Raw genomic sequence first — 144,179 nt, 5'->3', positions numbered from 1 at the left:
TTTCTCAGGATGACAGACCCCGTATTTCACCGTTTGTTGGCTTCGCTGACCCCCTATATCAGCAGGCAGGATACCTGCATGAGGCAAGCCATCACTCCGGAGCAGAGGTTGGTCGCTACTCTGCGGTATTTGGCAACAGGGAGAAGTCTGCAGGACCTCAAGTTCTCGACAGGCATGTCCCCCCAGGCTCTTCTTTGTGGACATTTACTGCTTGTGTTTATTTTAGCTGACCCTGACAGAAATGTGTGGAGTGCAGAAAATGTCGTGATTGTGTAACCTTATACAAAGCACTGTTGGCTGTAATTTACTAAATGCAAAGACACTTTTCACTACAAGTGCACTTGCAACTGCACTGAAACTGCACTTGTAGTGCAAAGTGGATTTCCCCTTAGGAAATAACCCCCATTTTCTCATAAAACAACAATTACATCACCCCAAAAGTGTTGTAGTGTTGAGACAATAATCCACACATTCTTGATGAACAATCTTTTTAATACCTGCACAATCACATGTGCATTTACCAAAGGTTTTTCTGACAAACCAACATGTTTGTTGTATAACAATTTTTGTGGTGTCATTATCCAAAATCAAAATGTGCATTTTATAGAAAACAGGCCTGTGTAAAACCCACAAGAAAGACACAAATCTTGATCTTACAAAGTTCACATTTGGTAGAACTGGAAGGCAATATCAGACATGAGTATTTAGGAACTGTGTTTGATATTGCGTTCAGATGGGTTGAAATCACCCCTGGAAAAGCCAAATTTGGAAGATGCACACAAATTTCCCAATGTCAACATGTGCGACCTGCCATCACGGGGGATCAAGGGACGTGTTTTGGGGGAGAAAGCCCTTCCTCACCGCTACTTTATTATTGAGGAAGGGGTTGCACCCCCAAAACACGTCCATTGATCTCCCGTGATGGCAGATAGCACATGTTGGCACACTGTGTGCATCCTCCAAATTTGGCTTTGGGAAAAATCACAAAAACATTTAGCACATTGTAGCAGACAAAAGAAGAAAGTGATTTGGAGGGGCTTTAAACTCGCCCCAAAACATCAATGATGTTTTTATATTTTGGAATAACATCATTGATGTTTTGCTGGATGTTTTCCAATTGTAAATTACACCCCATGATCTCCCCGATCAGGATCTGGGCACTTTCTGATGTGAAAGGATCTTCATCCACAACCTCACGATCACCTAAAAAGAAAGAAAAACCCAAAATAAATTAGGTCTAAAAAAAATGCCGCCATCCATCTCTTATCTGAGCCTGTGGTCGCAGACACTCACCTGTTGTGGTAACTACTTCCACCACGTCTTCTTTCTCCTGCTCATCTTGTGTTGGGGGGATTTCCCCTTCTTCCAGAGGGGGGGGGTCTCTGGTCTCATCGGATGAGGGGTGTCCTCCGAGTCTTTTCTCCCCTATGTAAAACAAAAATGGTATAATTAGCACACAGATATTTGATGGCAGAACTCTAAAGATGAAACATTGCTTGGAAGTGGGGTACAATTGTCTATTTTAGCAGAGTTCCAACATGTAGCTTTTTTAGTGTCCTTTGTCAAGCTGCAATACTTTACCTGTTTGGTACAAGCTTCACAGATGGAGACCCCCCTATAGTATACACTGGAGCACCTGTGTGGCCCCCCTAATAAAAATGGTGTTCTTGTGTCCCACACTAGTGCTCCAGTGTCCAGATGTGAAAACAGCTGCTCAGTGTCCTCTCCTTACACAGAATCTAGTTTGCATTTCATTCTAGTAACAAAGCCATCTACACAACCAAATTCTTTGAAGACAAGTATAGGGCCTCAAAATGGTGGCCAAATGCATATGGCCTAAACAATGGTATTTAAAAATGTGTGATCCGAACGAATAATGTGCCCATGAACATGAAAGTTGCCATTTTAAACTGTACAACAGTTCCTAAAAGCACATGGAGCAGCACGAACGTCATAAACATAAAGAATAGGAACACAGCACAACTACTTACTTTTTTGCAGCACTCTCCGGATTTTTCTGTACTGCTCATGTTCTCGTAATTTCAGGTCCGACCACCGCTTCCTGAGCTGATCTTTCGATCGTCGTACCCTGAATTTCCGGTGCAGACTCCTGACCACTTTCGCCATGATCTTGGCCTTTCGGACATTGGGGTTGGGGTAAGGCCCATACTTTCCATCATAGTCGGCCTTCTTCAGGATGTCCACCATTTCCAACATCTCCCCAAAGGACATATTTGAGTCCTTTAATCTCCTTCTGGATTGGGACATTTCAGGCTCCGGCCTTTCCTCCCCCTCCTCCTCGTTGCTGTACTTAGCACGATCCTGCTGTCTATCCGCCATGTGCTCTTCCTCCACTGCGCCGAACGAAAAGGGGCGGGGAATAGAATAGAAAGACCGTCAGGGGCGGGCAGAGTTATACGCATGCGCAGTGTGTATAAATCGTAACGCGCGCGTCTTACGTACGATCTGTGAGCGGAGGAAGGAGCATCGGAGACGCCGATCGTGCTAACGAAGGTAGGATCTAAACTTGGGCCTATACTGCTTCGAAATTGAAGCCTATATTGTAACAAGATTAGGGGAGTTTGGCCTGACCTTAGGGTTTGTCTTGTGTTGTGTCTTGCAGAGAAAATGGATGGGTTCAACGACCACAATTTCCTGCCCCTGTTTATTGACAAGTACAGGGAGCTGCCCTGTCTGTGGCAGGTCAGACACCCCCACTATAACCACAAACAGAAGAGGCAGACAGCGCTGGAGAAACTGCTGGAGTTGGTGAAGCCGGTGGTCCCCACAGCAACCATCCCTTATTTGAAAGCTAAAATTGGTGGCCTGAGGAGCACTTATCTTAGGGAGCGCAAGAAGGTCACGGATTCCCAGAGATCAGGAGCTGCAGCAGATGACATTTATGTCCCCAGGCTGTGGTACTATGAGAGACTGCGATTTCTGTCAGACCACACTGAAGTCAGGGAATCCCTCTCTACTCTTCCTTCCACTCTTCCTTCCATCCCAGCTGAGGCTTCTGATGTCCAACCTGGGCCTTCCAGCCAGGAAGAAGTGGAGGAGCCCAGCTTGAGTCAGGTATAGCATTCTTCTACAGATTTCTGGGCAATAAAGAAATGATGTTTACTAGATGTTATTATTGATCACTAATTGCTGATTGAAAAAAGTGTTTTACATATCAATAGACAGTAGTGGGCACCCAAAATTGGGACAAGAATGCAAAATGCTGGGCTCAGAAGGATAGTCTGTTATATTTGTTAACATTCAATTTGCAGCAGTCAGGAGGTGAAAATTGTGTGTGATTGATGAAAACAATACTAAAACTATGTCCCTTTTTCATACACAGGAAGACCTCAGCCAGGAGGAGGCTGTGGAATGTGGCAGTCAGGAGGAGGCGGGGATTATTAGTGTCAGCCAGGAGGAGGCGGGGATTAGTGGCAGCCAGGAGGAGGCGGGGCTAAGTGTCAGCCAAGAGAAGCCAGGGACAAGTCGCAGCCTGACTGAGTCTCAGGTCCCTCCCCTCCGCCTGCCATATAAAAGGGCCAGGAAGGCCACTCCCAGTCCTGTGCAGGATTCAGCGTACAGGCTGATCCAGGAGGCTTCGGCGTCCCTCAGAGCCTTCCCCAGTCCTGAAGAGGCCTTTGCCTGCATGGCTGCCACAAAATTGCAGGGCATGCAGGAGGGCCAACGCAAGATTTCTGAGGACCTGATTTATAAAGTCCTACGTAAGGGGGAGAGTGGGGAACTGACACACAAGACGGATGTCATGGAGAGGGACCATCATCCTCCTCCTCCTCCTCCTCCTGCTGCCACAACTCCACCACCACAGCCAAAGGCTGGAAGGAAGCGTGGAAGGAAGACCAAAGAGTGATGGCCCTGGGTTCAGTCTGGTCTGACAGAAGATGCAGTCTCTTGTATGACCACAGCCTGGGGACACAGATGTCATCTGCTGCTTTCCAGATCTCTGGGACTTCTGGACCAGACTGCCCTCCCTTAGATATGGACTCCTCAGGCCACCAATTTTGCTTTTAAATAATTGATGTCTGCCCTTGGAGTCCAAGGCTTCACCCACTTCTGCAGTTTCTTCAGCTTTGCCTCCCTCTTTGTTTATAGTTGTGACCCCTTAATAAAATATTTTTCGGTAAATTCTACTCTCCTGTGTGTGTTTTCATCCAAAAAGGACAGTTTGTTGGTGACGATTCAGGTACATTTCTAAAGTACAATGTGAAATTAACAAGGGTCAACAACACCAAACAATCTCCTGCAGATTAAATAGAACAACATATCAATGGTGTTGTGGGAACTTGTCACAAAAAACACACAAACATTTTCGGGAGTACAAATCAAAATCACCAAAAAAATAAAAATAAAAAGAGAAACACAAAAAAAGATTCTACATTAAAGTAAAAAAACAAAAAAAAAAAAATAGATGTTGTCAGATGTGAGAAATCAAAATATATTGAGGGAATCCCGATAAATAGTAACGAAAAAACTTTGTGAGAAGTGTGTGTGAATATGAGCATCAAAACGACTTAATTCTTGTCACATTATAAAGAAGAAGAGAGTGCGCTGTATTAAACCATTTTGAACATTGCAGCGTGACGAAAGTGCTTTATCCATTACGAACGCTAAGTTTACCAGAACGAGCTGTCCCGTGTCGGAATTTCTTCTGAGCATGCGTGGCACTTTGTGCGTCGGAACAGGCCACACACGGTCGGAATTGATGCGATCGGATTTTGTTGTCGGAAAATTTTATCTCCTGCTGTCCAACTTTGTGTGTCGGAAAATCCGATGGAAAATGTCCGATGGCGCCCACACACGGTCGGAATTTCCGACAACACGCTCCGATCGGACATTGTCCATCGGAAAATCCGACCGTGTGTACGGGGCATTACACTATCGGAGTTTTATATCTTTGTTACATGGTATACTTCTCTCATGAGTCGGTCTATACCATGCGATGATATGAAGACCTAGCAGATCAGTATTGATGCTAGGTTAAAGTTTCAGCTGTTTTGCTAGCTATGATCCTCTGTGGTGGGGGATCATGGCCTTTTGGTAAGAAGTAACCCCTTCTATTCTCGATGGTGGATCACATTTTCACAGAGTGGATCAAGACTGGTTTCATGTGGACAATTATTTTGCACGGGTGGTTAATATTAGATGCCACCATACATTGAGATTATAATTCAATTTATTGTATTCAGTCTATTTCGCATTTGCGATTAGGCTCACTCATTATTTATTTTGCCACAAACTTTATTTATTCACTAACTTTACTTTTTAGATTAGCGCGATTCTTGCTGTTTCTACGCTGGGATTATTTGAAGAGAGCCGTCTCTAGACTGAGCCCAGCGAGAGAAGACCATCCAGGCCTTAGCGTAAATCTGTCTAGTAATAGGCTTTCTGCTTGACGAAAGTGTATCAATCACTTTTTCAGAACAGCCCTTACGTTTTAGGATCTCCCTTTCAAACACCAGGCCATCAGGGAAAGAAAGCCGGGATCTGGGTGTAAAACTGGTCCCTGGTGGAGGAGACCGCGACTGTAGGGGAGATGGAATTGGGGAGCCACCAACCAACTCTTCAGGGTGGGGAACCATGCCCGTCTCGGCCACCAGGGCGCAATTAGAATAAGGCACTGACCGGGATAGTTTCTGTAGAACCCGGGGAATAAGCACCAGGGGAGGAAACGCATATGCTAGGGCAAAATCCCAGCTTTGAGCTAGTGCATCTACTCCCCAGGAGCCATGTCCCCTGGCCAGGGAGAAGAACTTGTGTACCTTCCTGTTCTTCTTGGAGGCAAACAAGTCTATCTCTGACTTGCCAAAGCTTTGGCAAACTAGAGAGAATACCTTGTTGCTCAGCCCCCACTCCCCCAATGAATGGGTTGCTGAGAAAAACTGCCCACACATTTAGGGACCCTCTTATGTGGACTGCTGAGATTGAGAGAACTGTTTCCTCTGCTTCTCCCAGGATTTCCTGGGTCAGCCTCATTAACTTGCTGGACCTAATTCCCCCTGGTGATTTAGATAGGACATGGCTACTGCGTTGTCTGAGAAGATTTGTACTTCTTGACCCCGCATTTGATCTCTGAAAAAGCTTAATGCTTTTCCGACCGCTAGCAGCTCTCTGAAGTTGGAGGAAGCCGAGGTGTGCTCCCGGTTCCAAGGGCCCTGAGCGAAAAGATCTCCTAGATGAGCTCCCCAGCCCCAGGCACTTGCATCCGTAGTTACATTCAGCGGGTACTGTTGGTTCCAGGTCTGACCTCCCGACAGGTTGGATGGGTTGAGCCACCAGTCTAGGGAGTTTTTTTACCTCCCTTGAGAGGGATACCTTTATGTCCAGGGACTCCCTTCTCCCATCCCAAGAGGAAAGAAGGAATCCCTGGAGCCCCCGAGAGTGGAACTGGGCCCAGTGGACCGCAGGGATGCAAGATGACATCAGCCCCAGAATACTCATAACGGTCCTCAAAGAGGCCTCCCCTCTCTCTAGAAGAGTGGACACGGCCCTCTGCACTTTTGTAATCTTTTCTTGGGAAAGAAAGATTCTCTGGGTCACAGAGTCTATCCGAGAACTTCTCCTGGCTGACCAACCAACCCATGGTCTTGAGAGTTGACAGCACCCTGTCTCGGTCGGACTGGATGTGTTCTTGGGTTGGGCAGTAAATTAGCATGTCGTCCAGGTACAGGATCAAGGCTATCCCTTGTAGGTGTAGACACTACACCACTTCAGCGAGGACCTTTGTAAATATCCTTGGGCTGGCTGCTAAGCCGAAGGGGAGTGCCCTAAACTGCCAGTGTTGGACACCTTGGTCTGTCTGAACCACGAATTTCTGATGTTTCAATGCAATGGGAACATGCAAATAAGCATCTTTTAGGTCTATTGAGATCATGAAGACATCTTCTTGGAGGTGCCTTCTGACTATGTAAATGCTCTCCATCCGGAACTTTTTGTACAACAAGTACCGGTTCAGCTTCCTTAGACTTAGAATTGGTCAAAATTTGCCCGAGGGTTTCAGTACCACAAACATGTGGGAATAAAACCCCCGGCCAATCTGACCCGCAGGAACAGGGGTAATGACTTCCTGTTCTGCCAGAATCCTGATACTCTCCAAAAGGCCCTTTGCCTTTAGTGGGTCCCTGGGGAGATGGGTGAGGATAAAGTTTGGAGGAGGGGTGGATAGAAATTCCAGTCTGTAACCCTCCTTTACAAGACTTAGAATGTAAGGACTCTGCGTGATGCCTTCCCATTGGGGGAGGAACCACAAGAGCCTTCCACCAACCTTTATGTTGGCGTCATTTGGACTCCTTGTTAGAGGATACGGGCCTGTAAAAAAGGATACCACCTTTTCCCTTGCCCTTACCAAACCCCCACTTCTTCCTAGGCCCCCCGCTTGCCTTTGAAGCGGTCTTGTCTTGACTGAGGGCCTCAAAAAAAACATTTCCCCCTTCCCTTTTGGGTTTTGTTGGGAATTTTTTGCCTTTATCCGAAGATCGGGATAGGACTTGTTCTAAGCCTGCACCGAAGAGCAAGGAGCCCTCAAAGGGTATCCCGCAAAGATGCGATTTAGAAGTAAAATCTCCATGCAGATTTTTACCCAAAGAGCTCTTCTAGTGGAGTTTAGAAGAGCTGCCGATTTGGCAGTTGTTCTAACTGATTCTACCGCAGCATCTACCAGGTAGGCTTCTGCCTTACCAATAACTTCCAATGAATCCGACACTTCCTTAGATTTATTTTCACATGGTCCAATAACCTACCAACCCATGCATCCGCGTTCCTGGCGACACAAGCGGAAGTCACTGCTGGACCCATAGCTGCAGCGTTGGCATCATGCTCTGCGTAACAAGATTTCTGACCTTTTATCCATCTGATCCTGGATGTTTCTGTAATCCTCAAAGGAGAGATCCGAACGTTTGGATACTTGCGCTAAAGAAGCATCCAAAGTGGAATCTTAAATAATTTTTCTTCCTCCTCTGCCTTAAAAGGACATCTACGCTTCCAGGCTTTCAGTTTTAATTTCCTTAAGAGACTGGTGCACTGGGAAAGACTTGGCCTGAGGTTTTCTGAGTCCCCTGTACAGTTTATCTTATGCCGAGACCTGAGTCGCTGGCAGCTGAATACCCTCAGAGGTATAGATAGCTTTGAGGAGACCATCCTGTCTTTGGCCCGAGACCCCTCAGTATATCGCTTCTCCACAGAGGCTTTGAATGACTGGAGGGTCGCCAGCATCTCAGCCTGAAGCACCCGGCATTCCTCCATAGCCTGCGCAGACTCTTTCCCTGCTAACCTATAAATGCATCTGAAGCAAAAGGGTTTAGCGTGGTCTGGAGGGAGTTTTTCATTACAATTGCCACAACGCTTATGCCCCGTACACACGGTCGGATTTTCCCACGGAAAATGTGTGATAGGACCTTGTTGTCAAAAATTTCAACCGTGTGTAGGCTCCATCACACATTTTCCATCGGATTTTCCGACACACAAAGTTTGAGAGCAGGATATAAAATTTTCTGACAACAAAATCCGTTGTCGGAATTTCCGATCGTGTGTACACAAATCCGACGCACAAAGTGCCACGCATGCTCAGAATAAATAAAGAGATGAAAGCTATTGGCTACTGCCCCGTTTATAGTCCCGACGTACGTGTTTTACGTCACCGCGTTCAGAATGATCAGATTTTCCGACAACTTTGTGTGACCGTGTGTATGCAAGACAAGTTTGATCCAACATCCGTCGGAAAAAATCCATGGATTTTGTTGTCGGAATGTCCGATCAATGTCCGACCGTGTGTACGGGGCATTAGACTTATGTACACACGAGCGGACTTTACGGCAGACTTTGCCCGGCGGACTTTTCGATGGACTTTACGATGGACTTTCTGAACGAACGGACTTGCCTACACACAATCAACCAAAGTCAGTCGAATTCGTACATGATGACGTACGACCGGACTAAAATAAGGAAGTTCATAGCCAGTAGCCAATAGCTGCCCTAACGTGGCTTTTTGTCCGTCGAACTCGCATACAGACGAGCGGACTTTTCGACCGGACTCGAGTCCGTCGGATAGATTTGAAACATGTAATGGCGGCTTTGTTATGAAAGTCAACTTCCAGATAATGTAAGTGATCAAGTTTAAATTATGTTTTAGAGGTCTGTGAAGCCCACCCAGTACAGGTACTGCTGACAGAAAGGGGGGCCTTTCTGGGGGTGGTAACAAGGGGGAGATCGGGAGTGGGTGGGAGTTGGCTGGGGTTGTTTGGGGGATGGGAGGTAGGGTACACCATAAATGGCCTTCTCAGGTGGCATCTATCTCCTGGTATGGCTCTGTCGGTGATAACATTGTCACAAGAACAGAAAGTGGGAAATCTTTCCATAATAAAATAAAAGCCTGGCAAAAGTCCTATCTGTTCCCTACTAATTCCTAGCTCAGGATGTATGTGAGAGGGATCACAAAATGTGAACTTGATAATGATTTTTCCTTTTCACAGACCAGGACAGAGAGCACTTCATTGATAGACACCGGGCAGCTCTGATAAGCCGGGTCCCCATGGTAGAGTCCATCCTGGATGATCTACTGCAGAATGGTCTGTTGACAGATGAACAGTATGACAATGTGTACAGTATGCAGACATCCCTGGACAAGATGAGACAACTCTACTGTTATGTCAGAACTTGGACTAATACCAACAAGGACATCTTTTGTGAGGTGCTGAAAATATATAATGGACCACTCATCCAAGAAAAACTCTGAGATGGTACCAAGAGCCAAAAGTAAGTATCTGTTCTTTACAGATTGATAAACATTACGCAAACATTTAGTCAGAAACCTGCAGAGCTGATACCCCTGCAAAATACCTTTGGGTGTTATAGTTCCTGTACCTGAATACTGCAATTTCCATGTCCACCACAAGCCAGCAGACCTTGGCAATTAGTCACCACCTAATTCTGGCCACTGGGAAGCTATTAAATCCCACTTCATTGACCACCGATTGTCTCAACATTTGTGCACATATGCATGTGTGCTTTCACTGGCATGCTTATTGGTTCATGCTTTATATGTTTTGTCTTATTAGTGTTGGTGTGTTCAAAATAAAAAGTATTGTCTCTAACTTGAACAGCATTGTGGTTTCCCTTTGTTCAGTCAATATATGTGGTCAGTAGAAGGATATAGTAAAAAATGAGAAAAGCCCAAAGCAATTCTTCAAAGAGGACAAGCCGGTGAAAATGCTACTTATCATTTATTGATTATCCAAAACGTATTTAACAATTACCAAAATAGTGAAAAAAAGCTACAACTATCTCCAACACATAGTTAAAAAGACTTAACGTCTAGATAAGACACGGGTGGCCACCATTCCTAGATCATACCATTTATATCCCTCACTAACACACATACAAAGGCAGACTGGAACTGATCCTCGGATTGGGTTGTAAGAACACCGTCCTTTAAACCCTAGTGAGTAAATGTAAATGGAAAAGATTGCTTTTCCAGCTATTCGATTTGGGCAGAGATTAATATATATTTGATTTTTTGATTAATACCCATCTAACAGGTGATCTCTAAACATACATCCAGTATCTCAAGATGGCCTATCTCCTGGATGAAGAGATAGCCCTTGAGATTGAATGGGCATTCTCCTGTGACTCGACTGCTATATGCAATAGTGGAGACGATACCCTAAAAAAATTATTAAAAAAATCACAAAAAACGTACTATAAAATTTCTTAATAGAAAATGGGACATCTCATCACTAAAATCGCATATCGAGCACAAGATTATCCTGAGGGGTCTAAAGGAGAAGGTTACACCAGCAGGACATCTACACACACCACGATTCCTTGAACGCTGGAAACAAAGCTGCCTGGAACGTGGATTAGCCATACTACATATGATAGTTGAGGAGGAACAGATACAACTAGATGAAATCAAGAAAGAAATAGATAACAGTGTTCAGCTACTGGAACCATATAAGTTGGACCCTATGTTTATCAAAAGCAATGAATTACTTAAAAAAGAAGTTGAAAAAACACAGAAAACTCTAAAATCAACAAAACAAGAGAAATTCAAACAAGATCTACGAGACTTGGAAAACGGGGATATTTTTGATCCAACTATACCCAGAGGTAGAAGTAGGTCACGTAGGGGAAACAGGAGAAATAGATCTAAAATGACCCATTCTAGACAATCATCCACAGACAGTGAACTAGGATATCAGGAAAAAGCAGTTGCTTTTTTAGAACCAGAGGGGGATACAACAGACAATCTGAGTGCCAGAAAGGGCCAACCAAAAACGCCATCCACCGGCAGATTTCCCCCTCAGTCCAACATCGGAGGCCAAGGAAGAGAGAGAGACGTAAAAGGAAACCAAAGGGAACTCAGATCAGGGTCACGGAGAACCTAGTAGATACAGCAGATATGAGTAATAACTGCAGCACTGACAAGATACATCTAGACAAAAAAGTGTTTAATTTATCTGATTTTCCTTTGAATGAGCACCATATATCCCTGCTACAGAAGGGGCTGTCTTTTTCACCCACGGCCACTATGAGTGAATTTGAGGTATACGAAGACATTAGCCTCTTTTTGCGGAAGGTTATCTTTAGATACTGGCACTCAGAATGGCAATACATGACAAAAACAGACGAACAAACTAAAGAGGAACGTGAATCTCTGGAAGCACTAGTGGCACTGCTTGAAGAGAACCAAGACTTTGACTCTGAGACCGAAATCAATAGCCCCCTATCCAAATCGCCCCGCCCATCGAATTTGACTATTAGGTCCCTTAAAATGCGCCCACTCTCAAAACATAAACAGATCCACTTATTTCTGGAACAGGTCAAAGACCTGTCCAGGATTGACGGGAAATATAAAGGACCAGATAACCTCACAAAAGCAGAGAGGAAGGCACTTAAGGAATTTCAAGAAGCTAAGGACATCATAATAAAAAGTAGCGACAAAGGGGCAATACGGTTCTACTCTCGCAGAGCATGTATGAAGGAGAAACTATGCGTCTCCTCCAAGATGAAACTACATATCTGAGACTTCCTTCGAACCCCTTCCCCAAGATTGTGGCCACACTTAACTTTAAACTCAATATGGCCCTAGAGGAATGCCTCATCACAAACAAGGAATGTAAATATCTCTGTGTCAACGAATTTAACATCCCAACTTTTTTATTCATACCCAAGCTTCACAAGTCAGTCACAAAACCCCCCGGGGAGGCCAATTGTATCAGCAATTAAGGGCCCACTAGAGAGGGTTGGTAAATTCGTTAAAGCACTGATTAAAGATCTAGTATGTGAACTCCCCTCATTTGTACAAGACACACGTGATGTACTCAGGAAAATAGATGGGGTACAAGTGCAACCTGAGGCCATCCTGGTGGGAATCGATGTTGAGTCACTTTATACGTCGATTCCACACAACTGGGGGCTGAGAGCAGTACATCACTTTTTGGATTATAAGTTCCCTCTGCTAGCCACACAAAACGAGTTTATTGTGGATTTATTGCAATTTCTGTTGGAACACAACTGCTTTCAATTCCTTGGCCAATACTACCGGCAAATCAGGGGTACCTCGATGGGAGCCCCCTGGGCCCCAGCCTATGCATGTTTGCACCAGGGACTGTGGGAAATGGAATGTGTATACCCCTCGTCACTGTACCTCAGCCACTGTCTACTGTGGCTGAGGTACATTGATGACTTGATCATGATATGGGGGGGCACACCCCTTGAATTGTCTTCCTTTATAGAGGGACTCAATAACAATGACAGGAACATCAAACTGACCTTTTCCTTCGACTTGGCCAATCTGCCCTTCTTGGATTTCACTATCCAGATTAAGGAGGGTAGACTCTCCACAAAAACATTTAGAAAAGAGACAGCAGCAAACACCCTATTATTGGCTTCGAGTCACCATCCTAGATCACTGATACAGGGAATCCCCGTAGGGCAGTTCCTCCATTCTAGGAGAAACTGTTCAGAGGAACCAGAGTTTAAAACCGAACTACATGAACTCTATAGGAGATTCCGGGACCGGGGTTATTCCCATCAATTTATCAGAAAGGCTAAGAAAAGGGCCCTGCAAACAGATAGGTTATCTCTCCTTGCTGACACTACAAAGGAGAGACAGCCAGTCAGTTCCAGTTGTGCCCCGATTAGGATTATTACTAAGTTTGGGGCACAATGGAAACAGACTAGAAATGTACTTAGCCGTCACTGGCATATCTTAGCAGAGGCCCCCATTCTTGGGAATATAGTAGGAGACCGGCCCCCACTTACAGCAAGGAGAGCTACCAACCTTAGGGACAGTTTGGTCCACTCTGAATACCGTAGACCGGAGAGACGGGACTAGCTTACCAGCCTTCCCCCACTTAAGGGCATGTACCCATGTGGCAGATGCCACATCTGTAAATATGTGGAAAAAACAGACACGTTCGCCAATTCTGATGGTACTAAACAATTTAAAATTAACAACTTCAAAAACTGCCTAACGACGCGTGTCATCTACATGCTTACCTGTCCATGTGGATTGATATATGTGGGAAAAATCAAGAGGCAGCTTAAAATTAGGATAGGCGAACATGTACAGAGCATCATCAACAAAGATGACGCCCCCTATCCCTACACATTTTGAAAATACATGGAGGGGAACCGAGGGGCCTTAAATGCAAAGGCATTTATAGACTTAACCTACCACCTCGTAGGGGGGACTTCGACCGGATACTCTACCAAAAAGAGAAAATGTGGATCTTTACTTTAAATAGTATGCAACCCCGAGGCTTAAACAATGAGTGTAATCTATCTGTCTTTTTAGAGCAATAATATGCATTTAACTATCCCTCTGCTCGCCCCCCCCTCCCTCGTTTTCTCCCCCCCCCTTGAAACCCCCCCTTCTTCTTTTTCTTCTTCTCTATCCACCTTCACTTGAAGGGGGACTATAACAAGCCCCGTACAAATTACTCTATCTCTGTAAAGCTGTCTCTTCCCATTCATAAGAATGGCTGAAATGACCACTTTTGATTGATTTATGAATGGAAGTAAGATAGACAACCGATAAATCGGTAGAGCAAAGGTAGCCTATACATAGAAGTGGATGTTATAATTACGTCAGATATCTGGATTGTAAGCATAGAACTAAAGCCCTGAATATAACCACCACCCTGGCTTTGTCTTGTTGTTATTGTGTATCAACATCTATCATGATTATCCCTTTAAAATAGCTGAATCTCTTCCTTTGAATTTCCCCCTGACTTTTTCCTTTGATCTCCATGTTCCCCTCAGATATATATGTTTCTAGAAAAAGTATATCTAGACCAAGCTGTCGATCGCCCCTATACATTACTGTGTGTTTGCACTGGTGGTGAATGATACCTTGATTGTATTGTAGCGCAAATGGGATGTCCGCCTCTGGAATTATTATTATTATTATTATACAGGATTTATATAGCGCCGACAGTTTACGCAGCGCTTTACAACATTAGGGCAGACAATACAAGTACAATACAATTCAATACAGAAGGAATCAGAGGGCCCTGCTCGTTAGAGCTTACAATCTAGGAGGGAGGGTCAAGTTATACAAAAGGGTAATAGCTGTGGGGGATGAGCTAATGGAGAAAATAGTGCAGTTATTAGATGGAGGCAGGATAGGCTTCTCTGAAGAGGAAGGTTTTCAGGGATCGCCTAAAAGTGGATAAATTTGGAGACAGTCTGACAGATTGGGGTAGGGAATTCCAGAGGATGGGCGAGGCTCGGGAGAAGTCCCGGAGGCGGATATGGGAGGAGGTGATGAGGGAGCTAGAGAGCAGGAGGTCTTGGGAGGAACGGAGATGGCGATTAGGTTGGTATTTTGAGACTAGGTTAGTGATGTAGCTGGGGGCAGAGTTGTGGATGGCTTTGTAACTTATTGTTAGTATTTTTAATTTAATTCGTTGGGCGAGTGGCAGCCAATGGAGGGATTGGCAGAGAGGGGTAGCAGACACTGAGCGGTTTGTAAGGTGGATAAGTCTGGCAGCAGCATTCATGATGGACTGCAGGGGGATAGTCTGTTTAAAGGTAAGCCAATGAGGAGTGAGTTGCAGTAGTCAAGGCGAGAGATAACCAGGGAGTGAATCAGGAGCTTTGTGGTTTCATTGGTTAGAAAGGGACGTAGTTTAGAGATGTTGCGGAGGTTGAGGCGGCAAGCTTTGGAAAGTGATTGGATGTGGGGCTGAAAGGAGAGTTCAGAGTCCAGGATAACACCTAGCACCCTGACGTGTGGGGACGGGTGGATGGTTGTGCCATTGCTCTTGACAGAGAAGTCAGGGGAAGAGGCACGTGGGGGAGGAAATATTATAAGCTCAGTTTTGGACAAGTTGAGTTTGAGGAAGTGGTGTGACATTCATACAGATATGTCGGTTAGTAAGTTAGTGATGCGTGAGGAGACTGATGGTGTGAGTTGAGGGGTGGAGAGATAGATTTGCGTGTCATCAGCATAGAAATGATATTGAAAGCCATGAGAGGCTATCAGCTGACCCAGGGAAGAGGTGTAGATTGAAAATAAAAGAGGTCCAAGAACAGAACCTTGGGGGACCCCGACAGAGAAGGGAAGAGGAGTGGAGGAAGTAGAATTGTAAGTGACACTGAAGGTGCGTTGGGATAGGTAGGATGAGAGCCACTGAAGAGCACAGTCACGGAGACCGAGGGAGTAAAGTTTTTTGAGGAGGAGGGGGTGATCAACCGTGTCAAAGGCAGCTGAAAGATCCAGAAGTAGGAGTACAGAATAGTGTCCGTTGGTTTTTGCAGTTAGTAGGTCATTTGTGAGTTTTAAAAGAGCAGTTTCTGTGGAGTGTTGAGGGCGGAATCCAGATTGAAGGGGATCAAGAAGGTTGTTTTTAATGAGGTGGTCACTCAGTTGGTTGTAAACCAGGCGTTCAAGGAGTTTAGAGGAAAAGGGGAGCAAGGAGATAGGGCGTAGGTTGTTAAGATTTGTAGGGTCCAAGGACGGCTTTTTGAGTATGGGGGTGACCAGTGCATGTTTTAGAGCGTCGGGGAAGATGCCAGAGGTGAGGGAGAGATTGAAGATGTGGGTTAGAGAGTGTAGGATGGGGTCAGAGGGTGACCATAGCATTTGAGAGGGAATAGGGTCCAGGGGACAGGTGGTTAGGTGGGCGATAGAGAGGAGTTTAGCAACTTCATCTGTAGTAGCAGATTTGAATAGGGGGAGTGTCAGTTGTACCTGTTGACATGGGGTCTTAGCTGGGGGCGATACCTGTAGAATGGAGATTTCATCACGGATTGTATCAATCTTGTTTTTGAAGTGATTAGCAATCTCCTGGGCAGTGAGTGAGTCAGTGGGTGGAGGCGGTGGAGGACAAAGTAGAGAGTTGAAGGTAGAAGAGTTTACGGGGATTGGATGAGAAGGTGTTAATAAGAGTTGTAAAATAGGTTTGCTTGGCAGTGTGGAGGAAAGAATAGTATTTTTGGAGGGCAGATTTGTATTGATTGAAGTCTTTGAGAGACTTAGTCTTGTGCCACAGAGCACGACTACGTTTTTTGAGACTTTTGGTGTCATCTGTTTGCCAGGGTTGTAGGGGTCGAGGCCTGATTCTGCGTGTAGTGAGGGGAGCGAGCTTGTCCAGGGTGGTGGACAGAGATTTATTGTAGATGGATGTGGCTTGGTTGGGGCAGGACAGGGGAGAGATTTTGTCATAGAGGTGGTCAGTAGCAGAGTAGAGGAGAGAGGAGTTGAAGTTGCGAAAGTTTCTACGGGTGATGGTTAGGCGATTGGAGGGAAAGGTGGTGGAAGACAGGGGGAGAGAGAAACTAATAAGATGGTGGTCGGAGAGAGGAAAAAGATTGTTTGAGAAGTTGCATGGAGTGCATAGGTAGGAGAATACAAGGTCAAGGGTATTGCCATTAGAGTGAGTAGAAGCCTGTACCCATTGCTTCAGGTCAAATGAAGAGGTTAGACTAAGAAGTTTAGAAGTAGCAGGAGTGTTTGTATTAGCAGGGATGTTGAAATCACCGAGAAGGATTGTGGGAATTTCCGAAGAGAGAAAGTAGGGTAGCCAGGCAGAAAACTCATCAAGGAAAGATGATCATGGTCCAGGGGGCCGGTAGATCACAGCAATTCTTAGGGAAGTAGGAGAGAATAGACGTATACAGTGGGCTTCGAATGATGAGAGGGAAAAAGAGGGAGGAGGGTGAATAACCTGGAAGGTGCTCTGGGGGGATAGGAGGAATCCCACTCCACCTCCCTTGCGTCCATTAGGCCTAGGGGAGTGAGTCCAGTGAAGGCCACCCTGGGAGAGGGAAGCAAGAGAAGGGGTGTCATATTCGTGGAGCCAGGTTTCGGTGAGAGCAAGTAGATTGAAGGAATTAGTGATAAAGAGGTCATGAACAGCAGTGAGTTTGTTGCAGACAGAGCGGGCGTTCCAGAGGGCGCAGGAGAGAGGGAGGCTGGTGTTGGGAAGAAGAGGAATGGAGACTAAATTGTGTAGATTGCGACTACTGCCAGAGGATGTAGGGTGATGGTGATGGGTGTGTTGGGTACAGTTAAATAAGGGAGGCCCAGGGTTTGGGGAGATATCTCCAGCGATTAGGAGAAGCAGAAGAGTAAGGGAGGTAATATGAGAATATGATTTGTATGAGGGGACATGCTTCAGTATCCTGGGGGATATGTTAGCAAGTGGGCTTAGAGTTAGAAAGAGGTGATGAGTGCAGTAATAGGGGGAGGGGAGAAGTGAGGGTGATATGTGCAGATTGTGTGGTGGAGCAGAGGGATGTAGAAAAGAGAGCTTGAGGAGAGAGGCTGCAATTGTGAAGAGGAGGAGAGGTAAAGAGTGCATGTTTCAGAGAAGGAGAGATAATATGAAAATGAGATGACCTGCAATCTGCTATGGTTTGCTTTGTGCAAATCGCTGAAGTGCAAGAGCAGAAGTGCCACTTTTTTTAAGAACGCCACTTCTTTGGAAGAACCCCTGTATGTGCAGCCCCCTGTATGTGCTCCCCCGTAAAGAAAGCCTTGTTATATACTGTGTTGGGTGTGGATGGAATCTGGCAATTAATCAATTAGGAGGGCATATTAGGAACACAGCAAGCAGGGCATAACTTTCACACCACAATCAAACTGCAAGGGGACTAAAAGGCCAAAATTGTAAAGATAAGGAAACCCATAATTTAGGTAAGACTTAATGGCTAAATAAACATTGAAATAATGTGAGCATGGCTACAGATGTAGTTGAAACAGCAGTGACAAACAGATTACCAAAAATGTATGTAAGCGGTCAGTCAATTTTCAGTTTGCAGGACATGGGAATATAAACGCAGATTACCAAAAATGTATATAAGCGGTCAGTCAATTTTCAGTTTGCAGGACATGGGAATATAAACGCAGATTACCTGTGAAGAGAGAAGAAAATGTTCAGATGGATGGAGCAAGAGCAGAAGTGCCACCATCAATTACCTTCTAATTATCTGATGATTTAAACGAGGACTCTAAACAACTGCGCATGCTCTGAAGAAGCTTGAAGTCAAGCGAAACATGTAAGCATGATGCTATCATGTTATCCATGATATAGACACGGTGACCTTTACCAACTACCCTGATCCCCCCTCAACTCTCCTCGAGCCGCTACTATCCACTGGAAGTTGGAAATTGACGGTACAATCACGGCGGTACTGTCCTGATCCGTCACCTTGGGTGAGCTTATGCAGGTTTTGAAGCCTTTCTTTCCGGAACGAACTACAGCTTTAACCTTCCGAGGATGAAACCATCTTTACCTCCTATTCCATACCTGGCCTCCCCCGCAGCTGCCAGGATGATGGATCACGGATATCAAGACTAGATGTCTAAGGCTGTGACCAGCTACACACAAAAGAAATGGTGAGCTGTATCTCATTCCTATTATTTGCAAGGAAATACTATCAGCATATACCGTTCGGTATCTGTGCCAAGTTTTTTTGCAGCATACCCAACACTAGTTTTTATCCAAGCGCCTGTATGATTGTTACAATACGGACTTTGAAACACAGTGTCTATTGCGGCAAAGCATGGAGGAAACTTCCACACTGCACAAGCACTTGACTTTTCTAAAAACCTCCTTTTCTGAATGTCCCTTATGAACATTTATATATCCCCCATGAAAAGCAATCTTTTCCATTTACATTTACTTACTAGGGTTTAAAGGACGGTAATTCTTACAACCCGATCCGAGGATCTGTTCCAGTCCGCCTGTGTATGTGTGTTAGTGAGGGATATGAATGGTATGATCTAGGAATGGTGGCTACCCGTGTCTTATCTAGATGTTAAGTCTTTTTAACTATGTGTTGGAGATAGTTGTACCTTTTTTTCACTATTTTGGTAATTGTTAAATACATTTTGGATAATCAATAAATGATAAGTAGCATTTCACCGGCTTGTCCTCTTTGAAGAATTGCTTTGGGCTTTTCCCATTTTTTTTCTATATGCCAATATGTTATATTCAGAGGACAACCACCCCTAGAGATTTCCGGTGAATCAATGGATACCCTAGGCTGACGGTGGAAACAGATTCTTATAAACGGGTAGGCGGATTTTGGCTTTAATTTTTCACCCGATGGAACCGGAGCTAACTTTGGATGAGCCCCAGCTCCCTTTTCTTTTCCTTTGTTATGAATATATGTGGTCACACTATAAAACAGGTTACCTGCAGTTGATTTTTTGACAAACATATATGTTCTCTGTTTTACCATCCTAAGGATTTGTTATTCTGTTCAGCCAGGTTAATGATACGTGAAGGACACACATGTTGTACCATATGACTTTTAAGTTTTGAAATGTACTGCATCAAACCTGACATGAGATATCTACAATTTTTTGAACATCAAAATTACATAAAATATTCCCTGGAATGCATATGCTACATTTCATATAGGTGATTATGTACATTTCCACATATCAACCTTTTATCATTCACTGAACAGTATGAGTATCCTTATAGTACTGAACAAACAGTTCTTTTACTTTCCAAGATTGCTAATAAGTAACATTAGGATGGAGATATTGTTCAACATGTTTCTAGGAACCCAGTCTGCTTCATCAGGAAGGATGAGAAAACGTCAGTGTGGGTCAAGGCAGTACATATATTTTCTCTAATAGTAAGAGGGGTAAGTGCCCTAGCTTGGCCCTCTGTTGGGGGAACATCAATTGGTCAGGTTCAAGGGCTCATTTACCAGGGAAATGCTATCAAATGCAGGCTTTTTATATTCAAACTCAGTGCAGCTCAAGCCCGTGAGTCTGAACACAAGTGGCTGCCTCTGAACTGCTCTGCCTGCAATGCCAATTTTACCAATAGGGTCTGCTGTATTCACAGAAACTCCATGCAAGCAGGTTAACCACAGACCACTAAGGTAAATGGGAATCTGCTATTCTGCACTTGCAACTAAACAATACTATTGTACAAAACCCCTAACCATACTAGCCCAGTCACCACCCCCCACTCCCACACCATCCAGTTGTTGGCACATGCCATCATCACTTACCACCCCCAATCCCTTTCCTCTGTATTCACATAAACAGGAATATATTGCTTAGCGGAATGTTCTCATGGAGCCACTGGCTGAGGACAGCTAAATGCACATCTGACCCTTCATATAGACCAAGGACATGCAATTAACGGACCTCCAGCTGTTGCAAAACTACAAGTCTCATCATGCCTCTGCCTCTGGGTATCATGTTTGTGGCTGTCGGAGTCTTGCTATGCCTCATGGGACTTGTAGTTCTGCAACAGCTGGAGGTCCGCTAATTGCATATCCCTGATATAGACTGAATAGTGGCTTTAAATGAACATGTATTTGAACATTCACTCTATGGATGACTATGCTATGACCAGACCTGTCTGTAAAGGGTACCTTTATCTATCTGGACATAGCGTAGAGTCCTTGTGAAACAGCTTAACGGCTCGTTTACACTTACTACAAGGCTTCACACACACTTTTTTAAAGCTCTTTGAATGCCAGTCAAAGCACCTGTCACTAAATAAAATGGTTAGCTTACAGTTTTGTTTATACTTTGTGTTTGCTTCAGCTTCCCCTCAACAATTATACCCCATGTCACTTTTGCGGTGCTTCAAAGTGTCTGCAAAGCCTCCATAGAAGTCTATGACACTCGCTTGAAGCACCTGAATCTTTTGAGTGGCTTTTATTCAGTTTTAGCTTCGCTTTGTTTTGGAGAAATTGCAGGTATGAGATATCCACACACACAGGGCATCTGCCAAGCTTCATTAAAGCTTCAAAAACCATCACTGAAGCATCATCGAAGCATCGAAGTACAACCAAAGCATCATAAAAGCACCAGTGAAACATTGCAGAAGCATCAAAAGCACATAAAAAAGCATGTTGAAGTGGTAGGCACGTTAATGTGTGTTGAATTCAAAGCAAGTGTAAATGAGCCCTTAGAGACACAGTCCTCTTCCCTACTCTTCAGCCAGCTACTGTTGGGGCCCAAGCTTAAAATTAAAACTTAGTGTACTTAAACATATTACCAATTAATCTTCATGCACTATTACAAGCATTCTCAACCTGTGGCAAATGGATTCATTTATAAAAGATGTAAAAAAAAAAAAAGCATAGCAGGGAAGTGCATGCCCTAGTGCAATAGACGTTTTTATGAAGCAAAGATAAAATGACACATAATGCACTCACATGCTTCCAGAATGACACCAAGCTCAACACACAACTGTGAGAATCCACCTTCAGAACCCCTGTATTGATGCCACTAGATGTAATCCACTCCGCTAAGGGCTCCATTCCCTGTGTTTGTGTGTTAGGAAAGAAAGGATGCTTAAAAAGGAGGCCACGCCCCCAAAATGTATCGTAACTATAGCAACCCACACAGCCTCCTTTGGGTGCATGCCGCTCGACTGAATGATTGCCAGTTCTTTATAATCCCAGCAGTTGTCATACACAAGCTGCTATTGCCGCCAGCTCCCCGCTCTTCTCTTTCCTTCCTAACACACAGACACGGATAGAGGAGCCTTTAACCGAGTGGATTACATCTAGTGGCATCCATACAGGGGTTCTGCAGGTGAATCCTCACAGTTGTGTGATGAGCTTGGTGTCATTCCTGGAGAATGTGACTGCATTATGTGTCATTTTATCTTTGCTTAATAAGGGAGTTTATTGCACTAGGCAGAGCATGTGCTTCCCTGGTCTGTTTTTTTGTTTAGATTGGCCACAGTCCTTGCTTTGGCAATTCAAGGGATGGCTGCAACTGGTGAGCCATGCCAGATCATTTCATTGTCACCTGCGACTGGTTACCAACTCACTTAAGTGGCCCACACTCCTCAAAAGGGTGGGCACCCCTGCAGGATTAGGTAATGCTAGTCAAGTGCCAAGTCCCTGAACGCTCAGTCCCTACAAGCAGCAAGAAGATATGGGCAGCAATGTCTTCTCGCCAGTGTGATAGACTCACCGGGACATAGGCTTTTTGAGGGGACTGAATGCTAGCCTCTTGCCTACCAACTATGGGCCCTGGCATTTGAGTGAGCTACAAGCATTTAGGAAGATGTTCTGTTATGTGATGCAAAAGGACATTATTAAGGAAGCCATGATGGTCTCTGCCAGCTTGGGACTTAGTGGACAGATGTATGTGAAAAGAAAGATAGAATGAGATCTGGAAAGCCCTGGGTCTCCTGTTGTCTACTAGGCTGCGGAGGAAGGAGATCACTGTGTGTATTGCTAATGGTGCTAATTAACTCACCTATTGTCTGTCTGCTAGCAAACCAATGTAGATTGTGTTTATACTTGTAATAATGTGTATTGTACCTTGTAAGCTCAAAGCCGACAAGTTTGACCTGGATTGAGACCTCTGAGTCATCTAGGTGGCTAAATAACGTAATGTTTATAGTATAAAGGGTGTCCCCGGGTTACAAACAAGTTAGGGACTGTAGATTTGTTCTTAAGTTGAATCTGTTTGTAAGTCGGAACAGGTACATTTTTTAAGTGTAGCTCCAGCCAAAAAAAATATTTTTAGGCTTTTTGGATAGCATAGAGAAGGGCTAACGCCCCTGTAATGTTTGTTTTGCTGTATGTGCCCCTGTTCAGAAGATTTCACCTCACTTTCTGTCCCAATGACAATTGAATTTTGAAAATTTTGGGTTACATAGTTAGTAAGGTTGAATAAAGACACCAGTCCCTCCAGTTCAACCTGAGTGAGTGTGTGTGTACAACCCTGACCCTTGTCCCTAACCCTGTACATCGCACACTCACATCAGTCCCTACCCTCAATCCAAGGTCCCCATTCATATACTAGGGCCAAATTTGGACAGAAGCCAATTAACCTACCAGCATGTCTTTGGATTGGGTTGTTGTGGAAACAAGCCTCGGTGATAAAGCATCAGTGGAGGTACCTTTTCCCCATAATAGCTCTGACAGGAGTGAATTTCCCTTCCTGGGGGTAGATTTCCTCTCACTTCCTGTTGTCTCCCTCCGTTTGTAAATAGGAGTCGTTTGTAAGTCGGATGTTTGTAACTAAGGGACCCCCTGTATGTCGGTTGTTGTAATTATATTCCTGTGTACTAGTTGTGTTGTTATGGTAATTTGATCAGGATGGAGGTGGGGATGTACTCCTATGGGGTATATATTTTGTGTGAGTTTGTTCAAATAAAAGAGTTCCAGTTTTGCAGCCAAACAAGTCCTGCCTAGTTCTTGGTTGCAATAGGCGGCTATAATATCTGATATTGATGCTCAGACTGTAGGAGGAGGTATACTGACGGAAGCACTCAAGAGGTGTGTGGGACATTCTGTTACAACCAGTCCCAATAATACAGCTGTGATCTCCCACTGTACAATGGTCCAATTGAATATGTTTGGAATGATCCTGGTTATCCTTGTGGCAATAGTGGTATCACCTTAGTGGCAGCGCTTCCTGGCCCTGCGCCCACTGACACATTTGCGCAAAAACACTGCTCACAGGTCTCTGTCCCTGGCTCTGGTCACTCACCTTATGGATAGTCTGGGTGCACCAGGACTCACATGCACACTCCTGCTCCCGCACTGCAAAGAGAAAGAGTGCAGCTGAATAATCTCAGAAAACCAGCTCCACTGCTCCTCCTTGCCCCATTGTCTCTTGGGAACTATAGTGAAAAGGGTCCATAAGTTCCACAATATGGATTACTTCCAGGACTTCAAGTCCCATGATCCTCAGTGTTCTGCATATAAGTCCATAGGCTTTCCTGGCTAAAGCTCTCCCCCTGCTGACTGGAGGGAAAAACACAACATCCAGCATAGCAGTCAAAGTGAAAGTGAAAGCAGCTGCAGCTGATTCCCTGGCTTGTTCTCAACATTCTTGTAGCCAAGCACCTGGCTACACTCCTGTGGCTGATCATCCCACTCTGTTTGCTGGAGCAGCCTTTCAGCAGGCAGGAGTAATTAACCACCAGTTTTAGAGAAAACCTGAAAAGTCCAAAAAAAATAGATTGCATCTCAATTTTCATCTTAAATTTAGCCAGCTCAGGGCAGGGGTGCTACATATGTTTCAGTTGGCACAGCTGGTCTTACCTGCAGTGGAAAAAAACATCATATGTCCAAATTCTATAGCACTGTCCTTACTTTTTAGTTTTTGTACTCTCTCATAGTTGTAGATTAGCTTATATATTGATATTACAACTCAGGCTATAAACAAAATGTAAACAGATGGATTGAGCCGGCAACACTGTAGTCTGTATAACAAATTATTGGTGACTGGCGGCAAAGGAGTGACAATAAAACAAAAAAGCTGATACATTTTCAGCGAGAGCCTTAGTCATAGCATCATTTAGGCTGGGTTTACACCTATGAGCATAGGCGTGCGCAGTGGGTGTGCCAGGTGTGCCTGGGCACACCCTAATCACTATGGGGATGATTTACGAAAACCAGAGAGTGGAAAATATGGTGCAGCTGTGCATGATAGACAATCAGCTTCTAACTTTGGCTTGTTCAATTAAGCTTTGACAAAAAAAAACAAAAAACTGGAAGCTAATTGGTTTTTATACAGAGCTGCACCAGATTTTGAACTCTCCAGTTTTAGAAAATTAGCCTCTATGTGTATTGGCAATTCCCCCTACTGTCTGGGCCCCCCCCCCCTTTGTTGGCCCCTTCCCCGCAGAGTGCTGCTGGCTTCCCTCCTTTGCTCTCCCCCCAGCTGCTGTGGTGGATGTTTCAGGATGGGGAGCAGGGGAAGGGGCTAGTAAATATATAATTTACCAGCTTCTCCATTTTCTCCCTTTTCTAAATGAACACACTCGCTCACTGTGTCCATTCATAGTTGAAGCATAGTAAACTGTGTTTACTATGTTTCAGTTTGTGAATGAACAGGAAGCCACTCAGCACAGAGCACTTCCCATTCATTCACTACCCCGTGCAGCAGAGGCTGCAGAGAAAGGCATGTGTGTTTGAGCTTTGAGGTGCACACCCTAATGCAATAGGTTGCAAATGCCTATGCAAATTGGATGCAAATTTCTCCTTTTTTATGTTTTTGAAATTGCCCCAGCCTCTGTTCAAATCCAATCCGGGGACAAAACCGGGGACAGACTTGGTCCAGGGACAGTGTCCTCAATCCGGGGACTGTCCCCGGAAACCGGGGATGTCTGGTCACCCTAGTTTAAAGGGCATGGTTAAATAAAACAAAAGCATTCTTGTACCAATGAAATATGCTTAGATTGCTGTGCCACAAGTAAGAGTCTTACAGACCCCCTGTCGCTTTAGACGGGGTGTGGTGCCTGCTGAGTGCAGCCCATCAAAATGAATGGGGTTCTTTTTAAATGCCCAGGCAACTGCATGCAAAGCACGTGGTTGTAGTGTGCTGGTGCAGGGATCAAGGGGTTAAAGCAGGCAGTAAGGAGTTGATACAATGGCCTGTCTAAAGCTCTCTGAAAACAGATCGCTCTTCAGAGATCAGTGAAGTACTTGATTTCTCATGAATCATCAAACCATATAATATTAAAACAAGAGTGTTGATATGTAGTGCACTGTGGCATGAATGAGCCCTCAGATCAATCAGCAAGGCCGAAACTGACACTCAGCACATGGCCTATTAATTAGAAATATTTAATATCTTTGATATAGCAATAATTATTTATTTTATATATATATATATTGTAATGTTTGGGGTATTTAGCTCAAGCGATAAATGCGTTTTTAGTGCAGTGAGTCCACATCAGACAGGCATTATAGTTAAGGGCCTGGTAGCCCACGTTTATTAAACCAAAAAAAACAAAAGCAAAAAGGTCCATTCAGGATTCCCACGCAGGGGTTTAACTTCATTAAGCACTCCAAAAATAAGGAAAACATACCAAGCCACCTGGCTCTCTTGTCAGCAGTTCCTCTGCTTGCTCTCAACAGATTTGCCAATTCTTTACAGCCCCCTGGACTCACTGGCTTCCTCAGTCTCCCCGACTCTCAAGGCTGGCCAGCCTTTCCCAGTCCCTGGGCAAAGAATCCCCTTTACATAGGCTGCAGACTCCCACAGGGCAGACCACTCTCCAGACACAGGTCTGTCTTCACACAGCAGTAGCAACAAGCTACACACACTCCACCTTCCTCCACCCTCTGCTCTCACTAGCCCCTCGTTATATGGGCTGTGTGCACCTGGGCACACAACCTGCTGGCTCTCCATAAGACATGGACACAGGGTTAGAGATCCCATCCCTTTTCCCAGTGACAGGGACTATTACATATCCCCCCCCTTTGTTTCGATCCGGAGGGAGGAACACCAGCACCCGTCATGGTTGGGACACCTCTGTGCTGGCTGTCAGCCACGTAGGCCCAACCTTTTTTTCGGGTGCGCTTCCAGGTACGTCCCACCCTGGATCTTAACAGGGTCCTACATTTCCCTATACTCCCCCCTTGTTTCGCACCGGAGGGAGGAACACATAAACCAGTCACTAAGAATGGGACACCTCTGTGCCAGCCATTCGCTGCGTAGGCCCATTTCTTTTTCCGGGTATGTTTCCACCAGCACTTCACCTTGAACCATGGGCTCCCACTAATCTCTCTATCCCTTCCACCTTCTGGCCACGGGATCCTCCTTTTCCCTCCCACAGACCTACTCTCCTGGGACTGTTGGGGACCCATTTCCATGAAATCTGTCAGGGACTGACCCCTCTCACTACCTGACGCAACCCTAACCAACAACATCTGTTTATCAGGTTCACTAACCCCTGTGTGGTTACCCTTGGCAACCAAATCATCTGAGATCAACACCACATACTTCTGTTTAACCTCGATAGCAATGTTCCACAAGGGGTTATTTAATTCAATATTATCATCATCAAGACCTCTTGTCACCTGGTTTGCTAGGACAGGGTCTAGGGAGGGACCATCTACAGGCAAGCAGTTACTCCCTATGGGACATTCCCGCAGTTTCACATCGCTCCCTGTTGTCCAACACTCCAATAGCGACTGTCCTACCAACGCACATTTTGCGCCACATTTTTCCACACCAATCTCTTTAACCATTTCTGTGTCCATTGGTACCTCAACCAATACCTCTGAGTTGTCCGACAGTGCTCTACAGTGCTTCTCATACACTTTTTCATTACAGTTACCAACACTGCCATTTCCTGTCAAAGTGTCTCCGGGTACCTCAAACTGCACCTCCCTGCGAGTGATGGATTGAATTCCCACTACTGCTGCGTCTTTTCCGGGCCCTTCCCTTTCACGAGGTCTAGCGGGTGAGACAGCACACGCGCCATGTACCAACCACTGCTCAGCTGCACCTCGGATCGCACCAGCAGGAATGCACCTCATCACACCAGCATACGGAGAGACTTCTACTATGTCTATCATTTCTGATTCCTTTAGCAGTTCCCCTGAACGCCTTCCGCACATAACTGTCGCTGGAAGCACTCTCGCAGAGAACTGCGAGACCACTTTCTGCAAAAGTAACCAACATTGCAGTAACCAATTTTTATCAACCTTGCTTAACATCGCCTGTACCACGTGTCTCCACTGATTGGTACTACGCAGTACCAGGTCGCCCATCTGCGGTGGATACATGCAGGTATACAGCGGAAAGATTTTCACCAATTCCAACAACATCTCAGTTATTTCTAGACATGCCACATCTAAACACAGAACTCTAGGGACTTTTCCCTTACTAACGACGTGGAGGGGCTCATCCACTGTAGTCTGAGAGGATGAGACCTTGGAAGAGACCTCCACCTCCTTGGAGGTACCCACCATCACTGCCTGTTGCTCCCCTGGAGCACTGTCAGCCACATGTCTCCTCTTCCCCTCCAACTCAACAATGAGCCTCTGCAGGTCAACAATAGTCACATTGTCACCTTGACACTTGCTATTACTTAGTTGCTGGGCTGTGGACAACCCATCTGCCATGTCTGCGCCCAGAACCGTTCCTTCAGACTGGAGGGCATCAGTCTTTACAGAGGCTAGCGTACTCTTGAGCACCGGCCATTCTGTGATCCCTCCATTGGGCAAAGCAGGTGTTCTGTCCACACCTTTGTTACACATCGTTGTTTCGTAAGTCTTTGTCACTTGGTCTAGTGCTGCAAGTGTTTTCTTGCACCAATCATCCAAGTCCCTTGTGGTTCCATCACCAGTGCTCCACAGCGCTGCATCAGCTGCTCTAGAAGGCCCCACAGGAACCTGGGATTCACTAGCCAAAACAGCACACTTGTCACTTCTATCTACCTCACATTGTGACAATATTTTTTTACTCACATCAACGTGAGAGATTGCATCCTCAACCAAGGCAATGTGCAATACCTTATTTTGACCACCTTGCTTTGGTGGCGCTACAAACACATCTAGCTTTGAACTCTCAGCTTTTACGGGCTGAATTAACCCCTTGCCAACTGGGCTACACTTAGGGTTGTGGGCCTGTGCCCACACACACTCACTGTGTGACTCAGTCCAACCTTGTTCCACCAGAGTAGGACCAGAACCATCCTGGACAGACTCTGGCTTCATCACATGGAGACCCCCTGAGACCTCCATGGACAATCCTATGCCTCTGCCTGTCACGTGAGATCTACTCTCATCATTGGTAGCGAACACATTACCAACCTCACTCTCAGATATGACATTACAAGAAATACATGTTTCAATGTCATTACAATCCACATCACTTTTACCCATAGTAACACTTTTGTCAGCACAATCATTAGCATTTTCATTGCATGTAGATACAACTGCCATTTTTGGGGGTTGTCTATGAGCCACCATAACCTCTGAGCGACTCTTCACAGCGCCCGCTCTCGGTAAAGGGGTACTCTTACCTATTTGGGCAGCTCCATAGCTGACCTGGGAAACTCTCTGCTCAGTCACTGCGAGCTCCTTGGAAGTTTCCCTGGGCAACCCTGCAGCACCTGTAACTAGGGAACATGGCACCATCACTGTTTTGGTCACCCCTAGCTCAATTTTCTCAGCCATCTGCTGGATTATAGCAGGCACATGCAGAGTCCCCATGTCCTTTCCAGTCTCTAGCCCTGCAGCTAGTTGGGCTTTACGCTGCGCCTCCCCACTGCTCTGGGTAACACACTGCAGCAAGTCCATGTCCATTTGTACTGCGGATCTCCCCACTGGACATACTCCCACTTCACTGGGTTCAGCATCATAAACTGAAATAGTCTTACCAGTTCCTGCAGCTGGTGTCATAGCCTTCACTTGAGTGCGATGTCTTTCATCTGTGGTGTCTCCACAGGCTGACGCCCCCATGTGGTCACGGAGCAATACTGCAGCCTTTCTAGACCCACTGATGCCCCCTGTAGGCAACACAAGATTCCTGTTGCTAGGGGTAACAGCAGACTTGCACTCCAAAACCGGTTGGCTATACCTCATGCAGGATGTAGACTGTTGCACCCTCCTTTCTGAGCTCACCACTTTCCCTAAGCGGCCATGACACAAAACTTTGCGTTTCTCTGCATTTCCAAAATCTTGGTCTTCCGGTGACACCTCTCCCATCCTGGAGCATTGCTGGCGGCCCATGATGCGCTGGAACACTCCTCTAAGAAGAATTTCCTCTTTAAACTTGCAGTAGTCATCCTGGTCCCAATCCATCAAATGGTAAACTGACCGGTACTCTATCCGTAACAAGGGTTGCAACAATTTTGGCCACCGATCCCTAGGCCATTTTCTCCTTACAGCAACTTTTTCAAATTTTTTCAGGAAGTCCCCAACCTCCTCTGTAGGTAGCATGGGTTGCACATAGTCAGAGGCCACAATCTCAGCCCCTTGCACTGCGGCCCACTTTTTGCGATTCTGCTTGAACCATTCATTCACTGTATCGCACATCACTTGGCCTTCTGGACTGGCCCTCCTAGGTGGAGACATCTTCTCAGGCCACGCTGAGCTCACTTCCACAGGTAAAACGCCTGTATGCAACACAGTTCATCAATTTAACTTCTGCGCAATGCAGTTTGCCTGGCTGCCACACACCGCTAGCAGCAATTCCTGAAATGACTCACTACTGGCGCAGAGACCCGGACTTCACCGTCTGTTGGCCCGCATTCGAACACCACTTGTAATGTTTGGGGTATTTAGCTCAAGCGATAAATGCGTTTTTAGTGCAGTGAGTCCACATCAGACAGGCATTATAGTTAAGGGCCTGGTAGCCCACGTTTATTAAACCAAAAAAAACAAAAGCAAAAAGGTCCATTCAGGATTCCCACGCAGGGGTTTAACTTCATTAAGCACTCCAAAAATAAGGAAAACATACCAAGCCACCTGGCTCTCTTGTCAGCAGTTCCTCTGCTTGCTCTCAACAGATTTGCCAATTCTTTACAGCCCCCTGGACTCACTGGCTTCCTCAGTCTCCCCGACTCTCAAGGCTGGCCAGCCTTTCCCAGTCCCTGGGCAAAGAATCCCCTTTACATAGGCTGCAGACTCCCACAGGGCAGACCACTCTCCAGACACAGGTCTGTCTTCACACAGCAGTAGCAACAAGCTACACACACTCCACCTTCCTCCACCCTCTGCTCTCACTAGCCCCTCGTTATATGGGCTGTGTGCACCTGGGCACACAACCTGCTGGCTCTCCATAAGACATGGACACAGGGTTAGAGATCCCATCCCTTTTCCCAGTGACAGGGACTATTACAATATATATATATATATATATATATATATATATATATACATACATACATACATACACATATACACACACACATATATATTATACTAGGACAAAGACCTCCCACCTCCATAAGCAGTGTGTGTTCTCTCTCCAGTGCCCAGAAGTCATTATTTTAGACCATGGCATGCAAGGAGTATTTGGTATATCATCTCAGATACATGATAGTTTACATTTTTGGGGTTGTATTCAATATGTGCACAGAAAGATCACACAAATACCTATAAGTGTATTTAATTAAGTAATGACAGATACAGATGACAATAGATGTAGAATATATAACAAGAATTCTTAACTATGCTGTTTCCACCACGGAGTCCCGCCCGCTTTCATGACGTGGCCAGATAATCAGACCAGACGCATGCATGATGCAGCTCTGATACGAGACTGAATGTTCCAAGTTACAACTGTAATATATAGGACTTGTATGTAAGGAATGGCCAACTCCCACTGCAAGCAACATTATGACCTTTTAAAGGACTTAAGGTCAGTTTGCAGTGACATTCTTTGCTATGAGTCAGGATATTAGAGGCTTTCCTATAAATTTGTGAGGCAAATTACTTTAATAAGAAAATATAAAATATGGAATTTACTTGTGGTGTTGGCTGGTGTAGTCAGGCCTAGCACAGAATGTCCCCCTACAGATCACACCCCTAGGCTCGGGCCACCTTGGAGACACTGGACTCTCCAATATTACTTTGCAAAACAGAGAAGTGGCAGACTTGCCACAGGTGACAGCTGTAGGGGTGACACAAAGTACATGTGCCACTGCACACACAGTGAAGTCACCAGCTGCACCAGCAGGATAGCACACGCTAGGCTCTGGATACCACACTTCATTCAGCTACCATCCCTTACATCAGCCGGACAACAACATAGCTCCCAACTGTTCCTGATTTCGAGGGACTGTCCCTGATTTGGAGCAATGTCCCTCTGTCCCTCATTCCTCCTCATTTGTCCCTCATTTTGGTTTGATCTATATAGATGTATATAAAATGCACTTTTTATCTATCAAAAAGTGTTTTCCAGCACTAAACCTTTCATCCAATTTCTAAATTGCTGCATTTGTAAATTCCAAAAGCCAATATAAAGGAATAGTAGTGGTAAAAAAAGCTCTTGTGGGTTTACCCAATCTTGTTTTTTTGTACAATTCTCCTTTAAGGGGGCGTGGCAGGGGGTGTGTCCTATGCCTGCATACTTTTGCTGATAGGTGTCCCTCATTCCCATCTCAAAAAGTTGGGAGGTATGCAACAACACAGCAGCCCAAAGCCCCCCATCCCATGGGAAGTGCCGCAGATGGTACAATCCAGCCATTGTCACTAGGAGGGGAATGGCTGCCAAATAATTTAAAACCCAGATTGTCCAGGTGAATCCCAGACAGGTGGCAACCCTAAGCTGAGCATGTGGGCAGCAGTGGCTGTTAATAGCTTTTAGCCATGTCCAAACAAATTTTTCAGTAACTGTAAATATATTTGGGTATTTTTGAGCACACATATGAACTGCTGGTTCTATCTTTTTATCGTTCCATAAACTTGCATAAAGAATGCCTACAGAAGCCTCAACTTCAGGAGCAAGTTCCTCCAGGAAACCTCAAAAGAACGCTAAAAACAAAAGGTAATTGTGTTTCACTTTTAGTTTTGCAACACCCACCAGCAATCCTCCCTTATTGCTCTAACTACTTAAAGCTTTAACCTTGTTGCAAAAAGCCATTGGATGGCATTTTTGGCTGATATCATTAAAGTGACCCTGTCTAATGAAAAAAAACAATCCAAATGACACTGTCCTGCAATAAAAGTGGTATTGTACTTTCTGGTGGTCCATGTCTAGTACTTCTCCTTCATTCCAGCACTGCAGCCTCCATCAGTGTCTGGCATTTGACTCTTCTATGTGTGTCAGATGCCTGTGTCCACCACCACACATTGTAGTTCCATCCTTCAACCCCTATGTCACCACAAGACACAGCAGTGAAATGCGGTCAGAGTGAGAAACCATGGGACATAAGTAACTGACTGTAAGAAACAGCCTGATGTTTCGGTCAGGAACTATAGCTAGTTGATGTTTCTTCTGCTTTAGCAGCCCCAGTTCCCTTAAGACAAGCAAACTTATTGGTACTTGGTTTCCCCCAGGTCTTGGAACACAATTCTATAGTTCCTGGCCATACAGCTCTGAAATTGGATGAATGAGACAAGGAAAGTTACCTGTAGTATTGAGGCTGGTCAGGCAGAAGACAGCGGCTGGTAGCCAACTGCTGGGATAGTTCAGGGTTAGGACAGGTAGGCATAATCTAATAGACACTTTCAAGGTCAAGGCAGGTAGACAGCAAGTGTAAGCCAATAGACTCTTCCAAGGTTTGGACAGGTAAAAATTAAGCATAATCTTTGAAACAGTCCAAGGTCAAGTTCGTGCAGCAATCCAAAAGGCTAGTCCCAAGACAGGGGTCAACAATGAGGAATCCAAAATGATAGGTAACGCAGCAGGCAATGCACAACAGGAAGAAAGCTAGGTAGCAGGCGCTGGACTTTTGATACTTAAATCTCGCACCAGGGAAGTTTATTCAATCAGAGCAGGGCAGCCAGAAGTAAGGATATGTGGATGCTTGCCAATAGGCCTGAGAAAGAAGGCTAGGCAGACAGATCAACCTACTGCCTACCAATGGGGACACCCAGGATGGCCTGCTGCCACCAGCCAATTGATGCGGAGTAGGCACTCTTCTCATTGCGTGGCAACAAGGAGGCGAGAGCTGCTGAAAAGGGCTGGAGCAGAGGCAGGAATGTCAGACACGCTCATACTTTTAACACTGACACTCCCAGAAGTGTTGAATGCCAAAGACTGTTGTGTTGGGACAGTGGGGAGGTAGGACACATGGGCCACTGGAGAGGTTAGTATACTACCTCTTCCATTGCGGGTCACCATTATACAAATTATAATTTCCCCTGACACCATCAATGCTCAATTTTGTTGATTGATTTGGATTTTTTTAAACTCTCAATAATGGAGAACTTCTTTCTTTATAAGACATCAGAAAATAAGCTAGAAAGCTATGCTTAACCTATGATAGGCTTTGCTGAATTAGCTATGCTATGATTATAGGGAAGTGTGAAGGTCAGGTGGGATAATGTGATAATATAACCCAATACAGAAACATTAGATTGGGTGGCCTCCTTTGGCATAGAGGCAGGAAATGCATGTTGTGGCTGTAATTTTATCTTAACAATCATTGAACAAGTTCCACATGTCAGATGCCCTCTACCCTAAGATATTCTATGGTTTCCAACAGAAAGGCAGAATATTACCTTTATTTCTTGTTCCAGACTGCCACCCACTTACCTGACTGATGTACTAACCTGTTTATGTGCGGATATCTTCACGGATCCAGTGACCCTGCCATGTGGACATACCTACTGTACGGCCTGCATTAAAAAAACATGGGAGAACCAGCATGAGAGAGAAGCGTCTTGTCCTGAATGCAGAAGACCGTATCTGAGGAAGCCTGAGCTAAATAGGAACGTCAGACTGTGTGAATTAGTGGAAGCTCATTGGCTTCAGCAAGAAGATGCTTTTTATAACACCGAATAATACATTGCTAATGTAGGAGGTCATTACAGTATAAGTAGATTAATAACACTTCATGCAATTATAAGCTTTTCTCCACTCTTTGAAAAAGAAAGAGTATATTTTCTGTGGGTGAATATGAGTTTTTATTGTTGTAGTTAAAGTAAACCTCCCCACGGTTAATTCAAATTTTGCTCACTTGCAGATCTTCATGTATTCTAAATTTCTGGTTGTGTCAGTTGCCCACATCCCCCGTATTGTGGTTCTGTCTATTTATCTGTGCTTCATTGGTGTGTACCTAGGACAGATCTACATGTCAGATCACACAGTACACTCCCCAGTATCCATATAACCAGTGTGATCTGCACTCCAGTACACACATCTCACTCTCTAGTATCCATGTCACAAGTGAGATCTGCACTTCAGTACACACATCTCACTCCTCGGTATTCATGTCACCAGTGAGGTCTGCAATCCAGTACACACATCTCACTTCCCAGTATCCATGTCACCAGTGAGATCTGCACTCCAGTACACACATCTCACTTCCCAGTATCCATGTCACCAGTGAGATCTGCACTCCAGTACACACATCTCACTTCCCAGTATCCATGTCACCAGTGAGATCTGCACTTCAGTACACACATACACACACACACCTCACCCCCCAGTGCCCATGTCACCAGTGAGATCTGTACTCCAGTACACACATCTCTCTCCAGTGCCCATGTCACCAGTGAGATCCGCACTCCAGTACACACATCTCATTTCACAGTATCCATGTCACCCGTAGAGATTAGCTCAGGCATGCTCCAAACTCATCTCTACCCAGACTTCTACCTTATGCTTTCTTTTTTTGCTCCAATGAGTCTCAGGCTGGGTTATTTCCACCCCAAAGCCCACCTCTTTGTTTAGGCTGGCCATACACTGTTCAAATCGCATCCGGTTTCTGCTGAAGATTCAAACCGTTAATGGGCAGGCTGAATGTATCAAGTTGATCAATCAACTTGGGTACAACAAGCCTGCCGGATTCCCTTACGATTAGTGATAATCATTGTCTTCTCCCAGCGGGAATACCTTCCCAGTGATTGCAGGAAAGAAATTTGCATGGTACATGGCCTGCCTTACCTGACCTGTGGGGCAGGAGTGGCCCATCCTGTAACTCACTGGCCATCTATATTTTTCTAGCACAGATAATCTTATCACTTGAGTTGGAGCCTTAGGCCCCTTTCACACTGGGGCAGGGTTGGCGGTATTTGGGCCGCTTGCAGGGTGGTTTTACCCCCCCGCTAGTGGCCGAGAAAGGGTTAAAAACCACCGCAAAGTGCCTCTGCAGAGGCGCTTTGCCGGCGGTATAGCCGCGCTGTCCCATTGATTTCAATGGGCATAAGTGGTGTTGGATCGGTGTATACACCGCTCCTTCACCGCTCCGAAGGTGCTGCTAGAAGGACTTTTTTCTCGTCCTGCTAGCGCACCGCTCCAGTGTGAAAGCCCTCGGGGCTTTCACACTGGAGACACAGCAGTGGCTGTTTCGGGTCGGTTTGCAGGCGCTATTTTTAGCGCGATAGCGCCTGCAAACCGACCCAGTGTGATAGGGGCCTTAGCTTTGGTTCTTCATCTGTACCAGATGATGGAGTATGGAATCCAATTGCATTTGTCACATCAAAGACATATTAAAAATATACAGTCTGTTTTTTCTGGATATTCTTCTGAATTATAGGCATTTTTCTCACCCAGCTGCTTAGCATTTGCTCAGGATCCGTTGCTTGCATTTGAACTCACTATGGATTAGTCTGAAGTGGACAACAAGCTGAAAAGTAATGTAATCTTTGCAAAAATTTAACAACATGTAAAGCACAAACTAGATGAAAAATTTATATACCACAAGTGCAATATGTCACTAAATTTGCATGCAATAATGCAAGGAGTGTTTTAATTGTTTTGGGATGTTTGTCACAAAACATGTCTATACTATGATAGCAAAGAGGCTATAAGGATTATAGCGGTGCCACATATGCCAAAATATGCAAAACTGATAAAAATATATAAATTAGTTTTATTACATTGAAAAGATATACATACAATTTAAAAAATAAGCAGATAAACTATATAACCTATTGTACTGGCCAGAGTATCCTTGTATAGAGAATAGTCACTGATGAGTATCACATCCCTACATGTTTTGCCAACAATGGCTTCCCCAGGGGGTAAAACAAATCACCAGTGTTCAGGGCGGCTCTAATAACAATAGATGCATAAAAGAATTAGTGATTCATCATATAATGAAATGAGTAATAACAGAAATTCATACATCATGGTTCAAGGTTCCTTTCATCTCACGGTCCCCATCACACTTACCAAATGTGCACACCAAAGAGTTCAAATTTGCGATGAAGGAGGTTCTGTGTAGCCACAGCCCCCCATCAGACAGAGATCTTCCCCGGAGAGACTATGGACCTCCTATGCTATATGCTAATCGCCCTGTCCCTGCTGCTGCTGGAGAGAGCTCGGGCAGCCATGGACAAGTGCTTAGAGGGCAGTTAGCCACAGCACTGTACACTGAAGTTCGTCATTGTCCGCTTTCAACATGACTGTGGTGGCCACCAATATGTGCGGCTCTCTGCCAAAGGAGTACTATGTGCAGAATGGAGTCACCAGGGTTACCAAGCCCTGCCATCTGCATTAAAGCAAACAGCCCCACCTCCAGCACTCCTCACTGACTTCAACAACCAGGCAGGCACGACATGGTGGCAAAACAAGACCATGCTGGCTGGGATCCAGTACACGCACTTTATCAACCTGACCCTGCACCTCAGTGAGTGAGAAGACCTCATCTCCTCCATACACTACCCCATGGCAGGAGGCTGGTGGGGGGGGGTCGAGGGTAGAGCAGTACCAGTGTGACTAGAGGATGGGAGGTCTAGCAGTACCAGCGCAGGGTGGCTGTAGGACGGAGAGGGTTGGGCAGCAGTATCAGTGCAGGGTGGCCAGGGGCGGTGCCAGGTAGATGCTTGGGGGTGCTATCACACCCTTAAAATGTCTCACTGGTAGCAACCCTGCATCTCTCCGGCTGTGTGTACACAGCATTAGAGGTGGTGACAAGTTTGGCATATTGTGTAAACAAGATGTTCGTTGGATTTTTACTTTAAATACCAGACGTCCTACCGGCCATAACTTAGAATGGGACATGTCTCATTTTTATCAATTGACAAGTCCCTTCTCATAAAAATAGTATCTATAGCATAGTCAGTGTTTATTTAGAAAAAGTTCACACTAGTTTTTACACTATTCGTGCCTTTGCGCATAAGTAAATTTGAAGTATTTTGCTCAGGATTACTTAATATATGAGGATAAGCTTTTTGAGTTTTTCTTGAATCTCTGATATTTCTGACTTTCTAATTTAGATGTGATTTATCTGATCTGACAGACTAAAGTGAATGTTATGCAGTGTACACACGGGCAGACTTTTTGACCAGACTGGTCCGACGGAACGAATCCGGCGGACAATCCGATCGTGTGTGGGCTTCATTGGACCTTCAGCTGACTTTTTCTGTCGTAAATCAGGACTTTAGATTTAGAACATGTTTCAAATCTTTCCGATGGACTCGAGTCCGATCGAAAAATCCGTTCATCTGTATGCTAGTCCGACGGACAAAAAAGGACGCTAGGGCAGCTATTGGCTACTGGCTATGAACTTCCTTATTCTAGTCCATTCGTACGTCATCACGTTCAAAGGAAGGGACTTTCAAACAAACTTTTTGTGTGTGGGCAAGTCCGGTCGTTTGCAAGTCCGTCGTAACTCAGTTGAAAGTCCGTCGGAAAGACCATTGGACGTTTGATGCTGAAAAGTCCGCCTGTGTGTACACGGCATTAGATGTTTGTTTATCGCTTGTCTTTAAACACACACTACATTTGTATTCAGGGAGTCCCCCCTTCATAAATCATGTTACTGTATTGATGCGTCTCTTTCGCAGTATTTAGGGTGTTTGGCTTTTCATCCACTTCCCTGTTGTCCTTACTTTGTTTTCTTGTAGTCCATCTAGACCCCCTTTTTGGCATAATTGCAGCATATGTAGCGAGACTCCCCCTTCTCATGGAAATAGTATCTACAGCATAGTCAGTGTTTATTTAAGAAAAACGTTCATACTAGTTTTCATACTATCCATGCTTCTGTATACAAGTAAATTCAAAGTATTTTGTTTAGGTTTACTCAATATATGAGGAAAGGTTTTTTGAGTTCTTCTTGAATTTCTGATCTTTCTGGCTTTCTGTTTTAGATGCGATTCATCTGATTCGACAGACCATGGTGTATTTTAGATGTTTGCTTGTCTTTAAACACATACTACATTACATCTTTATAAATCATGTTACTGTATCAATGTGCTCCTCTCGTAGTATTTAGGGTTTTTGGCTTTTCATTCACTTCCCTATTGTCCTTCCTTTGTTTTCTTGTAGTCCATTTAGACTCCTTTTGGTATAACTGCATCACATGTAACGAGACTACCTTCTCCCATAATTGCAGCAAGTGCAGGGAGACTATCGTTTTCCTGCACACCTTCTTACTAAATATCCATTCATTCAACCTTGTTGGTTACATTTATGGGACGAAAATAATACCGTAATATATTTACACAGTAATAATCTAATCCAATGTCAGTCTCTACATATATATTTAGAAACACTCACCATATTATTAAGCTAACTATCAAACTTCTTCAAACTAATATATGGCTATTCTTGGGTATCTGTTGCAGGTGTGCGCTCCTCCCTCCCCCCCGGGGGCACGTAAAGTGTGGCTCCTTGCAAGCTCCTTGGGGCTGGCTCTCCTGGGGAATTGAGGGTGGCCTCCTGAGCCCTCCGGTGTCTTCAACGGCCCCAACTATTCATCTTGGATCATAGAACATTCATTCCACCGTTGAGCGGTAAAAACATACTATCTTGGTCTAATCAAAGTGATGCATAACGACATATTTATTTATATTTTAATTTTGAATTTATGCAATTATTCTTTAGATCCAACTGTCCTCCTGAAGAGACCGTATATAGATCGAAATGCGTCAGAGCTCGTTATCCATGTAACATTATGTAATGTGACAATGTGTACTAATATGTGTTTGTTACTGCACTGGGGAATATGAATTGTGTTACTGTACCAGAGATTTTTTCTATATACCGTATTTCAATAAACCATGATATTTGACAAAATCATTTTATATATCCATTAAAAACTTCTCTTTTGATTCTGTACATTGCTGTTTTAAAGCCCCATGGGGGAAAACAATTCTTCTATAACTTATATTAACGTAATCTCTTTTAGGGTCCTTCTTCTGTTTTCCCCCCCTTTTCCTTGCAATACTTTAATGTTCCTCATTTTTTGACGTTGTCTTTTTTCCTTTTTATGCCGTTGTGGTATGGGGACAATCATTTTTGTGAAGTATATATATATATATATATATATATATATATATATATATATATATATATATATATGCTTCTGACTCCATCTAATGAGTTTGAACTTTTTCGAATGCAAGGTCTTTGTGGGAACAGTGATTTTTGTATGATCATTTTTTATTCAAATCTCTAAACAAATAAAGTTCTTTTATTAGTATCTTAAACTTGTTTAAAACCTATACATTTCAGGATCATGTGCACACACATATGCCTATCTGGAATGTTAGTGATTTTTTGTTATTATTATCTATATCAAGTATATATATATATATTTTTTTTTTATATATCACATCATGATCCTGTACCGCTTGCATTAGATCGTACATTGTTATGTATACGGTATATTGTTTATCATGGTTTAATCTTAGATTTTGTTATTTTGTAACCTGAATTCACTTATTATTTAAACTTCATTCATTATTCATCATTGTCATTACCCTAAATCATGGACACCATGGGAAGAGAGATGCAATGAAAACAACTACACGTTTATACACGTATATATATATATATTTATCTATAGGTTTATTCAATAAACCACGTGGGTTGCTAGAACTCTATATACATCATTGTATTTCTAGTTCCACACTCCAGGTGTCTCCTATTTTTGGGTGTTACTCTAATGCCGCGTACACACGGTCGGACTTTTCGTCTACAAAAGTCCAACGGACGCCGACGGACTAAAGCTGGCTGGTAATCCGTTCGTGTGTGGGCTTCTCCGGACTTTCAGCAGACTTTTTCAGCCTCAAATCCGACGGACTTTAGATTTGAAACATGCTTCAAATCTTTACGTCGTAACTACGACGGACCCCGAAATCTGCTCGTCTGTGTGCTAGTCCGACGGACAAAAACCCATGCTAGGGCAGCTATTGGCTACTGGCTATGAACTTCCTTATTTTAGTCCGGTGTACGTCATCACGTACGAATCCGTCGGACTTTTGTGTGGTCGTGTGTAGGCAAGTCCGTTCGTTAGAAAGTCTGCTGCAAGTCCGCCGAAAGTCCGCCGGAAGTCTGTCGGACAGGCTGTCGGACTTTTGTAGACGAAAAGTCCGACCGTGTGTACGCGGCATAAGGTTTGATTGTGTGGGCAGGTCTCTTCGAGATCATTTAATTTTTGAATGACTGTTAAACCTCTTAAGTCTTTCTTATAAATACCCATGATCAAACTTTATTTATTTAGCTATGACTAAGTGCCACAGTTTGGCATGAAACGCATTAGCTGTTTTATCTTTCACATGAAGTGACTGCATTTGGATTTTATTTTACTATTATCAATAAAGATGCCTTCTATGGTGTGCGGCCGTCCAGGATTTTTTCTTTTCTCAAGCTTGTGCAGTGCCAGCACCTGTGAGTCCCATCAGGGCGGGTATTCCGGCATAGATTTGAAGGGCTGGAGCAGCAGTTTTTGCTTCTGTTTAAAAATAGGCAGTCTGTATATGCAGTACAACATGCTTGTTATACTCACTGCGGAACCTAAGGGGTTAATCCTCCACATTGTGTAAAAAGGCTGTTTGATCCGGTCTTCTCTGATCCTCCCCTTCTTCCACAGTCCCCAAACCATCTCCTGATAGTACAGAGGCTAGAGGACAAGCTGCACATGCTCAGTTTGGTGTGTATTTTTTTTTCATGGGAGGGTGCATGTGATCAGCATAGGGCCAATCAGCACTGTCCAGACAGAGGGTCAGGGGTCATGCAGCCTTATAATACAGTGAAAACAGAATGAAAACTCCTTCTACAAGCTTTAACCAGACACTGATAGAAGTCACAAGACTGCTATATACTGCTGATGAGAAAAGGTATTTAGCTGTTTATTTAGCAGATTATATTTAAGATAATTGCATTTCCATGCTCTGTGTACTGTGGGAGACCAGATATAGTGAATGCAGGCTTCTGGGCTTAGTAACACTTTAAGCACAGTCTATTTTTCTTTAGTAAATCAACCCCATAATAAAACTGAATACAAATATTTATAGGCAGGGCTTTTTTTCTCGGAGAATAGATGCAGGTACTCCCCACCACCCCCCCCTCCCTTTCTGAGTCACTGCTTTTCTTCGCTCCCTACCCACCTCTGAGCACTGTCCCTTAATTCTACCCCCTACCCACCTCAGAGCACCATCCGTTGGTTTCACCCCCTACCCACCTCCCAGTATCACCCCTTTTGGAAAATACAGAACCAAGTATCATTTTTTGGTGCTACATATTTTTATGGAATTTGTTAATGATAACGAGGAAAGCTGTACAATAGATTCCCTGCAGCCAGAAGCAATAGACCCCCCATAAGCTATATATTCCCCCAGCAACAACAGACCTCCCGCCAAAAACAGTACTCCCCACCAGCAAAATAGAACCCTCCCAGCAACAATAGATCCCATACCAGCAACAATAGTCTCCATCCAACAATTGGTCCTCTCCAGAGATAACAGATCCCCAGCAGCCAGCAATAGACCCTCCAGCACCTCCCAGCACCCCTTGCCATTGCATACATTCAGTACCTGAGGTGCCGGAACTGCGTTCCCCTATGTTCCCCCTGGTAAAAAAAACCCTGTTTATAGGTAAAGTTGATCCAGGGAATAGCCGATTGCCTCTTGGGGGAACAGGAAGGTATTTTTTTACCTACTGGAGGAAATTCCGACCGTGTGTGGGCTCCATCGGACATTTTTCATCGGATTTTCCGACACACAAAGTTGGACAGCAGGAGATAAAATTTTCCGACAACAAAATCCGTTGTCGGAAATTCCGATCGTGTGTACACAAATCCGACGGACAAAGTGCCAGGCATGCTCAGAATAAATAAAGAGATGAAAGCTATTGGCTACTGCCCCGTTTATAGTCCCGATGTACGTGTTTTACGTCACCGCGTTTAGAACGATCGGATTTTCCGACAACTTTGTGTGACCGTGTGTATGCAAGACAAGTTTGAGCCAACATCCGTCGGAAAAAATCCTAGGATTTTGTTGTCGGAATGTCCAAACAAAGTCCGACCGTGTGTACGGGGCATTACTATGTAACTATATAAGAGTCATTTTCCTTTCTAACACTGAGAACCGAGCAATCGAACACTGCCGATCCCACTATTTTCAGAGCTAATGACTGTCAGTCAGCAGCTCTCTGCTCTGCTCCTCCAAGCTCACTGGAGCGCTGGGCTGTGGAGGAGCGGGAGGGACTCATTGAGAGGCTGAGCGGGGTGCCGGTCCAGGGATCTGAGCAGATCCCTACTCTATGGTCCTGGACCGACTTCTGTGACGTCAGCAGGAAGCAGATTTCAGCACGCTGTCTGCTGAAAACGGGTCACAGAAGTGCAATCCCTTGATCCACAGGAGAAGTACAGCCAAACGAGCTTTGTTCCATGTTCTTACCCCTCCAATGACGCTCCACTTAATCCATGCCACAGAAAGTTAGAAGACTTGGATCTATATTTAGACATAACGTAGTTTAACCACTTGCCGGCCACGGCATGCCGATGTACGTCGGCACAATGGCAGCGGTGGTCAAATGGGCATACCTGTACGTCTGCTTAATTGGCGGGGCTAGCAGGCGCACGCACGCCATGTACAGAGTGACCGTGCCCACATCAAGTCTCCCAGCGGTCGTGTCACGGAGCCGCAGAACGGGGAAGTGCCTATGTAAACAAGGCATATACCCTACTGCTCCCTGTCATCGGGAGCAGTGATCGATTTCCTGTGACTTTAAGCCCAGATAGAATCACTCCCTAGGACACACTTAATGCCTTCATCGCCCCCTAGTGGTTAGCATCTTCACTGCCAGTGTCATTTACACAGTAATCAGTGCATTTTTATAGCACTGATCGCTGTATAAATGACAATGGTCCCAAAATAGTGTCAAGAGTGTCCGATGTGTCCACCATAATGTCGCAGTCACGATAAAAATCACAGATCGCCGCCATTACTAATAAAAAAGAAATTAATAATAAAAATTCCATAAAACTATCCCCTATTTTTTTAGACGCTATAACTTTTGAGCAAACCAATCAATATACGCTTATTGTGATTTTTTTTAACCAAAAATATGTAGAAGAATACGTATCGGCCTAAACTGAGGAAAAAAATAGTTTTTTTATATATTTTTGGGGGATATTTATTATAGCAAAAAGTAAATAATAGTGCTTTTCTTTCAAAATTGTCGCTCATTTTTTGTTTATAGCGCAAAAAAATAAAAACTGCAGAGATGATCAAATACCACCAAAAGAAATCTCTATTTGTGGGGAAAACAGGACATCAATTTTGTTTGGGTGCTACATCACACAACCGTGCAATTATCAGTTAAAGTGACGCAGTGCCGAATCGCAAAAAGTGCTTTGGTCAGGAAGGGGGTAAACTCTTCCGGGGCTGAAGCGGTTAAAGTGGTTAGAAAGGCTATGTTTTTTATACCCCTTACTGATATTATTGAAGTGTTCCCTCAACCTAAAACATACTGTAGCTTCCATGTAGTACGGCCGACATTTTGCTGGCCACACGTACAGACAACAAATATGTAACGTTGGTACTTTGGTAGTTGATGAACTTTCCCACCTGGTAAACTGCCTGGGTAACATTTGATTTGGATGATGAAATCTTTATTTGTCTATTTTTAACCGTTCTGCATGGCTTACACCTATCACAAAAATAAAAACCTGTCCTATCCAGAAATGTGCCCTATTTTTTTTTTTGGGGGGGGGGGCACATTCTGGACCAGTTTGTCCCTCAACTTGATGTCTCTGCATTAAACATGTTGTGGTTTATTGGTGCAAAATAATTGCTAATGTCTTATCTCCAATTAAAAATAGGCCAATATTTACACACCACCTGTACAAACTATTTGTATTGCCTGCTGAAATGAGTGATAATAGCTGTTCCCAAACTCTGCATTTTCCTTAGGTTTATCTTTCAATCTTTCTTTTCTGTCTAAGGTCCAAATCTGTTGTTTAATATCTCCAAGTTGGGCTTCTTTATACCCTTTAGCCACAAACCTCTCAATGGTCAGTTCAGCCTGGTCATTAAATTCATCTACATCTTTACAATTACGATGGATCCGCATGAATTGGCCCTTGGGTATATCCCCAATCCACCTAGAGTGGTGACAATTATGTTTGGAGATATACGGTACCTATTACGGTCCGTTTCCTTAAACAAAGTACATGTACACAACTGAGTTTATATACAACAAAGTCCAAAAGTCAAAAAAACATACTTGGTTGTATTTCCAACGTCCTGTAATGGAGATATCATACACATTAGTAATCTCTTCCAGGAAACTACTCTCTGAACCTCTTCACAAGATAACAACATCGTCAATATATCTTTTGTAAAGCGCTAACTCTGGTCTGGGTTTGCCATAGATCTCCCCATATTCCCATTTGCTGAAGAAAATATTTGCCACACTTGGTGCATACTTGGCACCTTCCTCCTTCAACCCTGAAATATTCTCTAACACCCACATCTCTGCTCTAAAGGCTGAAATCCTGATTAATAGTTGTGTATAATGAATTCACATCAATGGGGGCCAGGAATAAATCCTCTCCTATTTTCAAAATATTGATGAGTTGTTTACTATCTGTAATAGTTGTAAATAACAATCAAAATATTTTGAAAGTCTTGAAAACAACAAGTCCCCCCACTCACAATGGGTCTCCCCCGGGGGGGGGGGAGGGTTAGTCTGATTCTTATGGATCTTTGAGACTTGGTAAATAACAGGCAGTTTTGGAGCTTCAGGTACCAAGAATTTACATTTCTTCTTAAGAATACCCTTTTTATATGTTCTCTTTAATGTTTTTAAGTTTTGCTTTGTATTTATTAGTTAGGTCACGTTGCAATTTTTCATATGTAGTTGCGTCCCCAACAAATCTATTAAGTTCACTATTATAGTCGTCTTTGCTCGAGACTACTAAACCCCCACCCTTATCCACAGAGCGGACAACAACATCTTTCCTGCTTTCTAATTACTTAGTGATTGTAAACGATCACCTTGTAAAACAATCCATTCAGTTTAAAATAGAAATGCAAAACATTTGTGTATAAATATAAAAAAAAACATTATAAATACCTTTTTTCCCCTTTTTATAAATGATCACATTCCCTCTGTTCTCAGCTGCATAAGAGCTGGAGGGGAGGAGAAGCAGCATCATACTGAGCTTCCCAGTGAATGGCTGTGCAGAGGAGGCGTGTCAGGGCAAGACTGATCATTAGAGGAAAGTACACTGAGTTCTCAGCATAGCTAGAACTGATCACGCTGTGCTCTCCTGCTTAGTGTGGTCAGTTTTTAATAGTAAAGCAGAGGGACTGGTAGGAACACCGGGGATTTCACACAAAGGAAGCGATACAAAGAGAACAGGAGACTTTCTCATACAAGTACATGGTACAGCAACCACATATCAGGAATATGAAATGTTGGGATAACAAACATTTTAATACCTGCCCAAATATCTATCTTTTTTCTCTTCAGGGTAATACTAATTTGCCTTATATCCTTTTCTACAGTGGATTTAAAATGTCTAAAAAATGGTTTTAAGAACCTTTAGGGTAAAAAATGTAATTGTTGCTGAGATCACTATGCTTATAGGTGGGACTTTCCCCATGTTTTCAGCAAAACATTTTTTATATTTAACATCCGTATAAACTTCTGTGCATCCATATAAGCATTAAATTCAACATTTTTGTCAGGGGCATATTTACTGTAGGTCCCAGATCCAATATTCTCAATTCATTATCAGAAAAATCGACACCACTGAGATTAAAAACACTGACCAAATTTTCCCGCTTCCTTTTTATTGGGACCTCCCCTATAACCAATGTATAGTGTTCACAGGCTCCACCGCTGCCATTACATTTGTACCAAAGCGCTTTTTATCTTCCTAAATGTGAGTGTTCCTATTTTTAATAGAAATTAGACATATACGGCGCTCCTTACGCCTCCAGTGTAAAAATCAAAATAAACAATGAATAAAATAAGAACAAAGTATAAAGATAGATGACAAAATATTATCCAAAAACTCATATAAAGTGCAGTGCGACTCCACCAAAACACATGGAAATGTGCAAAAATTCATAAGAGCCCGTGACTCACACATGAAAGTGATACATAACATTCGATTGTGCATAAATATCATACATATTAAAAATATTTAAATACTATTCAACACTAAAATATGGATAAATTCATACAAGGTGAAGTGCAATTCACTAAAGTACATAAATGTGCAAAAAAAGTTCATAAAAAAATCAGTGAATCACAAATAAGTGTATTGAATGTCCAAATAATTAACAATAAGTGAAAAGTGTAGTCCCAACGTCATGCAATGTAACTCCTAATAGTAGCAAAGACAGATCTTCTGACCATATAGGAAAGTGTAAGTGCAGTGGACAATTGCTGTGGCAAGAAGTGACCAAAGTGGATGTGCGCGACACCCGTTTCCCCCAGCCTCTCACCTGTAGCAGCAGCCTCCAATGGGCCAAGTCAAGCGTTAGCCGACAAGCGGTAAAAATCTCTACAGGAAAAGCAGCTTCCGGTGGTAGTCACAGCTCTCGAAGACATAGGATATCCAGCCAGCAATTGCACTCTCCCTGTTCAATAGGTAGATGGGTATTAAAAGAGAAGAAATGGCTCCATAGTGTAGTATTAAAGATTTATTTGATAAAAAACAAATAGTAACTTATACGAATCAGTAATAGTGGCAGTGAAAACGAAAGCTACCGGGTTCGGCCGTACCTGGCAGCAGCGGCACCTGGCTCCTTACTGACGCGTTGCGTCACAACACACGTGACTTTCTCAAAGGGTCAAGGAGTCAGGTGTCGGCCATCACGTTTATACAATCTCTCCCGCTGTCACAGCAACAGCGGGTAAAATAAATAAATAAAAAAATAACTAGAAACAATCTAAATAAAAGAACAGCATAATCCATCCATATAAGGCATCATTCTGGATAACCAATAGTGACATAATACTTTAATAATCAGTCAGAAAATTAATGATTAAAATAAGGAAATCCATCTGTTCGAATCTCAAACGCCCTCTGGTGGAGAAAATACAAGAATTGCTAAAACGCTTAATAAAACCAAATAATAGCCAGTGAAAGCGACAAAGACTAACAAGTTATCAGACTCCATCTAGTGGGGGAAAAGGAATACAACTCCCAGTCTACTCAATAATTCCTAAATGACATCTCATGGTCATACCATACTTTGCAACAGTATTTAAAAAAGGGGAATAGCCCAAAACTCTCAGCTCCAATAGTAACACCCAGTGGGACTCAAAAGGAATATTAATAAGACTAATTTCTTCTTCAATACATCCAAATGGGAGGGTAAAACTAATCAGACTGTAAGAAGCCAGAGAATACTAACTATAAGTTCTTGATAGCGGATGGTCATCTCCCACTACAGGGATCCCATAATTACAGTATAACCAATAAAAATAAAAAAAATTATCTTAAAAATTACATAAAAAAAAAATATTGATGAAAAATATTAAAATATTAAAAATTAGAGATAAAACAGTTAAGATCGAATTCTACATTTTGCCCTAGTGGCGCCATTGTACGTAATTCATATATCCATCTAGACTCAGCTTGACTCATCTTAATAAATTTATTATCCCCCCTCCAGTGGGGTTTGTATTTTTCTATTCCACAAATTACTAGTGATGAGGGATCACTATTATGATATTTGGCGTAATGTCTTGATAGACTATGTTTATCAAAACTCTTTTTGATGTTCTGAACATGTTCCCTCAATCTTTTCCATAGTGCCCTCTTCGTTCTGCCATTATATTGAATTTGGCAGGGGCATTCAAATAGGTAGACAACCCCTTCACTACGACATGAAATTAAATCTTCTATTAGATAATTCTGCAATGTTACAGTTGAAGTAAAGCTCAATTTCTTTTTCTTGCTTTCTTTGGTATGTCAACATGCATAGCAATTTTTACATGGGTAATATCCTTTGCCTTCGAAGAAAGAAAACTTTTTCTTACTCGGAGGGTCCAGGACATTTTTTGCCAAGCGATCCCTCAAAGTAGGGGCTCTTCTGTACACGAATTTGGGTTTTTCCGGAAGGATGGTGCCTAGATGACGATCAGCTCTAATGATATCCCAGTATTTTTTAAAAAATTCTTTCTATTTGCTTAAACTGAATGTTAAAATCAAAAATGATCGGTGGACTATCTTGATTGGCAGAATTTTTGAGATTATCTAGTATCAATTTCTCTCTATCCAATGATGCAATATCCTGAATTTTCTCCTCGATAAACTCAGCATCATATCCTTTTTGGACAAATCTCTCTCCAATCATTTTTGCTTGTTCAAAAAAACTTTTCTTTTGTAGTACAATTTCGTCTTAATCTAATTAATTGACCTTTTGGTATATTACCCAACCATAAAGAATGATGGCAGCTATCCAGGGGTAAATAACTGTTTCTATCTACCGTCTTAAAATATGTGTGAGTGGTTAATTTATTCCCTTCCTTGTTTATTACTAGATCTAAAAAATTAATCTTCTCATCATTTATTTCCCAATTAAGTTTTATATTTTTATTATTGGTGTTGAGATAAAAACAAAAGTCAATGAGGCTCTCTCTGTTACCACTCCAGACTATAATAATATCGTCTATAAATCGTTTAAACAATGTAAGAGAATTCGGTACATTGTTATATAGAACTTCCTCTTCCCACTCTGACATATATAAGTTGGTGACGCTGTTCGCGCCCATCGCAATTCCACATATTTGTTGGTAATAATTATTATTATGCCAGAAATAACTGTAGTTTAGGCTGTATCTTAAACAGTCAAGAAGGAACCTCCTCTGTTTACACTTTAGATCACTCAAGTTTCTCAAAGCCCATCTGGTCGCCTGGACAGGCTCATCATGATTAATGATTGTATAGAGGGATGCGACATCGGCCGTTGCCAAATATATAGGTTCGTCAAATAAACTCCAATTATTTCTGGCATACTTACTGTTAAGTACTATACTGTTCTTATTTTATTCATTACACATACCCATAATCCAAAGGATGATATCTATTGTATGTGGGTTTATTGTATTGCACATTGTCCATAGGGGGGAGGGGGTATGTCATACATACCATGCCCTGCTGTCTAAGTACAGCGGCTTAGTTTGCTGGCCCCTCCCTCACAATTTTAGGGGGCTTCTTCTAGCATTTCCATTTTAGGTGGGTTGGGGGTCCCATTAGTAGGGTTCACGCTACCCTCCTCTCTCTCTACTGAGGAAGCTCTAGACATATATCATTTCATATTAATTAGGGTTGTCCCAATACCACTTTTTTAAGACCGAGTACAAGTACCAATACCTTCTTAAAGTACTCGCCGATACCGATACTTTTGTTAATGTCATGTGACAGTTTGACTGATGGGCACTGATTGGTGGCATTGGCTGATGGTTGGCACTGATAGATGGCGCTGACTGCTGGGCACTGATAGATGGCACTGACATATGGGCACTGATAGATGGCACTGACAGGTGGCTGGCACTGATAGGCAGCACTTATGGGCACTGATAGCTGGCACTGATAGGTGGCACTTAGGGGCACTGATAGGGGGTACTGATAGATTGCACTGACAGATGGCAAAAATGACATGAGGAAAATATTTATTTTGAAATGCTATGCTGCAACGCCCATCTTGGTACATCCTGCACTCAGCTGCAGTAAGCATCAGCAGACATCTTGTTACACCCAACCCGAACTATATGGGCTGGGTATAACAAGATGTCCACTGCTGGCTTACTGCACCTGAGTGTAGGGTGTACCAAGATGGGCATCGGGATGTTCAGCCGCTGACGGCGACCGAATGTGACAGCTCCGGTCACCGATCCTGATGCGGCTGCATCCTGCACCCCTGCCAGCTTACCTAGTTCCACTGCAGATGAGGACTCGCACTCCGCCCATTGACTCCGCCCACCCTCTCCGCCCACTGACTCCGCCTTCCCTCTCCGCCCACTGATTCTGCCTGCCCTCTCCGTCCACTGACTCTGCCCATGGATAAGGCATCGGGGCATTTGTGCGAGTACAAGTACTCGTGCAAATGCTCCATATCGGTACAGATAACGATACTAGTATCGGTATCGGGACAACCCTAATTTTAATCATTTAATTTCTTTCTATTTGTGATTTTTTTTTTTTTTTATACCTTTAGCTCTTCAATGAAACAGTGTCCTTGAACGTGATAACTTTAAATGGTGTCACCAAAAAGCAGGCACATGGAATGGAGAAACCCTAGGACTGAATATAAAAAAAGATATTATAGGTCAAAAGGGCTTTAAATACTGGCCAAATAACAGGTAGGCTATCGAGTAATGCCGCGTACACACGGTTGGATTTTCCGACGGAAAATGTTCGATGGGAGCTTTTTGTCGGAAATTCTGACCATGTGTAGGCTCTATCGGACATTTTCCATCGGAATTTCCATCACACAAAATTTGAGATCTGGTTCTCAAAGTTTCCAACTACAAAATCCGTTGTAGTAAATTCCGATCGTGTGTACACAATTCCGACGCACAAAGTTTCACGCATGCTCCGAATCAAGCAGAAGAGCCGCACTGGCTATTGAACTTAATTTTTCTCGGCTTGTCGTATGTGTTGTACGTCACCGCGTTCTTGATGTTCGGAATTTCCGACAAGATTTGTGTGACCGTGTGTATGCAAGACAAGTTTGAGCCAACATCCATCGGGAAAAAAAACATGGATTTTGTTGTCAGAAAATCCTATCGTGTGTACAGGGCATTCGTGTTTGTCTACTGATTACCCAAACTGACCTCCCCAGACCCTATCTTACTTTTTTGTTTTCTTTCACCTCGAGTTTTTCTCCCTTTAACATTATCACTAAGATTGTAAAATTCTTGCAAGAGCAGTAGCTGGGAGGACAGGTCCTACTGACATGTGCAGACCCCCAGAACAACATCTCCTGAAAGCCTTTTCCCTATACACAGTGTCTGGGCTGGCTCCTGGGAACCTAGGCAGCAGTAATGTTTTGCTAACTGGGAAATCAACGTATGCATGTGGAGAGGGACAAAGAAGGTTGGGAGATAGGTGGAGTGCTATAGTACAAGGCTAAAACGCATTCAACCCATCTTCACATCACAACACTCAGACATGCCAAATAACTACCCAAGCACCAGATGCTACAATGTACCAATCAGGGAAGAGGGAATAGAGTCCCACATGTTCATGTCCAACATTATCAGGTTTTCTCAGGGCTCCAGCAGGAAAATCAGACAGCAGAGATCATTAATTAAACAATGTGGATGTTATGAAACTTTTTATTTTTTTTAAAAGTAAAATAGATTTTCTTTTACTGGATTTCCTATTTCATATAAAAGAATCGTTCACCCCTCTATGTTCCCTTCAAATCCTGGATTAGAAGATCATTGTGATTCTCCAGAGCATCGTAGAACTTGTCCTTGGCAGAATCACCGATACCCGTGATGTACTTGTACAGCTCTCTCATCTTCTCCTGAGTTGTCGGTTTGCTGCGGATGTTGTCATACTGTTCATCGTTCAGCACATTTTCGGCCATAAGACTGTCCAGGATGGGATCCACTAGGGGCACCCGACTGATCAGATCCTTACGATGTTTATCCACAAAGTGATTGTTAGCTTTCCAGCCAGGAACAGACATATCTGCAATAATAAACACATTTTATGATCAACAACTCATAGTCGTGTTCTCTATATGGTTTTGTAGAAGGTCACACAGAACAAATATTCAGTTCTAGGTGAATGCTGCTGGACTGAATCACTTTAGGACAGTAGATGTGTTACACAAGGCCAAAAAAAAAATGTCATGATAGTACACATGATGTGTGTGGCACGTTCAGTCCTTCTGCCTCTGCCGCAACATCCTCTCCCATTCCCCGGAAATTCTCAGCTCTGATTAATCAAAACCAGAGTTACTAAATGCATAGAGCAGTTCTAGCAGCTCCTGCTGTCTGTCTCAGGGTTTATCAACACCGTTCAGATGCAAAATACAGAGTAGGGATGAGCTGAAGTCCAAACATTGGCTGTTCGTGTGTTCGGATGAATGCCTGAACTTTTGTCCATTTGGTCTCGTGTTTGGCAGGAGATGAGCATCATATAACAAAGCGCCGCTCCCATACATGACAGCTTCCCACTGTCAATGGTTCCTAAGGAACCGGTAAAGTCACTAACCATATTTGTTAAATGATGTCACCCCTATCCCTGTACCTTCTCTTATATAGCTGATGACAGCTCGGGATGACGCTTGGGTATGAGTAGTATCAGGATTGGTCATGTGCACCGAGTCACCATTTTTTTTTAATCAGCGGGTGGCGAGCATAATGATGGATGATGGATTTACAATGAGGGATTTTTTGGGGGAATTTACATTTTTTAAATAAAGCACTTCTGGTGTCTATTTCTAGGTTATATCTTTTTTGTGAATGAATAGGAGTACTATACCACATACTCATTCACATAGGAGGATGGCATATAGGGGACCCCTTATTTATAAAGGGGGCTTTCAGATTCTCATATGCCCCCTGCCTGCAGACCCCTACTGGTCCAGGGTCGTGTGGAAGAGGCCCTTGTCCTCATCAACATCTGGACAAAGTGCTTTGTCAGAAACAATTATACAGTTTAACCACTTAAGGACCGCCTCACGCCGATTTACGTCGGCAAGGCGGCACGGGCAGGCAAAATCACGTACATGTACGTGATTTGCCTCTCGCGGGTGGGGGGTCCGATCGGACCCCCCCCCGGTGCCCGAAGCGGTCCCGTTCTGTTCCCCGGCGATCCGAGATGAGGGGGAGGCCATCCGTTCGTGGCCCCCCCCTCGCGATCGCCGCCGGCCAATGGGAACACTCCTTTGCTGCTGTATGCTAAACAGCAGCAAAGGAAATGATGTCATCTCCCCTCGGCTCGGTATTTTCCGTTCCAGCGCCGAGGGGAGAAGACATCAATGTGAGTGAAAACACACTACACAACACAGTAGAACATGCCAGGCATACAAAACACCCCGATCCCCCCCCCGATCGCCCCCCGATCCCCCCCCAATCACCCCCCCCCCCTGTCACAAACTGACACCAGCAGGTTTTTTTTTTTTTTTTTTTTTTTTTTTTTCTGATTACTGCATAGTGTCAGTTTGTGACAGTTACAGTGTTGGGACAGTGAGTATTACCCCCCTTTAGGTCTAGGGTACCCCCCTAACCCCCCCTAATAAAGTTTTAACCCCTTGATCACCCCCTGTCACCAGTGTTGCTAAGCGATCATTTTTCTGATCGCTGTATTAGTGTCGCTGGTGACGCTAGTTAGTGAGGTAAATATTTAGGTTCGCCGTCAGCGTTTTATAGTGACAGGGACCCCCATATACTACCTAATAAATGTTTTAACCCCTTGATTGCCCCCTAGTTAACCCTTTCACCACTGATCACCGTATAACCGTTACGGGTGACGCAGGTTAGTTCGTTTATTTTTTATAGTGTCAGGGCACCCGCCGTTTATTACCTAATAAAGGTTTAGCCCCCTGATCGCCCGGCGGTGATATGCGTCGCCCCAGGCAGCGTCAGATTAGCGCCAGTACCGCTAACACCCACGCACGCAGCATGCGCCTCCCTTAGTGGTATAGTATCTGAACGGATCAATATCTGATCTGATCAGATCTATACTAGCGTCCCCAGCAGTTTAGGGTTCCCAAAAACACAGTGTTAGCGGGATCAGCCCAGATACCCGCTAGCACCTGCGTTTTGCCCCTCCGCCCAGCCCACCCAAGTGCAGTATCGATCGATCACTGTCACTTACAAAACACTAAACGCATAACTGCAGCGTTCACAGAGTCAGGCCTGATCCCTGCGATCGCTAACAGTTTTTTTGGTAGCATTTTGGTGAACTGGCAAGCAAGCACCAGGCAGCGTCAGGTTAGCGCCAGTACCGCTAACACCCACGCACGCACCGTACACCTCCCTTAGTGGTATAGTATCTGATCGGATCAATATCTGATCTGATCAGATCTATACTAGCGTCCCCAGCAGTTTAGGGTTCCCAAAAACGCAGTGTTAGTGGGATCAGCCCAGATACCTGCTAGCACCTGCGTTGTGCCCCTCCGCCCGGCCCAGCCCAGCCCACCCAAGTGCAGTATCGATCGATCACTGACACTTACAAGGCACTAAACGCATAACTGCAGCGTTCGCAGAGTCAGGCCTGATCCCTGCGATCGCTAACAGTTTTTTTGGTAGCATTTTGGTGAACTAGCAAGCACCGGCCCCAGGCAGCGTCAGGTTAGCGCCAGTACCACTAACACCCACGCACGCAGCATACGCCTCCTTTAGTGGTATAGTATCTGAACGGATCAATATCTGATCCGATCAGATCAGATCTATACTAGCGTCCCCAGCAGTTTAGGGTTCCCAAAAACGCAGTGTTAGCGGGATCAGCCCAGATACCTGCTAGCACCTGCGTTTTGCCCCTCCGCCCGGCCCAGTCCAGCCCACCCAAGTGCAGTATCGATCGATCACTGTCACTTACAAAACACTAAACGCATAACTGCAGCGTTTGCAGAGTCAGGCCTGATCCCTGCGATCGCTAACAGTTTTTTTGGAAGCTTTTTATTGAACTGGCAAGCACCAACGGCCTAGTACACCCCGGTCATAGTCAAACCAGCACTGCAGTAACACTTGGTGACGTGGCGAGTCCCATAAGTGCAGTTCAAGCTGGTGAGGTGGCAAGCACAAGTAGTGTCCCGCTGCCACCAAAAAGACAAACACAGGGCCGTCGTGCCCATAGTGCCCTTCCTGCTGCATTCGCCAATCCTAATTGGGAACCCACCACTTCTGCAGCGCCCGTACTTCCCCCATTCACATCCCCAACCAAATGCAGTCGGCTGCATGAGAGGCATTTTTATGTGCTCCCGAGTACCCCTACCCAACGAACCCCCCCCAAAAAGATGTTGTGTCTGCAGCAAACGCGGATATAGGCGTGACACCCGCTATTATTGTCCCTCCTGTCCTGACAATCCTGGTCTTTGCATTGGTGAATGTTTTGAACGCTACCATACACTAGTTGAGTATTAGCGTAGGGTACAGCATTGCACAGACTAGGCACACTTTCACAGGGTCTCCCAAGATGCCATCGCATTTTGAGAGACCCGAACCTGGAACCGGTTACAGTTATAAAAGTTAGTTACAAAAAAAGTGTAAAAAAAAAAAATATATATATAAAATAAAAAAAAATAGTTGTCGTTTTATTGTTCTCTCTCTCTATTCTCTCTCTCTATTGTTCTGCTCTTTTTTTACTGTATTCTATTCTGCAGTGTTTTATTGTTATTGTTATTGTTATTATGTTTTATCATGTTTGTTTTTCAGGTATGTAATTATTTATACTTTATTGTTTACTGTGCTTTATTGTTAACCATTTTTTTGTCTTCAGGTACGCCATTCACAACTTTGAGTGGTTATACCAGAATGATGCCTGCAGGTTTAGGTATCATCTTGGTATCATTCTTTTCAGCCAGCGGTCGGCTTTCATGTAAAAGCAATCCTAGCGGCTAATTAGCCTCTAGACTGCCTTTACAAGCCGTGGGAGGGAATGCCCCCCCCCCCCCCACCGTCTTCCGTGTTTTTCTCTGGCTCTCCTGTCTCAACAGGGAACCTGAGAATGCAGCCGGTGATTCAGCCAGCTGACCATAGAGCTGATCAGAGACAAGAGTGGCTCCAAACATCTCTATGGCCTAAGAAACCGGAAGCTACGAGCATTTTATGACTTAGATTTCGCCGGATGTAAATAGCGCCATTGGGAAATTGGGGAAGCATTTTATCACACCGATCTTGGTGTGGTCAGATGCTTTGAGGGCAGAGGAGAGATCTAGGGTCTAATAGACCCCAATTTTTTCAAAAAAGAGTACCTGTCACTACCTATTGCTATCATAGGGGATATTTACATTCCCCGAGATAACAATAAAAATGATTTAAAAAAAAAAAAAATGAAAGGAACAGTTTAAAAATAAGATAAAAAAGCAAAAAAATAATAAAGAAAAAAAAAAAAAAAAAAAAAAGCACCCCTGTCGCCCCCTGCTCTTGCGCTAAGGCGAACGCAAGCGGCGGTCTGTCGTCAAACGTAAACAGCAATTGCACCATGCATGTGAGGTATCGCCGCGAAGGTCAGATCGAGGGCAGTAATTTTTGCAGTAGACCTCCTCTGTAGATCTAAAGTGGTAACCTGTAAAGGCTTTTAAAGGCTTTTAAAAATGTATTTATTTTGTTGCCACTGCACGTTTGTGCGCAATTGTAAAGCATGTCATGTTTGGTATCCATGTACTCGGTCTAAGATCATCTTTTTTATTTCATCAAACATTTGGGCAATATAGTGTGTTTTAGTGCATTAAAATTTAAAAAAGTGTGTTTTTTCCCCAAAAAATGCGTTTGAAAAATCGCTGCGCAAATACTGTGTGAAAAAAAAAAATGAAACACCCACCATTTTAATCTGTAGGGCATTTGCTTTAAAAAAATATATAATGTTTGGGGGTTCAAAGTAATTTTCTTGCAAAAAAAAAAAAACTTTTTCATGTAAAAAATAAGTGTCAGAAAGGGCTTTGTCTTCAAGTGGTTAGAAGAGTGGGTGATGTGTGACATAAGCTTCTAAATGTTGTGCATAAAATGCCAGGACAGTTCAAAACCCCCCCAAATGACCCCATTTTGGAAAGTAGACACCCCAAGCTATTTGCTGAGAGGCATGTCGAGTCCATGGAATATTTTATATTGCGACACAAGTTGCGGGAAAGAGACAAATTTTTTTTTTTTTTTTTTTTTTTTTGCACAAAGTTGTCACTAAATGATATATTGCTCAAACATGCCATGGGAATATGTGAAATTACACCCCAAAATACATTCTGCTGCTTCTCCTGAGTACGGGGATACCATATGTGTGAGACTTTTTGGGAGCCTAGCCGTGTACGGGACCCCGAAAACCAAGCACCGCCTTCAGGCTTTCTAAGGGGCGTGAATTTTTGATTTCACTCTTCACTGCCTATCACAGTTTCGGAGGCCATGGAATGCCCAGGTGGCACAAAACCCCCCCAAATGACCCCATTTTGGAAAGTAGACACCCCAAGCTATTTGCTGAGAGGTATAGTGAGTATTTTGCAGACCTCACTTTTTGTCACAAAGTTTTGAAATTTGAAAAAAGAAAAAAAAAAAAAGTTTTTTCTTGTCTTTCTTCATTTTCAAAAACAAATGAGAGCTGCAAAATACTCACCATGCCTCTCAGCAAATAGCTTGGGGTGTCTACTTTCCAAAATGGGGTCATTTGGGGGGGTTTTGTGCCACCTGGGCATTCCATGGCCTCCGAAACTGTGATAGGCAGTGAAGAGTAAAATCAAAAATTCACGCCCTTAAAAACGCTGAAGGCGGTGATTGGTTTTCGGGGCCCCGTACGCGGCTAGGCTCCCAAAAAGTCCCACACATGTGGTATCCCCATACTCAGGAGAAGCAGCTAAATGTATTTTGGGGTGCAATTCCACATAGGCCCATGGCCTGTGTGAGCAATATATCATTTAGTGACAACTTTGTGCAAAAAAAAAAAAAAAAAAAAAAAAAGTGTCACTTTCCCGCAACTTGTGTCAAAATATAAAATATTCCATGGACTCAATATGCCTCTCAGCAAATAGCTTGGGGTGTCTACTTTCCAAAATGGGGTCATTTGGGGGGGGGTTGTGCCACCTGGGCATTCCATGGCCTCCGAAACTGTGATAGGCAGTGAAGAGTGAAATCAAAAAGTTACACCCTTAGAAATCCTGAAGGCGGTGATTGGTTTTCGGGGTCCCATACGCGGCTAGGCTCCCAAAAAGTCCCACACATGTGGTATCCCCGTACTCAGGAGAAGTAGCTGAATATATTTTGGGGTGCAATTCCACATAGGCCCATGGCCTGTGTGAGCAATATATCATTTAGTGACAACTTTTTGTAAATATTTTTTTTTTTTTTTTTTTTGTCATTATTCAATCACTTGGGACAAAAAAAATAAATATTCAATGGGTTCAACATGCCTATCAGCAATTTCCTTGGGGTGTCTACTTTCCAAAATGGGGTCATTTGGGGGGGTTTTGTACTGCCCTGCCATTTTAGCACCTCAAGAAATGACATAGGCAGTCATAAACTAAAAGCTGTGTAAATTCCAGAAAATGTACCCTAGTTTGTAGACGCTATAACTTTTGCGCAAACCAATAAATATACGCTTATTGACATTTTTTTTACCAAAGACATGTGGCCGAATACATTTTGGCCTAAATGTATGACTAAAATTGAGTTTATTGGATTTTTTTTATAACAAAAAGTAGAAAATATCATTTTTTTTCAAAATTTTCGGTCTTTTTCCGTTTATAGCGCAAAAAATAAAAACTGCAGAAGTGATCAAATACCATCAAAAGAAAGCTCTATTTGTGGGAAGAAAAGGACGCAAATTTCGTTTGGGTACAGCATTGCATAACCGCGCAATTAGCAGTTAAAGCGACGCAGTGCCAAATTGGAAAAAGACCTCTGGTCCTTAGGCAGCATAATGGTCCGGGGCTCAAGTGGTTAAATTGCCAGCAAATTAAACTTCATTGCTAGCTTAATAATAAAAAAAAACAGCACTCAGACCCCTCCAAATGCCCCTCAAAATACCTAGCAGACCCTTGGGGGAGAAATCTGTGTGCATTTAAAAAAAAGAAAAAAGTTGGCAATTATATGTCATTTGCTGGCAATTACCATTTAATACCGACCAGCTGCCACAGTTACACTGCGGCAGGTTTGCTCCGCTGGTCGAACCATCGTAGCTGTATGTCGGTTTGCCTTTTGACCACTAGGGGCGCGCTTACGCGCCCGCGGCATGATGCAGAGCGATGGGCATGCCCGGCGGTCGCAATGACCACTGGGCACCCGCAATTGCTCCACACAGAGACAAAACGGAGATCTGTCAATGTAAACAGACAGATCTCTGTGCTGTCAGGGGTGAGGAGAGCGATCTGTTGTTCATACTAAGTATGAACAACAATCGCTCTCCTCACCCAAGCAGTCCCATCCACCACAGTTAGAATCACTCCCTAGGTAACACAGTTAACCTCTTGATCGCCCCCCTACTGTTAACCCCATTCCTGCCAGTGACATTTACACAGTAATCAGTGCATTTTTAAAGCACTGATCGCTGTATAAATGCCAATGGTCTGCTAGCCATAATGTTGCAGTCGACATAAAAATCGATGATTACCACCATTACTAGTAAAAAAAAATAATAATAATAAAAATTCCATAAATCTATCCCCTATTTTGTAGATGCTATAACTTTTGCACAAACCAATCAATATACGCTTATTGGGATTTTTATTACCAAAAATATGTAGAAGAATACATATCAGCCTAAACTGAGAAAAAATTGGCTTTAAAAAAAAAAAATGGGGATATTTATTATAGCAAAAAGTACAAAATATTGTGGGTTTTTTTTTCAAAATTGTCGCTCTTTTTTTGTTTATAGTGCAAAAAGTAAAAACCACAGAGATGATCAAATACCACCAAAAGAAAGCTCTATCTGTGGGGAAAAAAAGGACGTCAATTTTGTTTGAGTACAAGGTCACACGACTGCGCAATTGTCAGTTAAAGCGACGCAGTGCCATATCGCAAAAAATGGCCTGGTCATTGAGCGGCCAAATCTTCCGGGGCTGAAGTGGTTAAAGGTATTGGGCATTTTTAATGTTTCTTTTCAAGCATTAAAAACATCACTGCTACTGGCTGAATAGAATGAAAAAAATGTGTTTTCTGCATTTGGTAAATATTCCCCAGGGCAGGTCTTTTACCTTCCCCTTGCCTATTAACCCATAAAATAAGCATTTTTAATCTGACAGATTTGGTCTCCATTAATTTTAATGGGGTTTGAGTTTGGCATCTGAACCCAAAATGGTTCATCACTAGTAGAGAGATAGAGTACTTTTTTTCTACCACTAGATGTCCTCAGTCTGATTTCCGGCATCATTCATCCTACTACCTCTGAGCCCAGGACATCATCCTGGACCCATCCCATACAGGACTGTAAAAGGATAAGAAGCACAGAGATGAGCTCATCTCTCGCTCTCTCCTCCCATCAGCATGCTATTTGTCAGCACATGAACTGATTGGCTGCTTGTGCTATGTCTGCTTCTCACACTTCAGCCCTGCTGTACAGGAACTGCAAGAGGCTGATTCCAGGTCACATTCTGGTACTTACACTGGTGCATTTGAAAAAAAAAAATAATGTATTAATGATTACAGACCTGCAATAATTTGGGCCTTTTTTTTATCTGCCTAGAATTCAGCTTTAATCCTACAGCATACAAAGACACAATTAGACAGGTGAGGACCCTTTTCTGTTCCAGACTGTGCTCTTGTTTACAAAGCCAGCTCCATAAAGACATGAGTTTGGTGTGGAGATACTTGAGTGTCCTGCACAGAGCCCTGACCTCAACTCTACCGAACACCTTTGGCATAATTTGGAATGCAAAGTGCAAAGTGCAATCCAGATCTTCTCACCCAACATCAATACCTGACCTTACAAATGGCCACAGATTCCAATAGACACAATTCTCTGAAGGACGGGGGCTGTTATAGGTGCAAAGTGGGCAGGGGGACAGACAAGTTCACATATCTTCAAAATCTCTTTCCATGGCTTTGGGAAGGGATGTCCAACAAGATCGTATAGGTGTGATGGTTGGGTGTCAAACATTTGGCCATATGGTGTACTGTATACAGTATATTGACACTGAAATGTTTATATCATACCTCTGTGTCTTGGTCCTTCTTGAATTTGGAAGTCTTCTCTTTCTGTTAAAAAGATTAAATATGTTAAGCACACTGTATATATTATGTTCAATAAGTCTAGCAGCAGTAATCAAAGTTCAGCTGTCATTGTGAAGCGTAGATAAAAGTGGTCATTCACCTAAAAATCGAAGAACCGCTCATCCTCTAGTTTGCAGTTGTTTTTTGTGATGAGGGTACCTTTTTTGGTACCCATTACCAATTTCTCAGTCCTTGCCTAGGTAACAATGACCTAAGCAGGACTCACACATCCCAGGAGGCTGTAGGACCAGTCTTGCTGTACTGCAGTGCCTTATATGTGTACATTGGGGAGCTGGTTGTGAGACATCAGGAAGTCACATCCGGCTACCAAATCCATCAGATGTCAGATTGGTGAATTCACTTTAGTCATCCTCTTGTGTTTTGTACATGGTGTACACCTGTTTGACGACACTGCAGCCTATAGAGGAGTTTCCTTTAAGGGAACTGCCCTATCTCTTTCACTGTCAGCTTTCAGGAGAATACTTTTTTCTTTGAAGGTTGAGTTCATTGAATTTGAAGGGCTTCACCACTGACAGACTTTGTAATAGATTTCCCACTGGCTTGTGGGTAGTCAGGCCCCAATAGTTATTATTCCTCTTAATCCATATCCAGGATATTTTGCTGCACTAATTATTATTTTCTGGAGTGCCGCTCTCCACTCACCTAGTGGGTTTTAGGTGAAACCTTTCATCAGCAGTAAAAAGAGCGAACACCAACCTTATTCACCATGTTGTGTTATTGAATCATTCTGCTGCTATTGAAGTACTGCATTTATTACTGTCAAGTCAAGCATGTTCAACCACCTCTTTCCTTCATGGCTTGTTCCTGTTTTAATGAAACCTATTTATTATCACTATTGGTGTATCAGTGTATTGTTGGGTCAAGGTGGGTCAGGTAATTGCTGGAAATGTTGGGAGAACCAAACATTTCCAGCAGCTCCTAAGAGTGTATTGGCTACATATCAAAGTTGGTACTTAGGAAATGGCTTGCTCATGATGTCCAAGACTATCATCCCCTAATTCAATTAGTTCAAGAAATGAAACATTAAGGTGACTGGGGGGGGGGGTCCTTGAGGTCAAAATAATCATCAAAATCTTAAAATACTTTTTGTGCTTTATTTACATCTCTTAAAACCATAGGTATTTAAAAAAAGACACATTTGAGCTGCTAATTCAATTGCATATATATGTAACCACTCATAATCTTATCCAGGTCTGGATTAACATCTGATAACATTGTGTTTTGAATGTTGATGTTTTTTAACCGGTTCAATACCGGGCATTTTCACCCCCTTCCTTCCCAGGCCAATTTTTAGTTTTCAGCGCTGTCGCACTTTAAACGACAATTGCGCGGTCGTGCAACGTTGTACCCAAAAAAAATTAACGTCCTTTTTTCCCCACAAATAGAGCTTTCTTTTGGTGGTATTTGATCGCCTCTGCGGTTTTTATTTTTTGCGCTATAAACAAAAGAAGAGTGACAATTTTGAAAAAAACACAATATTTTTTACTTTTTGCTATAATAAATATCCCAATTTTTTTAAAAAAAAACACATTTTTTCCTCAGTTTTGGCCGATACGTATTCTTCTACATATTTTTGGTAAAAAAAATCACAATAAGCGTATATTGATTGGTTTGCGCAAAAGTTATAGCGTCTACAAAATACGGGATAGATTTATGGCATTTTTAAAAAAAAATATTTATTTATTATTTTAGCGGCGATCGCGTTTTTTTTTCGTGACTGCGACATTATGGCAGACACATCGGACACTTTTGACACATTTTTGGGACCATTCACATTTATACAGCGATCAGTGCTATAAAATTGCATTGATTACTGTGTAAATGTGACAGGCAGTGAAGGGGTTAATCACTAGGGGCGGGGAGGGGTTAATATGTTTCCTAGGGAATGATTCTAACTGTAGGGGGAGGGGACGTACAAGGGGAGGAGACCGATCGGTGTTCCTCCGTTCTGGGAACACAGATCGCTCTCCTCTCACCTGACAGGCTGTGGATCTGTGTGTTTACACACACAGATCCACGGTCCGGCCCAGTTAACGGGCAATCGCGTGTGCCACGGCGGACATCGCGGCCGCCGGGCACACGCACCGGGGTCCCGAGCAATGCGGCGGGCGCGTGCGCACCCCTAGACGGCCGGGAATCCCAGGACGTCATATGACGTCCACCCAGGATGGGAGATCCCATCCCAGGACGTCATATGTCTATGGCTGGGTAGGGAAGTGATTAAAGCATCACTAAAGCAATTTTTTTTAAATAACAAACATGTTATACCTACCTCCACTGTGCAGCTCGTTTTGCACAGAGTGGCCCCGAACCTGGTCTTCTGGGGTCCCTCGGCGGCTGTCTTGGCTCCCCCCCGCAAGGACTCAACACTTTCATGTGAGCTCCCTCGCAAGATGTTGAGTGCTTGGGGGCACGCTCCCATGATACAGTCGGCGGCCATAGCCGCTCACTGTATCACTCTGCCCCGCCCCCCCTGGGGCGCCACGTCATTGGATGTGATTGACAGCAGCGCGAGCCAATGGCTGCGCTGCTTTCAATCCATCCACTCTAGCCAATCAACGGCCAGGTTGAGCGGCGAAGAGGATGTCGGGAGCGAGCACAGGACTTTCGAGGGGTCAGGTAAGTAAAACGAGGGGGCTGGGGGGGTGGTATTGTCAGATGTGGTTTCACCTTAATGCATACAATGCATTAAGGTGAAAAAACTTTTACCTTTACAACCCCTTTAACAATTCGCATAATTCATATACTCTTTCTTTTTCCTCCAATGCGTTTCATGAATAACATTCACTTCTTCAGGAGTATATTGTCAAGGAATGTGGATCTAGAATTACATCCAGCCAATTTAAAATTGAAAGTGTGAAAGTGCCAGACTATGTGCTGGATTCTGACCAGCTTTGGTGGGTGAAGAAGGGGAAAAGGAGAAGACCTCACAAAAGACATCCGTTTAAGGGTGGGCCTCTACTGGACACTCAGCGAGTGACTAGGCTCCAAGCTAAAGGTCATCTGTGGTACAAACATAAGAGACTTCAATTATGCTCAATTCTTGTCCAAGTGGTATCAAAGCCAGAAGTGAGTAGCTCACTTAATGCCCAAGAGATGTCCATTCCTTCTCTCATTTTCAAAGCTCACATCACATCACTTTGTGTTGAGGGGACTGAAACTGGGAGGAGAGATATCTAAAATAGGTGAGCCTAGGAATTGGAGATGCGTGATAAGAGGCTCAGTGTAAACTGTCAGAATTTTGGGAAAGATTTCTTTGTAAGAGCTACACATCCCCCCCCCATATCTGCACAACTCTCATTTGACTTACTTTGGTGGTAATGGTAATGTTGCTGGACAGGAAATGTGTTATGGATGGGAGGTGGGTTGCTTTGAACAGGTTGGACCATGTTGATAAGTATGGGGCGTTTGTCCTCAAAGCGGGGTATCTCTGTTGGAAGAAAAAGAAGACTACAATATAGACATTGTTCTAACATTTCAAACAATTTCTTTATTTATAAAAGGTATTCTCAAAATATTTTATTGTTAGAACTGAACTTCAGCCTTCCCTTGAGTCTTGCACAGTTCTAGCGGCTCCTCTCTGGAACTGAAATTGCTTACTCTGATTTCACTACACACTGTGAACTTCTCGCAATGTGCTTTAGAAGCTACAGCAAGTCAGATAGAGCCCAACTCATTGGACATCCAGCATCATCTGACGCTTTATTATATCCAGTCCGACTGTCCCTGGCCACCTATTTCATTAACTGAATTTCAGTTCTAGCATGACCCCTCTTAATGGGCACAGCAGATGTGCAGACCTGGGAACTCAGTTTAGAGATATTTCCAATAGAGTCTCCAAGAGAAAAAAGAAACTCAGGGAGTTTAGCATCCACCAGACACTGAATTATTAGTCTCCAGTGGACTCACCCAACCACTTCTGGACCACCCACCGTGGATATACGTTGCTAATTTGACATTAAATACCATTGTTATGGCAGCAGCTAGCTGCCATAACCCCAGTATTTTCTTCAATGGCGAGCGGTCCACTTTGAGATAAAAGTGGTCTCCGCAGCGGATTCACCGCAAGATCACTTTTATCTGTGGTGGGAGAGGTGCCCCCCCTCCTGCCGCATCCCAGTCATCTCCGCCGCTTACCGGATCTGTCGGAAGCGGCAGAGACGATCCGATCCTATCCCCAATTTGTCAGGAAGTCGAGTGAGGGCATGATGGCCATCACTTGACTCTATGCCCTTGGAGGACCGGAGCGACGTCAAATGTCACTTCCGCCTTAAAGGGACAATTTTTAAAAAAAGTGTATACAGTGTATGTGAACATGCTTCATTCTAAGGTAAGTATTTCATAATGTGCTAGTATGCGAATACTTTTTTTATATGGCCGCTGATTACTACCATTTTAAAAGCTGAAGGTGCCAAATTCTGCAGTTTACAGATTTACATACAATTCCCTAAATGTTCATCCTAAACACTCATTGTGTGTACAGTTGTAATGTGATTTTCCACAACCAGAAAATCAACATATATCTGCTGTCAGAGTTCCCTTAATAGCTGTAAAATTATTAATATTATCACTCCAGCATGCTTTGCCTAGTATGAGCAATGTACAGGTTGTCTTTAAAGTGGTTGTAAACTCTTACAATCCACTTTTCACTAAAGGTAAGCCTATAACAAGGCTTACCTGTAGCTACCCCGTATATATCTTCTAAACCTGCACGGTTAAGGAGATATCCCTTGTATCAGCATGTGCCCACATCATTGGCACATGTGCACTGAAGCAATGGCACGTTCGTGCCATTGTTTCAGCTAGTGTGCTGTTACTGGCGGCTCCCACGCGCATGCACCGGAGTGACGTCATCGCAGCTTCGGCAAAACACAGCGCCAGAGCCCGCAATACCCGGAAGTAAGCGGTGTCACCGGCCAGAACTGTGTACTGGGACTGCTGTGGGGCTTCCATCTAAGGTGAGTATTTAATAATGAGCTAGTATGCTATCCATACTAGCTCATTATGCCTTTGTATTGCAGTTTTTTTTTGGGGGGGGGGGGGATTACAACCACTTTAACTTTGCTCAGTGATGTAAAGACCCTTCCAAAAAGGTTTCATTCGACTAAGCCAGGGCCACATTGTATATTTTACAAATATTTGTGAGCTGAAAAAAAAACAAAACTGTTTTTTTTTTTAAATGAATGAATAAAAATTGAGATGAATAAATAAATAATCACACTCCAAGAAATAACTTCAGAAATAACTAATAACGTTACATCAAACCACCCATGACTTCAAAAGTCTCCCTTTTACATCAGAGCCCCTCTTCACATCAGAAGCCTACATCACATCAGAGCCCTCTTACTCTTCAGAGTCCCCCCTTATATCAGGGTTCCCATCACAGTTCCCTCCTTACATCAAGGCCCACCCCGGGGTTCCCATCACAGTCCTGCACTAAAGACTGTAGATGGATGTTTGGGGGAGAAGCAGAGACCAACTGATCTGATTCCTCAATCTGAGGATACTCCACCGACCTTAATGCTGCTGACCAGATAAAATCTCATAGTAGGCAATATGTGGCCCATTGGCCATAGTTTGAATATCGGGACATTGCTTAGAGCGGAGGACTTCAAACATTTTCCTTTAATTTTCATTGAACAAAATTAGGATTTACTGAAATAGCAAAGACTTCATTTGGAGCTCTGGAAGGCTCATATAACAGACAAGCTTTTAGTAAAAAACTACCTTCACCTCAAATGTAATAAGAATATTCCTGCGCTACCCAATTGGAAAAAGAAAAGAAAACAAGAACTCAGAAAAATAGTAAAAACGCACGTATGCGACTGGACAGCTGCATGCACCGAAGCAAGGGTCAGACATAAGCCCAAAATCAAACTGAGGTATAGGGGGGGAGGTGCTGCGCTAACCAGAAGAAAGCTGTAAATCTCTGTCCGTGGTCAATTAATAAAATGACATAAAATCGCATAATAAATCGCATAAATAAGTGTTGACACTAAAAAACATTCAAGTCTTAATAATCAGCATCATGTGTATGTGAAAAAAAAAAAGTGCATAAAAAATCCTTTTCAATTGGTATATACTAAATGACAAAAAAATTGCATGTTAAATCGCATAAATATGTGTTGACACTAAAAACATATAAATCTAGATAATTATATGTTGGTGCACAAAGGGACATAAACACTACTTCATGTGAATAATTCTAAATAAAAATACATAGAATAAATCAGAAATAACCATCAAAAACATATCCTTCTAAATGGTGCAAAACATACAAAGTGCCAGTGCTTAAAGGTGATCTAGATATCGCAAATAAAACACATCAATCCAACGCAATAAGGATAATAAATAATATAAATAAATGTCCCAATAATAGTGATATAAAATATATTGTGCTGGCCTGTGAAACAAATGACCAATGACATGCCAGTAAGTGCAGCAAACTTAAAGCGCCAGTGTAAAAGTCATTGAAGGTGCAAAAGCAAGTTCTGGTGTATTCAACAAAACAACAGTGGGGTGTCTGGGATGCAATTCACTCAGTGTCCTCTTCGTGCATAAAACACTAATGTAAGCAGTGGCCCCTTACCTAGCGGTGCTAGGTCAACCGCATGAATTGTAGCTAAAACGCCAGGTCCTGAGCCTCAATCGCGTCCCTATATCCACGCTTGCCGGTGTTGGGTTATCCTAATGGCAGCTGATTACAAGTGGCTATGGTCCTATCAGGGGTCCTGGACCAGTGCGGATCCTAGCTCAGCCTCCACATCTCAGGTATGTATGTACAGGAATATGCAGGACAAAGGTACTTGATAGTGAAGTATGTATTAACCAGGTAATGCTTTATTAAAAATCTTTAAGTAGATGTACTCACATAAAAACAATGCAGAGCAAACCTCTCTCCTACGAGCAGCGAACTCGTTCTGTGTCTAGCAATGTGAAACAGCCTATTCCGTCCCTACGCGTGTCATCACCGATCACGTGACTTCTTCAGGGGAAGAAGTCACGTGGATCTGCGCTGGTCCAGGACCCCTGATAGGACCATAGCCACTTGTAATCAGCTGCCATTAGGATAACCCAACACCGGCAAGCGTGGATATAGGGACGCGATTGAGGCTCAGGACCTGGCGTTTTAGCTACAATTCATGCGGTTGACCTAGCACCGCTAGGTAAGGGGCCACTGCTTACATTAGTGTTTTATGCACAAAGAGGACACTGAGTGAATTGCATCCCAGACACCCCACTGTTGTTTTGTTGAATACACCAGAACTTGCTTTTGCACCTTCAATTACTTTTACACTGGCACTTTAAGTTTGCTGCACTTACTGGCATGTCATTGGTCATTTGTTTCGCAGGCCAGCACAATATATTTTATATCACTATTATTGGGACATTTATTTATATTATTTATTATCCATATTGCGTTGGATTGATGTGTTTTATTTGCGATATCTAGATCACCTTTAAGCACTGGCACTTTGTACGTTTTGCACCATTTATAAGGATATGTTTTTGATGGTTATTTCTGATTTATTCTATGTATTTTTATTTAGAATTATTCACATGAAGTAGTGTTTATGTCCTTTTGTGCACCAACACATGATTATCTAGATTTATATGTTTTTAGTGTCAACACATATTTATGCGATTTAACATGCGATTTTTTTGTCATATAGTATATACCAATTGAAAAGGATTTTTTATGCACTTTTTTTTTTTCACATACACATGATGCTGATTATTAAGACTTGAATGTTTTTTAGTGTCAACACTTATTTATGCGATTTATTATGCGATTTTATGTCATTTTATTAATTGACCACAGACAGAGATTTACAGCTTTCTTCTGGTTAGCGCAGCACCTCCCCCCCTATACCTTCACCTCAAACCTTTTCTTACCTGGCTTAGGTATGTTGATTCTGATTTTCTTGATGCTTGGAGTAGCTGGTAAGAAAAGTTCAACAGTTAATATTTTTAACCTATAATATTATACCTACAGGACACTTGCCACATAAATTCTGCTGTGACATTGACATAACGCATATAACTAGAGATATAAATATTCTCTAAAACAGCAAACTATGCACCAAATATTAAAGGTTTCATTTAAAGCGGTTCTCCACAATGGAAAAAAAATAAAATAAAAGTCATCAGCTACAAATCCTGTAGCTGCTAACTTTTAATAAAAGGACACTTACCTGTCCAGGGATCCAGCGCCATCCCTGCTTGGGCTAGTTCTTCACTAGCCTTTGGGTTTCCAGTACTGGCATCCTAACTGTGCTGCTTTTGGCTTTACAGCCGGCTGCCTACTGTGCATGCATGAGCCACACTATGCTTTGAGAATAGTCCTGCAGTCTTCTGGGCCCTGTGATGTGTCCTAGAAGACTGCATGGAGGGAAGGGGGAAAGAGAACTCCTGCTCAGATCACCAAGGCTATCTGAGCAGAAGTGGGAGAGGGTACCCCCCCTCCCCCTCAAAAAAAAAAATGATATGCCAAATATGGTAGAGGAAGGGGGGATGAGGACTTAAAGTGGAACTTCCCCTTTTGGGCTTTAAATATTAATGTGGTGGTGTAAGCAGGGCAGGGACAAGGGGTAGGCAAAAAAAAACACAAAAACACTCAACTTGGGCTCTTAAGCAGGAGGTGGACACAAAACTGGCAGGATCTGGCAACCTATGATGCTAGGATACTTCACATCTCATGGGGGCCAAACTTCGGCCTTTGTACCTTAGGTTCTAAAGGACCTTGTCTCACTACTGGGTTGTACTCTCTCCATTTTTTTCAGTCTAGGAATGTTTGGTTATGGTAATGTACTGTATCTAGACTGGTATGTAGTATATACCAGGCTATTTTTCTTTTTAAAGCAGCATTGATTTATTAGAAATATAAAAGCAGTACATTACAATGCAAAAATAATATTTTGGCTTAGCAGAGTATTAGATTGTCAGTAGTGCAAAACAATACAAAGTCCAACAAGTCACAGCAGGGTTGGAAATGTAATCTAATAATCAGCAATATAAGGCAGGTGCACATTCCCCAGAGGGTAGGTGAATCACTGTATCAAAAATATCACATGACACAATCGGAAGTGAGGGTAGGGGATAGGGGGGTGAGGGATTCAGTGGCAAAAAGAACAGGAAAGGGGAGAAGGTTCATAATACCATGTAGCCTCCACCCAGATAGGAAACCAGGCCTCTCAAATCACAGCCGCCTACTGAGACGTCCAGGGAAGAAAAGAAAGAAGGAGGGCGCACCGACCTTGTGCATTACCAATGGCAAGTTTTTAATTATAAGCATAAAAACAATGTTTATACTCACAAACAAATAGGCAATTCAGGCTTATCAAATGATAAAACAGCGTCTCTGACCACCAGCAGCCCGGACCAGATGTTACGGGGTTCAAACGATCTCCTAAACGGCTGACGTGTTTCAAGGGCGTACCCTTCTTTAGAGCCTACACGGACGACTTGTCCCTTGCAGGTGATTATATATATGTCCAGGCGCACATGCACCAAACGACACCCACCCAATTAGGACACACCCGTCTGCATGGGCCAGCTCCGCCCAGTGAGTCTATGTAACTACAGCCTTAGCTTTTAGTATGGTGGGGGTGGGTACAAAGTACATAGACCCCCATCTAATGTTTTTATATATATATGTGTGCATAGGTTCCCATTAGAATCTACCATAAGTTGTAGATGGCGGTTGGTAAGGTTCCATCCACCCCCACCCCCCATCACACACAGTAACCAATAGAGTAAATGTGTCGGCCTCATGATCCTGGTGTTTCCTCTCTGGAGGGATATTAAGAGGGATAAAAATGGGTGGTGGATGTCTTGTGTAATTCATCCTTAGGGCGTCCGACACAGGCAATGGATGGATCACAAGGCCGTTATGTCTACGTCTATTTGCGTTACACCCACAACTTCCAGTAAACCACGGCGCTGCCCGCTCTTGTGCACACATACAGCTAATGTCGTGTATGCAAGAGGCGCAGCCAGGAAGTGCGGATGTGTGTGCGTTCCATCCACCACATCCGGCCATTCATAACGTAATAACCACCCGGAGTGATTTCCGCTATATTAAATAGAGAAGTGTGCGCGCACAACCGCGCATGCGCACACAGCTAAGACCCTAAGAGCCTGATGCCTCACCCTCTAGTGGCCTAATCAGATATTACATATGGGACAGGTGTATCGATACCACTATACCAATATCTGTTAATCACCAGATGGGCCTAATTAGCACGCAGACATATACAAAGAACCCGCAAGTTGCACAGTGGGTAAAGTCAATGGCCGACTACATAAAAGACACTGGTTAGAATGAAAATTTGATTAGATTCAGGTAAAATAAATTAAATTATTTAAATAGTTTCATCTTGGCCATAGTGAACCACCCCATTTCTATAATGACAGTTGGAAGCTCACGGTTAATTAAAAACAATGGATCATTAAAAACATATAAACGTGTATGTATTTACGTACACAGACACAGTAATACATACTTAAAAGGACAAACCATTGCAACCCACTGTACATACAGATCATGGAACTAGGATAATTTATGCATAAAGGAGCAAAAGTAAGGCTTCCTTCTGTATATTGAGCATAGCTGTAATGGTTGATGTTATAGCCAAATACCCTTGAATGCATAATCACACTGTTCCACTCTATAGAACAAGCCCATTCGTCTGTTACAATCTAAACAATTTTATAAAACAAAATCACGTTGATTCAAAACATATTATTACTACAAAAAGATTTATAAAACTACAAACTTAATAGTAACCTTGCTATCAGAACACCTAACTCGACCCAATGGCTGTACCTAAAAAATCATATCCAAATTATGGTATAGGGGCTAAAAGTACTTGATAAATAGTCTCGAAGTGCCCTTCTATCACCACGGCGACAGGTTGTAATGCCATGGGTATGTCCAGGCTCGATGTTTGGGCCAAACCTTAATGGATGATAACCATAGCACAGAATAGGAAAGGCCCATACATCTAAACAAGTTGACCAACGAAAAATAGATAAGAAATTGCAAAGGCACATATGGTGGAGGCTTCTAACAGTCAAAAGGCGTTATACCACATTGTGCAATTTGATCTCTTCGTTCAAGCCTTGCGGAGCTAAAGCCCCCAAAGTAAATATCCAAAACGTTTCTCTAGTACATAAAATCTGGTACTTTTTTTCCGCTATCCAAATAATTGGATATGGCCTCTATTCCGAACACTTTGAGGCCATTTATACTGCTATTATGGGCCTCCTTGAAGCGCAGGAGATTATTTTTGTTTTTACGTCCAGGGAAGCCAGACCTTGTCGCACTTCCAAGGGCAGTCACGATTAAGGCAAGTCAGCTTATACATCAGTAAAGCAGCATTGATCAAGAACTCCAAGGACGACATATCAGGAGAAGAAGAGGAGGACCATTTGCACAAAATTTCTTTCTTGGCGTAGTACAACAGATAGGAGATCAGCAATTTAGTGTGCTGTGGTCTCTGATCATCACCATGTACTGTATAGCCAGTAGGACCAGCTTTGGTGTCACTGGAAGGTTCAACTACAGTCTGACATTAATAACATCAAATATCTCTAATCAAAAAGTGGAAACTCTACCAGACTAATGTTTAGTCCCAGTCCAGCACTAGTAAATAAGCAATGCTGACAAATGCTACATTACCTTGTTTTGGTTGGTCTAGTTTTCGTTTGGGTGCTCTTATTTTGGTTGAGGTCTGTCCAGTGTTTTGTGAAGTTCCTGGAATGGCACCACTGGCTTGTACTTTGATTGTTTTCTTCTTTATGGGTTTAGAACTTGGCCAGACACCAAGATTTGTTCCTGCTGTTAGCTTCACGCCCATTATTTTCTTTCCAGGTGGCGTAGCTGTCTTTGGTTCTGGGATCCTAAGAGCTTTACATACTGAAACAATATAGGAAGCAATTTCTATAGTATGATAAAGAGATTTTTCTTTCTGTTCATTAACACGAGTTGAATCGCAACAATTTGTATGTTATATTGGAACATGCTGAAGTTCAAACTAGGGATGAGCCTAGCTGTTCAAGGTTTGTTGAGTGAGCAAACTGAATTTTTTAGAGTTGCTGCATCCAGAAATCATTAATCTAGTGGGGTATAACTACCTCCACTAAATGGTAGACTTCCCATGTGCCAGCTTGTTTTAACATTGATCACAAGCTAGTAGGTGGACATCCTGGCTGACATAATTGACCATATATGGTCAGGTCAATATTTAGTCAATGGCATTACTCAGCACCCTGGCCAGTTTGTTTACATTCAACAGTCGACCGAGGAGCTGTCAGCTGTAATGGAGATTCGGCAGGAGAGGATTGTTTTTTGGATATTGTCAGAGATAATTTTTTGGACATTGTGTAACTTTTTATTTCTTCAAGGATTTTATCTATAGTGTGCATGTGTTTATTTACTACGTATCTTTTTTACATGAATAAGTAACCCTTGGTACTATGTATCCCTTACTCATTCATGTATAGGGCAGATATCTGGGATCTAAATCCCAAATTTAAATGGTGGCTCTAGGTTCTGATAAGTCCTTCCCCAACAGATCCTCAGAACCACTGAGCCAGCATTGTGGGGATGAGGCCCTGGTCCCCAACAGCATAGAGACATTGTGGCTTGTCAGGGATCTTCTGACCAAGTACCTTCCTAATGTTAAGGGCATTTGTCCTGGTATGGTTCAGGAGGGAAGAGGAGGCATACTCTCTGCCCCTCCCTCCTTCAAGTCAATTCAGACTGGATGCTTGGATAAGGGTCCAGCATTGTCTTTGAGGGGACCCCACACCATTTGTTTTGCATGCTGGCTGACAACGTTTACCATATATAGCCATAACCATACGTGGTCAATGACATTACCTGGAATCTCCTGAACTCTTTGTTTACAAACACAATGAAGCCAGATGGGAAAGATAGTTAGCTGTTCTTGCTTTCTAAATGTCACTTTTGCTGTAGTACATTGTACAGGTGCACCACTTCTTGTACAGGATTAAGGTATCTCCCGAGTACATTATTTAAAGTAATTTGCCCTCTAAGTCTAATTAAAAGACCTCCTTCCTGCTGAATGATACTTTTATTTATTTATTTGCATTGGTACATGTTCCACATGGCAATACCCAGCTGCCTATTGCCATTTTTGCTTGCAAATTGGCCTTCAAAAAACAATTGGACTCCTATAGGCTTCAAAGTGTTTTGGGCATGAGGCTAGCATTCATTCCCCTCCAAAAGTCTCTCTCCCGGCTAGGTCTGTCACAGTCCAACAAACTGGACTTTGCACAGTTTTCTCATTATGAGATGGAACCTCTCACATCAATATCTACCCCAAAGGAGCTTACACTCTAATGCCCCGTACACACGGTCGGACTTTGTTCGGACATTCCAACAACAAAATCCTAGGATTTTTTCCGACGGATGTTGGCTCAAATTTGTCTTGCATACACACGGTCACACAAAGTTGTCGGAAAATCCGATCATTCTGAACGCGGTGACGTAAAACACGTACGTCGGGACTATAAGCGGGGCAGTGGCCAATAGCTTTCATCCCTTTATTTATTCTGAGCATGCGTGGCACTTTGTCCGTCGGATTTGTGTACACACGATCGGAATTTCCGACAACGGATTTTGTTGTCGGAAAATTTTATATCCTGCTCTTAAACTTTGTGTGTCGGAAAATCCGATGGAAAATGTCCGATGGAGCCTACACACAGTCGGAATTTCCGACAACACGATCCGATCGGACATTTTCCATCGGAAAATCCGACCGTGTGTACGGGGCATAATGCTACCGAAACCCAACTTCAGCTTTAATTTCCAAATCATGTCCATATGAATTTGCTAGTGTGTCTAACAATACCCTCTCTAGTGGTTGACAATGCCGCTGTCCAGGGGTGGCTCTAGTGCTCTTCCATAATGTAGCCAACACATTTAAGGATTGCCAAGCTACAACATTACATTTTTTGGGTGTAGATATGATTGCTTTATTTAAGTAATTGAAGCCTAGGTGTCCAGGTCACATTAACAGCATTAGTATGTGTCATTTAACCTAAATATAACTCTATGACTAATGTTATGCCTAATTGTTTTTACATTTCTTTAGAGACATTATGTTACGATAATCTGACATGCAGAAAAAAAATATTGTCACTTTTTTATTAATTGATTAATTTAATACTAGTATTGTATCAGATAGTTACAATATTAAACAGAGTACAGAGGAAAATTTTCTTAGTTACGAATAGCGTAATGAAGTGTTAGAAGCCTTTCATTTTTTACCATTAGAGAGATACTTTTGCTTCCTTTCCTACTGGCAATGATTAGCGAGACTGGAAGTGAGGTAAACTCCCCAACAGCAACACAAACAGGAAAAAATGCTTTTCTTTAGTAGTGTAGTGGAAGGCTAGAACCCCTGTCAGATTTTACTTTCCTATACGTGTCTCTGTTGCAGATTTTCCCCACTTCCTGTCTGGTGAAACTGTTGTCAGCAAGACAGAAAGTCAAGGGAAATCTCTCTAACAGATCCCTGCATATCAGGTTCCTGCATCAAAGGTTCTAATTTTTCCCCACTCTAAAGCAAAAAAAAAAAAAATAAGTTTTTAGCTTGACATACATTTTAAAATACTAATAATATCAATATTAATTCTAATTATATTTATTATTCACCAAATTTCTATTACCTGCAGCAGCACCCGGCATTTTCACGGTTGTTTTTTTCTTACCCACTGCAGAAATAAATGTAATTTGTCAGTATTTGCAGCACAGTTTAAGCTGAAGTTTAGGTATGGCAATTTTTACATAATTACACTCATCCAGTTTGGACAGATGTTAGTACTGTATGTATATGCTGTACCTGTGGGATTCCCTTGGAAGCTGGAAATCATTGTAGCAGGCACCACTACTACAATGATCTCCACAAGCTTCTGGGTCCTATGCCAAAGCAGCTGCCCTGCTGCATGGAGACTATAGGTGGTTGCTCTCTTGGCTTGGGAGCCATTTAGAGAACACTTCCCATTTTCTCCATGAATGCAAGGCATTCTCTGAATGGATGAGGTAGAGAGGCGGATCAGTAACATCGTGATCCAATCAGAGAACACTTTGTATTTTATGAGAAATGCACGGTGTTCCCTGAATTTCACCCGTGCCAAGCGGCTGACCTCCCACGTTTAGTAAGTAGCAGTGCAGCTGCTTGGCATGCGACCTGGAAGCAGGTGGAGAATCACTGAAGTAGCAGAGCCTACTACAGTGATTTCCAGCTTCCATGGGGACCCCTCAGGTATGGAATATACATACTATAGCCGGTACATAAGCCTTCTGGGGTAAACAGTCTCTCAGGCTGAAGTAGAATGTAAAGTATCGAACCAGGCAGAACTTCAACAATGCAGGTTTATTAACAGCTGGTAACATACAGGTTTATGTTCAAAGTATTACAAGATACAGGTCTAATTTATACAGTTTCTTACAATGCAAGCATATTAGATATAAATATTCTTATCCTCTAACCAAATTGAAACAATTGTGAATTGTTCTCACCTTGAACCAGAATGGGTCTTTACTGCCAATTCTTGGGAACCTGTCACCTGATAGGGACCAGCCAATTGGCCGGTGGTCTGGTCCCCTCACAGAGTTCTGAGTTCCAGCTCGACCAAGTTCCTGAGGGAAATTCACCTGAGACCACATTCTGGAACAAGTTAAGAAGTCTTCTCTGACTCATATGAGGAGACAAGTTAGGACAGATACTTGCCCATTGGTTCTGACCTCTATGACCCGTGCAATAGGGCAGCATACACAGAGTTCAGCCTTATGAGCTCCTATCTGACTTGTCTGTCTAACAATTGTAGAGCTTGCATTTATATACCCTTTTACAAGTCTTATCTCAACCATCTCTCTTACATATGATTGGTCGCTAAGATCTGCGTCAATGTAATTAACCATACATCTGACACCTGTTCTATAACCAGATAAACTTAATTATTCCCAAAATTCCTATATGTTCATTAAAGTGATTTATAATTGGTTTTGTCCAATTAAAAACACCTGTGTAGAGACAGTCTGGCACCCAGCTGTGTTATCAAACTCTTCTGATCTTGATAAGATTTAACTAAGTTCAAGAATTACAGATTTATGACATTTGGGAAAATGTACTTTCAGTAACCCCACCAGATGTGTTATATGTTTCATTATATGTATGTATTTTAACAGTTTTAATGAGGGCACAAGCAGACCTTTGTTTGACCCTGTCAAACTTAATTTAATGTGCTGTACATAACTTTAATTATTTCTAAACCACCTGTTTTCTTATCTTTATCTGTCTGATTTATATGCATTTCAGACTTGAGACAATTCTATATTACTTGAATCTATCCTAATGAACTTTCACCCAGTAGACTATCTTAATACATTTTCGAGAACACCTGTGTACAAGTACTTGTCATAAAGCAGAGGTCATTTAAAGTTCAACACTTAAAAATGAAGACTTTCTAAATCTGGAAAACACAGTATACATTATTAAAGATTAATAATTGTTGCTTTACTTATTGAATAATAATATTGATAAAACCACTACTATATAATAATATGAATAATAATAATAATAATAACAATTATCAATAAAATATATGCAAATCAATATATATAATATGAAATACATTGGCTAATATGAGATTCTACAACATTTCCCCCCTGTTGAGGCTTTACACAAGCCTCACAGCAATTACAATACAGATCACCCACCATGCCCTTCAGAGACCCCATGCACCCGACACTTATCGCATAAATTGTCCAAAAATAAATAAATAAATCAGTCCATTAAAAAAATAAATAAATAAATCAGTCCAATCAAAAACACACTGCATCTTCTTCTGTAGCTGCAAAGTCCTTCTCCATATGTGGCACGGAAAACATAGTTGTCAGTCTCAGTGGCATTGTGATCATTCTTGCCACAAACTTCTTGCAACAGGCAACAGTTACTCAGCAACATCACATCAAGGATAACAGGGAAGAGGAACAATCCTTTTAGTTAGTGAATGAAAGCCAAGTATGTGGTCCCAAGGAGCATTCAGTCCCATAAGGCTCTGCCTTTTCCTGCATAGGTCTTTTCAGCTTAGCCAAGTGCTTGATGTTTTTTTTTTGAAGAGATCTCCTTCTTCATCATCATTTGCTGGTCCAGTATCATAGCACAATCTGCTTTGGATGCTGTAAGACACAAGTTCAGTGCATACCTGTTCTGCAAAGATACAAGTCTCAGATGTTTCAGTTGCTCCTTTATTGCATGAAATCCTTCCTTTGTAGTAATTAACATTTGTAACAAGTTGCATCATGTCTTCTGCGATCACCGAATATTTGTCTGGATATAAAATACACTTCAAAATTATAGTTGTAAAAAATAAAAATAAAAATAAAGTCAGTGTCAGGATACAATAGGTCTCTGGCAAGCACTTCAGGGCAACCTACAAAGCAATGGCTCCTACACTCTCATTTTATTTAATAACTTAATTTAGTGTGTTCCTTTTACTTCTACAACATCCGCTAAAATAATATACATGTATCTATATAGTTTTATGATAATACAATACTCGTAGAATATTAATAATAATGATCAGTATAAATCCCTTGAAGTACATGTTTTCAGTACAAAGTATTTTATATAGACTATTCTTTTACATTTCCCAACCTATACTATTTTCCATACAATAATTGTAAAATTCTTATAATTTCTTAATCTTGACTCCACCTATCAGTCACTATTACCCTGGTCATGTCATACTGTCAATATAGTCAGTCCAGAAATTTTATTCGTTTTAATTTTGTAGTCTTCCCACAAAGTTTGCTAAACCCAAAACCATTTCACTTTTTGTCCATTTCTGCACATACTATACTGCAGAATATTATACAATAACAGTCAGCATGGGTCTCTTCTGTCAGTCACTGCTATACTGTCTAAGTTAGTAGCCTACCTCTCCTATGTCTTAAAACATGAATTATAAAACAAAATCATTACAAATATCATAACATATCCTATAAAGCATCAATAGCATACAGTCTTTAGCGATAATGTCATACTCATTACATTACACCTCCCCACTTTTTTTCAAAAATGATAAAACTATTTGTTTATAATGATTGAACATTTACTCAAAGTGGAACTCTACTCACAAAAATGTGGTAAAATAAGGTTCATTACCAAGAAAAATACATTCCACATTAATTATTATGCTACCATTTTACTGAAGCCCAGAACCTTTGAGCAGCAGTAGAATTTCAGGCTGTCAGCAGACTGGCCTCTAGATTCTTTTCATTGCAAAAAAATAGAGCACAACTGAGCCTGTGTAGAGCAGGGTGGAACAGTGGATTTTAAACAGTATAGGCACTTATTTTTTTACTGTGTTTCATAGCTACACCTGGGGTCAGCCTCAAGTAACCCAGCAGGAATTAATTTTCTGACCAAAGTTCCACTTCAAGGTGTTCACAATAATAATACTTATAACATATATAACAAACAAAACAACAGTAAGTCTCTACATACAAAATATCACATATAATTACTTAGAATTGTCCATTACTGAAATACTTCCAAGGTCTTTGCCTGCAACAGTCTCTTGTATGCATTCCACTTGCACTTATGTGAATAACACTCCTGCTAATCTCACTCAGACTTTGACTACTATAGAAACTGAAAATGTCACTGTCACAAATGTGGATTTAAATGGACACTTGAATTATGAATTCTTCCACTTCCTTTTATGATCTTTAATGTACTTGCAGTCATCAAGAGTTACTGACATACATTCCTTTAGTGGCTTTGACTGGAACAAGAGATCACATCTAAAACAAGGATCTGTTTAGAAACAAAACTACACCAATTTGGTTAATTATTTTAAACACGTGAACATTTTATCTCCCACTGTACAGCATGAAGTCTAAGCAACTATCATTTGCCTCTAGAACTCCTAAACTTAGTGACAAATCTATCCAAAGTTTCATATGGCCCAGCAAATTGTATTTAATTTTGTCTACAACAGCCCATACAACCTATCCACCAATGAATATGAGTGTGGACACAAGGTTCTATTGTCTATGCCAAGCATAAAGCAGAATGGAACTAATTTTTTCATAAAAATGGGTACAATTATTTGATATCAGTGCTGTATACACTCCAATCCTGGGAAAAATTTCCCACATCAGACACTTAGCTGTTGTCTCGTACATTTGCATGACCATATGAAAAACTTTGATTTACTTTAAAAAGGAGCAGACATTTATTAAAGTATATCTATATCTACAGCTTTGTTCTTTCATTGCAATAAAGTCTATATGCAGGCACACAAAATAGACTTTGTAGAACTACATTTTGTGAAACTACATTGTGATTGTTCATAATAAAAAGAAATCAAAATAAAATTACATGGTCACTTGCACAGTCTGTTAAATCTAAAGAGGTTAAGAAAATGTGCATTACTATGTCCCTTCCTTAAGAACAATTATATACAAATGTTATTGTTAATTAGATCATATTAATGCAGAGTGACCCTAATCCAAAAACTGACTTTGCCACCTGTAGTAGCATAACTAGGAACTTGAATAATTAAAAAATCAAAAGGAGTGAAATTTTACAAAGTATAACTTTACATATGAAAACGTGCTGGCTGCTCCTTGAATAAAAAATTATTTCTTTAGGCAAACTAATAATCAGCCTGATGATTACTAAATATTGTAATCAGGTAGGACAAAATAAGTTATAGCCAATACCAATAAGGGACCTTGCTCACCAGAGCTTACAAGCTAAGATTAAAAATTAAGACTCTAATTATCTAATTCACCCCCTGTATGTGCTAGATATAGCACATATAATAAGATGGTAGCACTGTTACCATGCATCATTCTTCACTATTCTTTTTAGAAAATAAGAAACAAATATACATTTGGAGTTCCCCTTTACCAAATAAATAAATCCTATTACTATCTTTGTGATTACTACTAAGTAGGCAAATATATAAAGATGACAGTATACATAATACTGTACAATAAGATAGGGACATGACAAAATAAACAACAAAAGCTACAAGGGAGAATAAGCACCCTACTTACAAGAGTGATACACTAAAAATAAAATGCACCTTGCACTACTGCAGTCCATAATATAAAAGACAGAATACCTATTATAACCTACAGTTTATATTCTAATAAAAAATCAACAAATGTTTAAGAATAAGAGCCTATTTTGAGATTTTATTTTATTTATTTATTTATTTTTATGGTCAGCTCATCCAGTGTCTGTCTAAAGGCACCAGACATAACTCCCCTAAATGTGCCTCTTTCATCTTAGTACAGAGTATTGAGATGACCTGTCACAAAGGTGATTTAATGTAGTTGTTGCACATACGTGCAGACAGCTATTTCTAAAATGGTGACTATACTTTTCTGCTCTCCTACACTCATACTGAAAGAAATACATTATCTTGCTTAACATGTAAAACCTACAACTGTAAAATGTTTTTAAGCATGACATTAATTACATTAGCAACATTGAATTTATCTACAGATATTTTCCATCCAGAAGCAGTATGCTGGATACAAAAAAATATGGGTGAACTTTGTGTTGTAAATTACTTAAAACAAACAACTTTCTTTTTTCTACAGTTTAAATAACTTCTAACTCCCTCAGCTCATTCGTGGCGCTATCTAGCTGAGGTACATATTCAAAAGAATATAAAAAAGAATATAAAAAAGATGTATCAATCCCTAGCCTCTCAATGAAAGACACATACAATCATTCACATAGGGATTCATTTTACACCTCATACAAAAAAAAAACACACACACATTTAACTTAATATAAATATAAATCCTCCTATCAAATACTAATAACAAGTGTCACGAAAGCAAAGATATGACACAGAAAGTTCTAATTGTATTTGTATGGAAGATACATACCATTTCCACATTCATCATACACTATGCAGAATTCAGCATCAGTTGCATACTTCTTACAATTCACTCATAGAACTAACACACAGGGTCCTTCCACACCAACGTTTTTACAACCACTACAGAATTATTCTAACCTAATTTGGGAGATGATCAGTCTCCCTCACACATACAATATTCCCTAACAGTCTACAAAGATTACAAAGAAATTAACTTACATTTGTGAACATTCATTAACAAAATGTCATTATCTTATGTTTTCTATATAGCAATACAGTCACTCCACCTAGCAAAGTATGCATACACATGAACACAAATTCCTGACTATAAATAAACATACAAATATTCACAGAATTATTAAAACTGACAGGTTAGTTAGTAATTACTTATGGACAGCAGTGCTCAGAGTAAAGCCAATAGGCACCGTACGCGCATACGTCTCCTTACCAAAACGCTTGTCTTAAGACACGAAAAACCGACAAGCCCTGCTTGCCACGGCGATCAGGAATGTCTCAACCCGATCTTAACTCAGTTAGTACACAGACCATTATAACAGATACATATAAACACATACACTTATTACAAAGATAATACATACCTTTTAACTTTGTTAACAAATGGAGCTCCAAAACCTTTACCTCATTTACCTGTCAGGACTTACCTCTCCTGACATTTCTAAACTCATGAGTATTATTTTACACCACAATTTTTATGTTTAATATTATACAAAACAAAGGTACCTTTTTCTACTAGTAGCTACATATCAGTACTGTTTTTGTTTTTAACTTAGGCTTTCCAGGGGTCTGATAACCCCAAAGCCTTCTCCTGATTGATTACCAATCCAGGAAACCAACATGCATGTTAACGCAGGTTCTCCAGGGGTCATTAAGTCCCCAAAACCTCATCCAGACAAAATTTTGCAGTCAAGGTAAACAACATGCATGTTACGCAAGTTCTCCAGGGGTCTTTAAGTCCCCAAAACCTCATCCAGACAAAATTTTGCAGTCAAGGTAAACAACATGCATGTTACGCAAGTTCTCCAGGGGTCTTTAAGTCCCCAAAACCTCATCCAGACTTAAATTCGCAGTCCAGGGAATCAACATGCATGTTAACATAGGTTCTCCAGGGGTCCTAAATCCCCGAAACCTCTTCCTGATTAATTTTTGCAGTCCAGGGAACCAACATGCATGTTAACATAGGTTCTCCAGGGGTCCTAAATCCCCAAAACCTCTTCCTGACTAATTTTTGCAGTCCAGGGAACCAACATGCATGGTAAACCTAGGTTTACATAGAGAGTAATTAACCTTCTACAGGGATACCCCTTCGGAAAAGAAAGATTTGAAAGAAAAGAAAAAGAGAGAAAAAAACATAATAATACATTTTCTACCCAGGGTATCTCATCCTGTACAATGTACTTTAAGATGCCTACAGTTGAGAAAACCCAACCTTCCATCAAAAAGATCTGCCTGGTGGACAGCGATACCCCAACAACAACCACCTGCCCCCCCTAGTGCTAGCAAAACACGGCACAACACAATGCAGAACTAATAATAGGTGTCTGCTAACCTGATATAAATTGCGCAAAATTGTGTTGAGCTCAGTGCCTCACCAGCATGGAGTTAGGCAAGATCGGAGTTGAGGTTATGCTGTCCCCGTACGGGCCACCAAAGGAAGTAGAATGTAAAGTATCGAACCAGGCAGAACTTCAACAATGCAGGTTTATTAACAGCTGGTAACATACAGGTTTATGTTCAAAGTATTACAAGATACAGGTCTAATTTATACAGTTTCTTACAATGCAAGCATATTAGATATAAATATTCTTATCCTCTAACCAAATTGAAACAATTGTGAATTGTTCTCACCTTGAACCAGAATGGGTCTTTACTGCCAATTCTTGGGAACCTGTCACCTGATAGGGACCAGCCAATTGGCCGGTGGTCTGGTCCCCTCACAGAGTTCTGAGTTCCAGCTCGACCAAGTTCGTGAGGGAAATTCACCTGAGACCACATTCTGGAACAAGTTAAGAAGTCTTCTCTGACTCATATGAGGAGACAAGTTAGGACAGATACTTGCTCATTGGTTCTGACCTCTATGACCCGTGCAATAGGGCAGCATACACAGAGTTCAGCCTTATGAGCTCCTATCTGACTTGTCTGTCTAACAATTGTAGAGCTTGCATTTATATACCCTTTTACAAGACTTATCTCAACCATCTCTCTTACATATGATTGGTCGCTAAGATCTGCGTCAATGTAATTAACCATACATCTGACACCTGTTCTATAACCAGATAAACTTAATTATTCCCAAAATTCCTATATGTTCATTAAAGTGATTTATAACTGGTTTTGTCCAATTAAAAACACCTGTGTAGAGACAGTCTGGCACCCAGCTGTGTTATCAAACTCTTCTCATCTTGATAAGATTTAACTAAGTTCAAGAATTACCGATTTATGACATTTGGGAAAATGAACTTTCAATAACCCCACCAGATGTGTTATATGTTTCATTATATGTATGTATTTTAACAGTTTTAATGAGGGCACAAGCAGACCTTTGTTTGACCCTGTCAAACTTAATTTAATGTGCTGTACATAACTTTAATTATTTTTAAACCACCTGTTTTCTTATCTTTATCTGTCTGATTTATATGCATTTCAGACTTGAGACAATTCTATATTACTTGAATCTATCCTAATGAACTTTCACCCAGTAGACTATCTTAACACATTTTCGAGAACACCTGTGTACAAGTACTTGTCATAAAGCAGAGGTCATTTAAAGTTCAACACTTAAAAATGAAGACTTTCTAAATCTGGAAAACACAGTATACATTATTAAAGATTAATAATTGTTGCTTTACTTATTGAATAATAATATTGATAAAACCACTACTATATAATAATATGAATAATAATAATAATTATCAATAAAATATATGCAAATCAATATATATAATATGAAATACATTGGCTAATATGAGATTCTACAACAAGGCACAGATATGTACCAAATCCAGTGAGGTAGTGACAAACAGTGCGGTGTTTATTGGTGATATATATACAGTGTTGTACAGTGTTCCAGAAAGTAAACAGGGCAAATAATACCAAAACAAAAACCTAGCCATATCCTGGCACTAACTACACAAAAACACACGTCCTAACAGGCTGAGCATGCCTACCACTTGTCAGCTTCCATATACACAGCTTGTTAGCTTTTATCAACTTTTCAGCTCTCCCAGAAAGGACTTGTCTGATCCCCAGGCTGAGAGCACTGCTTACAGGTTCCAGGTGAGATTAAATTGCCAGTGGGTAGAGGAATAAACCCTGCACTGGACTGTGGATCAGAGATCCTTAATTGTATATGAGAGGAACCTGGGAGATCTATGGTAGAAAAGGAACAGCGATACTATAGTATAGTAAGTTTAAAGGCGCTATACACTCCAAATAATCATTGATTGGAAAAATTCCCGGGGTTTTTTTTTGCAGCAAAAAATCAATACTAATTGTAATATCAAAAAATATTTTTATTGAAATGCGTCAGTATGATAAAAATATAGTCATATCACATTACAGTAGGTGACCGCGATATTGTGCCAATCTCGCCGCTGTTATCGGCAATATTTAAAACCTGTGAGCCCCGTCACGGGAGCCAGCGCCGAGCTGGCTCGCTCATCGGGAAAGGAAAACTGTGTTTTTTCCTTTCCCAATGAGCGACAAGCATTGCTGACATGTGTCTGGTATGAATCATGAGGGGGAACACCGCGCCAAATTTTAAATAAAAAAACAACATGGGGTGGGCACTTTGGGGCAGGGGGGCGCCCTGTGGCCCCCCTACCCCAAAGCACCTTGTCCCCATGTTGATGAGGACAAGGGCCTCTTCCCGAAAACCCTGGCCATTGGTTGTCGGGGTCTGCGGGCGGAGGGCTTATCGGAATCCGGGAGCCCCCTTTAATAAGGGAGCCCCCAGATTCCGGCCCCCTCACCTTATGTGAAGGAGTATGGGGTACATCGTACCCCTACCCATTCACCTGGGGAAAAAAGTGTCAATAAAAAAACACACTAGACAGGTTTTTAAAGTAATTTATTAGGCAGCTCCAGGGGTCTTCTTCCAACTTCGGGGGTCTTCTTCCGACTTCTCCGCTCTCTCCGGCCTCTTCTCCCGGTGTCTGATTCTTCTCCCGCTCTCCGGCCTCTTCTCCCGGTGTCCAGGACTTCTCCCGCTCTTTCTCCTCCACTATCTTCTGCTCTTTTGCCGCTCTCTTGCTAGCGGTGGCCTGGTCTTCTCCGTCGTCTTGGTCCCTCTTCTCTTCTTCTGATGTTGACACAACGCTCTCTCCCACTGTAATGCTGTGTGCGAGGTGCGCAACGACTTATATAGGCATGGGGCATGGTCACCGGGTGATGTCACCCGGTGACCCCGCCCCCTTATGACGTCACAGTCCCCTAATGCCCTGGGACTGTGACATCATAAGGGGCAGGGTCACCGGGTGACATCACCCGGTGACCACGCCCCATGCCTATATATGTCGTTGCGCACCTCGCACACAGCATTACAGCGGGAGAGAGCGTCGTGTCAACATCGGAAGAAGAGAAGAGGGAACGAGATAACGGAGAAGACCAGGCCACCGCTAGCAAAAGAGCGGCAAAAGAGCAGAAGATAGCAGAGGAGTCCGGCAGAAGAACCTGGGGAGCGGGAGAAGAACCAGAGAGCGGGAGAAGAGGCCGGAGAGCGGCAGAAGAACCGGATACCGGGAGAAGAACCGGACACCGGGAGAAGAGGCCGGAGAGAGCAGGGAAGTCGGAAGAAGACCCCTGAAGTCGGAAGAAGACCCACAGAGCTGCCTAATTATTTACTTTAAAAACCTGTCTAGTGTGTTTTTTTATTGACACTTTTTCCCCAAGTGAATGGGTAGAGGTACGATGTACCCCATACTCATTCACATAGGGTGGGGGGGCGGGATCTGGGGCCCCCTTATTAAAGGGGGCTCCCGGATTCCGATAAGCCCTCCGCCCGCAGACCCCGACAACCAATGGCCAGGGTTTTCGGGAAGAGGCCCTTGTCCTCATCAACATGGGGATAAGGTGCTTTGGGGTGGGGGGGTCGCAGGGCGCCCCCCTGCCCCAAAGCGCCCACCCCCTATGTTCAGGGCATGTGGCCTGGTACAGTTCAGGAGGGGGCGCTCGCTCATCCCCACCCCCTTTCCTGACCGGCCAGGCTGCGTGCTCGGATAAGGGTCTGGTATAGATTTGGAACCCATGCCCCTGGAGGGGAACCCATGTGGTTTGTTATTTAAAATTTGTCGCGGCTTTCCCCCTCATGATTCATACCAGACACCTGTCAGCAATGCCTGTCGCTCATTGGTAAAGGAAAAAACGCAGTTTTCCTTTCCCAATGAGTGAGCCAGTGCGAGATGTATAGTACCCTGTCACCGAGAACCAGCGCGATGGGATCGCTCTGGAAACACATTCTCGCAGTCAGGTACTGTATGGTGTTTCTATATGTACTCATATGGCTGTATCATGATGTATATGTTTTTTATTTAATCTCCAGAGCTCATGTTTTAATACAAACAAATGTCCAAATGTCCTCTGTGTGAAACTTTTTTCAATAATAATATTTTTTGATATTACATGATTTTTTGCAGCAAAATTTTTCCAATCCTGGGAGATCTATAACCCCTGAACAGGACTTCCTCTGGGACGCTTTGCAACAATACTTACATTGGCCAAAGCTGGGGCAATGTAAACATGTAAAAACTGCCATACCTGGAATTCAGCAAATAATTCAGAATAAAAAAAGGAGTGCTTAACAGAGAATTATTTTTCTAGTAATAATCTGGAATATTTCAAATGATTAAATTAGAACACATAATCCTACATAGTGAATGGTATTGTCTCGTGTGTAGAAAAATATGTAGCACCCTCTAGAATAGTGCAGGCAAAGTACTGGCTCATGGTAAAATGAGTGTTTAACGCTGATCAAGAGTTTATTGCAGGTTAGGCTGGATGACTCATACAGGCAAGTCTCTGGTTCCTCCCCCTGCTTCTGGAAGTTTGGAGACATTTTTAGAAGCTGGAGGGTGGAGGCCAAGAGGGCTGATCTGCACACTTAGGGAAACTAAGCCAATACCCAAGCAGTGGGCCTGGCATGGTGTCCGAGACAGCCATTAAATATGGATGGGTCATGCTGGCAAGGTGAGTCAGGTGGAATATAGTGATGGAGTGCGGAGGAGACTGTTGGTGGCCTTAGAGGGGAACCCCTGCTGGTCGGGGCTCTGCCACAGGCTGGCTTGGGAGGATTCTGACAGCATTGGGAGCAAGGAGGACAGTGTGAGCACATGAGCACGGTCAGGGACTAACAAGGGGAAAGACTGACACATGTAGCAAGCCTTTCTGGAAGACAGCATTGTGCCTAATCTTTCCTTTCCCTTGCCCTGGGAGATCTTTAGAGCAGCCGGGTGGGCTGGTGAAGAGGCAGCCAGGTGGGCTGGTGAATAAGCAGCCAGGTGGGCTGGTAGTTCCTGCAGTCAGTACAACTGGGATCAGTGTCTACAAAGCAGTGGGAGATAATTCTGGATGCTGCTTACTACACAAAGTACTAACTTTTAAGTGGGCTTTTGCATTTCTTATCTTAAGAGACTGTTATACCCCGTACACACGGTCGGACTTTGTTCGGACATTCCGACAACAAAATCCTAGGATTTTTTCCGATGGATGTTGGCTCAAACTTGTTTTGCCTACACACGGTCGCACAAAGTTGTCGGAATTTCCGATCGCCAACAACGCGGTGACGTACACCACGTACGAGGAGACTAGAAAAGGCCGGTTCAGAACTAAGCGCGGCACCCTTTGGGCTCCTTTTGCTAATCTCGTGTTAGTAAAAGTTTGGTGAGAGACGATTCGCGCTTTTTCAGACTCGTGGCTTTCAGATCGTTTTCTGCCGTTCAGTTTGTGCTTGTGGGTTTGTATCTGCTCTTCAGTGCGTGCAAGCAAGTTCCGCGTGACTTTAAGTAGTCATTGTATTCTTGTTCGTTCGTTACTGGTTTTCAGGTCGCTCTTCACAGGCCTTGCTGTTCTTCAGTGCGTTCTGTTACTTCGTTCTGAGCAGCCGACCGTTTTCTAGCCATGTTTCGTATGCGTACTCCTCGTAGAGTTCGTGCTGTGCGGGGGCTTGGTGTTATTATTATTATTTTTATTATACAGGATTTATATAGCGCCGACAGTTTACGCAGCGCTTTACAACAACATTAGGGCAGACAGTACAAGTACAATACAATTCAATACAGGAGTGTTGGGGTCCTGACATTGACACAAGTCCAGTCCATGAACAGGGTGGGGAGGAGTTCATGGACCAAGAATTGGTTGCTCCAGCGTGACCAGTTCTCTCATATGCCTTTGCTCCGTGAGATCCGTGAGAATAATCCTGATGATTTCAGGAACTTTCTCAGGATGACGGACCCCGTGTTTCACCGTTTGTTGGCTTCGCTGACCCCCTATATCAGCAGGCAGGATACCTGCATGAGGCAAGCCATCACTCCGGAGCAGAGGTTGGTCGCTACATTGCGGTATTTGGCCACAGGGAGAAGCCTGCAGGACCTCAAGTTCTCGACAGGCATCTCCCCCCAGGCTCTGGGGATCATTATCCCAGAGACCTGTTCTGCCATCATACAGGTCCTGCAGAAGGAGTATATGAAGGTAAGATTTTTATCCTTTTATCTCACATTTTATTGTATTTAATGTTTGATAATATATTGTATTTCTTTCCTCATTCCCTAATTACCATGATTGTAATATGCTGTGAATGTCCCCTTTGTTCTCATGCATGCTGGATTTTTATGTAATTATTATTTTATGTCCTTCATACATATTTGCCCTTCAATAACCTCCCCAGCATGGTGTCTCCTGCCCTATATTCACCTCATGTAGTCACTTAACAATGTATTATATCAGCTCTATAGTAGTGCTTTACCCCAAACACCCCCTAAAATGTTTGGAAATGTGATTTTTTATTTCAATTCAGGCAGAGTGCCAGAGGCTTTTTTTTGTGGTGTCCCCCAATTTTTTTTTACCCTCCCTCCCCCAACTGCTAAGTCAGCTGATCCCAATTCTCTATCCTCAATCATCTATCTGCTGACTTTGCCAAACCCATACACACTATACTCACCTCTTTACTGGTCAGATGTATGGATGAATTCCCCAAAGCATGTAGTGCAAGGGCCTGCCTGTATACTTTCCAATGGTACTGTTTAAAGTTTTGTTATTCTATTACTATCTTGATAGGTAATAGCAGAATGTCCAAATGTGCTCAAATGTGTACAGTGTGTATTTCTATCTTTGTATTCTGACACTTCTTACCTGTCCAGTGGGCTGCCAATAGTGTAACTAAGGAGGGTCTGTTACAAGTAATACCCGGTATTTAGGCATTCATCTCTCAATGAAGTGAAGAGGGTTACCTGTCCAAGAGTTCCCCCCCCCCTATAATGTTAGAAATGGCCCATGAGAGGGGGGGAGGGGGAATATGATAGGTGTACCTTATACTTTGGCCTTGTTAAATTCCCCTTACTAAATGCTATCTGGAGGTTGCCCCATAATGTTTGTGTATAATCAGCTTGCCATGTATCTTAGAAAAAATAGTAATGTTTCTTGTTTTTTCCTCAACAGTTTCCTTCAACGCCACAGGAATGGCAGACTGTGGCCTCCCACTTTGCCCAGCGGTGGGACTTTCCCAACTGCGGAGGGGCAATTGATGGGAAACACGTCCACATCGTCCCACCACCCAACTTGGGGTCGTACTATTATAATTACAAAGGGTTTAATAGTATAGTGATGTTGGCGGTGGTGTTGGCTAATTACGACTTCTTGTATGTGGACGTGGGGAAGAATGGCCGGATGTCCGATGGTGGAGTGATCGCCCAGACGGAGTTCTACAGGCGTCTCCAGAATGGCAGCTTGGACTTGCCACCTCCAGAGGACAATGTTGAAGGTCTCCCATTTGTGTTCGTTGCTGATGAAGCATTTGCGCTGGGGGACCACCTGATGCGGCCATTCCCGATGAGGACCCTCACCCCGGAACAGAGGGTTTTTAATTACCGGCTGGCCAGAGCCCGAAGAGTGGTGGAGAACACATTTGGAATCCTTGCCAGCCGGTTCCAATTATTTCTGACACCCATCCATATGGCGGAGTTTAAACTGAACCATATAATACTTGCCTGCTGTGTTCTCCATAATTTTTTAAGAAAACATTCAGCCAACTATGCTGGCTCAGTTGGGCCTGAGGCCGGAATCCCTAATCCATCAACACTGACGGCGCTTGAAAGTGGCCATCCTGGCTTGCCCTCCCTGAATGCCCGTGATGTCCGGTTACGCTACCTGGAGTTCTTTGCTGGTAGGGGGGCTATCAATATGCCAGACAATCTGTGACACCTTTTTCAAATAAAAAACAACCAAAAGAAATTCTTTGTGGACATTTACTTCTTGTGTTTGTTTTAGCTGACCCTGACAGAAATGTGTTGAGTGCAGAAAATGTCGTGATTGGGTAACCTTATAAAAAAACAGTGTTGGCTGGTACTTCCTAAATGCAAAAACACATTTCACTACAAGTATACTTGCAACTGCACTGAACCTGCACTTGTAGTGCAAAGTGTATTTGCCCTTAGGAAATAACCCCCATTTTTGCATAAAACAGCAATTACATCACCCCAAAAGTGTTGTAGTGTTGAGACAATAATCCACACATTCTTGAGTAAGGCACTTTTTAATACCTGCACAATCACATGTGCATTTACCAAAGGTTTTTAAAACAAACCAACATGTTTGTTGTATAACAATGTTTGCAGTAGCATTCTCCAAAATCGAAATATCTATTTCAGATAAAACAGGCCTGTGTAAAACCAACAAGGAAGCCAAAAAACTTGAACTTACAAAGTTCACATATGGTAAAACCTGAAGGCTATATCAGACATGAGTATTTAGGAACTGTGTTTGATATAGCGTTCAGATGGGGGGAAATCACCCCTGGAAAAGCCAAATTTGGAAGATGCACACAAATTTACGAATGTCAACATGTGCTATCTGCCATCAGGGGGGATCAAGGGACGTGTTTTGGGGGAGCAAGCCCTTCCTCAATGCGACTTTATAATTGAGGAAGGGGTTGCACCCCCAAAACGCGTCCATTGATCTCCCGTGATGGCAGATAGCACATGTTGGCACACTGTGTGTATCCTCCAAATTTTGTCTTTTCTAAACATTGTAAAAATTTTCGTAAGATAAAACCGGTGATTTTGTGGGGTTTAAATTCGCCCCAAAACATCAATGATGTTATTATTTTTTTTAATAACATCAGTGATTTGTTGCTGGATGTTTTGCAATTGGAGATTACACCCCATAATCTCCCCGATGAGTATCTGGGCACTTTCAGATGTAAAGCGTTCTGGATCACGATCACCTAAAAAGAGATAAAGAACAAAAAAAAAGGTCTCAAAAATCTGCCACCATCCATCTCTTTTACCTGAGCCTGTGGTCGCAGACACTCACCTGTTGTGGTGCCAATCTCCACCACATCTTCTTCTTCCTCCTGCTCAGCTTCTTGGGTTGGTATTTCCCCTTCTTCCAGGGGGGGGGCTCTGGTCTCCTGGGATGAGGGGTGTCCTCCGAGTCTTTTCTCCCCTATGTAAAACAAAAATGGTATACTTAGCACACAGATATTTGATGGCAGAACTAGAAATAGGAAACATTGCTTGGAAGTGGGGTACAATTGTCTATTTTAGCCGAGTTCCAAGATGTATCTTTTTTAGTGTCCTTTGTCAAGCTGCACTACTTTACCTGTTTTGTACAGCTTCACAGATGTAGCCCCCCCTATAGTATACACTGGAGCACCCGTGTGCCCCCCTAATAAAAAGGGTGTTCTGGGGTCCCACACTAGTGCTCCAGTGTCCAGATGTGAAAACAGCTGCTCAGTGTCCTCTCTTTACACACAATCTAGTTTGCATTTCATTCTAGTAACTAATCCATCTACACAAACAAATATTTGGCATCCAAGTAGGCCCAAAAAAATGTGTGAAAATGCATATGGCATAAACAATGGTGTTCTAGAGGCCGAAAGAAAAATGTTTGATACGAACGAATAATGGGCCCATGAACATTAAAGTTGACCTTTTTAAACGTTACAATTAATAAAAGCACATGGAGCAGAACGAACGGAATAAAGACAGAAAGAATAGGAACACAGCACAACTACTTACTTTTTTGCAGCACTCTCCGGATCTTTCGGTACTGCTCTGGCTCTCTCAACTTCAGGTCTGACCACCGCTTCCTGAGCTGATCTTTAGATCTTCGTACCCCGAAATTCCTGTGAAGGCTTTTGATCACTTTAGCAATGATTTTGGCCTTTCGGATGTTGGGATTGGGGTAAGGCCCATATTTTCCGTCATAGTCGGACTTCCTCATGATGTCGACCATCTCCAACATCTCCCCAAACGACATATTTGTGGCCTTAAAACGTCTCCTTCTGGATCGGGACGTGCCTGGATCCGGGCTTTCCTCCTCCTCCTCCTCGTTGTTAGAATTATTATTATCACGCACCTGTTGTAACTCCGCCATCATGCTCTTCCCCCACTGCGCCGAACGAAAAGGGGCGGGGAATATACTAGAAAGAACATCAGGGGTGGGCGGAGTTACACGCATGCGCAGTGTGTATAAAGCGTAACACGCGTGCGTATTATGTTTGATCTGTGAGCGGAGGAAGGAGCATTGGACGCGCCGATCGTAAGAACGAAGGTAAGAGACAAACTTGTGCCTATACTGCTTCTAGATTGAGGCCTATATTGTAACAAGATTAGGAGAGTTTTGTGTGACATTAGGCTTTGTCTTGTGTTGTGTCTTGCAGTGAACATGGATATCTTAATGAAAGACAATGACTTCATGTCAGTATACATAGATATGCTAAGTGAGCTGCCCTGTCTGTGGGAGATTACCCACCCCCATTACAAGAACCAAGCAAAGAGGAAGGCAGCACTGGAGCAATTGTGTGAAATTGTGAAGCAGGTGATCCCCACGGCAGACATCACCTATTTAAAGATTTTTATTGGTGGCCTGAGGAGCACATATCTGAGGGAGCGCAAGAAAGTCCTGGATTCACAGAGATCCGGAGCAGCAGATGACATCTATGTCCCCAGGATGTTGTACTACGACAGGCTGCACTTTCTGGCAGGCCAGACTGAACCCAGGCCATCCCTCTCCAGTCTTCCTTCCACGCTTCCTTCCCCCCCGGCTGAGGCTTCTGACGCCCAACCTGGGCCTTCCAGGCCACATGTGGAGGAGCCCAGATTGAGCCAGGTATAGCATTCCTCGAAATATTTCTGCTTGTACAATCAATGATGTTAACTAGATGTTAGTTGGGAGTACTAATTTAGGATTGGGATTGATGAAGCAAAAACTAAAACCATGTCCCTTTTCCATACACAGGGAAGTCTCAGCCAGGAGGTGGCCGGGCCGAGCCGGCTGGCTGATATCAAGGTCCCTCCACCCCCCCTGAAAACAGAAAGTGGCAGTAGGAGGAGTACCCTAGAGGAGGCGACTATAGCATTCTTTTGGAGGGCTACAGAGGTCCTGGGAGCACCACACACCAGGCAGGAGAACATTGCTGCCTTCATAGCATATAAAATGCAGAGGATGGAGGAGGGACAAAAAGTCTTGTGTGAGGCCCTCATATCGGAGGCTCTGGAGAAAGGTATGAGGGGCCAAATTACACCTCACACACATCTTTGGGATGGTCCTCCTCCTCCTCCTGCAGGTCCTTCTCCTCCTTCTCCTCCAGGTCCTCCCAGTCCTCCTCCTCCTGCAGGTCCTCCTCCTCCAGGTCCTACTCCTCCTCCTGCCACATCTCCAACTGCACAGCCGGGAAGGAAGCGTGAAAGGAAGACCAGAAAGTGAGGACCCTGGATCCAGTCTGGTCGGCCAAAAGATGCAGCCTCTTGTGGTACCACAGTCTGGGGACACAGATGTCATCTGCTGCTATCCGAGTCTCTGTGAATCCCGGACCAGACTGCCCTCCCTTAGATATGGACTCCTCAGGCCACCAATTTTGATGTTGAAGAATTGATGTCTGCCGTGGGGGTCCCAGGCTTCGCTAATTTCTCCTGTTGATCCAGTGTTGCCTTCCTCTTTGTTTGGTTTTGATCCCTTAAAAAAGGATTTTTGTTTTGGATTATACTCTCCTATGTGTGTTTTACTTCAAAAATGACAGTTGGTTTGTGAGGATTCAGGTACATTTCAAATATACAATGTGAAATGAACAAGGGACACCAACACCAAACAATCTCCTGGAGATTAAATAATAAAAGATATCAATGGTGTTGGGGTAACTTGACACACAAAACACACACAAAAATATTCAAAAAATCCAAACATTAAAAAAAAAAAAAGGCTTAAAATCCTAAATAAAAAAAAAATAAAAAATTTAAAACTGTCAGATGTGACAACTAATAACAATATATTCAGGGAATTCCACTAAAAAAACACAAATCAAACTTTGTGAGAAGTGTGTGTGAATATGAGCAGCAAAACGACTTAATTCTTGTCACATTATAAAGAAGAAGAGAGTGCGCTGTATTAAACCATTTTTAACATTGCAGCGTGACGAAAATGCTGTATCCATTGCGAATGCTAAGTTTACCAGAACGAGCTGTTCCGTGTCGAATTTCTTCTGAGCATGCGTGGCACTTTGTGCGTCGGAACAGGCCACACACGGTCGGAATTGACGCGATCGGATTTTGTTGTCAGAAAATTTTATCTCCTGCTCTCCAACTTTGTGTGTCAGAAAATCCGATGGAAAATGTCCGATGGAGCCCACACACGGTCGGAATTTCCGACAACACGCTCCGATCGAACAATGTCCATCGGAAAATCCAACCGTGTGTACGGGGCATTAGTGTCCGGAAAGGAGGACAGTTCAAGACCTTGTACATAGGGAGGAAGTTGTCCCTGGTTTTTATTCTTTGATTTTGATTGTCTTTGACTGACATAAGATGGCCACTCACCCTTTATAGTGGACCTTTGAGTTACCAAGGTCTGAACACATTTGTTCCCCTTTAAGAGCTGGGATCAGCTTAAGGTGACTGGCACTCTGCTGTTCTTAACCACTCAAGATAAGGCAACTCGAACATTCAAAATTCAAATGTTGCCCATAAAGGATACAAAAAAGGGAAAAACTGATAGTGCTCTTTGTGCTGAATCCAAAATTCCTTATTCACAGCTTTAAAAAAAACGCACTCACGATAGTAAATGCAAGCAGACACAAGACACTGAGCGGGATTATATCTCGCAGCTCACCGCTCCCTGTAATGTCCGGCTGATAGGTTGGGTGCCGGCACAGGTCAGGCTCCAGATGGAACACTGCTCTCAAATCCATTTCTGTGCCTGACAAAAGAGCTCCGTCCTAGACATTACGTCAAGGCATCTGTTCACTAACAATTACAAAATCAAACAAACTTTTTTAAAAAAAATGTTTTGAATGAAATTCTACTAGTGTATGGCCAGCTTATAAATTCCTTTGTTTTCTTGCCTCTGGGAACCCACACCTACCACTAGTGACATAGAGGATCCACACATATACTGTACACAATATTTTAATAAATTCCATTTTTCTAATGAAAGTGTGGAGTTTTATTTTTGCATTTGGTGAATGACAAATAATGGACTTTTCTGTATAAAATATCAATTTGCTACTAATAATGATTATAAAGTATTAGAGACCAGCTTTTTTTGGTGGTGGTTCTATTGTTTCCATGAGTTTTTACTGTCTTTTAGATTTTTGCCAGTAGAAAGATAAATGGATATTCCACATATTACAGCCAGTTACAGGATGAGATTATATTAATAAAATGATCAATAAAGAAAACTTCTCTGTGTGAAGGAATAAATTAGAATGTATCTGGTATTATTTGTTTGCCTTAGCACTGACTCTGACTGACATCGAACAATGTATTTGCCCGATGATTTGGTGTGTTGCTTTGTTGCCTGTTGGATTATTATCTGCCACCAACAGTGGAATCCCAAGAGCCATGGCCTGGGGTTAGCCATGCAGACAAATCCATGACTCTATGAGGGGACCCTTAGGGAAGGCGAATTCTTTGGTAGATTTCATGCCTCTGGGAACCCACACTCACAGCTAAATGGTTTGATGACAGGATCTCTTTAATCACCAAAATTCTTTACCTGCAGTGTTATTTTTTCCAGGACTCTTCGCTGTACTTTTTCCAGTGCCCCCTGCAAAGATAAATTAATATAATCTTTATAACACTATAAAATGTGTATTAAAATATTTACAGGAATTTTTTTAAATAAATATTAAAGGGGGACCCCATAAAAAATGCATGGGGATTTCCCTAAAAATACTTACCAGACCCTTATCCTTTATAAACATCTGGTAGAAATGTCAAGGGGAACCACTATGCAAAAAAAAAATGCATGGGGACCCCCCAAATTCCATGCCAGGCCCTTCAGGTCTGCTTTAAATATTAAGGGGGAATCCCATGCCTAAAACAAAATAAAAAACATGCAGTCCCCCTAAATCCCTATCTCAGCTCTAGTACCTACTAGTACATACTGTAGTTGGCTCCACCTCTCTCACTTGCGGGGAGATCATCCAGTGGTGACATTGACATTTGCACTGCACCCCATGTACCTGCATCTCCCTTGTCCCCCACTTAGTGGGAGCCACTCAGGAGATCTGATCTGTGGGAGCTGTTGGGGAACAAGCTGTCACTTGTAAGCATAGAAGCCGGAATTTTGTGTTTTTAAGTGATAGTGGTGATCAGGGAGCAGAGGGCCTGAGCCAGAGGTGGTGGGACTGAGTGCCACCAAGTTCCAGCTAAAAAAAGCCCTGCCCTTATCTGTGCATGTAGCCCCCTTTCCTGAACCATACTAAGCCACATGTCCTAAACATGGTGGAGGGTATCTAATCAGGAGGTACTCTCAGCTGCCCTGCTGCATAGAGAACACAGGGGGTCAATCACTCGGCATGGATGCCATTCACAGAAAACTTTTTCTCAATTAATGCAAAGCATTCTCTGATTGGATGTGGTGGAGATTGTGATGTCACCATCCTGCCTTTCCACCTCATCCAATCAGAGAACACTTTGCATGTTAATAATGCAACGATGCCCATGCCGTGGTAGCAACCTCCTGCAGCAGGACAGCCATTTGGCATGGAACCCAGAAGTTAGTAGAGATGATTGTAGTAACCGTGCCTACTAGTGTGATTTGAAGCTTCCATGGGGATAGGCCAGGTATGGTACATACATAAATACATTAGTTCAAGCTGGATCAATGTAACTATACAAAAATATCCATACCTGGAGTATGAGCTCATACTCATTTTCTGTGAACAGCCTTCTATCTTTAAATGCCAATACCATCTGCTGGTCTGCTGTAATAATTAAAATTAGTCCTGACTTCTGCCTTCAACTTGACTGCAATCATTGCCAATAGGGGGGGATGTCCAAGGAACATCTTATGCCCCATACACACGAGTGGAATTTCCATCTTAAAAATCTTGGATTTTTTTCGACAGAATTCCGCTCAAGCTTGGCTTGCATACACACAGTCACACAAAAGTTCTCTGAACTTTCGACCGTCAAGAACGCGGTGACGTACAACACTACGATGAGCCGAGAAAATGAAGTTTAATGCTTCCGAGCATGCGTCAAATTATTTCCGAGCATGCGTAGGAATTTTGTGCGTCGGAATTGCATACAGACGAATGCATTTTCGGATAGGAACTTTATCCGACCGAAAAATAGAGAACCTGCTCTCAATCTTTTCCCGCTAGCAAAAGTCCGATGGAGCATACACACGGTCGCATTTTCCGACCAAAAGCTCACATCGCACTTTTGCTAGCGGAATTTCCGATCGTGTGTACGTCGCATTACAGTGTGTCTTGATGAAGACCGCACTGCTATTTGAAAACACCCACCAATGGGGACACAGAAGGTTCACATATCTTTTTCACATTCTCTGTCCAATCTAATGGAACATTCACTAAGCAGAACTTGATCCCCACTTTTGAAAGAGCCGTAAAAGTTACTTAACCACTTAAGGACCGGCGCACGACTATGTACGTTGGCACAATGGCACAGCTGAGCAAATGGGCATATATATACGTCCATTTGAATTTCCCGCCGTGTCATTGCGTGCGCCGGCCAGGAGCTCCGTGAGTCGGGTTGAGGGTCCCGCGGACTCGATCGCCGCGGGGATACCCGCGATCATCTTACGGAGAGCAGGAACGGGGAGATGCTGATGTAAACAAGCATCTCCCCATTCTGCCTAGTGACTGTGTCACTCGATCTCTGCTCCCTGTCATCGGAGCAGAGATCAGTGTACTGACAGACAGAGCCCAACCCCCCTACAGTTAGAAACACCTCCCTAGTACTGACTTAACCCCTCCCCGCCCCCTAGTGGTTAACCCCTTCACTGCCAGTGTCATTTACACAGGAATCAATGCATTTTTATAGCACTGATTGCTGTATAAATGACAATGGTCCCAAAAATGTGTCAAAAATGTCCGACATGTCCGCCATAACGTCGCAGTCACAATAAAAATCACTGATCGCCGCCAAAACTAGTAAAAAAAAATTATTAATAAAAATGCCATAAAACTATCCCCTATTTTGTAAACGCTATAACTTTTGCGCAAACCAATCAATAAACGCTTATTGCGATTTTTTTTTACCAAAAATATGTAGAAGAATACGTATCGGCCTAAACTGAGGAAAAAAAATGTTTTTTTATATATTTTTGGGGGATATTTATTATAGCAAAAAGTAAAAAATAATGCATTTTTTTCAAAATTGTCCCTCTTATTTTGTTTATAGCGCAAAAAATAAAAATCTCAGAGGTGATCAAATACCACCAAAAGAAAGCTCTATTTGTGGGAAAAAAAGGACGTCAATTTGTTTGAGAGCCACGTCGCACGACCGCGCAATTGTCAGTTAAAGCGACGCAGTGCCGAATCGCAAAAAGTGCTCTGGTCTTTAGGCAGCCAAATGGTCCGGGGCTGAAGTGGTTAAAGGGTAACTCAACTCGCATTGAAAAATATAACATATACTGTGCAATTGATGCTTTTTTTGATGCAGTGTTTATAAAAACTGTATGTGGTCTGAATTCTGTCTCCAGCTATGATGGCGGTCATTGCTGCTTGTTTGGGGGTGTAGAGGACTCCCACAGAAACACCAGAACCTCAGAGGGGAACTCAGGGGGCTGAATACAAATGCACGCCACACTATTCAGATATTTATTTGTAAAAAAAATTGAAAGTCATTTATCATTTTCCTTCCCCTTCACAGTTATGTGCCAATTTGTGTTGGTCTATCACATAAAATCTCAATAAAATACATTTACGTTTTTGGTTGTAACATGACAAAATGAAATTTCAAGGGGTATGAATACTTTTTCAAGGCACTGTAATAAACTGGAGAAGGGATGGGGGGATTTTTTCAAAGGTAAAAGCGGAGTTACATTTTAACAATGTATAACATTAGTTCTCTATTATTAATAATAATGTGAATGAGGATAATAATTCAACATTCATCAGCTTTATTCATCATTACATTTATTTTACCTTTTGAGGCATTTTTTCCAGGTATACCCGTCTTTTTTCTTTGTCCTGCTGGAAGGATGAAAGAAATATGTCACAATGTATAGCACAGTTACAGGGTAGAAGCACATGTATTAAATGATCAACAGAAAGATTTCTCAGTTCTGAAGGAATAAACAAGACTATATTCAACAGAACAAATACCTCAGTTATTCTTATTTATTGGGGTAACAGCTCCGCCTAAGTGCCTGCCTGTTGTTGGACTATACCAGCCTTTCTTAACCTTTTCAACACAGGAACCCTGGAAATAACTTTCTGGTCTCAGGGAACCCCTGGTAAAAATGACTATATCTACATCTCATAATACGTGTGATGGTCAGTGGGAAGAATTCTCCTTACACTTGTGGTCATTGGGAAGAAATACCCCTTATAGATAGCTATGATGCCAGTGGGAAATTATCTGAGAGGTAGAAATTTCTCATTGCTCAAGGAACCGCTAGCAACCTCTGGAGGAACCCTAGGCTTACATGAAACCCTGGTTGAGAAACCCTGGACTACATCCTTGCCTGATGATTTGGTATTATGATTAGCTATAGTTGCCCAGCAGATCATTAGCTGGCCAAACATGAGAGTCATTAACTGGGAGTGTAATTCAGCAAAATTCAAACCCCCTTGCAGGAATCCCTAGTGAAGGCCAAGCATTTTGTAAAAGCTAAACTCTGGCTAAATAAATATTATTTAAGTCCGAGAGCGATATGTATTCTTACTTAAATCTTGATGTCCTTTGAGTATTACTTCCAGACCTGTACAGTAATCCAGTATGAAACAAATCCTGTACTGGGGCTTCCTGTAATGAAGACCAGTCTCTGCTGCTCTCTCTCCTTGTGTGGGGTGACTGGTCTTGTCTCCGCCCCCTCCTGTAGTTTAATGCTGGCTGCTTGCAGTGGGTGGAGCTGTTGGGCTCCTCCCACAGCTCTGCTCTCTGCACAGGTAATGTACAGCACAGTGATGATGTTACCTCTAATTTAAAAGGTAATATTTGGGATTGTGAATGCATTTAGTACACACAAAGTGGATTTACTGCCTATCCTCTGTGGTTATTGAGAAATATTTTTAAATAAAATTATTTTGTGCCTTTCCATACCCTGGGTAATCCATAGCTATGCTAACATGGAGAATCCTATGACATTAGGCATTCTGTCATATAGCAGTTTCATATGACAGTGGACTTTTACATTGTAGGATAATAAACAATTTGCTTTCCTTAGTAAAATTCACTAAGACAAATATATCTACTACAAATAATAATTCCACAGTAGTCAGCCAAACCAAACTCACCATTGGGCATTTTTTTGGGAGCTTTCACGGCTTTTTTGCTTTTGGCAGCTGCAGAGATAAATTAATATACATCACAGTTACAAAATGGAAGTTATTGGAAGTTATTATTATTTCCTCCTGGAGGAATAAACAAGAATACCACAGATAATTTTTGTACTTGTGTACTAGTGGCCAAAACACCACCTATCCAAACCTATTTTTCCTTTCCCTTTGCCTTTTCCCTTTCATTTTCCTTTCTTCCTCCTTTTGTCTGCTGTCTTTTTAACTAAACACAGTGCTCTGGGGATCCTTTATCATGTGTTAATATGATTGTAAAAAAAAAGATAAAGGTCCAAAACAACCCTGGTTGCCTTTTTTGTGATAATTTAATCTATAATATCCTTCTTGAGCTAATTTCTATGACTTTCTATGACTAGGCAATGTGTTATTCTAGAATTTAGGTGATATTAAAGGCAAGTAAAAAAAAAAAAAAAAAACATGTTATACTTACTTGCTCTGTGCAGTGGTTTTGCACAGAGCAGCCCTGATCCTCCTCTTCTGGGGTTCCCAGTCGGCGCTCATGGCCCCTCCCTCCTGCCAAGTGTCCCCAGAGCAAACAGCTTGCTATGGGGGCATCCAAGCAGGCTCACTCCCGAGGCACTGCTCTGTGTGTCCATTCACACACAGAGCCGTGGCTTGGCCCAGCCACTCTCTCTTCTCATTGACTTACTGGTTGTGATTGACAACAGCTGGATGAGAGATGAGGCTTGTCGTGCACATTGCTGGATCGTAATGGGGCCCAGGTAAGTATTAGGGGGGCTGATACACAGAGAAGTTTTTTTAACTTCATGCATGAAGGTAAAAAATCTTGAACCTTTAAAACCACTTTTAGTTTCTGTACCCCAATGAATCCCTTTCACACAGCCACCATTTTTCACCTGTCTCTCCCCGTGTGGAGTGAAATCAACTGTTGGTTTCACTCCACACAGGGAGATGTGTACTTGCTGCTGTCTAAAGAAGAGAGCTTTCTATCCTGTTTTATCAACATCTTATGCATGAGATCTCTCTTACACTAAGTGTCATGGTATGTTAGCCTTGTGTGCCTGGGCTGACATGCCCCTGGGTTTTCTATTCCTCCACTGGCTTTCTATCATGTAGGGCCACCTTATTTTGCCTTTGATTTTTCTTCACCTTGAAGTCTCCCGAAGAAGCCTTTTCCATGAAATGCGTAGAGATGTGAAAATCTCCCACCCTTCATTTACTACATAAAATGTGATCAGTATATTGCTGCTTTGTATTATTTGTGCAGTATTATTTGTCGTTTGCTGACTATTTTGGCTATGATGTATTCAGTGTTCCCTGTTCATTAATGATGACCTTTGCATTTTAAAAGTACAATACTTTTTCTATTTTTGTCTTCTTAAGGCCATGTACCAGTTTAACGACTATCATTTATCCTGGCTATGCTTGGTTGTATCACTAGTATGGGAACCACAAATTCTCGACCTGGAATTGTCCCACAAAATATTCCCTGTGCCATTTGATGTTGGTCAGATGCTCCACAGCACATTCCTTCCTGTCTAATGAAAAATTCAGGGTTTGCAGCTTGATTTTCACTGTCAGTTGAGTTACCTTTCTAAAATGTTGAAGCATAAATTAATCATCCCTTTAAAATTCATCCAGAAATAGTTTTCTTTATAATAATCATCATTACCGTTGTTTTTTTTAAGCATTTTTACACCCATATTGCATCAGGCATTTTACGTCATTCGCAATCTGTGCATGATACAAAGATTGTACTTGATGATGTGTTGTCCATCATTTAAAAGGTCAAAGTGTCAGGTACCTCAGGCCGGCCATACTCATTTTCATGTGCAGGCACGGGCATGCCAATAGATCCTGGTGCCTGGCAGCCTATTTAAACCTGAGATCTGCCTATTATAATTGCTGAATGGTCTTAAGTTTTACCCTTCTGAATGACTGCTTGATTCTGTTATTGACCTACCTCCATCTGACTCTTCTTCAGATGGGCGGCATAGTGGTGTGGTGGTAGCACTCTCGCCTAGCAGTAAGAAGGGTCGCTGGTTCGAATCCCAACCACAACACTACCTGCCTGGAGTTTGCATGTTCTCCCTGTGCCTGCGTGGGTTTCCTCCGGGTACTCCGGTTTCCTCCCACACTCCAAAGACATGCTGGTAGGTTAATTGGATCCTGTCTAAATTGTCCCTAGTATGTATGAATGTGAGTTAGGGACCTTAGATTGTAAGCTCCTTGAGGGTAGGGACTGATGTGAATGTACAATGTATATGTAAAGCGCTGCATAAATTGACGGCGCTATATAAGTACCTGAAATAAATAAATAAATTCCCCTTGCCTGCTTATGTGTGCTACTGATTGTTGTTATCCAGGGCCAGGACAAGAGGTGGGCAGGAGGGAAAGCTGCCCCAGGCACAGTGAAGCAAGAGGGCAAAGAATAGGAGCAGGGTTTTATACCCATTCTACAGCATATATTAACAATGGAGGAGGGGTGAAAATCTAGATCCTTGCCCTGGACACAGGACAACTCTGTCCTGGTACTGTTGTTATCAACCCAGGCTTGGACTTTTGACTAAGATTCTGCCTGCTGATTTTCTACCTCGTTGCCAGCACATTGCTGACCCCTGCCTGGCTCTGACCTGGACTCTGATTGTGATTCTGTAACTCGCTGCCTGGCTGTTACCAAACTCAGCCTGTGATTGGACTCCTCGCTTCTGCTCATTGGACCTTAGTACTTCCATGCTAAGGTTCATTGACCCAACGTCCTGGCACCGGAGCACTTACACTGCCCTAGCAGTCCCTGTCTCCACCACCAAGTGTGCTTGGATGGGAATCGTGCAAAGGTGATACCAGGATAGGAGTGTAAAACTGAAGGTGACAACAAAGTGCCTGCAGGTAGATTCTGCAAAGCAGCATTGTCACCCTATAGCAGGAAGAACAATATTATACAGATGTTCCAGACTGAAAAGGAGGGCTGCACAGCAATATTAAAGCGGAGTTCCACCCAAAAGTGGAACTTCCACTTATTTGCTTCCTCTCCCCCCCTGGCACATTTGGCACTTTTCAGGGTGGAGGAGGGAACGGGGACCTGTTTTTGACAGATCCCCCCTCCCCACTTCCTGGAAACAGCGTTGTGGCGCTGTCCCTCTGAAGTTTGGCCCCCCTCCTCCTTCCTCTGCCGCAGGGCCAATTAGAAAGTGCAGCGCGCATCGCACATGTGCAGCAGGGAACTGTCTGTGAAGCCAAAAGGCTGCTGGTTTCCCTTAGTGGAGATGGTGGCGGCAGCACCTGACAGCCGATCTGAAGATCGTCTGGGGTGCTGACATTGCGGGCTCCCTGGACAGGTAAGTGTCCTGATATTAAAAATCCGCAGCTACAGTATTTGTAGCTACTGACTTTTAATTTTTTTCCCCAGGCTGGAAAACGTAACCAAAAGGTCAATTATTCAATATTGTTTTTTAATGCCAGGGTTTTAATACGCTTTAATTTATTATTTCAACATCTAATCATGATAATGTTACAGTAATCAGCCTCACCAGATTTCTCTTACCTTTGGGGGTAGCTTTTTTAGCAGTTTTCACTTTCTGTTTGTTTTTTACCCCTGGAAAGATACATGCAAAATAATTATTTTATAGCACAGTTAAAGGACAAAATAATTCAACAAAAATGATCAATAAATGTTTTGTAGCAATAAACTATAAGACAACAGACAATTGCCCGGGTTTGTGACAGGTGCACTTTAAATGTTATACAGATGATGTTCTACTCAGGACATATACATTATAGTGCAGACATTTGCCTTACTCACCTTTACCACCGGCCATTTTTGCTTGTATATCCCACCCAACGTATTCAGATCTGACAGATGATGACCATCAAAGTGGTCTTCACAGTTTTACTTCAAGGAGATCGACTTCTGTTATAAGAGAAATAGATGTTATAGATGTTTGTGGGAGCTTCTCTGCTATTTAGTGCATGTTCTTCCCCAGTATCTGTTCTTATTCTGTATATGTGCACAATACCACTTCTTTTGTCCTGTATGCCGGGTGTAATTTTTTGTATTTCCATAATTTTCCATATCTGTCCTTATTCTGTATGAACCTTTTGGACGCTAAAAGGATTTATTACAGTTTTTCCCCTAGGATTTTCATTTAGTAGTTGGTCTTCCTGTATTTAGATGCTAATCAACTTGCCTAGCTAGTCTGATGTTAAATAGGATGTGATATTGGCAGGCAATGGGGGAAGGCCACAAGTGAGAACACATAGCCATGTGTTTGGGAAGAACAGGCAGAGCGGCAGCATGATTAGCCATCCTTGACTGATCTTCTGCAACAGTCCATCTTGACCGTTGCAGAAGCATGCATCAACCATACAGGACTGTCCCTTTTTTTTTTTTAATCAAAATTTTTTAAAGGGAGCAAATAAATGAAGTGACATTACAACTGTAAAGAATATACATCCAGCATCTGCAGGTCTCCACTCATGTAAAATAGAAAACATTGTCCAAACAACTTGTAAACTAGTACTCAGTACTATATCTGATAGAATAGTAGGAAACACTCTGTTTTAGCTTTCAGATTTGATAAGCCAGGTACAATAGTCTAGTGATCATAAGATACATTCCCCTCAGGTACAGTTCCTCGTCTATGGCTCCTAGCAAACATACTAAGGGGGTCATTGGGACAGGTACCTGGGCCAGGCTAGAAATATATTGCATGACTTCAGTCCAATAATGATTACGTTTTGGGCACCTCCAGATCATGTGTGAAAAGTCGCCTAGTTGTGCTTTACATTTTGGGCATAGAGGAGAATCTCTTATTGCCCAACCATACAGTCTCTCCGGCGTCAGATAGGCCCTGTGTAGTATAAATAACTGTGACAGCCTATGTGATGCAGAGATGGAGATGACTGGGATTGATTCCAAAGCCATATCCCACTGGTCCCCGTCAAGGTCCCCAATGTCAGCCACCCATTTTGCTCTACTCTTTAAAGAAGCCGGATCTTGGATAGAGGACAATAGATTTGCATATATTTTAGATATTAAACCCTTCCTTGCATCAGCTTGAAGGATCTCCAGCAGCAGAGAAGAGGTAGTCACTGACAGAGAAAGTGTGTTTTTTTTGTGTCTGCAGAGCATGCCTGAGTTGGAGGTATTGGTAAAAACATTTTGAGGGCAGTGAAAATTCGGAGCTAAGCTTTGGGGAGGAGGGGGGCACACTCGGCAAATCCATTTCCATATGAGAACCGGCCTTTAGTTCCTGGTTGATCTGGGTCATTAAATGTACTATGGGGTCGTCGTCGTTACTATCCCGGCCCCAGCCAGCGAATTGCTGCATTTGGGAAGCCAAGAAGTACATTTTAGGGTTGGGAACCGCCAAACCCTCTTTGCCACTCCCGTGCTGTAATAGATACAAACTAATCCGATTGTCTATCTAGAAATGGGCCCAAATTTAGCCAGAGGTAACTAGAGGGGTCTGGGGACACTATCACACCCAAACATCTAAAAGAGTGGGTAATGGCTATCTGTCCAGCGCTCGTGTGCAAAGGCGCAGTAAGTGGGTCTAGAGGCATAAGAATTGATTTTGACCAGATAAAAGACAAGGTGCGCCAATCTAAGTGCAGTATCAAAGGTAACTTTACTTTATGAATATAAAAACGAACGGCCAAATGGCTACTCACAAGGATACAGTAAGGGTAAGGCACATAATAACATGTAGATAGCCCAGGGACGTAATCGTAGCTGCTCTCAGTGCAGGTTCCCAAAGATGTTTCAAAGCACTGGGGAGAGTGTAGAGAGGCTGTCCGCAGTGTGTAATCCTCCGCTGGTAGGGGCTTTACTGTGGGGAGAACGAAGAGACCCAGGTGTCCGCAAGGTAAAGCTGGCATCTAGGCAGGAACCAAAAACAGGAACCAGGTGGGGACCAGCGTGAAGCGCACTATACACTGAAGAGAGGGCAGCGGAAATGTCGTCTGGACGTGTCAGATGACGCGTTTCAATGCATCCACATTTTCTTCAGATCTAACAGGCTGATGGAGTGGGCATCATTTATATAGAGGGGCTGGCGTCCGTCGCTAGGTGACGGCGTCAGCGGGAAGTACTGGCAATATATGAGGGAATCGTTTAAAAACCAGTGATGATACAAGTACTTGGTAAAAAGAAAAGAAAATATATAGATGGAGTTCATACCTAAAAAAAGAAGAAGGTGGTATATGGACAAGTAAAAATGAAAATGAAAATGGAGAAGGAAATAATAAAAATCAATATAAAGATGAAAAAGGGAGAATTAGAAATAAAAAATATAAAATATAAAATATAAGTTATAGAAATAAAAATGAAAAAAAAGGCAAAAAGGTCTGAATAATGAAATATATATATATATATATATATATATATATATATATATATATATATATATATATATTTCATTATTAGAAGATTTCCCTCTACGCAGATGACGCTTTGATTTATTTAGGGGATACGGCTACCTCCTTACAGAAGCTAATGGAAGCGGTTATCAAGTTTGGGGACTTCTCGGGCTTCTCTATAAACTGGTCAAAATCAATATAAAAATGGGAGAAATGGCGCAAGATATCAAGCAAACATGAAAGAAAAGGATATCAAAATAATAATGATAATGTCCCAAGTGTCCAGAATGTCCAAAATGACAGTGTATAGCTATGATGTGGACGTATAAGTATAAGCAATATAGGGCACATATACGCTATAGCTGTATTTAATACATTTTTTCATATATATATATATATATATATATATATATATATATATATATATATATATATATATGAAAAAATGTATTAAATACAGCTATAGCGTATATGTGCCCTATATTGCTTATACTTATACGTCCACATCATAGCTATACACTGTCATTTTGGACATTCTGGACACTTGGGACATTATCATTATTATTTTGATATCCTTTTCTTTCATGTTTGCTTGATATCTTGCGCCATTTCTCCCATTTTTATATTGATTTTGACCAGTTTATAGAGAAGCCCGAGAAGTCCCCAAACTTGATAACCGCTTCCATTAGCTTCTGTAAGGAGGTAGCCGTATCCCCTAAATAAATCAAAGCGTCATCTGCGTAGAGGGAAATCTTCTCTTCCAGAGGGCCCCTACAAAACCCTACTATTTTGGGCGTATTGCGAATTAGTATTACCAATGGTTCCACCATCAGTGCGACTGCACAGGCGAAAGTGGACAGCCTTGACGGGTGCCCCTATACAGTGCCAATGGGGGGGAAAGGGTATTGTTAATATGGAGCCTAGCCTTGGGTACAGAGTAGAGGACCCTCACCCAATTTATGAACTGATCCCCCAAGCCGAAGCAAGCCAGGATCTCCCAGAGGTAGGACCATTCGACGCAATCAAAGCCTTAGCTGCGTCCAAGGATAGAATGGCCCTACCTCCAGGATTATCCACAGGTATTTGCAAATTAAGGAATAGTCGTCTCATATTATCCGCCATGGACCTAGTGGGAATAAACCCAGATTGGTCCATGTGCACCAACCCCCCAATTACTCTAGAGAGCCTGGTAGCCAGGACCCTAGCCAGTAGTTTAACGTCTGAGCTTAACAAAGAGTTAGAATGATTAGAGTCTGGGAGAAGCCTGTCCTTTCCTCGTTTGGGAAGCACCACTATGATGGCCTCCTGCATACTATCAGGTAAGCGTCCCGTTTCTCTCGAAAGCATCCCACCTTCTCTCCAACATCAGTGCCTGACCTCACAAATGCACTTCTGGAAGAATGGTCAAACATTCCCATGGACACGCTCCTAAACCTTGTGGACAGCCTTCGCAGAAGCGTTGAAGCTGTTATAGCTGCAAAGTGTGGGCCAACTCATTATTGAACCCTACAGACTAAGACTGGGATGCCATTAAAGTTCATGTGCGTGTAAAGGCAGGCGCCCAATACTTTTGATAATATAGTGCAGGGGTCTCCAAACTTTTTAGCCCGACGGCCACATTGTAGATTTTACAAATATTCGAAAAAACATGTTCATTATAAATAATGAACGGTGTCCCCATCAGTGTGTTTCCAACAGCAATGTCCACATCAGCCATGTCCCCATCAGCCGTGTCCCCATCAGTAGTCTCCCCATCAGCCGTGTCCCCATCAGTAGTCTCCCCATCAGCCAGGTCCCCATCAGTAGTCTCCCCATCAGTGTCCCCATCAGCACTGTCCCCATCAGTAGTCTCCCCATCAGTGTCCCCATCAGCTGTGTCCCCGTCAGTAGTCTCCCCATCAGCAGTGTCCCCATCAGCAGTGTCCCCATCAGTAGTCTCCCCATCAGTGTAACCATCAGTAGTCTCCCCATCAGTGTCCCCATCAGCCCTGTCCCCATCAGTAGTCTCCACATCAGAGTGTCCCCATCAGCAATCTCCACATCAGTGTGTCCATCAGCCGTGTCCCCATCAGTAGTCTCCCCATCAATGTCCCCATCAGCTGTGTCCCCATCAGTAGTCTCCCCATCAGTGTTCCCATCAGCAGTTTCCCCATCATCAGTGTCCCCATCAGAGTGTTCACATCAGTGTCTCCATCAGCAGTGTCCCCATCACTCTCCCCATCAGCAGTCTCCCCATCATCAGTGTCCCCATCAGAGTGTCCCCATCAGTGTCTCCATCAGCAGTGTCCCCATCAGCAGTCTCCATATCAGTGTGCCCATTAGAGTATCCCCATCAATGTCTCCATCAGATGTCTCCCTCAGTGTCTCCATCAGAGTGTCCCCATCAGTGTGCCCATCAGCAGTGTCCCCAGCAGAGTGTCCCCCAGCAGAGTGTCCCCATTATGTGTACTGTACATCTTCAGGACATTGGCAGTCCCAGCAGCCAGTCCTAACGCACAGCATCGCAGCATGGGCGGGAGTGATGGGAGCAGCTTTGTTTGCTGGACCTGCCAGCTGTGGACACAAGCGGGCCGGATGTGGCCCACGGGCCGGGGTTTGGAGACCCCTGATATTGTGTTTGTGTATATACAGTATCTCACAAAAGTGAGTACACCCCTCCTATTTTTGTAAATATTTTATTATATCTTTTCATGTGACAACACTGAGGAAATTACACTTTGCTACAAGTTTTTATTTTTTAAATAAAAAACATGTTATACTTACCTCCTCTGTGCAGCTGGATTTGCACAGAGCAACCTGGATTCTCCTCTACTCTGGCCCCTCTTCTGCTCTCCTGGCCCCTCCTATTGAGTGCTCCCACAGCCAGCAGCTTGCTACAGGGGGCACCCGAGCCGAGTCAGAGCTCCGTGTGTCCATTCAGACATGGAGCCCGGCCCAGCCCCACCCCTCTCTCCCCTGATTGGCTGACTGGTTTTGATTGACAGCCGTTGGAGCAATCTTCTTATAGCCTAGGCCATCTTTATGTAGAGCAACAAATCTGTTTTTTCAGATCCTCAGAGATTTCTTTGCCATGAGGTGCCATGTTGAAATTCCAGTGACCAGTATGAGAGAGTGAGAGTGATAACACAAAATTTAACACACCTGCTCCCCATTCACACCTGAGACTTTATAACACTAACGGTTCACATGACACCCGGGAGGGGAAATGGCTAATTGGGCCCAATTTTGACATTTTCGCTTAGGGGTGTACTCACTTTTGTTACCTGCACGCTGTTTGTATTAAAGATCCTTCTGCATGTTGCTTTTTGTTGCCAGTGGTTTAGACATTAATGGTTGTGTGTTGAGTTATTTTGAGGGGACAGCAAATTTACACTGTTATACAAGCTGTACACTCACTACTTTACATTGTAGCAAAGTATTATTTCTTTAGTGTTGTCACATGAATAGATAGAATAAAATATTTACAAAAATGTGTGTGTATATATATATATATATATATATATATATATATATATATATATACCGTATTTATTGGCGTATAACATGCGCCGGCGTATAGCACGCACCCCAAGTTTAGGAGGGATTTTTAAGGAAAAAAACTTTTAGGAGGGAAGTTTAAGAAAAAACTTACATTTAAATGCCCATCAATGCAGCCTTATCAGTGTCCATCTGCAGCCTCATCAGTGTCCATCTGTAGCCCTGTCCCTCATTGCAGCCTTGTCCCCCATTGCAGCCATGTCAGTGTCCATCTGTACCTTGTCCCTGATTGGCCATTTTCGGCTGCTTTCGGCCATTCTCGGCGGCTCTCGCAGTCCCGCGTGAGCCGGCGAAAGCCGAAAACGGCCGAGAGCCACCGAGAATGGCCGAAAGCCGACAGGAGAGGCCGAGAGTCGCCGAGGATGGCCGGGAGCGCCCGAGAATGGCAGCGCCATTTTTAAAAGCCAGGGCAAGGCAGATGGACACTGACAAGGCTGCAATGAGGGACACAGGTGCAATCAGGGACAAGGTACAGATGGACACTGACATGGCTGCAATGGGGGACAAGGCTGCAATGGGGGACAAGGCTGCAATGGGGGACAAGGCTGCATGGGGGACAATGCTACAGATGGACACAGACAAGGCTGCAATGAGGGACAAGGCTACAGATGGACACTGAGGAGGCTGCAGATGGACACTGACAAGGCTGCATTGATGGGCATTTAAATGTAAGTTTTTTCTTAAACTTCCCTCCTAAAAGTTTTTTTCCTTAAAAATCCCTCCTAAACTTGGGGTGCGTGCTATACGCCGGCGTGTGTTATATGCAGATAAATACGGCGTATAATACAGTGTCCATCTGTACCTTGTCCCTGATTGCACCTGTGTCCCTCATTGCAGCCTTGTCAGTGTCCATCTGCCTTGCCCTGGCTTTTAAAAATGGCGCCGCCGTTCTCGGGCGCTCCCAGCCATCCTCGGCGACTCTCGGCCTCTCCTGTCGGCTTTCGGCCATTCTCGGCGGCTCTCGGACGCTTTCGGCTTTGGCCGGCTCACGCGGGACTGCGAGAGCCGCCGAGAATGGCCGAAAGCGGCCGAAAATGGCCGAAAGCAGCCGAGAGCCACCGAGAATGGCCGAAAGCGTCCGAGAATGGCCGAAAGTGGCCGAAAGCCGCCGAGAGCGGCCAAAAGCCGCCGAGAGCCGCCAAAAGGCTCACAATCGGCGGGGGATCGGCGTATAACACGCACCTACGATTTTCCCCTGATTTTAAGGGGAAAAAAGTGCGTGTTATACGCCGATAAATACGCTATATATATATATATATTGGCAGAGCCCCCTTTAGAATAAAATGACAATTGTTGCAATTGTTTATGTCACATGGTACTTGCGCAGTGGTTGTTGCAATTTGTTGGGAAAAAATACACTTTAATGAATTGTAATGCTAGAAAACACACAACATACCAATTTTTTGGTAGCATAATGTTACGCCGAGTAAATAGATACCTAACATACCTAGTATTGTGACCCGAGTCCTGAGGATAGATGGAGCTCTTAAGACATTGGGTGACTTTAAGGTGGGGCACTTGTTGATGTTCTCAAGTGGAGTGAAACAAAGTACATTCAAAGAGGCTTGGTAAACAGCAGGACTCTAATGGTATTGGTAATCTTAGTTAAATTGGACAGGGGCTTTCACTGCCAGGCAGAGTGTAATAAATAAATAAGTGTCCCTTATTTGGAACAATGTCCCTCTGTCCCTCATTCCTCCTCATTTGTCCCACATTTTGGTCGGATCTATAGAGTTGTATATAAAATGCACTTTTTATCTTTAAAAAAGTGTTTCCCAGTGCTAAACCTTTCATCCAATTTCTACATTGCTGCATTTGTAAATTTCAAAAGCCAATTTAACCACTTGACCACTGGGCACTTAAAGTGGTTGTAAACCCACTTTTTGGACTTCTACCTACAGCTAAGCCTAGAATAAAGCTTACCTATGGGTAGTGGAAATATCTCCTAAACGTGCGCTGTTTAGGAGATATTTCACTTGTAGTCCGCTGAAAATTCCTACGGCGCATGCGCGGGGAAGAAACAAAACTAAATGCTGTTTCCTCCCTAGCCTATGCAGCTAGTCGTGGCTCCCGTGCGCATGTGCGGGAGTGATGTCATGTTGCTCCGGCGAATCACAGAGCCGGAGTCCGCGGCCCGGAAGGAAGAGGGCCAGAAGATGGAAGCTGCCCACACAGGGGACATCGCTGGATTCTTTTGCAGGTAAGTGGCACATAATGGGCTAGTATGCGATGCATTATGCTTTTCATTTGCAGGCTGCAGCAGGGAGCAAAAGAGGAAGTAAAACCCATCAGGGTTTACTTCCTCTTTAAACCCCCTTCCTAACCAGACCAATTTTCAGCTTTCAGTGCTCTCACACTTTGAATGACAATTACTCAGTCATGCAACACTGTACCCAAATGAAATGTTTGTCCTTTTTTTCACACAAATAGAGCTTTCTTTTGGTGGTGTTTAATCACAGCTGGGTTTTTTTATTTTTTGCGCTATAAATTAAAAAAGGCTGAAAATTCAACTTGAAAAAAAAAAATTCTTTGTTTCTGTTAAAATTTATTGCAGAGTATTGACAGGGTATTACATAGTATTGCAGAGTATTTCATAGTATTGCAGAGTATTGCATAGAATTGCAGAGTATTGCATAGAATTGCATAGAATTGCATAGAATTGCATAGTATTTCATAGTATTACAGAGTATTGCATATATTGCATAGTATTGCATAGTATTTCATAGTATTTCATAGTATTACAGAGTATTGCATAGTATTGCAGAGTATTGTATAGTATTGCAGAGTATTGTATAGTATTGCATAGTATTGCAGAGTATTGCATAGTATTGCAGAATATTGCATAGTATTGCATAGTATTGCAGAGTATTGTATAGTATTGCAGAGTATTGTATAGTATTGCATAGTATTGCAGAGTATTGCATAGTATTGCAGAATATTGCATAGTATTGCATAGTATTGCAGAGTATTGCATAGTATTACAGAATATTGCATAGTATTGCATAGTATTGCAGAGTATTGCATAGTATTACAGAGTATTGCATAGTATTACAGAGTATTGCATAGTATTGCAGAGAATTGCATAGTATTGCATAGTATTGCATAGTATTGCAGAGTATTGCATAGAATTGCATAGAATTGCATAGTATTGCATAGAATTGCATAGTATTGCATAGTATTGCAGAGTATTGCAGAGTATTGGCAGAGTATGGGCACTGAGCAGCGCTGTGGGCTGGATCTGTAGTGCTCACAGCGCTGCAAACGATCTCTCCCTCTCTCCTCTCACACTGTACAGATCGGTACAGAGAGGAGAGGGAGGAACCGGCGTCATGACATGACGTTGGTTTGTTTACAAGTTATGCTCCGTCATTTGACGGAGCGATCACGTGGTAAACGGCCGCTATCAGTGGTCATTTACCGTGATCTGTGATGCCCTGGGTCCCCTGGACCCGGCGGTCACGGATGTTCCCGGGTGCGCGCCCCAGGACGCCCTCCCAGAATAAGCCGACTGCGCTGTAGCCATCTTTTGGCTATGGCCCGATAGGCATGTGGATAAACGAATAATAGCTGTAAAGAATAAAACATGTGGGTATGACTAATCTTTTTTGTACAATTCTCCTTTAAGGGGGAGTGGCAGGAGGTGTGTCCTGTACCTACATACTTTTTCTAATAGATATCCCTCATTCCTATCGCAAAAAGTTGGGAGGTATGCTTTAGTTCTGGATGTCCATCGCTGACCTCAGGGCTGTAACTGGCATGATCACACAAACTTAGGACCGCAGCAACCTTCTCCAGCATCCAGTCTCTTTCCCCACCTCGTGGTAGCTCTCCTTCCTCCCAGGAAGCCTCTGGGGTAAGAGTCCTCCTATGCAGCAGTGCTTGTGGGGATATGTAGTTCTTCCTATGCTGATTGTCACTCCTCCCTTCCCCTTGATTGGCTAGCTTCCCTCTAGCCAATGAAGAAACAGGAGAAAGAACAGAGTGGGTGGCCCTGCATGTGAATATGTCTATGACTCATTCCACAGTGAGAAGAAAATAGGGAGGGGGGAAATCCCTCCCGCAGAGCTGATAAGCTGTGTCACCCGGCCAGCTTGACAAAGTAGTGGGGATGCAGAGCAGCCGCTACATGCGTACAATGTTGTTCTATGGTAGAGACCATTTAGGGGTGATTACGTGTGTATGCCAGTGTATGGCTAGATTTACTGGTTTCTTCTGTGTCTTTTAACCCATTCAGCTCTCTGTACATCCTTTTATATTGTTATGTCAGTGAATATTTCCCTTTTTACGTTATTTGTGTAAATATCTAGACTTCCTTGAAGAATGTTATCTAACCTGTTAGAGCACACATGATAGCAATGTACCCTCCCAGAACAGTGCTCAGTCTGTTAACCAGTTGGGAACACTGTTTGCTACACAAGGCTAGAAAAGCCTCATCACAGTATACAGAATGTGGGGAATTAACTACGCTTCCTGCACCATTGTGATGATCTAACCATATTAAAGTGGAAATAAACTCTCTCAATCAGCATGAACTATTTTCAAAGTGGTTGCAAATGCTTGATTTTTTTCTCTCAATATATAACAAACATGTTTTACTCACCTGCTCTGTAATGGTTCTGCACAGGGTAGCCCGATCCTCCCCATTAATGCTCCTGGCTCCTCCCCCCAAGCCGTTTGCTAGGGGGGCACTCGTTCTTGTTCACTCCCCAGCCCAGCTCTGTGTGTCCATTGACACACTGAGTGCAGTTTGGCCCTGCCCTACCTGCCTCCTCACTGGCTGGCCAATGGCTGCGTCTGAGCCAATGAGGAGGGAGAGAGTGGTTGCTCTCGTGCACATCGCTGGATCAAGATCAGGCTCAGTTAAATATAAGGGGGGCGGGGGTCAGGGGGCAGGGGTCAGGGGGCGGGGGGGGGAGCTGCATGCAGAAGGTTTTTACCTTAATTTAATTTTTTTTATTTTAAGTCAGCAGCTACAAATATTACAGCTGCTGACTTTTAAAATAAGGACACTTACCTGTCCAGGGAGCCCGCGATCTCAGGACCCGAAGCCGATCTGTCCCTCGGCTCTCGAATGCTGCCACCACCATCTTGGGTAAGGGAATCAGGAAGTGAAGCCATGCGTGATCCGAATGGTCCCTGCTGTCTTCTGGGACCTTTGTGTCTCCCAGAAGACAGCGGGGGGGTCGGAGGAGGCGCTGGATGTGGTGTAGATACCCGCATTATCTGCAGCTATCTATGCCCAGAAGTGGGAGAAAATACCTGTATTAAACAGGTATCTGCTCCCCCCTCCCCCCTGAAGGGTTCCAAATGTGACACCGGAAGGGTTCTGAAAAGCGGAAGTTCCATTTTTGGGTGGAACTCCGCTTTAATGAAGAGAATGTATTAAGTTAAAATAAACCATCTGTCTTTACAACCACTTTAATCCTTCTGCTGCTAGCCTTAGTAAACAGATAGGAAGGTATATTATATGTACTTTACGCTTTTTGTTTTTACATTTCTTCATTTGCTTCCTGGTTACAGGCCTAGGCCAAAATGATGTCATATATCCCAGGAGTCTGCAGGAGGGGGGATGGGCTAAGGACAGATGGATTCCAGGAAGTAAATGTTACATGATCCATCTGCCCTTAATCATGATGGTCACAGCCAGAGAGTCTAAGGCCCCTTTCACACTGGGGTGGTGGGTGCGTCGGCGGTAAAGCGACACTATTTTTAGCGGCGCTTTACAGTCAATTTCATGGCGCTATTCAGCCGCTAGCGGGGCGCTTTCACCCCCTGTTAGCGGCTGAGAAAGGGTTAAAACCACCGTAAAGCCCCACTACAGCCGCGCTTTGCCAGCACTATAGCCGCTGTGCCCATTCATTTCAATGGGCAGGAGCAGTGGAGGCGCGGTATACACACCACTCCTTCACCGCTCCAAAGATGCTGCTAGCAGGACTTTTTTTACCGTCCTGCTAGTGCACCGCTCCAGTGTGAAAGCCCTCGGGTGCCCACCAGTGCCACCTACCAGTGCTCACAGTGCCACCCACCCATCAGTGCCCACAGTACCACCCATCAGTGCCCACAGTACCACTCATCAGTGCCCACAGTGCCACCCATCAGTGTCACCAGTGTCACCTACCAGTGCCACCCATCAGTGCCAACTACCAGTGCCCATCAGTGTCACCTACCAGTGCCCACCAGTGTCACTTATCAGTGCCACCCAACAGTGCCATCCTATGTGTGCCTATCAGTGCCGCCTTATCTGTGCCTATCAGTGCCCACCAGTGCAGCCTATCAGTGCCCACCAGTGCAGCCTATCAGTATCCATCAGTGCCGCCTCATCAGAGCAAATCAATGAAGGAGAAAAAATACCTGTTTGCAAAATTTGTTTAACAAAAAATAAAAACCCCAGCTGTGATTAAATACCTCCAAAAGAAAGCTCTATTTGTGTGAAAAAAATCATAAAAATTTCATTTGGGTACAGTGCTGTATGACCGCGCAATTGTCATTCAAAGTGCATCAGCACTGAAAGCTGAAAATTGGTCTGGGCAGGAGGGGGGTTTAAGTGCCCGGTAAGGAAGTGGTTAACGAGTTTACAACCTCTTTAATATTGACATCCACTGCAGAACACAAATGAATGCGGTGCAGGAAGCGTGCATGGAATAGGAGTCTCCTGCACCGTGTTCTGGTCTGAACTGGCCCTTACTAAGCAGTATGACCTGAAATCTATATTATAGAAGAATGATTTCTTACCTCTGTAGAAATGTGGCTCAGCTGCTGTACAGATAGTTTCATTTCTTCATCAGAGCGTTGTATGCAAATTGTTTGACTTTCTATGTTGGCGCTTTTTTTTTTCCCGCTCTACCGGTATTACTCTAACATCCAATACTGCTGTGTGCTGAGAGCGATCCCTCCTACTACAAAATACACAGAGAGGAAGCAATATGTCCACATCTTCTACTGGTTTGTCAACAAAGAAATTCAGATTGCAAGTGTTGGGGGGGGGGGGGGGGGCAGCATAAAAGAGAGATGTGGGGACATACTAACCTCAGATCTCTCCATAAAGAGGACCTGTCCTTCCCTATTCCTAAGGGATGTTTACATTCCTTACAATAGGAATAAAAGTGATAAAAAAAATAAAAACGTAAGGAAAGGTGTAAAAATAAAATAAACTATAAAAAAATTCTTTTAAAGTGCCCCCGTCCCCGCGTGCTCGCACAAAAAGGCGAACACATACGTAAGTCGCGCCCGCATATGTAAACGACGTTCAAATAACCCATGCGAGATATCACCGTGATTGTTAGAGCGAGAGCAACAATTCTAGCACTAGACCTCCTCTGTAACTCTAAACAGGTACCTATAAAAGATTTAAAAATGCAGCCAATGGTGATGATCCTGCCAGTTTCTCCCCACCCCTCTGTAAACTGACCACAGTGTATCATGACTGTTGAGCCCTGACATAGTGGTCAGTTTACCTGCCTCTGTTATCAGCAGCCTGCTATCTGTCTCCTCTCTGCTCCTGTGTCCTCCTCCCCCCTCCCCTCTCCCCTCTCTGTCTGTGTGTGATCTGCCCCTCCCCCCTCCTGCTGCTCTTATAACACTAACCTGTATACACCATCAGCACTGCCTCCTATTGCAGTGTCCCCCTCTGTGAATGATTTATAAATATAAAAGCTGTAAATACCTCATTTAAGAGCTGAGATTGCAATCACATGACCAGCCAGCTCTCTCCTCCTTTCCTCCTCCCCTCCAGACTGACGTCATCAGGGAAATCTCAGCCCCGCCCACTGCATCTCTCAGAGGAGAGAAGGAGAAAGCTGGCCAGTCATGTGATCGCAATCTCAGCTATGAAATGAGGTATTTACATCATTTATTTTTATAAATCACACTCAGAGGGGGATACTACAACAGGAGGCAGTGCTGATGGTGTATACAGGTTAGAGTGGCTTAACCACTTGCCGACTGCCTAACGTAGATATACGTCGGCAGAATGGCACGGGCAGGCAGAATCACGTACCTGTATGTGATCTGCCTCCCGCGGGCGGGGGGTCCAATCGGACCCCCCCCGGTGCCAGCGGCGGTCGGCATTTGACTGGGAGCGTTGGGAGGCGAGGGGGAGACCATCCGATCGTGGCCCCCCCCTCGCGATCGCTCCCAGCCAATCGGAATCCTCCCCTGCCTGTGTGTAGTTTCACACAGGCAGAGGATGTGATGTCATCTCTCCTCGGCTCGGCAGTTTCCGTTCCAGCGCCGGGGAGAGAAGACATGTAAGTGCAGAACACTACACACAACACAGTAGAACATGCCAGGCATACTTTACACCCCCGATCCCCCCCCGATCGCCCCCCCGATCCCCCCCCAATCACCCCCCCGTCACAAACTGACAGCAAGCAGTATTTTTTTTTTCTGATTACTGCATGGTGTCAGTTTGTGACAGTTACAGTGTTAGGGCAGTGAGTGGTAGCCCCCTTTAGGTCTAGGGTACCCCCCCTAACCCCCCCTAATAAAGTTTTAACCCCTTGATCCAGTGTCGCTAAGCGATCATTTTTCTGATCGCTGTATAAGTGTCGCTGGTGACGCTAGTTAGGGAGGTAAATAATTAGGTTCGCCGTCAGCGTTTTATAGCGACAGGGACCCCCATATACTACCTAATAAAGGTTTTAACCCCTTGATTGCCCCCTAGTTAACCCTTTCACCACTGATCACCGTATAAGTGTTACGGGTGACGCTGGTTAGTTCGTTTATTTTTTATAGTGTCAGGGCACCCGCCGTTTATTACCGAATAAAGGTTTAGCCCCCTGATCACCCGGCGGTGATATGCGTCGCCCCAGGCAGCGTCAGATTAGCGCCAGTACCGCTAACACCCACGCACGCACCGTACACCTCCCTTAGTGGTATAGTATCTGAACGCATCAATATCTGATCCGATCAGATCTATACTAGCGTCCCCAGCAGTTTAGGGTTCCCAAAAACGCAGTGTTAGCGGGATCAGCCCAGATACCCGCTAGCACCTGCGTTTTTCCCCTCCGCCCGGCCCAGCCCAGCCCACCCAAGTGCAGTATCAATCGATCACTGTCACTTACAAAACACTAAACGCATAACTGCAGCGTTCGCAGAGTCAGGCCTGATCCCTGCGATCGCTAACAGTTTTCTTGGTAGCGTTTTGGTGAACTGGCAAGCACCAGCCCCAGGCAGCGTCAGGTTAGCGCCAGTACCGCTAACACCCACGCACCGTACACCTCCCTTAGTGGTATAGTATCTGAACGGATCAATATCTGATCCGATCAGATCTATACTAGCGTCCCCAGCAGTTTAGGGTTCCCACAAACGCAGTGTTAGCGGGATCAACCCAGATACCTGCTAGCACCTGCGTTTTGCCCCTCCACCCGGCCCAGCCCAGCCCACCCAAGTGCAGTATCGATCGATCACTGACACTTACAAAACACTAAACGCATAACTGCAGCGTTCGCAGAGTCAGGCCTGATCCCTGCGATCGCTAACAGTTTTTTTTGTAGCGTTTTGGTGAACTGGCAAGCACCAGCGGCCTAGTACACCCCGGTCGTAGTCAAACCCGCACTGCAGTAACACTTGGTGACGTGGCGAGTCCCATAAGTGCAGTTCAAGCTGGTGAGGTGGCAAGCACAAGTAGTGTCCCGCTGCCACCAAGAAGACAAACACAGGCCCGTCGTGCCCATAATGCCCTTCCTGCTGCATTCGCCAATCCTAATTGGGAACCCACCACTTCTGCAGCGCCCGTACTTCCCCCATTCACATCCCCAACCAAATGCAGTCGGCTGCATGAGAGGCATTTTTATGTCCTCCCGAGTACCCCTACCCACCGAACCCCCCCAAAAAAGATGTTGTGTCTGCAGCAAGCGCGGATATAGGCGTGACACCCGCTATTATTGTCCCTCCTGTCCTGACAATCCTGGTCTTTGCATTGATGAATGTTTTGAACGCTACCATTCACTAGTTGAGTATTAGCGTAGGGTACATCATTGCACAGACTAGGCACACTTTCACAGGGTCTCCCAAGATGCCCTCGCATTTTGAGAGACCCGAACCTGGAACCGGTTACAGTTATAAAAGTTAGTTACAAAAAAAAGTGTAAAAAAAAAAAAAAAACACAAACAAAAATATAAAATAAAAAATAATAGTTGTCGTTTTATTGTTCTCTCTCTATTCTCTCTCTATTGTTCTGCTCTTTTTTTACTGTATTCTATTCTGCAATGTTTCATTGTTATTATGTTTTATCATGTTTGCTTTTCAGGTATGCAATTTTTTATACTTTACCGTTTACTGTGCTTTATTGTTAACCATTTTTTTGTCTTCAGGTACGCCATTCACGACTTTGAGTGGTTATACCAGAATGATGCCTGCAGGTTTAGGTATCATCTTGGTATCATTCTTTTCAGCCAGCGGTCGGCTTTCATGTAAAAGCAATCCTAGCGGCTAATTAGCCTCTAGACTGCTTTTACAAGCAGTGGGAGGGATTCCCCCCCCCCAACGTCTTCCGTGTTTTTCTCTGGCTCTCCTGTCTCAACAGGGAACCTGAGAATGCAGCCGGTGATTCAGCCAGCTGACCATAGAGCTGATCAGAGACCAGAGTGGCTCCAATCATCTCTATGGCCTAAGAAACCGGAAGCTACGAGCATTTTATGACTTAGATTTCGCCGGATGTAAACAGCGCCATTGGGAAATTGGGAAAGCATTTTATCACTACGATCTTGGTGTGGTCAGATGCTTTGAGGGCAGAGGAGAAATCTAGGGTCTAATAGACCCCAATTTTTTCAAAAAAGAGTACCTGTCACTACCTATTGCTATGATAGGGGATATTTACATTCCCTGAGATAACAATAAAAATGATTTAAAAAAAAAAAAATGAAAGGAACAGTTTTAAAATAAGATAAAAAAAATAATAATAATAAAGAAAAAAAAAAAAAAGCACCCCTGTCCCCCCTGCTCTCGCGCTAAGGCGAACGCAAGCGTCGGTCTGGCGTCAAATGTAAACAGCAATTGCACCATGCATGTGAGGTATCACAGCGAACGTCAGATCGAGGGCAGTAATTTTAGCAGTAGACCTCCTCTGTAAATCTAAAGTGGTAACCTGTAAAGGCTTTTAAAGGCTTTTAAAAATGTATTTAGTTTGTCACCACTGCACGTTTGTGCGCAATTTTAAAGCATGTCAAGTTTGGTATCCATGTTCTCGGCCTAAGATCATCTTTTTTATTGCATCAAACATTTGGGCAATATAGTGTGTTTTAGTGCATTAAAATTTAAAAAAGTGTGTTTTTTCCCCAAAAAATGCGTTTGAAAAATCGCTGCGTAAATACTGTGTGAAAAAAAAAAATGAAACACCCACCATTTTAATCTGTAGGGCATTTGCTTTAAAAAAATATATAATGTTTGGGGGTTCAAAGTAATTTTCTTGCAAAAAAAAAATATTTTTTTATGTAATCAAAAAGTGTCAGAAAGGGCTTTGTCTTCAAGTGGTTAGAAGAGTGGGTGATGTGTGACATAAGCTTCTAAATGTTGTGCATAAAATGCCAGGACAGTTCAAAACCCCCCCAAATGACCCCATTTTGGAAAGTAGACACCCCAAGCTATTTGCTGAGAGGCATGTCGAGTCCATGGAATATTTTATATTGTGACACAAGTTGCGGGAAAGAGACAATTTTTTATTTTTTTTATTTTTTTTTTGCGCAAAGTTGTCACTAAATGATATATTGCTCAAACATGCCATGGGAATATGTGAAATTACACCCCAAAATACATTCTGTTGCTTCTCCTGAGTACGGGGATACCACATGTGTGGGACTTTTTGGGAGCCTAGCCGCGTATGGGACCCCGAAAACCAATCACCGCCTTCAGGCTTTCTAAGGCCGTAAATTCTTGATTTCACTCTTCACTGCCTATCACAGTTTCGGAGGCCATGGAATGCCCAGGTGGCTAAAAACCCCCCCAAATGACCCCATTTTGGAAAGTAGACACCCCAAGCTATTTGATGAGAGGTATAGTGAGTATTTTGCAGACCTCACTTTTTGTCACAAAGTTTTGAAAATTGAAAAAAGAAAAAAAAAAAAGTTTTTTCTTGTCTTTCTTTATTTTCAAAAACAAATGAGAGCTGCAAAATACTCACCATGCCTCTCAGCAAATAGCTTGGGGTGTCTACTTTCCAGAATGGGGTCATTTGGGGGGTTTTGTGCCACCTGGGCATTCCATGGCCTCCGAAACTGTGATAGGCAGTGAAGAGTGAAATCAAAAATGTACACCCTTAGAAAGCCTGAAGGCGGTGATTGGTTTTCGGGGTCCCGTACGCGGCTAGGCTCCCAAAACGTCCCACACATGTGGTATCCCCATACTCAGGAGAAGTAGCTAAATGTATTTTGGGGTGCAATTCCACATATGCCCATGGCCTGTGTGAGCAATATATCATTTAGTGACAACTTTGTGCAAAAAAAAAAAAATTTGTCACTTTCCCGCAACTTGTGTCAAAATATAAAACATTCCATGGACTCAACATGCCTCAAAGCAAATATCTTGGGGTGTCTACTTTCCAAAATGGGGTCATTTGGGGGGGTTTTATGCCATCTGGGCATTTTTTGGCCTTCAAAACTGTGATAGGTAGTGAGGAGTAAAATCAAAAATGTACGCCCTTAGAAATCCTGAAGGCAGTGATTGGTTTTCGGGGCCCCGTACGCGGCTAGGCTCCCAAAAAGTCCCACACATGTGGTATCCCCGTACTCAGGAGAAGCAGCTAAATGTGCAATTCCACATATGCCCATGGCCTGTGTGAGCAATATATCATTTAGTGACAACTTTTTGTAATTTTTTTTTTTTTTTGTCATTATTCAATCACTTGGGACAAAAAAAATGAATATTCAATGGGCTCAACATGCCTCTCAGCAATTTCCTTGGGGTGTCTACTTTCCAAAATGGGGTCATTTGGGGGGGGTTTGTACTGCCCTGCCATTTTAGCACCTCAAGAAATGACATAGGCAGTCATAAATTAAAGGCTGTGTAAATTCCAGAAAATGTACCCTAGTTTGTAGGCGCTAGAACTTTTGCGCAAACCAATAAATATACACTTATTGACATTTTTTTTACCAAAGACATGTGGCTGAATACATTTTAGCCTAAATGTATGACTAAAATTGAGTTTATTGGATTTTTTTAGAACAAAAAGTAGAAAATATCATTTTTTTTCAAAATTTTCGGTCTTTTTCCGTGTATAGCGCAAAAAATAAAAACGGCAGAGGTGATCAAATACCATCAAAAGAAAGCTCTATTTGTGGGAAGAAAAGGACGCAAATTTAGTTTGGGTACAGCATTGCATGACCGCGCAATTAGCAGTTAAAGCGACGCAGTGCCGAATTGTAAAAAGTGCTCTGGTCAGGAAGGGGGTAAAACCTTCCGAGGCTGAAGTGGTTAACAACCACTTTAACTTTAGTGTTTTGTTTTTAAAACACTAAAGTTTTTTTTTTCTTAAAAAAAAAAAAAAATTGCGTTTGAAAAATTTCTGCACAAATAGTGTGCCATTTTATTTCCTAGGGTATTTACTAAAATATATATATAATGTTTTGGGGTTCTGAGCAATTTTCTAAAAAAAGATGATTATTTTTACATGTAGGAGAGGAGTGCTAGAATAGGCCTGGGCTGAAAGTGGTTAAAAGAGTGATTACCTATTCAGCTGCTTATTTCATTGCCCTCCCTTCTCCATCCTGCGGATTGCAAGAGGTACCAAGTGTTGGATGCTCAGCCCTTGGAAACCCACAAACAAGCATTTGACTTTCTTCCCTACCCACACATGTGCAGTCTGCTCTCTTTTGCGTCTCAGGGAAGAACGTTTTTCTCTGTAAGCCCTGCCATCTGCAGGATGGTGAGGGGAGGACAATGAAAACAGAGCACTGCATTGTAATGTACTCACGATGTTATAATGCTTGGAGATGTTTTTTGAACATGTCAGTAAAGGTGAGCAAACCATTTATATTGTATTTATCTTCTGTATGCTTCAAAACCAAAACCTTACATTCCTCATATGCTGAATTATTTCTAAAAAATCTAAATAAACACCTAATATGTGGAGTTTATTTATAGTTTGGCACTGCCAGTCACACTTGCCCATTGAGATCACAGGATCACTTGGCTCACGGTTGTGACCACCAGAAAGTTTTACCCCCTTCATGACCAGGTCATTTTTTTTCTACTCAGAAACTGACAATTGTGCGGTCATGCAACATCGTACACAAATTAAATGTTTAGAATTATAATTTTTCACACAAATAGAGCTTTCTTTTGGTGGTATTTAATTGCCACAGTTTTTTTTATTTTTTTGCTATATAAAAAAAAAAATTACCAAAAATTTAAAAAAAAAAAACACATTTCTTTTTGGTTACTATTATGAAATCTTGCATTTTTTTTTCATAAATTTAGGCCAAAATGTATTCTGCTATGTTTGTTTGGTAAAAATAACCCAAATCAGTGTATATAATTTAGTCTGTGTGAAAGTTATAAAGTCTACAAGCTATGGTATAAATATTTAAAAATCGATCAATCCTGATGTACTGACAGCCAATCTCATTTCTTGAGACCCGAAAATGCCAGAACAGACCAGATAGCCCCCAAATGACCCCTTTTTGGAAAGTAGACTGTCCAAGGTATTTAGTAAGAGGCATGGTGAGTTTTTTGAAGTTGTAATTTTTTTGGAAAATGAATAAATTGAATAATAAAAAAATAAATAAACAATATTTTTTAAAATTCTGTCACCAGTGCAGTACAGGGTCATCATATGACTGGTGTGGCTGTGATCAGGGCTACTGACTGGTGACAGTATGTAAAAAAACGAAAATAAAACAAAAATGTAAATTTTTATTCTATTTTATGAACTTTTTTCTTTTTTACTATTGTTTTTTACATTCTGCCATCACAGTAGTTCAGTGTCACCATAGTGGTGAGGGGCGATAAGGGACTACACTATTATTGCTTACAAAAGTGATAATCACTGAATTGTACCGCTGTGTGTGCCAGTGTGCATGCTCAATGTGACGCACCAGTACCTCACGATGCCTGCAGCTGCCGCCTGCTCACAGTGCATTTACTGTAAGTGGGTCAGCAAGAGGTTAAAAAAGGTTAAATAAAAAAAACAGACTTAGCAGTTTCATCTATTGTACGCCTGTCATCCACTGCTATACCACCCTCTGAAAAGTGATCCACAGTGGATCACTTTTCAGAGGGCGGTAAGCCTTAGCACAAGTGTGAAAGAACCCTTAACGTATCTGCAATGGCAACACCATTATGGCTTGTAGCCTCTCTTTGCAAAGTATTAGACATGGTAAAATGATCAGTAATTCAGGGGTAGGCAACCTTAGAGTGGTGGAGATCTACCTGAATAACATGGGAGAAAGAAAAGATCGTCGGGCACAACACATTATTTTTGGGAGCTAACTTAGCAAGGCCAATAAAAAGTAAGGCAGTTTTGAAGAAAGCTTGGGGCAAATTCACTCTGGGATCACACGGAAATGCGGCACACACTCCTGTGCATTTCCCATGTTTTTCTCGTGTGGTGTTTTGACAGCCTATTTATTTAGATGGGATGCAAATCACACTGGAATGCAGAAAAAGCAATGCATGCATTGCTTTTAAAAGCAAGCTGCAGCAAACAGCATGGTACTGCGGAACCAGGCAAAATGGTGCCCACAAACACACTGCGTTTGCGATCTGCATTTGGGGTATACAGCTCGGCATTACAGAACAGGAGTTTTGTCCTTCCCTAATGATCAGTTCCTTACCTGCATGTTCAGACATGCTGCTTTCTGTCCCCTCCCCTGACATCTATACAGAGTGCCTGTGTGAGATGTAGAAAATAGGCAGGATGAATGTGAGGAGAGGATCACAGGAGTCAGTGTAGCCATGCTGCAAAGTCGGCTGCTTCTGTGTGCTGCTCTGCTCGGGATTCGGGAGTAAGTTGTTTTGACAGGGGGGGTCGGCACTGCGGACACGATATCTACTTTTCACCCTCTTGTGATTGACAGGTAGATCGTGATCGATGGGTTGCCCGGAAGGGATTCGGTCACATAACACCATGTACAGAAAGAGGCCGCTCGTGCTATGGAAGCAACGAGTGGCCCCCGTGCACCGAGTGGGGGAACCACAGATCCAATGAACCTGCAAGGATAATGCAAAGGCACCCCACCGAGACCAGGGCAGAGGGAGCCAAGAGAAAACCATGGGACATGTAACCACAGGGAAACACAAATATATGGTGAAAGATAATACAAATACAATAAAAAGGGGTAAAGAAAAATATAATCATAATCATTAGGGGATATGCAGTGTGTAAATATCATAACTACAGTGTAAATACATCATAGCTCATGACAATATTGTAATATACAACACAACATAAGTAGACATCCATAATAATTAATGAAATGATCTAGCATGGAATAGTCTTAAAGGAAAACTATATACAAACAACTGGATATTCACTCAGGAAGAGAGCAGAAAGAGGACACCTATGTTCTTATAGTGGGTGCAATGAAACCCAAGTAGACGTACATATATAGTGTATGGGGATAAATAAATTTAAGTAGGGTCTGATGGTTCCCATTCGGACACTCCAGAGGAGAAGCCTTCTAGGAATGGCCTGAAGGAGATGATCCATTGAGGCCAGGTGGTGAAGTGGCGTTTAAGCAGAATATCAACCTCAACACGCTGGAGTAGAGTCCTGTTCCAATCCTCGCCCCGCATCCCAGGGTGGACGCGGTCGAGGATAAGGAACGACACTCTGGGGAAGACTCCATTGTGAACATTGGTGACATGTCTTCCTAGGGGAAGACTGGGGTTGCACGTCCGCATGGATGCGAGGTGGCGGTAGGCTCGTCGCCAAAATTCTTGGGCGGTTTTGCCTACATAAAAGCACCCACAGTTGCATAAAAGGTGATATACTACACCAGGCATGTTGCAATTTGCGAAGTGTTGCGGTGAGTATCTCTCACCATTGGGGAGTGTTGGATTCTTGGAGGTGTTGGTAAAGCGGCAATAGCCACAACCCCCACAGGTAAATGTGCCAAATCGTCTACATGGATCCCTATGGCCCCCTTCTTTAAACTCACTTGTCACCAGGTGATCCCAGAGCGACCTGGCCTGTCTAAAGGTAAATGAAGGGGTGTTGGGCACGAAAGGACCTGTGGTTGGATCCATCGTTAGGACATGCCAATATTTTTGCACAATTGCTTTGATTTTTTAATGTTGGTTGGAGAATCCTGTGATGATGGATATTGGGTTCTCCCTTCTGGTTTTAGAGGATGGATTGTACAATAGATCGTATCGAGCTTTATTGCATGCCCTATTGTAGGCTCTTTTTAGGCAGGTCTTGGAGTATCCTCGGCTCAAAAGTCTTGTCCTTAAAAGATCAGCCTCCTTTTTGAATACAGTGCTATCCGAACAATTCCTCTTGAAATATTGACTGTAAGGGATGGAGTTTATAAGCGCATGAGGATGAAAGCTACTCGCATGTAAAATTGAGTTTCCCGCCGTTGGCTTTCTGTAGAGACTAGTGCCCAAACGTCCACTCTTATCTTTGTGTATGGTCACATCAAGAAAAGTAATGCTGGAACTGTTGTGTGCCATAGTAAAGTTGGGATTGAACTCATTATGATTAAGCCTGATCATGAAATTGTCTAATAGTGCGACCGATCCGTCCCATACCAGGAACACGTCGTTGATGTAGCGCATCCACATCAACACGTGCTCCATAAAGGGGATCAAATCGTTGTCTCTGTTGATAGCAAGTTCCCACTCCCCCAGGTACAGGTTGGCGTACGACAAGGCACAGGAAGTCCCCATCGCAACGCCCTGTACCTGGAGGAAGTGGGAACCATTAAAGACAAAGTGATTATGGTGAAGAGTGTATTCCAAATCTCCCAGAATAAAGTCCTTGGTTGGTTGGTTCACCCCATTGTCACGCAATAGGATGTGTTTGATGCAAAGAAGCCCTTTGTCATGTGGAATGCTACTATAGAGTGCTTCCACGTCTATTGCCACCAAGATGGCCGTTGACGGGATGCAGATCCCATCAATATTTTGGAGTAATTTCAGAGTGTCTTGTATAAAGCTGGGAAGCTCAGCCACATAGGGGCGGAGGTGTCCATCCACATACTCACTAAGTTTTTCTGAGATTGAACCAATGCCTGATATAATTGGTCTGCACAGTGGTTTATGGAGACTCTTGTGTAGTTTAGGCAGGCAATAAAAAGTAGGTATGCGTGGATTCTTAGTTCTTATGTATTCCCATTCGTTTTTACTTAGTATGCTGGAAGCCAGGGCCTTATCAACCAGGTCATAGAATTCCTGATTGAATTTTGTAATTTTAGTATCCGAAATTTTCTGGTACCAGCTTTTATTGTTTAGGATTTTGTTGCACATATCCACATATAGGGTATTGTCCATAACCGCTATATTCCCACCCTTGTCGGATGGTTTAATGGTTATGGACGGATTACTGGTTAATGATTTTAATGCTTCCCTTTCGACTTTAGATAGATTGTCCTGATCAAAAAATGGGGTCTTGATCTTGCATATTTCGCTGCAAGTAAGTTTATTAAATGCTAAAACATTAGCATTAGTGCCTAACGGTGGAAACTTGTCTGACTTCTTCTTGAGTGAGGGTTTTGGAGTTGTAATTGGTTAAGTTTGATCATGTCGCCCCAGAAGATGCTCAGGTCTGGGGGGTAATTTTCTTCAAGGAGATCGATAAGGGCATCAAGGGCCTTTAATTCTTCGGGTTCGAATTCAGGTTTGGTAGGTATTTCCTTGGAATAGAGCTGTTTTAGGATAAGTTTCCTGGCCAACAACTATAGGTCTTTTAGAACCTCGAATTTGTCCAGATTTTGATTAGGACAAAAACTGAGGCCACATGCCAGAACCTGGATTTGAATGGGATCAAGTGTGTAGGAGGACAAGTTAATGACGTTCAGATCGTTGACAGTGGGGGCTAGGGGTAAGGTACAGTTGGTACCTCCCCCAACCCCAATTCATTGTGGGTCACCATTATCACTGTGTTTAACTGGGCGGTCGTATGCTGATTTACCGCATGTGGGTTGTACTTTGGAAGCAGATGTACCAGAATCAACCTTAAAGAGTGATGGAAAAGTACCACTGGTACCTGTTGAATTACCCATCATGGACTGATTCAAAGGAAGTGGCATTGACGGCCCCAGCAACTCCATGATGTGTTTTCTGTTTCGTTTTTCGTTTGAGTTAGTTCCACTAGAGTCTCTTTTTACTTTTTTAGACTTTCTGGGGCCTTTAAAGCCCCTGGATTAGACTGATGAGACTGAGGAAGCATCTGAGAGGCCAGGGTCTCCATTATGTGTTCTTGACCTAAAGTTTAGCCTGGGTTTTTGCCTGAGAGTTTTTCCAAGTATATGCTTTTTGTTTGTGAAATGCCCTCTGGTCTCTCCGAAACTTGTTTTCTTTTTTGATCAGTATTCCTCTATTGAACTGCTCAAGATGCTGATTTAGTTCGTTATCATATTGAGTATATAGTGCATGCTTCTTGAAAGCTGCTAATTGACTGTAGATAGTTTCAAGTTCTTTGTCAAGATCTCTATTCATTCTTTGATACTCCTCTATAAAGAGAGAGATCATTCCATTTGAGCATTCTAGTAAGTTTTTCTCCCATTCCTTTTTGAATGCCGGTCCCACATTCTCCAAAGTGGGGAATATTTGGACCCGCAGTCCAAAGGGATTGATTTTGTTTTTAATATAAATTTCAAAAGATTGTATGTGCCAATGATTGGCGGACTTTTTCTCCAGTGTTCTCCTTACATTGGAGAAAATGGATGTTAACTCAGTATCCTTTTGTTCCTTTGAGGCAAAATCCCTATAGTGGCCCAACATGGCACTGTCCCAATTGGAACCTGCATAATTCGTCATGGTTAGATAAATCAAGTGTGTATAATATTGTAGTGTTGTAGTATTCACAGTATTGAGGAATGACAGGTTAAGAATCCTCAGAGCACCCAGTCGTTAGCCGTAACTCAATGTAGGGTGCATAAGCTTTATTTAAAGTGGAGTTCTGCCTAAAAAAAAAAAATGGAAAGTCAGCAGCTACAAATACTGCAGCTGCTGACTTAAATAAGGACACTTACCTGCCCTGGGCACCGTGATGTCCTCACCTGAAGCCGATCCATCCCCTCGGCTCTGGGTGAAGGCACCAGCATCTTAAGTAAGAGAATCAGGAAGTGAAGCCTTGTGGCTTCACAGTCTGGTTCCCTTAATCGCGCTGCCCATTCTGAGTGATCCCTGCTGTCTTCTGGGACCTGTGTGTCTCCCAGAAGATAGCGGGGGGAATGGAGGAGGGGGCCAGACATGGCGTAGATCGCTGAGGATACTGCGGCGATCTTTCGCTGGAAGTGGGAGCAAATACCTGTATTAGACAGGGATCTACTCCCCCCTCCCCCTGAAAGGTGCCAAATGTGACAGCGGAGGTGGGGAGCAATCCAGACAGCGGAAGTTACATTTTTGGGTGGAACTCCGCTTTAAGAACAAACACAAGTATATATTTCTGGAGACAATTCCCCCTCCTTGTTGCCATAGAGAAACAGGGTGGGATAAACTTTACATCCAATCACATCAGGCACAGGTACATTTGAACTTATCAACACATCTATAAACAAAATCTGGGCATGCAGCCAACTTTGTTAGTGAGAAGAACACTTGAGGAAACTCTCATGTCCAATGTCAGTGTTCTTAACATATTGTAGACACCCTGGCTGGTTCAGGGGTAAAATGAAATACTGAGTCCAATGTGGTTGTAGTGAGTCTGGTTAGATCAGACCAGACTGGGCTTCTCAGGTCACCCTGTGCCCCTAATAGACACAGGGTAATTTACACATAAGAGGGGCCTGGGGAGCTGAACCAGGAGTTTCCAGACCCCTCTAAGATAAGCTAGGTTCCACGGGCCCCCTGCCCAAAGTGACTCCCCTCACAAGGGAAAAAAAAACAGCATTTTTGCTTGCAGATGATTGGATGATGGAAGTCAGCAGCGTTTCTACTCCTTTACTAAGCTTTGGATCAACTGCTCTTGCCGAGTGCAACTGCACTTTGCAAAGTGCACAATCTATGTGCTTTTAGTAAATCAACCCCACTTTTCTCATTCCTCAAGGGTGCATAATATCCACTTTTTTTAGAGGGTTGCTAAAGAGCTATTTAACTTCTCCTCAAGGGCACATATCAGCAATTTGAGGTGGAAATTACAGTATACCGCCAGGGTAAATGACTGACAGCAGCACACATCCTATAGCCTTAGACTAAAATAACAGTATAACAAGTGTTTGGCGCAAAAAATTAAAAGCAATGATCCACATGAATAACAGTGCTGTATATATACATTACACAAAATGAACTCAAAACAAGGGGTCAAAGGAAATGAGGATGGTAAAGGTCCGTGATGATGCACAGAAAAGTCAATGGTGAGGATGATGTAAGAAGTCCACATTCATGGCAGCCTTCCGGTGGGAGTAGAAACCATATTCCCAAGGGATACTGAAAAAACAAGGAAACAGATGCACCTCTGGGTGCAGACTTAAAAACAATTTTAATAAAAAAGGCAACAACAAAGATTGCACTCACATTTAAGTTGAATTATAAAGGCATAAAGGAGTCCCAAATGTAACCAGCGCATCTGAAGACCAGTCTGAGGACACATATCCATGGCCAGGAAGACTGACCTCACGGACCCCCTTGGTTACATTTGGGACTCCTTTATGCCTTTATAATTCAACTTAAATGTGAGTGCAATCTTTGTTGTTGCCTTTTTTATTAAAATTGTTTTTAAGTCTGTACCCAGAGGCGCCTCCATTTCCTTGTATTTTTTTATAGCCGTAGGCTGCCTGTCCTCACTAAAAAAATGTATTTAATGGTGTAGATCTGCCTCTCACCTGTCACAGATTGGATGTTGTGTAGATTTTTTTGTTGTAATCAAAAATTACCTTACACTTTATCTACATTTTTGCACTCTTTTAAAATATTTGTATTGAGATATATATATATACACACACACACACACACACACTTTTAAAGCTGTCCCTGCCCTGGTCAAGCAAACACAGGTAGGGAAGGTAGGGATAGCAAAGAAACCTGTGTACTACCTTTAAAAAACAAAGTCCTAGGTCTATGCACCACTTTGCAAGGGGGCGGGGTTTTCCATTATTTGAGATTGTTGGCTTTTGTTGACCAAGGAAACGCCTATGCGTGGCATGATAGATTGTTATTTTGCTTCTGGTGGCAAGCACGTAAACTTTTCAATCAAAAGCACACCACAGTGGGGTTGATGTGCTAAAACTGGAAAGTGCAAAATCTGGTGCAGCTGTGTATAGAAGCCAATCAGACTCTAGGTATTTTTTTTTTTGTCAAAGCTTAATTGAACAAGCTGAAGTTAGAAGCTAATTGGCTGCCTTGCACATCTGCTCCAGATTTTGCAGTCTCCAGTTTTAGTAAATTAACTCCAGTGGCTAAGTACACTGAGCAAAATTATAAATGCAACACTTTTGTATTTGCCCCAATTTATCATCAGCTGAACTTAAAGATCTATGACTTTTTCTATGTACACAACAGGCCTATTTCTCTCAAATATTGTTCACAAATCTGTCTAAATCTTTGTTAGTGAGAACTTCTCCTTTGCTGAGATAATCCATCCACCTCACAGGTGTGGCATAGCAAGATGCTGATTAGACAGCATGATTATTGCACAGGTGTGCCTTAGGCTGGCCACAATAAAAGGCCACTCTAAAATGTGCAGTTTTATCACACAGCACAATGCCACAGATGTCGCAAGTATTGAGGGAGAGTGCAATTGGCATGCTGACTGCAGGAATGTCCACCAGAGCTGTTGCCCTTGAGTTGAATGTTCATTTCTCTACCATAAGCCATCTTCAAAGGCGTTTCAGAGAATATGGCAGTACATCCAACCGGCTTCAAAACCGCAGACCACGTGTAACCACACCAGCCCAGGACCTCCACATCCAGCACCTTCACCTCCAAGATCGTCTGAGACCAGCTACCCAGACAGCTGCTGCAACAATCGGTTTGCATCACCAAAGAATTTCTGCACAAAGTGTCAGAAACCGTCTCAGGGAATTGCATACTCATCGTCCTCATCGGGGTCTCGACCTGACTTCAGTTCGTCGTATTGGGGGGGGGTCCGAAAATCAATGCCAACGTCTGCACCCGACAACTGATCCGAAGATCGGTGTAAGTGTCCATATATTAAAAGTCTGCAGTATTTGTAGCTGCTGACTTTTAATTTTTAGTGCGGTGGGTGGACCTCCACTTTAAGCCTTGTACACATGATGAGAATATTGGACGAATGATTGTGAGTTTTTTGGGGGTTTCTTTTCTGCATGCTAGTCTCACATTGAAAATGAAGAGGTTACTAAAGTTACGAAAATTCTCTTATGACAGAATACAATTTCGGAAGTGATGTAATGTATTGTAATGTATTTTTTTGTTTCCGAGTACATGCGGTCTTGGTCAGTTGATTTTTTTCGGATGAATACTGTGCTGATTAAACGAAAATCATTCATTCTGGAGAAAAAGTTTTGTGTTTGTCCCTTCGGATAATTTCGGAAGAACTGTTATGATCAACTCTCAAAAGCTATGTACTAATGATCAGAACATCGTACGTAGGGATGGGTCAAACACCCGAACAGGGGAAATATTCTAACCCCAACGGCAAACCCCATTGAAGTCTATGGGAGCCGAACAGGAAAAATCAAAAGTTCCCATTTTGATGACTTTTATGCAAGTAATTGGCCATAAAAGAGGTATGGGGGTCTGGGTACTGCCCTGGGGGACATGTATCAATACATTTTTTTTTTAAACGATTATTTTTTCAGGAGCAGTAATTTTATTCATGCTTAAAGTACAATAAAAATAAAAAATTCCTTTAAATATCATGCCTGGGAGGTCCCCTTAATGTGCCTGTAAAGTAGAGCATTTGTAGCATGCATAAAACATGCTGCAGCAAAAATGTAGTTTAAAAATAAAAAATACGTGTCAAATTCCATGAATTGACCCGTGGTTACAATTGCCGACACCCTGGTATTGAAAAAATAAAGAAAAAAACGGCCCCCCCCCCCCAAATCCATACCATAGCCTTATCCGAGCATGCAGCCTGGCAGGTCAGGAAAGAGGAGGGGACGAGTGAGCACCTCCCCTCCTGAACCATACCAGGCCACATTCCCTCAACATGGAGGGGTGGGCTCTGCCCACACCCCAAAGCACCTTGTCCCCATGTTGATGGGGACAAGGGCCTCTTCCCGACAACCCTGGGCTGTGGTTGAGGGGGTCTGCAGGGGGGGCTTATCGGAATTTGGAAGCCCCCTTTAACAAGGGGGCCTCCAGATATCACCCCCCCCATGTGAATGGGTATCTGGTACATTGTACCCCTACCCATTCACCAAAAAAGTGTCAAAAAGTAATAACCACGGGAAACTGTTTTTGACAAATTTTTTATTAAAAAAATCCCTCAGAGTAATCCATCGGCAATTACGACTCCCACCGGACCCAAAAAATAGAAACAGATAAAAATGCACTGCCCCCTTCTGGCGTCCCCTTCTATTTTTCGGGTCCAGTGGGCATCGTGATTGGCGATGGATTTACATCGAGGAGCCCAAATTATTAATTTTTTTTTAATAAAGGACTTGTCAAAAACAGTTTCTTGTGGTTATTTATTTTTTGACACTTTTTTGGCGCTCGCTCTTCCCATCCCCTCCCCTGAGCTGCCGGGCTGCATGCTCAGATAAGGGTCTGGTATGGATTTTGGGTGGGACCCCACAATATTTTTTTAAATATGCTCGGGCCAAACCGTTTGCCCATCCCTAATCATACGTTCGCTCCGAAAGTGGCATTTTTTGTCCGATTATCTAATTGTGTGTACTGGGCATTAGGGGCCTTAGATTGTAAGCTCCTTGCAGGCAGGGACTGTTGTGAATGTACAATATAGATATGTAAAGCGCTCCATAAATTGACACAGCTGTATAAATACCTGTAATAAATAAAAGTATGTGAATCTCAGGGAATCGCCATGAAGCCAGAGTAGTGTGAGGACAAACCTCATCCTTATTAATCAGCAATGTGTCGGCAGCTTTTAACTGACAAATAGCAGCAGCTGGAAGAGGAGTTTTTCTATTTAGGTAGAAATAAATACATGTGTGGAAGTGAAATCTTCAGGTCCCTGTAAGAAATCCATAATTACCATGTAACAATAATTAGTCCCGATCCTGAGATGACGGCACTAAAGGAATACATAGACTGAAGCTCCAATAATAAAATCCATATTATAACAGAATGATTACTTACCTCTGTAGAAGTGCCGTGGATCAGGTGCTTTACAGATAGTTTCACTTCTGAGTGCTGTATATAGAGCGATTGTTTGACTTTGTATGTTGGCACTTTTTTCCCGCTCTACCTGTATTGTCAGGGAAATCCCCTTTACTATTCTAACATCTAATAGCAATAAATATACTGCTGTGTGCTGAGAGCGATCCCTCCTACTCAGTGACACTGTACAAGAAGCAAAATACACAGAGAGGAAGCAATCTGTCCCCATCTTCTACTGGTTTGGTATTCGCAGAATAAGTTACTATGCTAAGTGCTACGTAAACTGTTGGCGCTATATAAATCCTGTATAATAATAAAAATGCTAACTATTTCTGAAACAAACCATTAATATCAGTGTTTTGTAATTACAGTAGGTGACCGCGATATTGTGTCAATCTCGCTGCATTTCTCGGCGAGATTTGACACCTGCGAGCCCCGTCGCAGGAACCAGCGCCGAGATGGCTCACTCATCGGGAAAGGAAAACTTTGTTTTCCTTTCGCGATGAATGACAGGCAGTGCTGACAGCTGTCTAGTATGAATCCTGAGGGGGAACGCCGCGCCAAATTTTAAATGAAAAAACCGGCATGGGTTCCCCCCAGGGGCATACCAGGCCCTTAGGTCTGGTATGGATTGTAAGGGGAACCCTCTACGCCGGAAAATCAGCGTGGGGGTCCCCCCAAAATCCATACCAGTGCCTTATCCGAGCACGCAGCCCGGCCGGTCAGGAAAGGGGGTGGGGACGAGCGAGTCCCCCCCTCCTGAGCCGTACCAGGCCGCATGCCCACAACATGGGGGGGTGGGTGCCTTGGGGGAGGGGGGTGCCCTGCAGGCCCCCCCACCCCAAAGCACCTTGTCACCATGTTGATGAGGACAAGGGCCTCTTCCCGACAACCCTGGCCGTTGGTTGTCGGGGTCTGCCGGCGGGGGGCTTATCGGAATCCGGGAGCCCCCTTTAATAAGGGGGCCCCCAGATTCCGGCCCCCCACCCTGTGTGAATGAGTATGGGGTACATGGTACCCCTACCCATCCACCTAGGGAAATGTGTCAATAAAAAAAAAACACAGTACACAGGTATTAAGAGTAATTTATTAGGCAGCTCCGGGGTCTTCTTCCGACTTCGGGGGGTCCCCTTCCGACTTCTCCCGGTGTTCGGACTCTTCTCCTGGTGTTCACTCTTCAGGTGACAAACAGTGCCACCCACCCCGTCACAAATACAACTCTGCTTCAGTATGTCACAGTACATGTTGGCATCAGGGGCGGATCCAGGGGGGGAGCAACGGGGCAATTGCCACCCCGAGAAATTTGTTGCCGGGCGGGATAGCAGGCGGGTGAGATAGCGGGCGTCTCTGCGGGCGGGTGAGATAGCTGGCAGACCAGGTGACCGGGCCGGGCTGCCAGGTGGCTCAGTGTGTTGGCAGGTGAGAGTGAGAGCAGGCTCGGTGTGGCAGCTGGCCAATTAGTTAGCCAGGGGCGGGGGAACAGAGAGATGAGATCATCTCTCACCGCCAGCCCTGCATCCCTGCAGTAACTTCTGCCCTCACTGTGCAGGCAGCAGAGAGATTACATTATCTCTCTGCTGCCTGACTCTGGGAGTCTGGGACACAGCAAGAGACAACCAAAAGACCACCTTAGCAGGCAAGTGACAATCCGCAAGGTGTGGCAAGTGACAATCCCCAAGGTTTGTCAGGCGACGTGGCAAGTGACAATCCGCAATGTGTGGCAGGTGACGTGGCAAGTGACACACTCAGGGATCCCACTGATTCTGCATTATGGTGAGTTGAACTATTTCATTTTATATTACAATGTAATTATAGAAATAATGCGCTTTAATCATCCTGACACCGTAACAACCATGGTGCTGGAATGATTGCAGTGCTAACACTAGCCGTTTCCCCGATAAATTGCCCCCCCCCAAAAAAAACTGATTTTCTTGCAGTGCCCCTCCCGAGACTAGACTCTGGATCCGCCTCTGGTTGGCATTCATGGTTCCCTCAATGAACTGTAGCTCCCCAGTGCCGGCAGCACTCATGCAGCCCCAGACCATGACACTCCCACCACCATGCTTGACTGTAGGCAAAAAACACTTGTCTTTGTACTCCTCACCTGGTCGCCGCCACACACGCTTGACACCATCTGAACCAAATAGGTTTTTATTGATCTCATCAGACCACAGGACATGGTTCCAGTAATCCATGTCCTTAGTCTCTTTGTCTTCAGAAAACTGCAGGCTTTCTTGTGCATAATCTTTAGAAGAGGCTTCCTTCTGGGATGACAGCCATTCAGACCAATTTGATGCATTGTGCGGCGTATGGTCTGAGCACTGACAGGCTGACCCCCCACCCCTTTAACCTCTGCATTAATGCTGGCAGCACTCATACATCTATTTCCCAAAGACAACCTCTGGATATGACGCTGAGCACGTGACCTCAACTTCCTTGGTCCACCATGGCGAGGCCTGTTCTGAGTGGAACCTGTCCTGTTAATCCACTGTATGGTCTTGGCCACCGTGCTGCAGCTCAGTTTCAGGGTCTTGGCAATCTTCTTATAGCCTAGGCCATCTTTATGTAGAGCAACAATTCTTTTTTTCAGATCCTCAGAGAGTTCTTTGCCATGTGGTGCCACGTTGAACTTCCAGTGACCAGTATGAGAGAGTGAGAGTGATAACATCAAATTTAACACACCTGCTCCCCATTCACACCTGAGACCTTGTAACACTAACAAGTCACATGACACCAGGGAGGGAAAATGGCTAATTGGGCCCAATTTGGACATTTTCACTTAGGGGTGTACTGACTTTTGTTGCCAGTGGTTTAGACATTAAAGTGTAAGTAAACCCCACCATCGTTTTCAACCAAGGAAGCTGCCATCTTTGCCTCTGTTTAATCTACAACTGCCATGATGCTGCACATGTGATCAGTTATGACACCAGCCATTGGTTGGTTTGACAGTTTAGTTGAGAGCACAACTAATGGGAGTGTTACATTTCCAGCACGTGTTTTATGGATGGTTTTACTTCAGCTTTATGGCTGTGTGTTGAGTTATTTTGAGGGGACAGCAAATTTACACTGTTATACAAGCTGTACACTCACTACTTTACATTGTAGCAAAGTGTCATTTCTTCAGTGTTGTCACATGAAAAGATACAATAATATATTTACAAAAATGTGAGGGGTGTACTCACTTTGGTGAGATACTGTATATCTGGAAGACTGGTGACAGATTCATTTCTGTCCTATTATCTCATATGCCCAGTGCCTTATAGTTACATTAGGTCTGCATTACTGTATGTGTGTAGTGGTCACTTTCCAGTATATTAGCAGGTGAACTTTTTCATTGCAAATTAGTTTATATGCAGCGCCTGTTACTACTACTAGGGACTAAGATTCAGAGTAGATAGGCTGACCCTGAGTTCAAATGCAACACCACGGTTGCGGCTGGTGGGTTTCTGCATTCCAGGCTGGTTGGACAACAGTTGGAGGATCTCCCTATCACCACCGATCATGTTTTTATGTCCCCTGCAAAAATGGATGCAACATCATGATCATCAGAGGTATCTCTGTTATTAACTATATATATATATATATACACACACACACAGAATTCCACCAGAACTCCTTGCTGATAATACCTGTTTTTATATTGGATGCATGTACTGTTGTTAATATTTTCTTTCATAAACCTTGTATTATTTAAACCTTGTATTAATTTTGGTGCCGAAACGGAAAATGCAGGATGCACTTGGTCAAAAACTGAAAATTACAGTTTTATATTCAACTTTTTAATTGATATCAATTTAAATGCATGAAAACGCAGAAAGTACGCATCATTAATGCACCCGTGTTATGTTTTTCATGCGATTTTTGAGTCACATGACCTATGAAAAACACACCATAAGCACAGTAAAATCGTAGTAACAGCGTTGCAAAATGTTGTTAAAATCGCTGCAAAATCACAGCAACTTTGCGGTAAAATTGCGGCAAAATTGGCACACCTTTGCAGTAAAATCGGCACAAATTTGCGGCAAAATCACATGCATTTTTCGTACCATTATCGGCACCTTTTTCTCTTATCGCCGATAACACAATTTTTGGCGGAAATGTTTCAGCGGCCGAATATTCAGTGCATCTCTAACTGTTTTCTATCTATATACTTTTGGTTATTATTATATACTGGTTGCAGTAGCTCCCAATTACTTTGATTAGATTGCTGGTTAATTTCCCACAACACAACGGGGGTGGGCGGGGGGTTTGCGGCTAGCTATACCCGGAAGTGGGTGCAGATACCTGTATTATACAGGTATCTGCACCCCCCTCCCCCCTGAAAGGTGCCAATTGTGACACCGGAGGGAGGAATCTGATGAGCGGAAGTTCCACTTTAGGGTGGAACTCCGCTTTAAGATGGCGGGGCTGGGAGTGAGTGGGGATCACCAGATTAGCAGTGTCTATATAATGATTTCCAGCTTCCCATAGATGTGGTATATGCATTCTTACATTGCTCCAGTAGCCATCTTTTGGGGTTTATGAGAAATCGTCCTCCAGGTTTAGCACAATATCCTGTTTGGGGAGGACGATTTCTCATAAACCCCAAAAGATGGCTAAACATAGTTACACTAGAGTAATGTAAGAATGCATATACCACATCTATGGGAAGCTGGAAATTATTATATAGACACTGCTAATCTGGTGATCCCCACTCACTCCCAGCCCCGCCGTCTTAAAGCGGAGTTCCTCCCTCCGGTGTCACAATTGGCACCTTTCAGGGGGGGAGGGGGGTGCAGATACCTGTATAATACAGGTATCTGCACCCACTTCCGGGTATAGCTAGCCGCAGCTAGCTGCAAACCCCCCGCCCACCCCCGTTGTGTTGTGGGAAATACACAGTTCCCACAACACAACGGGGACCAGTGTAGATGCGCAGCGTGACTCGCGCATGCGCAGTAGGGAACCGGGCAGTGAAGCCGCAACGCTTCACTTCCTGATTCCCTCAGTGAGAATGGCGACGGCAGCACCCGAGGATTGAGGGACGGTTCGGTCTCGGGTGCCGACATCGCTGGACCCCGGGACAGGTGAGTGTCCTTATTTTAAAAGTCAGCAGCTGCAGTATTTGCAGCTGCTGACATCTAAATTTATTTTTTGCGTGAAACTCCGCTTTAATGAAGGTCAGTCAGCCTATTCATACACTGGTGGTGTAGCAGTCATTGCATAACAGACAGATGTAGTAGGAATAATATACGGAGATAAGGTTGTGAGCGGCACAATAAGTATGCAGGTTATCTCTGCATACCTCCCAACATTTTGAGATGCAAATGAGGGACACCTATTAGCAAATGTATGTAGGCCTAGGACACGCCCCCAACCACGCCCCCTTAAAGTAGAATTAACCCCAAAAAATGATTCGGTAAACCCACAAGTGCTTTTTTAACACTACTATTCATTATTATATTGGCTTTTGTTATTTACAAATGCAGCAGTTTAGAATTTGGATGAAAGGTTTAGCACTGGGAAACACTTTTTGAAAGATAAAAAGTGCATTTTATATACATCTATATAAATCAGACCAAAATGAGGGACAAATGAGGAGGAATGAGGGACAGAGGGACATTGCTCCAAATCAGGGACAGTCCCTCGAAATCAGGGACAGTTGGGAGCTATGCTTCCTGTGCCCTTCCCATTATATACCATATTTAGTCTCTCTCACTGGTTCCTAGACATGTTCACTGAAATATTTTGTTTCAGGAATTTCGGTTTCGTGCGAAAAATACATTTATTTAGTTACTCCCGAAATTCGTTTTTATTTATTTTGTTTCGTTAAAAAATGCATTCGTCTGATAATCTGAATTAATTAAGGTTGAATCTGTCAATTGAAGGCTTATGGTGTCTGTCGGATGTTGTAAGAATATTCGACGAAGCAGCTAAACTGTACGACGCCGCGATCATACATTTCCGATTGAATGCTCCGCCCACAAGCTGTAGTAGAATTCTAATGTTGTTTGATTAGTAATAATGTTATTACTAGTCAAACAAGATTAGAATTCTTCTATAGCCTATGGGCGGAGCATTTGACCGCAAATGTACGCTCGCGGCGATCGTATGTTTTTAGCT

At 43.1% G+C, this 144,179-nt stretch overlaps 1 protein-coding gene across 5 annotated transcripts; it reads right to left on the bottom strand.

Annotated features, from left to right (window-relative positions):
• Positions 1 to 52,328: 52,328 nt before the first annotated feature.
• LOC141148393 (uncharacterized) lies at positions 52,329 to 138,211 on the bottom strand. Of its 5 annotated transcripts, none has more exons than XM_073635854.1 (12): positions 138,057 to 138,211; positions 106,618 to 106,725; positions 106,360 to 106,410; positions 102,795 to 102,842; positions 101,481 to 101,528; positions 98,078 to 98,128; positions 76,613 to 76,657; positions 73,596 to 73,832; positions 69,809 to 69,853; positions 65,223 to 65,342; positions 61,835 to 61,876; positions 52,329 to 52,721 (listed from the first exon to the last, which is right to left on the bottom strand). In XM_073635854.1, the coding sequence occupies exons 2-12, from the start codon at positions 106,631 to 106,633 to the stop codon at positions 52,435 to 52,437; spliced, it is 990 nt and encodes a 329-aa protein (XP_073491955.1). In that variant the 5' UTR covers positions 106,634 to 106,725; positions 138,057 to 138,211; the 3' UTR covers positions 52,329 to 52,434. The 5 variants fall into 5 exon arrangements, with proteins under 5 accessions (XP_073491955.1, XP_073491958.1, XP_073491954.1 ...); XM_073635857.1 differs by lacking the exon at positions 138,057 to 138,211 and adding an exon at positions 119,445 to 119,601 and having other exon boundaries at positions 101,481 to 101,525; XM_073635853.1 differs by lacking the exon at positions 138,057 to 138,211 and adding an exon at positions 119,445 to 119,600.
• Between the last annotated feature and the right edge of the window lie 5,968 nt (positions 138,212 to 144,179).

Source organism: Aquarana catesbeiana, linkage group LG06 (assembly GCF_042186555.1).
Source record: "Aquarana catesbeiana isolate 2022-GZ linkage group LG06, ASM4218655v1, whole genome shotgun sequence".
Taxonomy (NCBI): Eukaryota; Metazoa; Chordata; class Amphibia; order Anura; family Ranidae; genus Aquarana; species Aquarana catesbeiana.
The sequence above is the reverse complement of the archived record's forward strand: the minus strand, read 5'-3'. Positions and strand labels throughout refer to the sequence as shown.

Coding starts and splice junctions, on each gene's coding strand:
- LOC141148393 (XM_073635854.1), bottom strand. Junction 101,529..102,794: donor TCCCAAAAAAATGCCCAATG/GTGAGTTTGGTT, acceptor TCATCCTTCCAG/CAGGACAAAGAAAAAAGACG. Junction 73,833..76,612: donor AATGCCGGGTGCTGCTGCAG/GTAATAGAAATT, acceptor ATATTGTTTCAG/TATGTAAAGCTCTTAGGATC.